The sequence below is a fragment of the Pinus tabuliformis genome, chromosome 4_1 (assembly GCF_031772625.1).
Source record: "Pinus tabuliformis cultivar Carrire ecotype Pingquan chromosome 4_1, CPIR1, whole genome shotgun sequence".
NCBI lineage: Eukaryota > Viridiplantae > Streptophyta > Pinopsida > Pinales > Pinaceae > Pinus > Pinus tabuliformis.
Genome location: NC_142303.1, coordinates 726,971,215 through 727,115,393, shown reverse-complemented (window position 1 = coordinate 727,115,393; position 144,179 = coordinate 726,971,215). Strand labels below are relative to the sequence as shown.

At 37.6% G+C, this 144,179-nt stretch overlaps 1 protein-coding gene across 2 annotated transcripts; it reads left to right on the top strand.

Annotated features, from left to right (window-relative positions):
• Window positions 1–27,367: 27,367 nt before the first annotated feature.
• LOC149178199 (uncharacterized) lies at window positions 27,368–99,528 on the top strand. 2 transcript variants are annotated; one of them, XM_089423556.1, is made up of 3 exons: window positions 27,368–27,632; window positions 27,831–28,031; window positions 98,669–99,528. In XM_089423556.1, the coding sequence occupies exons 2-3, from the start codon at window positions 27,842–27,844 to the stop codon at window positions 99,265–99,267; spliced, it is 789 nt and encodes a 262-aa protein (XP_089279682.1). In that variant the 5' UTR covers window positions 27,368–27,632; window positions 27,831–27,841; the 3' UTR covers window positions 99,268–99,528. The 2 variants fall into 2 exon arrangements, with proteins under 2 accessions (XP_089279682.1, XP_089279683.1); XM_089423557.1 differs by lacking the exon at window positions 27,368–27,632 and having other exon boundaries at window positions 27,900–28,031; window positions 98,664–99,528.
• The last annotated feature ends 44,651 nt before the right edge of the window (window positions 99,529–144,179 follow it).

The following is a 144,179-nucleotide window of genomic DNA, read 5'->3' as shown; positions in this document are numbered from 1 at the left end:
CGAATGTCTAGAATAAATTGAAATAATGATATAGGACTAACCTCAGCCAAAGCATAGTGAAATATAGAGTACATTCTTGCACCCATTTCCCTTTAGAACACAATTATTTCTACTGCAACCAAAGGTTTCACATTTCAAAGTTGTTGACTCTAAAGAATATAAGTACTCCATACAAAGGCCCAACAATGATAAAGAGATCATTGCTCATGTCCCTGATATGTAGTAATATAGTCGTTAGTATCTAATAAGAGTCTATATCATAAAAAAATGAGAACATCACAAATTTTGATGCTTTGTCTATCCAAACGAAATATTTTTGGCAGTAATTTCTCATATAAGAGATTTTCAACTACATACTACTTTGTGTTGAATTTCCAAAAGATAATTTCAAAGAGAAAAGCACAGGTAGGTGTGAAGAAGTATCTAACAAAATTATACTCAAGACTTTATCAGTAAGTCCACCACGACTTCCACAGACAGGTTGTGAATTGTCCAAAGAATAATTATGAGTATTGGGTAGTGAAGTATATATCTTGAGTTGAGCTCTTTAACTAAAGTTCTATTCTCCCTTGATGTCCCAGAAAAAGAATTATATCTTACAATGTTACTTTGAAGTGGATACCTTAGTATCTTGTAGAGTTGTTATAATTCTAGCAGAAGTATTCTAGTAGCAAAACATTAAGAACTTTAATGTGTACTTGTGGAGAGAATAGTTTTGGTAATTCTCTACAAATTATATCCCTAAACGATGTTCGGAAACAAAAGAATTAACTTCGAACATCCATCTAACTAGGTTGTATTTTTCTTTGACCTTTTCTACTCTATGAATAACCTACAATTTCCATGGTGAAAGTAAGAAAATTAACTCACATTTAGACATTAAATTGATAGTACTATGTTAAAACCATTATTTTATAGCTACATGACTCTACAAAGTGGTTAGCTCAAAATATTCAACAATATTGTGAGAATAATGGCCCAGTGGCCTGAAGTGAATGAATTTCCCTCATCTTTTCATCAACAATAATTGAACCCATTATAGTAAGTAAAAAATCACCACTCTAAAATAAACAATATAAGTTATCATATACTCTATACATTGATTTATCTCATAAAAACCTTCAAATATGTTAATGTTGGGTTTATGAATGGTTCATATAACCATCCTTAAAACATGTATTTCATTACAAACAATTTACATAACAATTGCAGCTACTATGGCATCCAAAATAGAAGTGGGCTCATCCATGAAAATTATAGAAGGATTTTCAACAAGCTCAAAAACTATTGTTAGCCTTTTCCTTTGTTATGTTGGCAATCAAGTCACACTAGGCTGGCCTACTAGTGCATCCCTTAAATTTTCTAATTCTACAAGTTCCATGACTTCAGATTCAATGAAGCCATGCAAATTGGTATCTTTTTCAAGTCAACAATCTGACGATTTGAGACAATGTGATAAGAGAAATTGATCAGTATTGTAGACTTAAAACTTCGGTTTCTTTGTCAACATCCTTTAAAAGATATATAAATGCTAAATATAACAACGATTCCCAGATAGTGACATGTGGAGAATGTATGTCATTCTACTCACAGTTATCAATAATCTAAGCAAAGGTTTCCCACCTTTCTGGAAATCCATATATCTGGATATCACCCTCAATATATCCTCCACTCTTCCTTCCAAGTAAGACATGCATGAGAGTTATCTTCGCTATGGCACTAACCCCCATAAATGTTGTAAGAACACCAAGTATGAATGCACCTGTAACAGAGAAATTGAAGTCTATCTTTAGTCACTTAGGGAATAACAAGCATATATAAGGTGTATGGTTGGCTTGATGAAGGTTCTTCCTGAGATGCATTTCACTATGAGGATCCATTCGGGCATGTTTTACATGTAATTGGAGGAATGGTTACATGCATTACATTCTCTTTTGTCATGTAAATGATGGATATCCTTGTTCTTAGGTTAAAACTAGCGCTTAAGATCATGTGGATGAAGGGTGTGAGGAAAAAGGAAGCTTTGCAAGATGAACACACAAATCAAGATCATGCCATGTAGCACTAACTTACACATGAGTTTGGTCAAAGGCCCACTTGAGTCTTAAGGTTGGACACCGTCTTCAATGAGGTGTATGGGGGATGTTGCAGGTAAGAAGGGGTGAGTAATAACCCTAATGGAAGAGCTTCAATGTATTTTAAGGTGTGTTTCCCCCTCAAGTAATTTTTTTTGGGGGTAATGACACATTTTTACATATGTGGAGGCATATTTCACCTTTTGAGGTATTTGGGGTTAAGTACATTACAAAAATTCAACCCAAGGTGACTATTATCCATATGATCCTAGTTAAATAGATAAATTTATAAATTTAATATAATGTAGAAATTACTTTTAGATCATAGCATCAATAACACAATAACTAAAAATTTAAGCAGTGGAAGAATAGAAGATTTTTATAGATACATAAGTAATTTCTTCTCAAAATCAACTTTTCATACCTCCAGGAAACCTCTACAAGCTACTAAAATAAAAATTGCATGGTCATCATAATCATCTCAAAATGAGGTATATGATCTATGCAAAAAATAAAGGTAGAAATTATACAACTGTTGTATTGCTCCATATGGCCATATAGATCCATCTGACTATATTGATTCTTTGTACAATTTCCTTTCAACCTATTGAAAACCTATAAGTTCATCCTTGTTGTGCATTACTTTCTCTCAATCGTTGAATGTGAGCATTACCTCTCTATCTTGTCATATTTATGATTTTCTGAAACATGTATAATTTCTTTCTTGCACTACATTTCTCAATGTACATATTGTTCAAGACCTTTTCTTCATATCTCAAAGAAATTTTGCATGAGGAGATACCATGTGGTTGTTGACATAATCAAACCCTCAGATGAATATTAAATTCATGCTTTAAAAGGGTTTCATGAAATATAAAGTGGAAAGTTGAAATATGGACCCATTTTATTCATTCAAAAGACAAAAGGAAGTGCTCCACTTGAGGAGGATTAGGGTCTTGAAAATAACCATGAATAAAATGGCACAAGGCCAACAATAGAGTCGTCATAGAATAACTCAGAGAAGATTTGATAGGAACCAAAACAATCGTGAAGCCTCAACAATGGCCATCCCAATGCAAGCCAACAACCCACACTAGTGGATAAGAAGAGAAAAAGGACCAAAGGGCCCATGGCATCTGGTGAGCTCTAGTATTGTAGAAATGATGCTACAACTCCTGGGACTCCCTACTTTACTTTTATCAACCTGGTAGTTCGTAACAATCTTGGAAGCGACGGTGGTGTATGCACAAGTACTAGCTCTTACTGCAAGCTGTCACTTGATCAGCTGGCACAAGTTTGCTAGGAGCTTAAGCCAAATTCTATGAGTTCTCAGAAGAAGCTTTTAGATATGATGGAAGAAAGCTAACTCAAATGGGGCTATTCTACTTACAGAAAGAAGATGAAAACTAAAAGGAAATGCAAACCCTAGCAAACCCTAGTTTTACCCACTAACCCTACCTTTGCAAGAAAAAAAAAAAGGAAACTACTGAAATGGATGCCATTAACTACTGAAAAGGTAAATTTATGTACTTAAAATACCTCTGAAGGAAAATGTGGAAAAATCATATTTTTGTACTTTTGAGCAATTTTATGCAGATTTATTATCCTTGCATTTTAACTATTTGACTGTGCAGAGGTTTGGTGGCGAATGGAGATGGAGTTGGCTGTTGCAGATGATGAGGAAGGTGTGGAGAGGACCTAAAGAGTCCCTAGCATCCTTCCAGATATTTCCATTGTGATTATAATTCAAAAAATCATTCGCATGAACTTCTACAGGAAGTCTGCAAGGGATCTATAGTAAATTCTACAGCAAGTTCTATAAGAGCAGGCTGAAAGTGATTTTTGGAGGGTTGGAGGAGGAAAAATGGTGAGAAAAAGTAATTGAAGGTTAGATGAGGGTGTTAGAGGGTCTAGTACTCTATCAATGAGGATCAAAGTTGACGGAGATGGTTGGAGCTGTTCAAAAGATAAGAAAGGTGTTTTGCACAAAAATGTAGAAATTAGGGTTGTTTGGGAAAGTGTGGCGAATGAGTGGAAAAAAAACTTGAGAGATGGATTGGAGCAGGTTGGGTGATGAAAGGATGATAAGTTGGAATGGTATTCGAGTGAGCTGCACACCTGCTTCTAAAAACTGATTCAAGGAGAATTAAAAAACAGAGTTTTACCTAATTTAACCTAATTCTGCCCTAAAAACCAGAAAAGTGCTGAACAAAACTTTATGGACAGGAAATGATGCAAGAAAACCATATAAATTGAACAAGAACAGATCTAATCATGTAACTACAACTAACATTTATTTCTCCAACTCGAAATCTCTCACTAGCAATTGCATTGGTAAGCAAAAACAATGTTTTGGTGGCAGCAAGAGTGCCTTGGTCTCAATTCATGGTCCCACAAAGGGAGAAAGGAGATCAAGGCCTGCTTGGTGGCCTTTTTGTGAGTCTTCTTTTATTACTGCAGCAAACTATCTAATCAATCCTGAAATTAGAACAACTACTCTAATCATCAAAAACAACCTAAGTAACAAAGCAAGATTTAATCTAAACAACAGAAATTATTTCATGAATGCAAGAAAAACACATATAAATACAAGAAGGAGGTACTGGGCACTTGGTTTGGGCCCAACCCCAAGAGCTACAGCCCCCTTAGAAAGATCAGTGCTGGTTCAAAGCTGGATTCATCTTCATTGCTCAAAAAATAATAGTCATATCACAAATTGTCTACAGAAAGAGCTCGAAAATGAGCTGAATGCAGAGCTGCACTAAAGTGAAAAAATAAATTGTTCAATAGCTAACCTACTGAGGCCTGAAGCCTTATTATTTATACAAGTTGAGGACCCCAACAATCCTCCTAAACTTTAGGAACTCGGTTGCCAAAACTTGCAGTTAATAGCAACTTCACTAGCCCTGCTCAGCTGCCCTTGTGATCATCGATGTGGTGGCCCTTGAACTCCAGGATGCTGGTGGAGAACTCCAGGAAGAGGTCATAAATGCAGGAAACACCCTTCCTATAAGTCCTCAGCTTGGTTTCTTCAAGTTTTGGCTGTCAATCTACTCATAAATGTTTGGTCTTGGTCCAAAAATGTCCAAAATTCTGCAACAAACACTCATTAGACTTTGTGGTAAAGTGACTATCCCCATTCACTCAATTAACATAAATATATTAAATAAATATGCACAAAACTATGGAGAATGGTGGATTAAATGGAAACAATAGGTAAAATGAGCCCATATAGTTACCCATTTTTGGGGCTCATCAGCATCACAACATCCTTCACACTGATGAACCTCATCCCTGATCATCTCCATCACATTGTGCCCTAGAATGAGCTAACCAACATGAAAAGACATTGAGGAAAAAATGTCATCGACAATGGCATCGAAAGGCACAAATTCATTTTCCAATGCCCCCTTGTTGTGTATATCTCCCATGAAAGAAGAGGATTCTAACATACTCTTCCTCAATGAAGAACAACTGTCATTGTCCTCGTAGCCGCGAGAATGTACCTCACAACCTTTGGCATCTTCACTACACCAAAATATATAACTGAATCCACCTCCTCTGACTGCATTGCATTGGATAATGCCTCCTCATGCCACCATTTTGATAAACTATCAAAGTCTAGAAGCCCTTGACCCTCGAAAAAAACCTTCGAAAAGTCCTCTCCATTCACATCTGATTTGAAACACTATAAAAATTTATTGGTAGCATATAATCTTCTCCCTCGTGTGGCTATTTGAACTCGTAACATCCTTTCAAGTGGTGAGATAAACAACCATTAGTTTGTTCATGAGTTAGATTACAATTTTATTTTATTACTAAATATTCAATACTACTCCATACGTATTTGAGTAGATATCCCCTACTTTGACCAAATACTCATTTTAATACCTCCAAAACCTATAACCCTCTACCCAAAATCCCCACCCCCAATAACTATAATATATTAGCTCTATTTGTCACACTTTAAAACCCCTTGTTGCGAATGGACATGATAATTAATAAAGTGAAGCCCCTATGGCAAGTCATCCCTTGAAGTGGTGATCCCAATTTGGAATTTGGTAATGGTCAATCCCATATCCTCTAATGATCCATCAAATTATCCCCATCCCTCTATGGACTGAATGAATGACTTTAGATGCCAAGCTCTCCTCCCTCAAACTCAACCTGTAGCTGAGTCCACCTCTCTTTCCAATAATTCATCCTATGTTGTTGGGTTTCCATTCCAGCCTTTAGATATGGTCTCATCCCATGGTACATTTTCCCCTTACAAGAAATTGGACACTATTTTGTCCTCATCAGAGAATATGGCTCCCCTTTCTATTAAAAGGTCCCTTTTCCATAATCCTTTGGATTCTAGAGGTCAATCATATAAAAATGTCACACATAGGAAGAAGAAACGCCCTAAATATAAAAGGTTTTAGCCTATAACAAGATCAAACTAGGTTACATCGATGAGGTTGGATATCTAGATAACTAGTTTGATATTGATTATGATTTTACTATTGGGAATATCTCTATTTATGATTTAAATGGAGTTTTGGTCCTTAGATGGGATGTAACCATGTATGTGCTGCCTCCATGATTAATATTTCGATTAACATACGTTATTTGGGAAACATCCCAAAATTAAGCTCCCTCAGAGGTATTGTTCAGGTTCATAAATGTTCTCTAATCCATTTCTAATAAAAAATGGTTTGCAAAGATAAGGAATGGGAGGAAATGTTTTCTGTGTTCCCTACATGGCATGTATTTACAACTGATGCTATTGGATTATCTCGTGGTCTGGGGGTTATTTGTGATCAAAAAATTATTGAGATGCATGCATTTCTATCATGTGTAGGTATTATCATGACTGGACACATGATGGGAAAATCTCAAAGTGTCTCAATTGTCAATTCATATGATCCATATGTGAGTCATAGACTATTTTGGGACCAAGCTTCATAATTTGGAATCCTTCAATTAAGTTCCATGATCATCATAGGGGATCTTAACTTTTCGATGGAGAGGGAAGAGATTTGGGGGAAAATTCTAGAATTGATAATATGGCTGCTTATTTTATAGGTTTGATGGATGATTTTTCCCTATTGGATGTGACACCATATGCTCCTGGCCCCACTTGGAGGAATGGGAGAACTAGTAAGGAGGGTATCTCAAAAAGAATGGACTAGTTTCTGTTTAATCAGACTATGGTTAATCATCCGACAGATATAAGATCTTATATTATTCCAACATTTATTTCTAATCACTTCCATTATGCTCACCTGGGACAAAGGGGAACATAAGAGATCATAACCCTTCATATTTAACCCAAAATGGCTTAAAATGGATGAATTTGGTGATCTTTTATGAAATACTTGGTCTCGGTCATTGCTTCCTCCTCCACAGAATCACATGAAATCCATATGTTGAAAGCTTAGAGAGTTGAAAAGGGCCTCTCAAGAATGGATTAAGGGGATCAGGGAGGGTGAAAATAAAGCTCTTAGGGAGATTGATATTTTCGTATGTTATTTCAATGATCCTTGGGACCTATTATTCTTATTAGATGACTACTAACACATGATCATTGAATTGGAGTGCAAGAGCAGGGACATTCTCTGTTCATGGAAGAAGACATCGACATGAAGAGTAGGGTGACATGGATAAAAGATGGAGATAAAAATACTAGATATTTCCACGCACATTTCAATGTTAGGAAACACATCAATTCCTTAAGGAGGATAAGAGATGAAGTCAGAAACATATTCAGTTCATAGAGATCTATTGAACATGCGACTGTCACACATTTCAAAGGCCAATTCTCACCACAAGAGACATCTTTCTGGTTGCAAATCAATTTTATTGAAGAAGTTATAGACATGTTCACATCAGAGGATAATGATAGATTGCAAAAACCAATCATATGGGAGGAATTGATGAAGATATTGAATTAATATGCACAGGAGAAAAGTCTAGGCCCGAATGGGCAGGGGATTGAACTTTTTATTCATTGCATTGACTTGATAATCCTGGATTTGTTGGTAGTAGCTAAAGAATATAGGATTCACTGGTTCATATCGAGGGCCATACATGTGACTTTCATAACATTAATCCCCAAAAGGTTGGAACCAAGAACCTTTGCATATTATTGTCCCATATCTCTCTGCAACTCGGTGTACAAAAAGATATCAAAATTGATTGCAGGTAGGTTGAATCTGGTATTGTCAAAGCATATTACAAAGGAACAATTTGGTTTCTTAGAACGTAGACAAATACAATATGTAATTGGGATTTCCTAGGAGATGATGCACTCTATTAATAGAAACAAAGGGCTTTCCTTCTAAAGGTAGACTTGAGCAAGGAATATGATTGCATTGAGTGGGAATTCTTCTTCTTGGTATCGTTAAAATCTAGTATGTCTTTATTTAACATTAAATGGATTTTAGCATGTTGCAAAAATACAAATTTTTTTGTCATTATTAATGGCTTGCCTTTAGAGTTTTCTAATGCATATAGTGGAATTAGACAGGTATGTGCCATGTCTCCATTGCTCTATCTCTTAGTTATTGATTGTTTCAGTAGAAAAATGAGGGTGAAAAAGGATAATGGAATCATTAAAGGGATTAGAGTAACCATAAATATTTCCATTTCTCATTTAATGTTCATGGGGGAGTGGAGAACCATTAGAGACCTCATTAAATCATTTGAAGTTACGTCTGTTTTCAGTATGAATGAAGGCAAATTGATCTTGTTACATGATGATAGTGAGGAGAATGTAACAAAGGACACATGTGATCTATTTGGGGTAGCATCGTCAATCCTGGATTATGGTTTCACCTACATTGGGTTTAATATAAAAATGAAAGGATATTATAACCAGTATTGGGCATGGTTAATTAAAAGATTTCAAAGAAAATTGGACAGTTGGAAGTACATATGGTTGATGATGGGAGGAAGGATGGTAATGATGAAATTGGTGCTACAAAACATTTCAGTATATTGGATGCACCTTTATTTAATGCCAAGGGAGATCATCCATAAGATAGAATCTATCATGAGCCACTTCTTATGGACTAGAACATAGTTACAAGACAAAATTCATATGGTACAATGGTCAACACTTGTAAGGCCAGTGGATGAAGGAGGTTGGCGTTTCATAGATACATCCACTTTTAACAAGGCTTTGATTATAAAAAACATGTGGAGGGTCGTGTCTAGAAATGGTGTGTGGTATCATATCATTAAGGAAAAATATATGTTTGGTCAAACTTTCTCCTCATGGATTAATAGTGGTGCCAAGAAGAAATATGTTATATCACACATATGGAGAAGTATGATGCACATTGTATTGAGAAATCCAGGGCATATCAATAAACTGATTTCTATTGTAATGATAAATTCTTGTGAATGATTTCTACTCCTTTATATTATGATCTTGTCTTTAGTTAGATTATTATAGTGTTCTTCATCAAAATGATACCAAAGAATAAAAAATAAAGAGACACGAGACACAAAATATATGCGCTAAGGCAGGGCCAAAACCTCTCCCAATTAAGAGGAAAACTCAAATGAATTCTTCTTCTTATAGAGACTTCAATTGATGAATACCAAGACCAAGACTATTGACCTATTTGACCTCTCCAAGACCAAGACACCAAGATTCTTATTTTGACCGTTATTTCTTAATAGAGTCAACGATAGTCAACTACCTATTTCTTCTTTTTTCCTTTGTTACCTTTCAAATCTTGACTTCCTTTTCTCTGCTTCAGACTTGTAACTTCTGAACCCTAATTCAGAAACCCTAGTAAATGTAGATGACCTTTTCTTGTACCTTGATTTCCTTCGCTTTAGATGGAGGCTACTTCCTTGACAACTCGGCTTGAGATACTCTTTAGATTTCTCCTTGACTTGATCTTCAAAAGGGATTGTAGTACTTTGGCTTCTTCTGCAATAGATAGTGTCTATACTTCACACTTGTGGAGTGATTCAGCCTAAAAAAACCCAAAAACAAAGCTAAGGACATCACTCTTCCTTTCCTTCTCTACATTGGTTATGAGGCTACTTTCCTAGTGATTCTCACACTCCTTATTGTAGAATTCTCCTTGACCGATATTATGTCCCTTAATTTAAGTCAAGACACCCTATTTATAGCGGTTTTCCCATGTAAATTAGCCAGCTTGAGTTGTGTCTAAGCCAACATGTCCTTTCATGAAGCTTCATAATTTCATTTAAGGCCGACTTGAAGGAGATGTTTGAGCTTGATCTTGGAGGGTCTCTCTAACTCTTTCAATGACTCACATATACTTGTAACATGCCCAAGAAAAGTCATCCATACATAACATTGACTCAATAGACTATTATGACTTGATGACAAACCTAAAGGCTCACAATGGGAACCTTAACTAAAAAAAAATTCCTTGATCATCAAGCCCATGATTCAAGCATTACAAAATCAATTTCATTTTCTTATTTAGACCACTTACATAAAATCATATTTACACATGTCGTTATGAAGACCGAACCTAGTTACACTTTTCAACACACTCTACACTGGATGTTGGGGTTTGTCCATTGGGAGTTTGGGGATGGATCCAAGATCAAAATTGGATTAGACGCCATCATGGGGAAGGCTAGAAATCATTCATTATCCTTTTAGTTATTGCAAATCCTTTGGAGAAAGGACATTATCCAATTGTGATAGATATATCTATTGGGGACTCAAAACATTGATCAATAGATTTGGAGAAGGCCTGAAGACCTTGGCATACCATAGATATATCATGAGGAATGGGGTTCATACGTAGCGTAACTTTGATTTGCTGACATCACTCTTGGAGATAAGCAGGACTATATGATATTGGGGGTGCAATGAAAAAGAACAATTTGATGGTCCAAGACATCTACTTGAAGTTGCTAAGGCTCGAGAGGATTAATGGCTATAATAAGCATCTATGGGATATATGGATAGGGATTCTCCTGAACAAATTAAATTTTTTTTTCCTACTGGAAGCACATGATCATATATTAACATGGAACAACCTACAAAAGAATGGGTTCATTGGTCCTGGAATATGCCCTTTATGCATGAGGGGTGGTGCGGGGGAGATACAGATCATTTGTTGATTAAATGCTCATATCCAAGGCTGATTTGGGATTGGGTTATGGAGGAAATGAAGCTTCCTTTCGTTGGCACTAATAAACCCTTGTTAAAATTCTTTTGTAATGGTTCACTTCACACAGGATTTACAGGTCCCCCCCATTATATATCATATGTATTATATGACGAAGTAGGAATGCTAGCATTTTTATTAGAAAATTTCGATTGTTAGAGAAGCCATTATCAAGACAGTTTCTTTTTTCAACGAGATCAGATTGGTGATCAAGTCTAACAGAAACAGGAAATGCAAATTCATTTATATTTTGGAAAGAATATATGTTTGGGTTTTTGACAGAGCCAACAATAGAAGTAAATATGGATGTGTTGCAATCATATTTACTGAGCCTAGTAATTTTGTCCACTTCTGGTGGGAGGGAAAAATGGGATCAAACAAAAAATTAGAGATTACAACATTATGGGGAGTCCTTATCACAGAAAAATGGCTAAGGCTAGACAAAATATAGGTATATGGAGATGCAAAAGGAATCATTGACTAGGTAAACAAGCATACTAATTTCAATGCCCCCATACTTGCAAATTGGATGATGAGGATTCAAAACATGGTAAGGAATTTTAATCATATACATTTCCAACATATATACAGAGAACATAATTGGACAACGAACCTCCTATCTAAAAGAGGTATTTCGAAGGAAACAGGTAAAAAAAATTCTCAGTCTTCAAGTAGGGTATCATGGTAAATGCAAGCAACATCAACTACTCTTAGGAGACATTTTAACACAAACCCGATTTTGATGGAAGTTTTGTATCTTTAGATAATGAAAGTGTTCATTTATGAAAATGTAATGGTTTTAAGCTAAAGTTTGATGTTAAGAAGGGACTTTTTGTAAAATGGGAAAATAAAAATGTATGGGCATAGAAATGATAGGATAAGCATGAAAGGATAATATAATGAATGTAATCTGGATTTTGTATTATCCTTATATTTTAATACAAAGATAATGTTTTTTTTTCTTTTCGAAAATAAATAAATAAAAGTATATATATATATATATATATATATATATATATATATATATATATATATATATATATAATAAATAGCATCAATAGCATCAAAATAAATGAAATAGTAAAAAGACACATATTAAAACACAACCGATGGACACGCTGAAAAGTACTGTAACTATGTTACTGTCTATCCACGTTGAGCAAAAGTGCCTCCATTGCTCCTCTCATGAAGAACACATTTAGTTTTGGCCTCCATCACCCTAAATCCCATCAGTTTGTGTCGGCCTCCATTGCTCTGCTTCCTGAAGAACCCATCAACAAAGTAAAGACGAAGTTAATCCTTTACCTTTACCTTTTCTACTAGTGCCTCATATTGAAAATTTTAAGACAAATTAGATTTTAGGACAAAAGATTTCTTTTGTCTTAAAAAATTGTCTTAAAATCCCCCTCCATGTAGTATTGTCAAATGCAACAAAAGAGAAGTGGTCTCTAATCGTATCAACAAAGATCAAAGGGACATAAGATGAATTAATGTCTAGGAAATGTTGCCAAGAAAAGTTGTTGCATTCTTTAGAATCGATTACCCCCACAAAACGAAGAGCCCAACAAATCCTTGTCTTTATATTAGATAACATGAATGGTAAGTGAAGTAGCAACCTCGGTATAGGTGTGGGACAATAGTAGCATGCAAGTTCGCAGACTTAGGGTGCATTGTCAGAGTCAATTTTGTAGTTGTTAGATAATATTATCTTAAATTGATATGTTTTTGTCTTAATTGTTAATTGTCTTAAATGATTTTTGTCTTAAGTGGCCATTGTCTTAAATATAAAGTTTTGTCTTAAAATATTTTTGTCTTAAACTATTTTTGTCTTAAATATAAAGTTGTCTTAAAATAATTTTGTCCTAAACTATTTTTGTCTTAAATAAAAAAATTGTCTTAAAATATTTGTGTCCTAAATTGTTTTTGTTTTAAACATACAGTTTTGCCTTAAAATATTTTTGTCTTAAACTGTTTTTGTCTTAAGTATAAAGTTTTGTCTTAAAATATATTTGTCTCAAATTGTGTTTGTCTTAAATTTTATATTTAAGACAATCAACTGATATTAAATTTTATTGTAAAATAACTAAAATAAAAAGTGAATTTTTAAGACAAATGATTTCTTTTGTCTTAAAAGAATGTCTTAAAAATTCCTTTGGTGTAGTAGTGAGAGAAATCATAATATTTCAGTTTCATATTCCTTGTATTGAAATCAATAGCTTTGTGACCAAATATGTTGTAAGAAAAACAATCTCCCTTAAAGAAACCTGAGTACCTGATTGTTGATGATCTTCCTGCTAATATTCTTCTCCAACTCACTGAAAAGTGTCCAAATTTATGACAGATAAGACATTCAACATCATTGTTCAGAGGAGAAAATCGATTGATACTTCTATAGTTAGGAGCAAATGATTTCCTTTAAAAAAAATATTTCTTTGGTTGTTGGTTTGGTTGAATTCTTATCTCTTTATCAAGTATTTCATATTTTGCATTATTAATCTTTGAGCTCCTTCCACAAGCTTGTGAGCTACATTCTCCTTTTTATAGTTTTGTGAAAACCAATATATCTTTCAATAGAGGGAAACCTTTGACTACTAAGAAGGTTATCCAAAATCTTAGTATTATCATGAAATATCAAGTGTTGGTCCTTTTCTTCTAATTTTCCTTTTAGAATGTTTACCTCAACCACTAGTATTTGACACTATTCCTCCTTTTCTTGATATTGCTTCCTAATTACTTCTTCAACATTTCTTCCCTCTTCTAATTTCTCCTTTAACTTGATAATCTCTTCCTTCAACCCATTCTCTTTTTCTTAAAATACTTGTAGTAGCTCTCCATTACATTTGTTTGAATTTTCAAGATCTGATCTTAGAGAGATGATATCAACTTCAAGTCCTTCACAATATGATTTTGTTGCATAATTTACCGATTTAACATGATCCTTATTCTCATATGTCTGCAACTTATTCTTAATATTGTTAATCCTTTTCAAAGCAAAAATAAGTTTTCTTTTGATATCAAGTGCTCTATCTTCTTCTTAATTAGTAACTTCATATGTCATAATAGAGGTTGTTTCATTATCATTATCATTTTTCCCTTTAGAAAAAGGATTACCTGTTGGTTTGCTTGATGAGAAGAATTTATTTATATGATTTCCTTCTCCTTTTTGAATGACATGTAGATTATCCCATACTTCATTTGCGGTTTCATAATGCGTGACTTGCTCTAATACTGAATCAGGTAAGACACAAAATATTGCTCTTATTTCTTATCTATTCTTCTACAATTCTTCACTTGATGGTGAAGATTTAGTGCAACCATTACAAACCAAATTCTAGACATTAGATCCAAGTTTCATTAACTTCATCTTTTCATTCCATTTCTAAAAGCTAGTATCACTAAATATAACCATACCTTTACTATCCATTTATGTTTTCTCTTTAGAATTATTTCTTTCACTTATATCCATTAGAGAAATTTCAGTTGATTCACTGCCATATTTATTATCATCATAATTATATAGATAGGTAAATGGACCACAATTAGAATAAGAACCTATACCTGATAATTATTTGTTATTGTCCCCTTCATTCTTGATCAGTAAAACATGAAGTGCTCCTGAATTTGAATATTTGTTGACATTTATCACTGTTACTACATTTTCTTTATCATTTTATTATCCACGTGGATCTGTAAAAAGTACTAGTGGCATGGTAAGAAGGCTGAAAAATAAAAGTGGAAGAAACTCTATAAACATAACATCGAATCGAAGTGCTCATCATCCTAATTGCAATGGTGCGAAGGACACTCAAATCTAAGTTCCTATGAAGAAGTTAGGGCAAGTCAAAGATCAAGTTTGACTTGGATAGGTGGTAGGAGGAAGTGACGTGGGAAAAATATCAGCGAATGGGGAAGCACCAAGTGGCAGGTTTCCATTGGTCCTGCATATCGCAAATCGTAGAAGGAAGAGCTCGCAGTTTGAGAAAATTGGTCCCAACACTACCGAGTTGGGATGCGATAAATCACAATCGCAGATGGAGATATAAAGAATTGGCCCCATGAGAAAGCTAGGTTGTGATGCGATAGATAGCAATCGCAGAGTCAGGTTCCGATTTGTGATATCACAATCACTGTTCGCAAAGGGAAGAAGTCGTATAGAGTAGAAACCTTCAGTTCCCGCCGATTGCAATTTGTGATGATGCTTCCAGAACCAATATATTATGTATTGTTTTTAATATCCTGTCGAGTCTGTTGTTATCGTAGGGAACTTGTTGTAAAGGCTTGGGTTTGTCTGCTGATTACGATCTGTGATACCTATGCCGATGGGTCATCAGTGCCGATAAAGCCATCGAGATTCACGGGATATGGCGATTCATGTGAAAACGGTGTTAAAATGATTTTTCTATGTTTAAATAGGTTTTTTTACCTGCATACTATTCACAGCCTGAGAATCTCTGTTGGAAATTCCTGCCTACTAAAATTTTTCATATGTTTTAAACTGCCCCAAATTGAGGAGTCAGCCAATCAAGTTATATATAATGGATAGTCTACACAAGGAAAGAGGAGGAGGATAGAAAAATAATTTAGAAGATCAGTGCATACAACAGTAAGCTGACATGGCAAAAGGTTAGGAACTCGCCTTGAGTAGCATGGAGGTGTCAAGAGGATGCAGAAAGCCTGATTATCCATATTGGTTGTTCGGATAGGCATTTTTTCATGATTTTTTGCCAGGATTGCAGTGGTACTGTCTATTTCCGAAGTTGTGCTCTCCATTCTTCATCCATCTTCCAGCTTGGAGGTATAAGGATTGTAAATGAATGTTTCTTGTACTTTTATCTCTTTTATGCCACTTAATGAAAGAATGCCTTCCCACTAATGAGAAAGGCCCGGAGACCTAGTCCAAATTGGATGAAATATGTAATAAAATATTTGTATCATGGTTTCTTTCTTATCATGTTATTTCCACATTGTTTTATGTGATTTTAAGTTCCATGGTTAATAAGGTTTGTTTCATGTTCTTCTGATGAATTCATAAGTAAAAGACCCTGGATCAAGTTTGGTATTAGAGCAGGCCTTTCTCATTGTGAATTTCATGAGTATATGTTAACCGGAGACAAGCTGTAAAAATGAGAAGGAAATCTTGAGTCCTTTGATCTTGAAGCAAGACATTCACAACGTAGAAGAAACATGGAAAATGAAGAAGCTCGTTAGGAAGAGGAACAAAATTTCTGCAAGTTATTCTACAATATGGTAGAGAAAGTAGACAAGGTGTTTTCAAAGTATGAGAGGGAACTTGGGCATGAGAAGGACTATGTCAATGACAATAGATCAAAAAATCATGAAGGTGGTGGAGAAGAGCCTCCTCCTTCTCCTTCTACAAGTGATAGTTCTCATCACTCTAATCATGATTCCAAACATACATCTAAGAAACCATTCTTCAAGCTAGATGTAAAGTTTGACTTGCCCATGTACAATGGAGAGTGTAGTGTAGAAAAAATTAATAATTGGATAAGACAGATAGAGGTCTACTACTAGATTCAGCAGATCGAAGAAGATGAGGCAAAGGTCTAGTTAGCATCTCTTCAGCTGAGTGGCACTACTCTTGTTTGGTGGGAGAGAAATTTGCAGAAGGGTAGCAAAAAGTCGGGTAACCTTCTTTCCTCTTCGTCTATTTTTATTTCTACATTGAATGGCCAATTTTACCCTTTGGGTTATAAACAAAAGGAACTAATGGAATGGCAATATCTAAGGCAAGGTAAAATCTAAAATGTGCAGAGCTTCACTGAAGAATTTTGAAAAAAAGCATCGAATTTGGGCATCTCATTAGATTCACTCGAGACTGTAACTGAGTATGTTAGTGTGTTACATAGTTACATAGTACACTCAATATTATTGTTCAGGCCTACTATTATTGATGCATCCAGCGTAAAGGCCATTCATCTTGAAAGCCAAGGCAAGAATGAATGTGATCATCAAGCCAAGAAAACATTGTTCAATCCTCAGCATGGGAGATTCCAGAAGAAAGGCAAGGGGAAGGATAAGAATACTGTCACAGCTAAGAAAGGGGACGGAGTAATGCCATCTTGCACTCATTGCAAGAGAGAAGGTCATGATGAGGACCACAGTTGGTAGCTACATCTGGAGTTGAGACTAAAGAGATTCAGTGGAAAGGGCAGGCACAAGATAGTGGAAACAATGTAGCACGACCTTGGATCGATTCTGGAAACACAATATTGATCACAGCCATGGGTGCAAGGGGTACTCTTTATGTTAGTAATAATTCTGATTCGATTGCAAGTACTAGTTCTTTGATTGAGCCTGTAAGTAATGAATGGAAGACAATTGAATTATTCCACATTACGGTCATTTTAAAACACACAAAGGTGGAAACTTTGTTCGATTCAGGCTCCCAAGAAAATGTAATATTAGAGTCCTTAGTTAAAAATTTAGGCCTTAAAACCAAGCCTCATCAGAGTCCATGCCTGCTTGGTTGGTTAAGCTATAAAGAAAAATTACAAGTAACCAAGCAATTTAGGGCTAGATTTTTTATTTCTTCCAAATTAGTTGATTAGGTAGAGTTAGATGTTGTGCCTTTGGATATATACGAAATTAGCTTGGGAGTCTGTATCTATAATACAGAAAGGTTTTTTTATTTTGGCATGAAAATAAATACCACCTCACAAAGGACGGGGTAGAATATATAGTTAGAGCTCATCATACGAAAGTTAGTGCTAGCCTTGTCAATGTAGGACAGATTAAATGATTGGTTAATTCCAGTAAAGGGTGCCTACTCATGGTGTTGAGATCAAAGGAGTCCAAGAAAATTAACACTTGCAAAAGTTGTGATCCTGATCTTAAGAAATAATCATTAGAAATTATTTCTGACTATGATGGATTGTTTTAGGAACCATGAGGATTGCCCCCAAAATAGGAAATCCAACATGAGACTCTTTACAATAGGATGCCCCTTTGCCAAATATTGGCATGTATAGGATGGCTTCTATTGAGATGGAGGAGATAAAGAAACAGGTGTAGGAATTGCTAAGTCAAGGGGTCATCAGACCGAGTTCTTCTCTATGCAACTCATTGATCATGTTGGTGCCAAAGAAATATGACACATGGAGAATGTGCGTAGACTACAAGGCACTAAACAAAATTAAAATGAAGAATCGGTACCCTCTTCCTCGCATTGATCAATTATTATATCGGTTGAAAAATGTTGTCTATTTTACAAAACTGTATTTGTGTAGTGGATATCACCATGTTAGAGTTGCATAACAAGACATTTGGAAGACTACGTTCAAAACCAAGTAGGGGTTGTTCGAATGGATGGTTATGCCATTTGGATTGTGCAATGCTCCTACCATGTTTATGAGGGTAATGAATGATGTTTTTAGGCCTTTTATTAATAATATTGTGCTTGTATATATTGATGATATTCTTGTCTATAGTAGGATAGGGGATGAACATGTATGTCATGTGAAGATAGTGCTTGATGTTCTGAAAAAAGAAAAACTGTATCTAAAGTTATGAAAGTGTGAGTTTGGGAAGACCTCTCTATTTATTTAGGTCACACAGTGTCAGTAATGAGAAATTGAAAATAGATCCCTCTAAAGTAGATGTGATTATGAAGTGGCCTGAGCCCAAAAATGTTATAGAGGTCCGAAGCTTTTTGGGTGTGGTACAATATTAGAGAAGGCTTATTGAGAACTTCTATGTTATCGCAGCTCCCTTACATGCATCGACAAGTGTGAAGTAGAACTTTCACTGGGGAGGAAAGCAATAGAAACCCTTCGACACGCCGAAAGAGAAGAGCAAAACAATACAAGTGCTAGCCTTACCATAACTTCAACAGACTTTTGGGATTGAGATAGATGCTAGTGGATATGCGATGGGTGTTGTATTGATGCAGAAAAGGAAGCTTGTATGTTACCATTCAGAGACTTTTTCCCAGGCTGTTGTGAATTATCCCACATATGACAAGGAGTTGTACGCCTTGGTTCAGAGTGTAAAAAAGTGGAAACACTACCTGATCAGCAATGAGAACATCATCCATACAGATCATCAGCCCTTACAGTATCTTTAGTCACATACGAAGCTTCAACAATACCGTCACTTCAGATGGATGGTATTCCTCCAACAATTTCATCTGGTAATAAAATACAAGGGTGCCAACAACAAAGTAGCATAAATTATTTCTTGCTCTCCTATTTATGCATCTGTAGTTTTCCAGAGTTCTTCTTTATCGTTAGAAATTTATGTTGCATGATATCCTAATGATAATGATTTTAAAGAGATTTATACAAAACTGACTCATGGATCACAGGTGGACAATTATTATTTACAGGGAAGACTATTGTATCACCTTGGAAAATTGTGCATCCCCATTGATGAAACGGTAAATGTAATTCAAGAGGATCATACCTCTCTTGTGTATGGTCCTTTTGGGTTTGAAAAAACTTTATGCCATTTACAGAGGCTTCATTTTTGGCATCATATAAAAAACATTGTGACTCACTTTGTAAAGGGTTGTGTTTTCTGTTATGTTTCAAAGCCCTCTAATAGAAAACTTAGGCTCTACACAACACTCCCTATTCTAAGTCGACCATGGGAAATTTTTTCCATGGATTTTGTAGGTGGTTTGCCTATGTATAGGAAAGGTCATGACTATTTGTATGTGATCGTGGATCATTTTAGTAAAATGTGTATTTTAATGCCTTGTAAAAAGTAGGTCACTACTAAGCAGACCGCATATCTTTTCTTTCATCATGTTTAGGTTCATTTTGGGTTGCCCACATCTATTGTGTTAGGTAGAAGTCTCGCTTTCTTGAAGATTTTTGGACTAGCTTGTGGAGAATGATGGACACTAAGCTACAAATACATACGGCATTTCATCCACAGACTGATGGGTAGATATAGGTCATCAATTGCACCATAGTACACTTGTTACAAGGCTATTATGGAAAAAATCCCAAGCTATCGGATGAACAAATTCCTTATGTTCATCATGCATACAATCGAGTAACACATTCATCCACACAAAGCTCACCATTCAAGACATGTTTTGGTTATCTACCAAGGGATCCCTTAGACATGGTCTTTGCGAAAGATGAGGATGGAAATGGATGAGATGATATGGAAAAATCATGAAAGTTTATTTAGCAGATACAGGTGATTCATAAGGAAGTACAGGAGCAGTTGGAGAAGAGTTGGGCTCGGTATAAAGCTCGACATGATAAGAACTGAGTTGAACATCAATTTCAAGTTGGGGACAAGGTATGGATCTACATCAACAAGGATAGAATGAAGGGAGTAGGGAAGAAATTGAGAGCCATTCAATATGGTCCCTTAACCATATTAGCAAAGATTGGAGACAATTTTTTTCGTCTTGACTTGCCCGCTTATATGAAAATGTACTCAGTACTGAATGTTGAAAACCTGAAGCATTATGAGCCTCCATTGATTATGGATACTGAAGAGGTTGCATAGATTCCTACAGTGGATGTTTTTGCACCAGAGTATCTAGACAAGTTGCCCGAAGATATCATTCTCGACAAGAAAAGAATAACTTCACAATGGGGAGATGTGGAGTACATTTGAATTAGTTTCAAAGGAATTAATCTGAGTAAAGCTCGATGGATGGAGAAAGAGAAAGTGAGGGAGTAATTTCCTCACTTTTTAATTGACTAAAAAGGCTTTTTGGGGTCCAAAATCTCTTAATGGGGAGGATTTATCCAGGTGTATGTCTAAAAAGTACCAGTGGCATGGTAAGAAGGCTCAAAATTCAAAGTGGCATAAAAATTAGAAACATAGCATCGGATTGAAGTGATATTCATCCTGATTCCAATGGTGCAAACAATAATGAAATATGAGTTCCTATTAATAAATTAGAGCAAATCAAAGCTCAAGTTTAACTTGGATAGGTGGCATGAAGAAGTGACGTGGAAGAACTCTTAGCGAATGGGGAACCACCAAGTGGTAGGACACCATTTGTCCCACATATCACAGATCACAGAAGGAAGAGGTCACAATTTAAGAAAATAGGCCCCATCACTATTGAGTTGTGATGCCATAAGTCACAATCACAGATCGCAAGGAATGGAAGATTTAAAGAATCGGCCCCAAGAGCAAACTAGGTTGCAATGCGATATGTTGTATTCATAGAGTCAGGTTGTGATTTGCGATATCACAATCGCAGTTCACAAAAGGAAGTAGCCGCATAGAGTACCAACTTTCGGCTCCCACGGATTGTGATTTGCGATGAGGCTTTCAGAACTGATATCTTATGTATTGCGTTTAATATCCCATCGGGTCCATTATTATCGCAATGCATTTGTGGTAAAGGCTTGGGTATGTTTTCCTATTGAAATGCTAATTGTGATTTCCAATCTCTACCTTGATGGGCTATCAACATCAATAAAGTCGTTGGGATTCAGGGGGTATGTTGATTCATGTGAAAATGGTGTTAAAATGATTTTTATATGTTTATACAGGTTTTGTTACCTGCGTACTATTCACAGCCCAAGAATCTCTATTAGAAATGCCTGCCTACTAAAATTTGTCATTTTTTTTGAACTGCCCAAAATTGAAGAGTCGGTTGATCAAGTTATATATAATGGACAGTCTGCATAAGGAAAGAGGAGGAGGACAGCACAATAATTCATAAGATCAGCGTGTGCAGTAGTAACCTGGCCTGGCAGCAAGCCGATACCTCACCTTCAGCAGTAGGGAGGTGTCGAGAGGGTTTATCCAAAGTCGGTGTTTGGATAGGCGGTTTTGCATGATTTTTCGCCAAGATTGTGGTGGTACCGTTTGTTTTTGAAGATGGGCTCTCCATTCTTCATCCATATTCCAGCTTGTAGGTATAAGGATTGTAAATGAATATTTATTGTACTTTTAACTCTTTTATGTCACTTAATGAAGGAAGGCCTCCGCACTATTGAGCATAGCCCGGAAGCATAGTCAAAATTGGACGAACTCCGTAATGAAATCTTTGTGTCATGGTTTCTTGTTTATCATGTTATTTCTGCATTGTTTTATGTGCTTTTAAGTTCCATGGTTAATAAGTTATGTTTCATGTAATTCTGATGCATCCATAAGTAAAAGATCTTGGATCACTTTCACTTCCATAATTTTCCTTAGTTGACTTCTTCCTTTGAGTTGACCTCTTCCTTTTCCTCTTTCCCATTGTCCGCGATCCATTGTTAAGTGGTTAAGCTTCTTTTGGAACGACCTTCTATGATAGAAATTGTTAGGAAAATTACTCAGGGGGGGTGAATCAATATTTTTAACTCACTTTAACTTTTCATTTTCTTATTCTGAATTATGTACTCTATTGTTCTTTATGAAACGAGTGTATGTCCGCAAATTCAGTGATTGAAAACAATGTATATCTAGTTGACCAATTCTTCATAAGTTCTATCAGATCTTTATCTTTAACCAGTGCATTACTAATTTCATTAGACATATAGTATGCAGTAAATATCGTAATAAACCATTACACATAAGGAAAAAACAACACATGAGAACACCATTCTTCTCAGGTGGAAACCCAATATTGGAGTAAACCACCGTTGTCATCATTTCTGTCTTCTTTCTTATTATATAAATAAAACTATTCTTACAATATTATACTAGTGCGGACTCTCACTAGCATATAGGCACCCACCTCTAGGATGCTACAAACTCCACTCATTCTCCAACACCCACTAGAAAGGAGCTCCAACCCCCTGATCTCTTTTACCGTCTCCTCCTGGAAGGGAGAACCTACCTCATGAAAAAATTTACCAGCTACCACTAGAAGGAAGTTGCGACTCCCTTACTCTAGGCTCCAACCCTTAACACCTCTCATGAAACACACTCCATAATATTTCATACTAGATCCACCTGACTCAAAACATCAAAACTTGTGGGCCACCTTTCATCATATTTTCAAAGTGAATCCACTTCTAACATTAAGCCCAAACCAAGTAACAACTCTAAAACCAAATACTAAATTAAATCATCCAATCACTGAACCAACAAAACCACTATAACATCAAAAACCTAATCACTAAATCTCAACCAACTATTGCAAATAAATAAAACTAATCTATAACATATATAAACCATCTAGATTAGTCATCATAACAAGTACACAAGACCCATGAAATGTCATCAACTAGCAGCATTGAAAACCTTGACTAAATTAATCTTCAAATTGTATACACTAATCTTAAGAATAAACCAAACCACCGTATATGCGTGCTTCCTCTATAGAAGACATATGTATAACTCTAAAATCACTAGCTATTGAAATATCTGTCAAACCGAATCAATGGGTCAGTCACTGAATACTGAATCACGACAGATACATCAATATTGACTTACTAAAAACCCAATCATAATGCAACATTGTCATCGATCAATATACCAAGCCTCGTTCAACAAAATAAACACTGTCAGGCACAGATCAGTAATATAGAGACATCATTGAGACACAACAAAAAATAAAGTATAACTCATCAAATGTCATCATTAAGCCATACTGCAAAACCCTAGAACATATACGTGACATCTGTGAAACATATCAATGTATGTACAAGACTATTATGCATACTACCTATGTACAGATCTCAATATACATAATAAATTCACAGAAGTTATATGCAACAATGCAGAACCAAATTTGCAAACACAAATTCACTCTCTACAACCTTCACTGTTAAAACTACAAACTTCTGAATAATTTATTTCTATCACAGCATCACAATAGTCACAGATTTATCATTATTAGTTATTTTTACATCTGCGACAGGCAAGCCAATCAAGCATATATGTCAAAATACTTTCATATATGAGTCTTATCCTTACTCCCTAGTGCAAACTTGTTTTAAGTCAGATCACACATGAATAACCCATTAATTTCACACATAACACCTTCATCTCCACCTCCTTAAATAGCTTTAGCCTTGGCCAATACCTTAGGAAAATCCCTTGGTAATGTCATTAGTATTCTTTAATGAGATCAAATAATTGTTGTCACTCGAATTACTATGGGCCAATAGTATGGTAATGACCCCTTATATCTAGAATTTTGTGGTTCATATTCTGTACATGGCTTTTACTCAGATGACCTAGGTATGTATGTGACCCTTGTTCATAGGAACTACATATACTTTCTTGAAGTTTTACTTTTTTCATCTAACCATAACTAAACTGTGATTACTCTATCTCTGTCCTCTCTAGTATATGTACCAAAGTGCATGAGATCATATTATCACAATGTTGACATCAAATACATATTTATTAATCAAGTTTCCATCAAGGGCAACACATTAGCTATAATGCCAACATAATTTTGTAACTTATAAACTGTATTAATGCTTAAATTCTCATTTTACCTCTTTTTTCACATGTGAACATACATAGTTGGTTCATGATATATCATAAACCTTAGATTGAGTTCCTATGTATTGGCCTATGAGGACTTAATTTTTCTAATTCTTCATTGACTTATTTTCCTTAAGTTCCACATGCTAATTTGTCACTAGGAGTTGTCACTCCAACTCTATAGGGTACACGTGAAACTAGGTGCTCCCCCTTTGGCACGTTTGTTAAGGTAATACACACAACTTCAACTAGTTTACTCTCAACTTCGACAAGATTATTTCACACACGCTAGATGATTCATGATAGATTTGAGGAGTTAGTTGAACCTTGATTTGATTAGAGAGGCTAATTACTCATGAAACTTAGGTATTTTGACCTTCCACCTCATCCACCTTATCCATTTATGTTGACATCCATACATGGTGCACTTAATTATGATGATATATTCCTTCCTTGAACAATATTGTTGACACTTCGCACACATGTCAAGTGACTAGTGATGGTTTGATATGGTGAAAAGGTGTCGATTTGGACACACTCTTAAGAGATCACATTCATTTGATGAACACCAACTTGCACAATTATATAAGGAATATTTTTTTACCATGAAATATTTGGAGTTTGCTTGATCAAAGTGGACACAAATTTGGAATTTTCAAGGTTGCATTCCTTCTCTTTGTTCAAGAACAAATGCACAGAGAACTACTTTACTGTGTCTATGGTTGTTAAGTGGGCACAAGGGACTCTTCCCTAATGTGCACTGGCTCAAAAACGTATCTTATTGTTATATCCTAGTCAAATAGAGATCAAAGAAGAAGGGGGCACTAGTTTATGGAGGCATTTTATATTATTTCTTGGTCTAAAATATTCTAAAAGAAGCACTCAAGGATTACACTTAGAATTGGCTATTTTTCTAGAAGGGTTCTCTCATAAATGCAGTTATACTATTGAAATATTAATCATCTAATTGGAAATTCACTACATTAATTTGACCAAGGATTATTATTATTATTTGAGATTGTTATTTTTAGAAAGCACTATCACCATGGAGCTTGTACACATAGCATGCATGCACACATCTAGGAGAGTATTCTACATCATTGAATAGAGAATTTCCCATTATTTTATTAGGGTAATTATCTATGGAGAGCCCCTTACAAATGAAGAAGAAAAATGGCAATAATTTTTTTTTTGCATGAACATCAATATGGAGTAAGGTGGCACGAGGATTTATACTCATCTAGAACATTGTATCCAAGTGTTTTATACGGTATTCTACCCCATCCTAGGTAGTTATTGTAAATATTTTAAGTTCTTAAGAAAAGTAATATCTTTTTTTAAGGAGAATTGAAGTTAGACAAATATAAAGCCTTTCACTCTTAATTTTGTACTTGGGAAATGTGGGAATGGAAAGACTTACGATCGAGTCACTCCATGCTTTCAGCATAAGGTAAAATTATTTGTTTGATATTTTATTTTACATGCTTTCAGCATAAGGTAAAATTATTTGTTTGATATTTTATTTTAATTCTTACACAATATGTTACGCGTGCCAATGTTCTGTCTCTCTCTAATATACTTATGATTGTAGGTTTAGAGTGAGAAGGGTAAATATAGTAGTACTTTATTTTGAAGAAGAGGGGTTAAATCCATATTTATCCATTGTAAGAAAAATTTTGTCCCTTGTCATTGAGAAACGATGTTTTAATCCCTACACCTCATATGGTGAGTGAATTCTTAGACCCTAAACCTCCTATGTCTAGTTTGATTGAGGATGTTTTATCGCGAGTCCCTTTCCTTCTCATCTTATGGTTTCTTATTTAGTATAGTGGGCATGGCACAAGAATACGTTATGTATAGTTATAACCTCTAAACTTATATTTTAGAGTTCCCTCTTCATCATATCTATAACTCCATAGTTGAAGCAATTGGGCATTGGATTCCAGTCATCTATCAACCCAACACTTCAAAAATCACTTTTCATCAATGTAATTCTCAACTATAATCATTATTCCACAAACCATTTTAATAAAAAAAAACAACAAATACACAAAACACTCCATATAAATATAAAATAGAAAAACCTTAGTACCTCTAAAAACTTAAGCTTACAATAGAAAAAGAATTTGTTTACTTTTATATAAATTGACCATAAAAATCATTACATTTACAGTATGATAATCCCCTACCTTATTTTCTTAAAAGAAAAAAGAAAAAAATAATAATTAAATAATCCTTACACCTTCAAAACATTAACTACACTTGCAAACATTAAAAATATTCTCAATGATAAGTGCAAAATGTATGATACATATATCCTACATGATTACATAGTTATATACGCTAATCCATTCATTTGCAAACCAACTTATAAGTTCATGCATGTATAAGATACATCTAATAACATTATAATAATCCACGATCTCATAGACCAAATATGATACTTCCCAATGAAAGGAAATAATAATAATACAAAGTGGCAGGACAGTGGGTTAATAAGAATATTGAAATAAATGTTCGGGTCAGTTAAACCAAGGCTCGGTCCCAACCTTCGTTACCTTCTCGACATCCGTGAAAACGCTAACTGTTTAGGAGATTCATTGAATTCGACCTCTAGTTTTGGAGACAGAAGCGTCAAATAATCTTTCCGTCTGTTAACTTGTGAGGCGATAGTTACTGTAATAGCTACAAACAGATTTAAAATATAAAAAAAAACAAAGAAGGTATAATTATTAGAAAAGCCAAGGGTGAGGTGACGTGAACTTTTGGCTAAAACCAACGGCTGTCAAACGGTTTTTCGATAACGAAGCCGAATCTACCCGAGGAGACCGGGTGAAATGATGCAGCATAATGCTTGTTTTTTAATTGCAGAGCGCGCTTCGGATTGACTGTGGCGCGGCCCACTGCGCTAGCCCATCAGTTACGCCCCTCGAAACGAAAACAGCTAAATTCTCATTCCATTTTCCTCTTCTGAAATCAGGGCAGGGCATCAGTAGTTTGCAGTTCATTCACAAAACCAGCGGATCTACAGACTCAGGTAGGTGGTGTTTTCCCATAGATTTTGCAAGCCTGTATTGTTATTTCTTTTTGTTTATCGGTGAATTCCGAATAATATATTTCCTACTGTTTTGTGCGTTTTCTTGTTTTGTCAAAACAGCTTTTATAATCAACCTCAGAGTGACCGAATAATATATTTCCTATTGTTTTGTACGTTTGCTTGTTTTCGTCAAAACAGCTTTTATAATCATGAGGTTGAGCTGCAATGGCTGCCGAGTCCTCCGAAAGGGCTGCAGCGAATCCTGCGTTCTGAGGCCCTGCCTCCAATGGATAAAGAGCGCAGAATCTCAGGCGAATGCTACCGCTTTCTTAGCCAAGTTTTATGGGCGCACTGGACTGATCAATCTGATATGCAACGGCCCCGAGCATATGAGACCTGGTAATAACCTAAACTCAGGATGGGATGGGCATAATATGCACAATAAAAGTCCCAATGCTAAAGTGGCATATTTCGGATTTTGATATATATTTAAAGATATAATATTTGCAGTTAGAAAACATAGGTGCTTTTAGTGCCTAGGTTTTGAGAGATTTCTATTTAGGGACCCTTGTACATGGGCTAAACCATATTCATTTCACGCACATACATAAACTCTTCTGAAATGGAGAGAGATTCAAGATTTTGTTAAATAGGCTCAAGCGACATACACAACCTCTTCTTTCTCCTTTTTCAGCACGAAAAAAACGCCTGTTGTATTATATATAAAACAGTACATATAGATAGTTCATAATAGCTTCATATGCCAGAAAGATCAGCCATATTCTTACTGAATGGGAAAATAACTATATGCCATTATTAAGAGTATCTCCCAGTACATATACTCACAAATATGTGCCTCTGAATAAACCAGAGAACGCTCATTTCCTAGCATTGTCTTTTGAAATTATCTCCATGTACTTAACTCATCAATGTGTCTTTGTTTACATATATACCATATACAAAAATTAAATCAAAAAGTAGATCAAAAAGCATGATAGAAAATACCTATCAGTACTGTTCGGTTGTTCAAGAGAGAAGATGTGAAGTGCACTATCCAGGCATGAGTAAACTTTCTATCATCCTTGTCATGATTTTTATCTGAATATGCATTCCATCTAGTGTATCCAGCAGCCCCTTTTTCGACATCCTCCTGCATTTTTGTTATACTGTTTGCTGATCTGTTGTATGGTAGAATGTAGGAGTGTGGTCCATAAACTTTCTATTAGTCTTAAACAGCCTGGTAGGGAGTTTTGTTGTATATTAATCTTTCCCAAAATATAATTTATGATACATCTGGAATCTCCATAGATGTGAATTTGTGGAATATCCATGAATTTGGTGAACCATATTAACCCCCACAAAGCTATAGCTTATGCTTTTACACTCGATCCCTCTCCTGCTTTCATATATAATTTTTTTAATATTTATCGATAATTCCAATAGTATTTGCCGTGAAATGGTGAAATGGTAAATAGTGATAGATTTCTAAATCAGCTGAAAGTAGTCTTAGTTCGTTAGCTGTCAGCTGAATCATCCTTCTCCAATACCAACAGAGATTTGATTTTTAAAGCCCTAGTCTCAATCAAAATAGTGCCCACAAAGATTTGAATTTGAAAACCCGATCCAGAATTTGTTGAAGTGTCGAAAGTACTGCATAATTGCTCATTAGTAGGGCAAGAGCTGTAGTTCAATCACACCACAAAGAATCATCTTCACATTACAATTTTTGGGCTGTACGTGGAGAGCTGGTTTTCAGGCTATTAGAATAAAACTTTGACATCGCAGTAAGTAGGATGATGTTATGCTAATCCTGATGGTTATATTCCATGATTTTGTCTGTGCGGTGATAACAACTCCACCGCATTCTGCATCTTTTATTGATGAAAGGCCTGACTATTAATGTCAGTACCAAAATCAAGAATGTAAACATCATTACAAGCGAACTTCTGCTTCTCAGAATCTTTGGACTTCATATTATTAGAATCTGTAGCCCAATCTATGTTGGTGTAACCAGCTAAAGAAGCCTATTCCCTACAAGTGTAAACCTTTTGCATGACTGTGAAAATGGACCGGAATCGAGCATAAGAATATATCTAGAACTGGACTTCCTATTACCATAATCTCCAGCCCAATCCATGTCTCTGTAATCAGGGAAGGAAACCTTACCCCGCAACAGCAAACTTCAAGCTGTTGGTTAGACTTCATACACCTCAAGGCCGTATGTTGCCTTTAACGCGATAGACGAGGCTTTCTCATATATTTTGAGACAAGGCTAACGACAAAACAAATATGAAGGCTACTAAGTGTAAAGTAAATGACACTATCCAGGAAATATACCATTTACATACCAAGTACATTTTCTAGTTGGGACTCGGTTAAACGAATGCTATTGTCATTTAAGATCTTCCATATAAATTTGGTGCTGTTGTCACTTATGATATTCCAGATGTATTTTATCTAAGAACTAGAGCCACATTACACGGGGGTTTGGAGTAGATTCACTACTTTCAGATCACGAAACTTAACAAGGCTAAAGCCTAAAACTTCTATCATCTAAAAAATCCTTGGAAAAACTTCTGACATTCTTGGACCACGGAAGGATTATGGACATATACGATTAGAAGGACAATACCTTTAACAACGTGCTTAGGGCACACATTATTACATCACGCAATATAGACAATTTAATTCAATATTTGGCCATACCATGTTCAACTGATTGTTTAAACCGATAAAGTGATCTTGTCAGCCTGCGAATTAGAGGCAATTCTCATCGATCTCAGCAAAAGAAGTTGTTGGATGCATTTTTTCCATGCAGGTCTCTATATCAAATGCTATCCATAAGCCTATATTAGAAAGGCATATTTCCAAATAGTATCCATCTTTATTGCGGTAACCATCCTGATCGTATATCCTTGATAACCTTGAAGTCAATTTTATCAGAACGCGCTACCATGTATAATCTCTACAGCCATAAAAACAGAAAGGTCAACAAGTTGCCATTACATGCCATCTGAGCCTATACGCGAAATCCTGTCAAAATATAAAATTATTAAAAAAAATAGTACTAAAGCAAAACAAAATGTCATTTTATGTTAATTAGGTTTACTTTTGTTGGTGTGGAATTATAATTTTTTTTAAATGTAGGTTTAATTTACATATAAAGAAGGCTGGGTGTGTTGATTTATTATGATATGTTTAATGGGTGAGAAGGATAGAGACTTACTAATAAAGTTTTATGGGGAAAGATAAATGATATTATACTAAATAAGTAGTTAGACCTAAGCAATAATTGAGATAAAAGGATGAGAATTACATAAATACATTTTCAAGTCATTTTATTCATAAAGGATTGAAAAGGCTTGCACTAAGTTTAAGTTTAAGGTAGTCATTGGTGATGTAGGGGTACTAAATTTGTAGATGGAACATGTGTTTAATTATAAGGTTTTGATACTTTTATTATGGAATTTATGGTTGTACTTTCGATGGGTACTATCTCACATCAAGAAATACTAGCTCTATTATTATTTTCGTACAAACACATGTTAATTGAAGAAACTTAAAAATCGATCAACAACAGTCATAGCTTTTTGGGAATTCGAGAAAAAAGATTGGAATTAGTAAATTGCTAGAAATACGTGGAAATTGTGTTTCTTCATTATGTGAGATTTGTAATATCATTGCATGTTTATTAAGATGGCCACCTTGTAACATTGAAACAAATATCCTCATTGTCATGTGTAGTAGGGAATTTTCCTAGCTATATGAAGATGATGGACCTTGTTGTCCAATATAAGAAATTTTGCTTCAAAATCTGGAACAAAAAATCAACTTTGGGTAAAGACTAAGCTATAAAGTGTGATTGATTCTTTTCAACAAAAACATGGAAGTATGTAGTAAATTATATATTGAAATTAAGTACTAAATGGAATTTGCTAAGTCTTGGAGGTAGATCTTAAAATTTGTTGGCACCAACTAAGATCATGATATTTCTATGTTTGCTCTAATGCATTCCTTTATAAAATTAATCCATAGAATCTTATGCTTAAAATATAATATTTTTTTTCGCTTTGAGAAAAATATTGCTTATATCAATATATAAATCCACATAATAAAACGATATATTATAAAGAAGAAACGACTTATTTTTACCTTAAGGAGAGCAATAATGCTCATAGGTTAGTTAGATCCTTTTGACCAAATTTCCTTATGATAGCAGGCCCCTTTGATGGCTTGTTCTACTTTTCCCAAGATCATTCCTTTGAGATTTTCTTCTTGCAGCGGTGACCCATTCTTTATGATTTTGACTCTTTATCAACAATTTGATCCAAGCTCCTCCTCATACACAAGTCATGGCCCTTCTTCCCTATTTTTCTCGCGATGTTTTGAACACAGTAAAAAAAACAAAATACCTCCATAGCTCTCGATTCTCCAAGCCTTCTTGGTTCTGCGATTTTACATAAGAGAGAACCCTTTCGGCCCTCTATGGCTTCCTCTCTAAATTTAACCAGACCTTTGAAATACAATCCAGGTGTAGTTTCTGAAGTCCACGTGACTTCCAAGACACGTTGGGAGTCAAGGCTTTCCTTGCAGATCGAGATCGATTTTGTGCTAGTTCCTAATATGGCGTTACTCACGATTATAGGTCGGGATTTTCTTCCACCCTTACTCGCCAAAGTATACAACGAGCACCTGACTACCAATTTCTAGTAGACCCCACACCCAAGGTCGAAGTTTGGTCTTATAACCCACAGATCTTGTGGAATAAAAGGGGTTGAAACCTTATCCCCCTAAATGATTTCCCTATGCATGTCGACTCCACGAATCCCCAACTATGTTGACAAGAGTCTAATTATGCGAGGTGGAGGTCGGCCATGTTGTAGATTTGTTATATAAAGGAGTTCGGACAGAGGTTGACCTTTGACTAGCAGATGCACCCTCCTAATGTCAATGAGAAATGAGAGAGCCACAAATGAATTGAATTAATTTTCTTCTCCTCAATCCCCAAATCTTCAATTAATGATTCAACTTCCCCACCAACAAAATTTCAAAACACCTTCCCATCATCACTTAGAAATGTTATTGTAAAAGGGATCTTCAGTGTCCAACAACTAGTAGGGATGAGGAAAATTTCATTATTTCATTCCACTATAAAGTCATGTTGATAGTGTTTGACCCACCAACATTCAAGGGATCTCCCTGGTATGAAGTCCCAACTAGACCTCACATTGTTTGGTGTGGAAGTCCCATCCGGTATGATGGGCCGGTTTCCATCATCTTAAATGTTTTCCTTAGGTCTTTCTTGTCGGCATGAGAAAGTGGTCTGTTTTGTCTTCAAATAATGAGGTTCATGTGCCTGGTGAGTGCTAGTGTTACTTGTGTCAAGGTTCTTTCGCAGCAGAGAGAGAGGGTGGGAGTGAGTCTCACGTCGTATGGGAGGAAGCCCTAACTCTATTAGAAATGCACAACACAACAGGACATGCACAGCTTCTAAAAGAGAAATCCACACGGATGTGACAGTCACAACAAACAAAGGGAGATAGCACATACAAAACCTAGCAGGTCAATCCGTGTGAGTGCAACAGTCGTTATAACAAGTTTATTTGAAATTTTCTGTTTGATGTCCGAGGAGGTAACCAACACGGGAAAGACAACGTTATCAACTTATACAACACATTTTCGTTAATATATGTATTATAATAGCTGAATGAGTTCAATTGTTTAACACATGTTAAAGAAACATGTATTACAAGTGCTCAAGATTAATTCTTACAAACAGTTACAATACATGTGTGAAAATGTGCTGGCCTCTGAACATGCTTTTGAAATAAGCAAAAGTTCTAAGACACATTGATACACCATACATCACTAACCCCGTAGATGGGGCGTTGCAGCCACTACTCACTCCTCAAAGAAAATATTACAGACTCTCAAGGCTATGTGTGAGGAGCCAAGGTGAAAAGTCCTTTCCCTGTACAATGAGGGGGTATTTATAGCCAAGGGTGAAACTGGTCCTTTCAACTATTCAACTTCCCTCATGGCTGTTTGACTCTCATGACTGTTCAGATTTCATGACTCTTCAAATTACAAGTGGGTCTCTTGGACTTCCACGTTATGTTACGTGGATTGACAATAGTATGGACCATAGTAGTGATGTGGATAACATGACTCCTGACACGACTCGATATGACATTGTTGGTATGTTCATGTTGTTGTTGGTGTGCATGTCGATATGCAATGCTGCTGATTGATGGATGTCCTCTTGGTGTATCACAACTTCACCTCCGCATGGCAAGGTATGCGGAGTCCTTGATGGTCATTGAGTTTGCTTGATTTTGCATGTGCACGTTTCTACTTTGCTTGTACTTTGGCATGCTTCACATGTTCATCCCTTTGCGAAAATATCTCCTCGCATGTTTCGTTCTTTTGTCCATTCACGAACACATCCTTTTGCATGTGCTCTCCTTGTTCATCCCATTTGTCGTCGCGTCATGTTTGTATATGTACATGTATCTGCAATCACGCATGATAAGACGACATTAAATCCATAAACCCCTTAGTCCACCATGATGCATGCTCATTCGCTTTTGTATGCAGGTGACCGAGAGAGAGGACAAGCCTACGAAATTGTGCGGGAAAATTTCCATGTTGGGATGCGAGCTCCGGGCAGTACTCGTGAAAATTTCATAGAGGTCACTGGAAGACTAAGATGGACAATCCAGATAAGTAGTGATTATTCGTGGGATTCGCTTGGTTGGAGGGCCGATCTGCGCAATTTCTAGAGCGAAGTAGTTTGTGCAGTAGAGGGCCTTGGCAGTAAAAACTGCACAATTCCTGGAGGGAGCTGGCTATGGGCTTCAGGAGGTTTGGCAGCAAAAACTTCACAATTCTTGGAGGGAGATTGCAGTGAGCTGCAGGATGGCTCGGTAGAAAAAACTGTGCAATTTCTGTAGGGAGCTGGGAGTGGGCTGCGAGCTTGCTGGAGACAAAAACTGTGCAATTTTCTTGGAGGTTGGCCTGCTGAACACCTCTATGATGTTTCTGAGATGAGCGGGACACTGGGCTGCTGATGGGCCTGCTCAAAAATCTGCGTAGTTTTCTGGATGAGCAGTTATTTGGCCAACTTGGTGACCAGCTGGAAAAACTGCTTAGTTCTGTAGGGGAGATAGGGACGAACATTTGGTGTCTATCTGACCTCTCTGCATATTTTTCTCAGTTAGTGGAGGGGGCAAGATCTGAAGCTTGTACGCAATTTTTTAGGGGAGTGAGTCTCAGGGTCACTTCCTGGTCAAACTCCTTGGTTGACCAACAGGAGGGTTGGTTGATCAGCTTGTGGGCAGCACAGATTGAAATGGCTTATTGGACACTTCTGTGTTATTTTGGATGATAGTCGATTGAGTCTATCACAGGGTGGGGGTTCGACTGTTTGAGGGTGATCCGGTCATCAGAACGTCAATAAAATTGATTAAACGTGTGAGCGAGTGAATTTGTGCATATGCGACCTTGCAAACACACACTCAACATTACTTGATGACAAGACGCCTCAAACTATGAAGATAACATATGCTCATCATGATTGACCGATGGTGTAAGCGACAAGCGGGATGCTTGTGATGGATCATTGAATGACCGCGACGACACTTGCGCGACAATGCATACAACTTCGTGTGTAAGTCTGACGGATGTTTACAAAATGAAAACAACATGTAGACATGAAGCGAAGACCTTGTGCAGGACAAAAACATGGTTGCAAGCATGACATTGTGACCATCATGCAACAAGTTTTCCGTTGAACAGTCAAGAAAAGAGGGTGAAAAGACTCAACACGAGTCCATGGGTGAGCTCGAGTGATTGCAAACATCAAGTAAAAACTTGACAGAGGCTCCAAAATTGGATACGGACCAATATTTTAGAGGGCATTGTAGCTGCTACAACACTTGGTGACACACTACTGAATTCTAACTTCTTTTCTTTGGCTCATTGACAACACAGGGCCTTGGTCTTTCAAGGAGTATTGAATCACTGTGCCGGTTACTTTGGCTTTCCAACTTACCCCATGGACAGACATGGTTCACCATTTTCCAACTCAGTCAAACACAACAAAAGTTTCAGCTTGATCAAAGTGTTTTGAAATTGGGAAGGGTATTTTGGCTCACGAGTTAATATTTTTCAGAGTATAAGTTTTAATCTCTAGTGTTTCTCTGTTGCCAGCAAGCCTAGACAGTACCCTAGTTGAGTCATGCAAGAACACACATATTGCTCCACTACGAGCGATCTTGGTCAATACCCCAATGGAGTTGCATGATTCACCTCTCTACGCATGAAGCCTTTCTCTTCTTTTGGCTTTTGTATTATTTTAAAGAGGACTGTGCATAGGCACTTATTTATTTTTGAGTTGGAAGAGGGACCCGGACTTATTGAGAGCAGAATAGGTTGTTCCTTCAGAGAAGCATGTAATACCTCTGACATAGGTTTGCTTGTTTAGATTTTCCCCTTGTCTGTTTCTACTAGTTGGATGACCTTGATCACACAAAGAAAAAGACTAAGTATAGGCATGGGGTTTCCTAGTGTGGACATAGGTTCATTTTTGGACCCAAGATTCCTTTGTAGTTGGCTCATATTTTTCGTCGAGACTTCATCAGCCGAGGGTTATAACCAAGCACAAAGATGATAGACATAAGACTAGCCAAGTGTTGTAGTGTCACAAGTCTCTTTGGATCTCAGCCACATACTTATTCAAAAGTTAGAACTCAGTAGAGGGTAGCACTTATTTCCAAAAGACAAAAATAGTATGGTACCAAGTAAACAAAACAAAATGAAAAAAAATACTAAGCAAAGCAAACAAAGCAAAAATAAAAATAAGCAGTAAGTAAACTATGCACATGGCATGGGGCTCGACCCGATCTACTGAAAATAGTGTTTGAGATCTTGCTCATTGACAAGAAGGTTTTCAATCCTCCCATCAAGTGATTTCAAATGGTATGTGTGTGGGCCAAGCTTCTCATGGACTGTGTACGGACCAATCCACAGGGACTAGAACTTCACAACCTTGCCTTTGTCTTCATAGGGTTTATTCCATTTCAAGACTAAGTTGCCAACATTGAAGTTAGCTTTACTTGTAGACTTCTTATTGAACCATCTCTTGATATGGCTCTGGTGGAGTGTAAACTTTTCTTTTGATTTCATCCTTTCTTCCTACAGTTTGCAAATTGTATCCATACTACATTGAACTAGCATGCAAGGCTTGCCTTGGGATTCTTGAGACAACTGAAGAACAGGTAAGTATATGTTAGGTGGTAGGATGGCTTCTTTACCATAGACCAGGAAGTACGGTGAGGTATTCATAGAGGGTTTGGATGTTACGTGTTCAACCCATAAAGCATTCATTCAGGCAGACTGTTAGTTACGATGCTCAGAGTAAATAGTCTTTTTGATTATAGGGATAAGGTTTTCATTCATGGATTCTGCGAGACCATTTCCCTATGGGTAGTAGTTAGATAAGTGTTTAAGCACAATACCATTTTGTCATGCAAAATCATAAAGCTTCAAAGATGAAAAGTATGTTGCATTATCAAACACAAGTGATACTGGAACACTGAAGCGTGAGATGATATTCTATTGGAGGAATTTGATGACCTCCTAATCGTTCACTTGCTTGAGCGAAACTACTTCTGTCCACCGCGTGAAGTAATCAGTTGCTGTCAGAATGTAGTGGTGTTGTTTTGACGAATGTGGGAAAATTTCCCCGATGATGTCCAGGCCCCATTGTTGCAACGGTTCAGTCACTGCAACAGGGTGCAGTGGGACTGCTGACCTTTCCATTCTGTCGGCATATTGCTTATAGACCCGGCACTTGTGGGCATAAGCGTGTTCATCCTTGAATAATCTGGGCCTGTAGAAACTGGCTCGCATAACTTTGTGCATAGTGGTATTTCCCAGAAAGTTACCCCCAGCTGGTCCGACATGCAGATCTTGCAAAACCTTCTCTGATTCATGTGCCTCCAAGCACCTGAGCAAGATTTCTGTTGTTATGTTTTCTATAAAGCATTGGTCCGACATGCAGATCTTGCAAACCTTCTCTGATGCATGTGCCTCCAAGCACCTGAGCAAGATTTCCGTTGTTGTGTTTTCTATAAAGCACTTTGTGCACCAACTGATAAGTTGAAGCTTTGAGACACAATTCCATCTTTTATTTGATGGAAACGTTAGAGGTTATGGTGCCCTGCTCAAGCTACTGGCACACATCTACGTACCAAGAGTTTCCTTTTACAGTGGGTGGTGCTTGCACTACATCATACATTTCAATTTCCTGCTCCCAAATGGCGAGTTCTTCTTCTTCCTCCTGTGCATTTCCTGCCTCGGCTATGAGTCTACAGAGACCATGACCTTTGACAGTGTAGACTGGCTTGATTTGAAGATCATAATCTTGCAAGCCTGTCATCCAATTCGCATGTCGTTCACCCAGCTCTTGTTGTACAAGTAATGAGTGGACTGTTAGGTGAGGCACAGAGACTATGCAATGGTATTTTAGCAAGTAGGGTCTGAAATGTTTCACCGGCTTGTATATTGTGTATGGTTGTTTATCAACGATGAGGTAGTTGAGTTCGAGTCCCTGAGTGCTTGCGCTCAAGAAGGAGATCAGATGTTCATTGTTCATTTCATTCTTTTGAGTGAGTACTGCAACAAGAAAGTAGTCAGAGGTGAAGGTGTATAACAGGAAGTCTTTGTTGAAGTCTAGGTTGTAGATTGCAAGCGCTTTTGCAATAGCCTACTTGATACAGGTGAATGAGTACTTTTCCCTCTTGCCCTAGCTGTAAACCTCATCGTTCTTGATCATGGCTTGCATTGGTTTGACTATCTAGACATAATTTGAGATGAACTTCTGTAGCAAGTTCATCTCTCCTTAGAAGGACTACATTTCTTTCTTATTGGCTAGGTGAGGGATCTGTGTGAAAGTTCAGACCTAGTCCGGATCAATCTTGATCCTGCTCTTGGCAAAGATGTGTCCAAGGAGGTTCCCCTCAGACACCACAAATATGATCTTTTTGGGATTCATGGAAATCCCGTATTTCCAGCATCGCTCAAAACTTTTCTTCAGATGGCATATGTGGTCTTCCCGTTTTCTTGAAAACACAGTCACATCATCTAAGTACTCCACTACGCTTTGCCCGATGAGTCCACGGAAGTCATTGTCCATGGCGTGATGAAAGGTTGCGCTTGCATTCACAAGCCTGAATGGCATTCGTCTATATGCGAACGTACCCCACATGGTATGGAATGTAGTTTTGAGTCTATTAGGTTCAGCTACCAAAAATTGATTATATCTTGAAAACCCATCAAGTAGAGAAAACATTTGTGCCCTAGATATTGTTTGTAGAATGTGCTCCATAGATGACACGGGGTAGTTGTCTATGTCTGAGGCACGTTCAAGTTCTGGAAATCAACAAACAAACGAATCTCCTTGGACTTCTTTCGTACGGGAACAAGATTTTAAACCCAAGTAGAATGAATAACTCTATATATGATCCGTGCATCCACCAACTTTGCGAGCTCTTTCTGTATGAGGGGTTCAAGTGATGGATGTACTTTCCTCAACTTATATTGATATGGGTTAACCCCTCCTTTGATCGAAATGATGTGTTGGATTATTCACATGTCGTAAGTTTTCAGATCATCATACGTCCATGCGAACATATCCTGATACTATTTGAACAAGCAGATAAATGCTTACATCTCCTCCTATGTGCAACACGTACCAAGATTGACAAACTTCGGATCTTGTTCTATTCACAAGTTGATGAGTTTGTGCATCATGGTAGAGCCATTGGTTTTGTTGTTCCTCAGTCCCTGAAAGAGTTCTTGAAAGTCATAGATTTTTTCCAAAGATGCCACACCCATGGGGATGAGGTGGTCTTTCTTGATATTTGTCCCAGCTTGCAAAGATCACTCGTTCTCATCTTCTTCTATCGCTGCATCCTTGAATGTAACAACGTGGGCCATGAAATGTAGTATCTATTGATCATCATCAAATACGTGTAAATTAGTTATGTTATTTGGGATAGATGGTTTATACAAAATTTCAATAATAAATCTATCCCTAAACGGTGACATTCTAGAAACTGCGTTTGCTGAAGCATTGGCAGCTGCATTATGCGTTCTTGGTGCAACAGTGATATTGAATGCTTGGAAGTTAGAGACTAGTCGCCATACCTCTTTCTGGTGACTTTTGAGATGCGGTGATAAAAAGTGAATGGTGTCATGTACCTATCATACCACTATTTCCAAATCACCTAACACTCTAAGCATGACCACGTTGAGGCTAATGGCTTTCTGCAAGCCCAACATGAGTGCTTCATATTCAGCAACATTGTTCATGCACTTGAACTCCAAGAAACTCGAGATTAGATTCTTCTTGTTGTTTGGGTCAGTAAAGGCACATACGGCTCCCGAGCCATCCTATGTCTTTGATCCCTCAAAGTACATGGTCCACAACTTGTCTGTACATTAACCGTTTGATGTGCTTTGGCTACTACTACTGTTTTTTCTACTACTACTGCTACTAATGTTACAATGTATTGTACATGTTTCATTTCCATCAGTTGGGAAAGGAAGGAGACCCAAATGCGTGTTTGGTGGGTTTGGCTATAGCCGTGTGGGATAAAACCCCAATGTTGTTTCCAAGAGGTAGTTGCCCAACATGAGCTCTGCAAAGGCCAATGGTTCGTTTTCTCCATTGATAAGAGTGACATTGTGCTTCACATATCTCTCAAATAACACCCTGATTTGATTATTTTTACCCTTATATGGAAGCCACATGTGTGACCATTCTGTAGCAAAGTATCCGTTTAGCTTGCTCGACAAGTCTTTGCTAAGAAGTAAGCCATACGCTTCCAGTATGTCCACAACAATAATATTTATGCATTAGTGAACTTAGCCATCATGAGATAGTCTGATGATCACGTCACGAAGTTCACCAATGGTTGGTACAGATGTTCGATCGAGTTGGATTATTTGGGCGGATTTCTTGCTCCACTGCACATTGATCTTTCTATTAATGGAGAGCAACATGACGTTGGCTATCGTGCCAGAATCAACCAAACATTTGTGAACATTACAGTTGAATACTTCGCATTAAAGCAGGAATGGAGGGAAAACTAAGTTTTCTTCTTCGATCCGGAGTGTTTTTAGCATAGTAAAGTGATCCAAGAGGTGTGCTTACTCCCTTGCTGGTAGGGGTTGCGTTGTCTGTTGATGTTTGTCTTAGTGCACGCATCAAAATGTTCGGCTGACTCTGGATCTTATCCAACTCGAACAAACTAATGTTTGTGCCAGTTTTCTTCATGTCTTCCACAATGTTGTAATCCAGAGGGTGTGGACTCACCGAGGTGTCTGGAGCAAGACTGGTATTCGTGTTGTCCGACAGAGCATTCTGCAGTTTGCTGCTCATCAATGTACTCTTGTCTGTCGCTATCTTCCTGGGCTTGCTTTGCATTTTCTGCTTTTGGATGATTGGAGAGTCAAAATTCCTCAATAGTTCAAGTTTCTACTTCATTTCCCCAATTGTAAGGGGAGCCCCTTTACTTATGAGATTGTAACGCTCATTCTTCTTAGGGGGTTGCTTCTTGGTGTTTGTCTTCTATGTTTCTTGCATGCACTGATACATGTTAATCACTCGCCCAGTGCTTGACGTATCATCAAGTGCATCATCTTCATCATCATCCGTGTCTTCCATCTATGACTGCAAACTTCTCAACATGTTTGTCATTTCATTGCATATAGAGCCTGCAACTTGTTTCTAGTCCGAACAACATCCTTCCTGGTTCTTGTCTTCATGAAATGAACAAAATTCATTGTTCACACAATCATCAACCTGGAACACTGAGTTGGATCTCTACACAGTTTTAATCGAGTAGCATTTGTTACCTGATGACATGCTTCCTTGTCTTTGTCTAGGTGATCAGCTACTCGTCGATGTATAAGTTGATCGTTGTTTCATTTTAGACACTTCTGATGTCAAGTTCTTGAAAAGGCGAGTAAGGGTTTCAATATCACTTGTTCCTTTGTCTCTACCCTTACTTGCTGCAGCCTGGGGCTTCCTGCTCGCATCTCTTGAGTCCTTCACTGGTTCATCATCATTGATGACTCAATCATATGCATGTCCTTTTTTACAGTGATTTCCTCTTCGCAATTTTCTACCAATGTTTGTTTCCCAGCTCACTTGACAAACTGTGCAATGCTGGTTGGTATTGTGTACATGTAGTAGTCGATAGTGATGGAGTCATGAGGCTTCGTGCCTACTGCAAACTTGTTCAATATGTGCAGAAACCTTTGACTGAAATATTTTACCTTTCCTTTCCCCTCCACCTTCAGGCTTACCAATTATTTGAGTAACATGGCTGGGGTCTTGTCATCAACAAACTTTTCCAAAAACATACGTTTGAACATACCCCAGTTTTGTATGGAGTTGAAAGGAAGGTTGTGATACCATGCTATTGTGTGACCATCTAAGGTACATGGGAATAGTCTACATGCAACATCATTGTAGCGTACCTAAAGTGTCTACAGCTATAAGTAGAAGTTATCTAAGTGATCTTCTACCTTCACTTTGTTGTCAGGGTCGAACTTTATTATCATCCTCTCTGACCACTTCGACATATTGTTCAAAGCACCCAGGAGGGCCAGTGGTCCATGAGTCATCCATTCTAGATTTTGGTCAACCATATCTTCTTGCTCTTTGTCCTCCTCCTCTTCTTCAGAATTTGATGGTTTCCGCTCTGAGTCTGTTGGTTCGTATCCACCTCCACCTCCTCTGTTGCCTTACCCTCTGCCTCATCTACCAAATTCTAAGCCCAATATCATGAGGGTGTCACATTCTCCCTATCAGAATACCAAAGTTTCCTCTTCATTCTCAACAGCCTCTCGTAGACCTTCAATTGTGGCAAGCACTTATTCTTCCATTGATGATACAACAACCCCTGTGGGAGTGGTTTATGGCATTCTTGATGCATACAGAAGATGTTGGATTCTTGGGATCAGTTCGACTTCTTTTGTGAATTGACAGGTGATGGGACAGACAAAGTGAAGGTGCTGATATGAAATTTCTTGTTCAGTCGTGGGAGGTGAGGAGTAACTAACTACAGAGTTATGCATAGGTGAGATGGAGTGAAAGTTACTGCTTTGACCAGATGACTGATGAGTGGGTGTGAGAGGACATTCAACCATAAAACCTGGAAACCCTCCTTCTAGCACCAGAAATGTTGATAGTGCTGGACCCACCAACATTCAGGGGATCTCCCCAGTATGAAGTCCCAACTTGACCTCACACTATTTGGTGTTGGAGTCCCATCTGGTATTGATCTGAAAATGGGGCACTTAGGCTTCTTTTCTAGCTGACAAGAACCTCTCCCATTTCCAAAGCTTTAAATATTCCCAAGTCTTATTGATTAACCAATGCGGAATTAATAAGTGCTTGATATTAAGGTGTATGTTGAAATTTGTTTTAAACTGTTCAGGTGTTGTAAATTAATGTGCTGAAACTGATCTATAAATACATACAATAGTAAATAATGCAGCAGTAAGACAAGCACATAAGACAACAATTTAGTCTAGAGTTCACCCAAAACTCTTGGGTTACGTCTCCTTGAGCTCTAGTCAACTTGACTAGGCTTTTTGGGATTATGGTAGGTCCTTTTACAACCTCTTGGCTCAACTCCTACTATTTTACACATAAATAGTGGGTTCAGACACCATGTCATTCCTTGGCTCTTGAATCCCTGGCTCTTGGCTCTGGCTCTTGGCTCTTGGTTCTAGCTCTTGGTTCTGACTCTGACTCTTTGGCTCTAGCTCCGGCTTTGGCTCTTCGGGTCTAGCTTCTTTGGCCCTCTATTAGTTTACAACTCTCTTGGCTTTTCACTTGACTTCCAAGTGACTCCCTTGGCTGCTCTTTTTTCTTCTGCGCTACCTCTTTGCCTTAGCTTCCTACATTGGCTTCACTTTCGGCAACAAAACCCCAACAACAACCTCAACAACCAACGATCTTTTTTGTTTCTGACATTCATGGCTTTTAAGCCAAATTGGCACTGCCTATTCATTTTCCCTTTCAGGCTCTCTGTCTTCCAGCCTTTGTCCGCTCAAATCCCCTCTCTGAGCATTAGCAATCATTGCTAAACACCCTCAGGGATAGTGGCCACCTGTGTTGTAACGGAATGGAACCATAGGCACTTGAAATCCTTAAAAACAACCATTTTATGTTTACATAGAGAAACTCTGCAAAACACGGGAAAAATTTGCCAAATAATGTTCATTGGATTTCGAATATCCATAAATATGCCTTATACTTCTCTCGGGTCTGCCTTTATATCGGGATCACATCTCCACCGTTGATTTGGAAGATCCAGATCCAATGGTCGTGATTCATTTCAAGCAGCTCTTCCATACTAGGGTTAACTGCCTGATGAGGGTGGTTTTCTCTCTCCTTAGCTAGGACAAGCAGCAACCAATGTATGGGATTGGGCAGAGCCCGGCCCAAACCACTTATCGCCTTTGGCCCTCTCGAAATCCATTTGTTTCCTTTGCATTTAAAAATGCATTAAAACATTGAAAAATCCCACCAAATGGCCTTTGATGGACTTGAAGTAATATACATTTGTAGTTAGAAACCCCTTTTGGGTCCGGATTTCATCGCATCGGCACTTCCTTCATATTTCGTTTAATAAACGAAATACGCAAAATACATAGGAATCTGTTGTTTGACGGATCTCAAATTTTATGGAATATCATTTATTTCTTTATCGGGTTAAGCTATCGCATCGCGCATATATATATGTATATAGCCGCTTTGATTGCAATCCATCGATCTAATCATCAGTGATCACATGATCAGTGATCGACAGATCTAGGTCCCGATATCGCATCTTTGTCTGCTTCTAATCCGATAGATCAAATCAGTGGATCAGAGTTTCCTCCACCTTTGCATAAAATCTTACCTTTTCCTTTTTCCGATTCGATTTCCCTTTTTAAGGGTTTTTTTGCATTTTTTTTTTTTTTGGGGTGGGGGGGGGGGGGGGGGGGTTTGCCTCTTTTTTCAAAGAAACTAGGCATCTTCTGCATGCGATAACTTCTGCATCCTAATTCCATTTTAGCCCATTCAAGTTGCAGTAGATTCAGAAGGAAAACATCTCTGTAATGGAGTTATTTCCAAGAACTTCCTTGGACTTTCATTTTTCCTCCGTGAGGACTACTTAGACTTAGGAGTCTATCCAAAATCCATTTTGGATCACGCCTTCCCACTAAAATAACTTTTGGTCTCCAAAAGACTAATATACTGATCTAAGTAGTAAATGAGAGTGACTCACCCTCTTCTTTCAGACTCCCTACACTTTCCCTTGCATAGTGCCTCTGAACCAAAGTTTCTAACCACTTCCCTTCTTGGATGGGCTGGTCTTCTTAGGAAGAACTGTCTTCCTCCTTGCCTTCTTGCAGAACTTCTGCTGAAATGGTCATAGAAGGTGGTTTGAACTTTTCTACCTTGATCATTGATCCAAGGTGGCTCAAACAAATGTGAAGTACATCTGCTCCACTAAAACTTTCATTTGTACCTATTTGAAAAGATGTCAACAACAATTTTTAACAACAACAGAAACACAGACAACAAATGGATGGACCAAACTCCTGCTTCAACAAAAGAAACAGATTTCACATCTTTTGAGCACCTCCATGTCTTCATCTGCATACAAATGATGGACTAGATAACAAGCCCATAAAACATGCCTTTAACAAATGACCCTTCAAGTAAAGCACGTAGAAAAAGACCGTTAAGACTCTTTTCAAAAGATGAAACACTTCATCATTATCTCCATATGGAGACCAAGTTAACTTCTCCCAAGTCAACATGGCATCACATGCATGTCAAAGTAATCAACCCTACAAGTTAATTACACATACATGTTCAAAAACAAAGAAATCATCAACCTCCCTGCATTCATGCATCTCATGCTCATGCATGCATTTCATCCTTCAACTTTCACTTAAGCACACTGTACTTTCAAAGCTGGAATGAAATATAATGTAGACGCATCAATAGACCTGCAATCTTAATCGGATAAGAACTCTAACTGTTCCTTACCAATCCCTTTCAAAGGTACTACCTTTGTCTACACATCAGCCTCAACATGTGAATCATCCTGAGACACATCAGTCATGGAATCTTCCTTTCCATTTCTGCCATCTTCTCTTTCCACTTTTTTCAGCTTTTGTGGAAGCATTGCTGGATTCAAAGTCCAACATTTTGTAGCAAGATGTCCTTGCTTATGGCAGTAAGTGCACTACATGTGCATCCTCTTGACAACATGATTTGGATTGTCCAATAGACCTTTGGCTTTTTTATTCTTTTCCTTCAAAAGTCTCCTGTATGTGGCCATTCTCTTCCAACATCTAGAAACAAGATGGTTATCCAAACCACAAAAGGAACATGCAATTATTTTCCCATACATATGTGGAATTTTATCATGCTTTGCACAATAAAAAGGAAAATGTTTAGAACCAGATTTATAACTTTCTCTTTCACATTTATTGCCTTCATGAGGAGCTGAATCAAATGATGAAGTGGCTCTGTTTGGAACCCTATCAATCTCTTTAAGGCTGTTAGAGTCTCCCCAACTCTCTGGTTCAAATGTGTGATTTTGAACACCTACATCCTACAAATGGTGTTTCAAGTTATTGCATTCCTCCCGAATACAATCTTCACATTCTGAAATGCAACCCCTTCTTGGAGTTGTTTTAATGGCCTTCATGGCAGCTTTGGAACTTTCTCCATGAGCTTGTCCATAGCCAAGACCCAAATACTTAGGCCTTTCCTCAATAATTATTGGCTCAACAATACCTTGTGCATGTCTACCCAAGCCTTTTCCTTCATAGCCCATCTTGGACATTAGCTTGGAACCTATGCCTCTAGTATGTTTTTTAAAAGAACCAATATAAGCATCCTTAGAGTAGCTTGAAGACAAACTGGAATAGTTTACCTCTTCTTCAAGATGATACTTGACTAAGGCTTCTTGGACAACAGAGATTTGCATTTCCAACCCATGCATCCTCTTCAGGTTCATATTTGCAATATGAAGTTGCCTCTCCATTTCCTGCAGTCTATCAGCAAGCAACTGCTTCTCTTCCTGCATGGAATTCAGTTGCTTTTGAAGCATGCTACTATTCCTTCCATCCTCATACATTTCTCTCACCATATCCATCATGGTGGACAATTCTTGCTTCATGTCTTCATCAAAGAATCTTATGAAGAAAGCAGAATTTGAGGACTCACTTGTAGAAGTTGTCATTATACTAATGAACAAAAGAACTTCAAACAAGATTAATAAAGAGCTTATTTTAGCAACCTTTTGCAACAAACCTTTTGTGCTTTAAGCACCGCCTTGAGGTCGTTGGGATAGAAGAATGCCTTTGGCCCTTCTTCCTATTTTTCCTTCCTGGACTGAGCTATCAATAGCTTTCCTTTCGCCCCTGCAAACTCAAACAATAGTCAGTCTGCAAGGCAAGCATACAGTCAGCGTCTTGCTATTCAAACACCTTTCAGACAAGCATTCTAATATAACCTTCTTTGAAGGTGGAGTTAACCAAACTTAAGCTCTGATATCACCTGATCTGAAAATGGGGCACTTAGGCTTCTTTTCTAACTTACAAGAACCTCTCCCACTTCCAAAGCTTTAAATATTCCCAAGTCTTATTGATTAACCAATGCAGAATTAATAAGTGCTTGATATTAAGGTGTATGCTGATATTTGTTTTAAACTATTCAGGTGTTGTAAATTAATGTGCTGAAACTGATCTATAAATACATACAACAGTAAATAATGTAGCAGTAAAACAAGCACATAAGACAACAATTTAATCTGGAGTTCACCCAAAACTCTTGGGCTACATCTCCTTGAGCTCTAGTCAACTTGACTAGGCTCTTTGGGATTATGGCAAGTCCTTTTACAAGCTCTTGGCTCAACTCCTACTGTTTTACATAGAAACAGTGGGTTCAGACACCATGTCATTCCCTGGCTCTTGAAGCTTTGGCTCTTGGCTCTGGCTCTTGGCTCTAGCTCTTGGTTCTTCGTTCTAGGTATCGGCTCTGACTCTCGCTCTTCATCTCTGGCTCTGGATCTGGCTCTTCGACTCTAGCTTCTTTGGCCCTCTATCAGTTTACATCTCTCTTAGCTTTTCACTTGACTTCCTAGTGACTCCCTTGGCTGCTCCTTTTGCTTTTGCACTGTCTCTTTGCCTTAGCTTCCTACTTTGGCTTCACTTTCGGGAACAAAACCCTAACAACAACCTCAGTAACCAACGACCTTCGTTGTTTCTGACATTCATGGCTTTTAAGCCAAATTGGCACTGTTTTTTCATTTTCCCTTTCGAGCACTCTATCTTCTAGCCTTTGTCCACTCAAATGTCCTCTCTGAGCATTAGCAATCATTTCTAAACGCCCTCGAGGATAATGGTTACTTGTGCTGTAACAGAATGGAACCATTGGCGCTTAAAATCCTTAAAAGCATTCATTTTCTGTTTACAAAGAGAAATGCTGCAAAACACGGGAAAAATCCACCAAACACTATTCACCAGATTTCAAATATCCATAAATCCGCCCTATACTTCTATCGGGTCTGCCTTTATATCAGGATCACATCTCCATCGTTGATCTAGAAGATCCAGATCCAATGGCCGTGATTCATTTCAGGCGGCTCTTCCGTACGAGGGTTAACCACCCGATGAGGGTAGTTTTCTCTCTCCTTAGCCAGGAAATGCGACAGCCAATGTATGGGATCGAGCGGAGCCTGGCCCAAACCACTTACCCCCTTTGGTCCTCTCGAAATCTGCTTGTTTCCTTTGTATTTAAAAATACATTAAAACATTGAAAAATCTCATGAAATGGGCTTTGACAAACTTGAAGTAATATACATTTGTATTTAGAAACCCCTTTCGAGTCCATATTTCATCGCATCGGCGCTTCCCTTCGTATTTTGTTTAATAAATGGAATATCGTTTGTTGCTTTATGGGGTCCGGCTATCGCATCATGAATATATATATATATATATATATATATATATATATATATATATATATATATATATATATATATATATATATATATATATATTATATATATATTATATATATATATATATATATATATAGCCGCTCCTCTGTGTAGCTTCGATTGCAATCCACCAATCTGGTCATTGGCGATCGACGATCGGTAGATCCAGGTCCCGATATCGCATCTCTCTCTGCCTCCGATCTGATCGATCGGATTGGAATATCGGAGTTTCCTCCACCTTTGCGTAAAATCCAGCCTTTGCCTTTTTCTGATGCGATTTCCCTTTTTAAGGATTTTTTAGCCCTTTTTTTGGTGGGTTTTGCTTCTTTTTCAAAGAAACTGGGCATCTTCTGCATGCGATAACTTCTGCATCCTAAGAAAATTTTAGCCCATTCAAGTTGCAGTAGATTTAGAAGGAAAAGATCTCTGCAATGGGGCTATTTCCAGGAACTTCCTTAGACTTTCATTTTTCCTCTGTGGGGACTACTTAGACTTAGGAGTCTATCCAAAATCCATTTTGGATCAGGCATGATGGGTCGGTTGTAATTATCTTAAATGCTTGCCTTATCTCTTTCTTTGTAGCATGAGAGAGTTGTATGCTTTGTCTTCAAACAACGAGGTTTGTGTGATTGGTGAGTACAATTGTTACTTGTGTCAAGGTTCTTTCGCAGCAGAGAGAGAGGGTGGGAGTGAGTCTCAAGTCTGATGGGAGGAAGCCCCAACTCTGTTAAAAACACACAACAAAATAGGACATGCACAACTTCCAGAAGAGAAATCCACACAGATGCAGTAGTCACAACAAATAAAGGGAGATAGCATGTACAACACCCAGCAAGTCATTCCGTGCGAGTGTAATGCTCGTTATAACAAGTTTATGTGAAAGGTTATGTCTAAAGTCCAAGGAGGTAACCAACACGGGAATGACAACTTTAACAACTTATACAACACATTTTCATTAACATATCTATTATAATAGTTGAATGAGTTCAATCGTTTAACACAATCTAAAGCACAATGTATTACAAGTGTTCAAGATTAATTCTTACAAATAGTTACAACACATATGTGAAAACATGTTGACCTATGAAAAAGCTTCTAAATTAAGAAAAAGTTCCAAGACACATCGATACACCATACATCCCTAACCTCGTAGATGGGGCATTGGAGCCACTACTCACTCTTGTAAGAAAAGATTACAGACTCTCAAGGCTATGTGGGAGGAGCCAAGGTGAAAAGTCCTTTGCATGTACAAATGAGGGTGTATTTATAGACAACGGTAAAATTGGCCCTTACGACTATTCGACTTCCCACATGGCTGTTTGACTCTCATGAATTTTTAGATTAAATGACTCTTCAGATTACAAGTGGGTCCCTTAGACTTCCACATTACATTACATTAATTGACAATAGTATGGGCCACAGTAGTGATATGGCAGACATGACTCGTGACATGACCCGACATGACAGCGCTGGTATATTCATGTTGTTGTTGGTGTGCATGTCGAGCTGTAGTGTTGTTGAGTGATGGATTTCCTCTTGGTGTATCATAACTTCACCTCCACATGGAAAGGTGTGTAGAGTCCTTGATGGTCAATAGGTTCACTTGATGTTGCATGTGCATGTTGCTCCTTTTCTTCTAGTTTGGCACACTTAACATGTTGATCTGTTCATTAAAATATATCCTCACATGTTTCATTTGTTCGTCCATTCGTGAACACATCCTTTTGCATGTGCTCTCCTTGTTCATCCCATTCCTCGTTGTTTCATGTTTGTATATGTACCTGTATCTGTAATCACTCATGATGAGATGACATCAAATCCATAAACTCCCTAGTCTACCATGATGCATGATTGTTCGCTTTTGGATGCAAGTGACTGGGAGAGAGGGCAAGGCTGTGAAACTGCGTGGGAATGTTTCATGCTATGATGCGAGCTTCGGGAACTCTTTGTGAGAATTGTGCAGAGGGCACTCGAAGACTAAGATGGACAATTGGGATTGGTAGCGACTGTCTGTGGGTTTTAGCTCGATTGGAGGGAAGATCTGGCAATTTCTAGAGCGAAGCAGTTTGGACAGCAGAGGGCCTTCATTGAAAAAACTACACAATTCCTGGAGGTAGTTGGTTGCAGGATTAAGGAGGCTTGGTAGCAAAAATTTCGCAATTCCTAGAGAGAGCTGGTAGTGGGCTGCGATATGGCTTAGCAACAAAAACTATGAGATTCTTGGAGGGAGCTCGTAGTGGGCTGCGGGGTTGTTGGAGACAAAAACTTTACAATTGTTGGGAAACTGACCTGCTAAATATCTCTACGTAGTTTCTGAGTTGAGTGGGATGTTAGGCTATTGATGGGCTTGCTCATAAATCTGCACAGTTTTTTGGGTGAGCAGTTAGTCGATCGACTAGGTGACTGGCTGGAAAAATTGCGCACTTCTCAAGGGGAGACAAGGATGGACACATGGTGTCTGTCCGACATGTCTGTGTAGTTTTGTTAGTCAGCAGAGTGGGAAAGGTCTATAGCTTCTGAAAATTTTTTGAGGGGAGTGAGTCCCGGGGTCACTGCTCAGTCAAACTCTCCAGTTGACCAGAAAGAGTGTTGGTTTATCAGCTTGCAGGTAGTGCAGATTGAAATGGCTTGTTGGAAACTTCTGTGCTATTCTCAATGATAATCAGTCAATTCGATTGCAAGGTGGAGGTCCAGCTATTAGAGGGTGATCCGGTTGTCATAACTTCAAAAAAAATGACTAAGTGTGTGAGCGAGTGAATTTGTGCATATGCGACCTTGGGAACACACACTGAACATAACTTGATGACAAGACGCCTCAAACTATCAAGACAACATATGCTCAACATGACTAACCGACGGTGTGCCTGACAAGTGCGATGCTTGTGATGGATCATTGAAGACCGCAATGATGCTTGCGCGACAGTGCATACAACTTCATGTGTGAGTGCGGTGAATGTTTACATAGCGAACACAACATGTACACATGAAGCGAAGACCTTGTGCACGACTAGAACATGGTTGAAAGTGTAACATTTTGACCATCATTGATCCAGATTTAAACAGGAATGCAACAAATTACATATATACCCATACATATGGAGCTGCAACATGAATAATACTTCATTTCATTATTGTAAAATACTAAAATATGCTTACAAATAGAAATGGAAATAAACTAGCTGGGGCGATGGTAGCTTATCTTTGAGAAGAGATGTGGCAGCTACCTACCTTTGAACTGTGTTACAATTAGGCTCGAAGAACTATTTATTGTTGAGAAACAATGGAAAACAATAAACATCCAAAAACCTAACCCTAGGAGATGAAGTGCCAAACTATGGACCCCATTTTGGGTAAATTGGTACATAAACTTCCCAGGGTCATAACTTTGGCATACAATCTCCATTTGACGTGCACCATAGCTTGTTAAAAAGATATATCAGAGGACTACAGCTTGGGGAAGAGAAACATCGGTCCATGGACCCATGTTTCTCCTAGTTCTCCCAAAAACCATCATTTAGGGCCTCAAAACGGCTCCGGAAGTTCAAGACCTGAAAAATTGCTAAAAATAATAAATTGTGTTACAATTAAGGAAACTGAAAAACTAAAAGAGATAGTTGTGGGGGTCCAGGTGGGATAGATGGGTGGCCACAAACATCCACCTGGATCATTCCTCCCCCCTTAGGAAGAAATCGTCCCCATTGCATTGAGTTCCTCCCTGAGATGAGGAAATTTCTACTGAGATAGGTACTTGGTGAGCTGTTATGCAACCTCTGATGTGTCCAGTAATGGTGGGAAGCTTGGTTGAGGGTGGTCCATATTGAACACTCAGTGCAAGTGAAGGAATGGGGTAATGTTGTGCTCCAAAGGATTTCCCACTGCCTTGCTATTGGTGTAAGGACCATGTCGGAGTGGTCTGAGCTTCTGATGGGTTCTGGTAAGGCGTTCTTTCTGCATATGCAAACAGACGTTGTCGTCTAATTGAAACTTGTGTGGTACCTGATGCTGATCATGTCAATGCTTGTATTTGGTGTTTTCTAGAATGGAGTGGCAATATGTCGACCTACTGAGTAGAGGTGCTCTAGGAGTGAGATCGAATGAATGCTTGACCTGACAGTGAAACAGTACCCATGTGGGTGAGGAGAAGATGTTCCTATATTCTTTCATGATCGTATCCCTCTGCTATTGCTGCTGCGTGGAGGAACCCTTTGTGGGGGTCATGGATGTGCCGACGGTCTTCCCCTGACTTTGGGAGTGAACCAGATAGAAAATGAATTTCCTAGTCTGGGAGATGAGCTTGCTGTATTTCTTGGCATTGATCAAAGAAGTGGCGGTAGGTGGGGCTACCTCCAATATTCTATATAATGAATTACCTAAATAAATAATAACAGTTTGAGGCCTTGACTCATACACAGCATGTTGCCTCCACAAGTATGGCTAGCCTAATAACACATCACACAATACCTTGTTTGTGAAGGGCTTGATGCTGTAGGGAAGGCGACACTACTATCGAACTCAGAGATCTCGTCCTTGGTGAAGCCACTCGATACTGTATGGTTGCAGGTGTGATGTAGTTGGTAGGTCCAACCACTTCATGACCTATGCTGAAATGAGGTTCTTTTGGCTGCCATTGTTGACAATGAATTGCAGCAGCGAACCCTTCACCCACATCTGTGAGTGGAAAAGATGCTCCCCCTCCTCTGGATCTTCAGGCTCATTCTTTTGGATCTTGGTGGTGGCAACAATGGCGTTGGGCTCCGTGTCAATGATCTGCTCCCTTTGCCATTCCCCTTGCCATGTTCTGACTCAGGGTCGGAACATACATCTGATTCTGAGGCCTTCAACTCGGCCACCAGCGACTGCTTGGTTCGACATTCACTTGTGTTGTGAGTGGGGCTCTTATGGAAGTCACACCACTTTCCTGTGTCCTTCTTCAACTTCGCGGTGTTGTTCTTTTCTTGTGGCTTCGAGGGGTTGTCTTGGGTCACCCTACCTTGGCTTTTTCCTTTGGTCTTTGGATTCGCAGATCCAAAGTCTCACTTCTTTTGTTTAAACTTCTGCTCGATTTTGACAGCGTATCAGTACACCATGCCTAGCGAGTTGATGTTCAAGAACTTCATCTTGTCTTGGATGTAACTGTGTAGGCAACCGCGGTATTTGAGTACCAAATGCAGCTCAGAATCCTTGATACCTAATTGTGTGCGAAGGGTATGAAAAATGTTTGTGAACTCCAACACATCTTGGTCCCGTCCTTGTCGTAGTGTGGTCCACTTTATGTATTTGTCCTCATAGCTTTTGACAGGGTAGTACTGCTCCTTGATGGCATCCTGGAAGGAATTCCAAGTGGGTGCAGCTGAAAATAGTGAGCCTGTACTTTCATCCTTTTTGCTTACATTAGGTTTCCCACCAGTTCCTAACGTTGGGCGTTGCTTTGAGAAGAGCGAAAATAATCTTTTTCCTACTGGAAAAATCATGAACATAAAAATACCCTTCTAGCAGATTTAACCATTTATCTATGGCATATGTGTCTATTTGACCCTTGAATATGGGGATTTCAAAGATAACTTGTACCTTAAAGGGTGTGGTGTTTCCAGAGTAGCTGTTGGAAGCCAATGCATCACCCCTAGGTGACCACTAAAGGATCTGGGCAAAGTTTTCCATCATGGTGTTCCATTGTCGATTGAGAGCTTCTTCAAGCAAGATTTTGATAGGATCTCTTATCCCCTCATCTTTCTTGTCTTCCACAATGGAAGGCCATCGAGATTTGTGAGGCCGGTCTTGTAAAGGTTCGACCAGTTCAAGCCCTAACTCCTTATATCCCGACCTCGTTGGGGACATGCAAAGAAAAACAGAGAAAAAGCAGACCGCTTTGATACCATTAATCCAGATTTAAATAGGAATGCAACAAATTACCGATATAACCATACATACAGACTTGCAGTAGAAATAATACTTCATTTCATTACTGTAAAATACTGAAATATGCTTACAAACAAAAATGGGAATAAACTAGCTAGGGCGATGGTAGCTTCTCTGAGAAGCGATGTGGTTGCCACCTGCCTCTAAACTGTGTTACAGTGAGTCTCAAAGGCCTATTTATTGTTTAGAAACAATAGAAAACCCTAAACGTCCAAAAACCTAACCCTAGGAGATGAAGCACCAAACTATGGGCCCCGTTTTGGGTAAATTGGTACATCAACTTCCCGGGGTCATAACTTTGGCATACGAACTTCGTTTGATGCGCACCATAGCTCATCAGAAATATCTATCCAAGGACAACAACTTTGGGAGGAGAAAAATCAGTCCATGGACCCATGTTTCTCTCAGTTTTCCCAAAACATTTCATTTAGGGACTAAAAACGGCTTCGGAAGTTCAGGACCCAAAAAACTACTAAAAATAGTAAATTGTGCTACAATTAAGGAAGTTGAAAAACTATGAGAGACAGTTGTGGGGGTCCAAGTGGGATAGGTGGGTGGCCACCAACATCCACCTCAATCATGTAGCAAGGTATTTGTTGAACAGTCAAGCAAAGAGGGTGCAAAGACTCAACGCCCACAGGGTGAGTCCGAGTGATTGCAAACATCAAGTAAAAACTCGAGGGAGGCTCTGAAATTGGATGCAAGCAAAAATTTTGGTGGGCATTTCAGTCGCTACAACAAGTCACTAAATGCAAATATTTATTACTCAAAAAGGATAAACACATTTATTACTGACTCTTTACTCGAGCGCCACTAGCTCGAATTCCCCACTTGGCCTTCTATACAATATTATGCAACCTCATTTTTTGATGGACTTTACCAAGTATTCAATATATTTCAAGTGCAAGAATTCATAGAATATATCAAATTACGAAAGGTGTGATCATAAAGAACTATCCCTAAGTTCCATTAAGATGAAATACGCACATTTACAGGAATAGTGAAATGACTCCACCTAGCCTTAGCATTCTCCATGCACATCCTTCAAGACACCCTCCTTATACATAGAGCATATACACACCCTTGATAGAAGCCTCAACAGATGAGTTCAGACTGATGGAATATACTATAGGAAGATGTAATTCTCACAGGGACCAAACACACTAGAAAACATTTTTAGTCTATTAAAATCAAAAGTTATTTATATAGGAGAATGTTTAATGGGTTCTCTTCATGGCTACTCTCTCACTCCATTTCTCAAGTGCACTTCAATATCTATATCTAGCAAAATATCTCAACGGAACTTTAGACAAATAGGACACTTGTCCCCACTCTAAAGCTATTTAACACCTCAAAAAATATTATTTACAAATGCTAAGGCACAATTGTCCTCAAATAAAAACTCATCAAAATACTAACAACTCTCTAGTCCCCATATTCTTCTAGAATTTGGACACTTGGCTCTAAATTAAATCTTTCTAATTCCTAATTTACAGAAATTTACAGTTAGACAAAATCTCCTTTCCCTTCAGAAAATTTAGGGCCCCTTCGGTTTGGAATAAATTACAATGACTAAGGATGATGCTCTTGCATCAAACTCCCCAATGGAAAAAGAATTGTCCTCATGGATCCCAAATTTTATGTTGTTCTTGAGCATCCACACTTTGAATTGGTTCATTGGTTCTCCTGTTACAAGTTATGATTGTTCAATCTTCCACACTTTACTTTGCAATCTCCCATAAAATTCATTGAGGTACATTGGTGTAGTTAGTTGGATCATGTTTTTCATTGTCTTCTTCTCCCTATAGTACTTCCTTTTAGGTATATTTTCCATCAACCTCCTAATTCCTTTAATTTCAATGTCCAACACATCCATTTGTTAGAACATGATGCTCAGTTGTATTAGTAAAACTTCCATTGTTGCTATCCTCATTACATAATTTCCATAATCATTCACACTTTCATGCTTTCTCCCTGGATGTATCCCAAGAGATTGTCCCTTATTTTCTACACATTCCACACAACAAATACCATGCTCATCAAATATTGATTGATCACCTCATTCACTTATTAAAACCTCTTGTTTGTTCTTCAAAACAACTCCATAGTTAGCATCCCTCTGCTGACAATTAAACATAACTTCATTTTTTAGGGACAAACTTGTCCCCTCACTCCTTATCCCATCTTCTTCGTCCTACAACAACAAAAAATATCTCTTTTATTGTGGCTTCATATCCCCCTTCTCTTGTTTGTGAAATTGTATATTCAGTTTGAAAAAAAAAGTTCTCCTTCATTTCCATGGATTCAATGAGCACCCCTTCAATGCTAGGAATTGTTGAGAATTCCTCCTCTCAGGTTGTGTTCTTAAGTCCTTTTAATAACCTCTACAAAAATTTTAACTCTTCTTCAAAGCTTAGGAGCATTTCTCCCAAATTCTTCTCTGTGCCTTCATCTTCCTAACCTAATCCTACTATGTTCTCTTCACTATTAGGTCCTTGCACTCATGCTCCTGAAACAATATTTACCCATTGTGTATCTTGATGTTGCTTATGAGACAATGTTGTCTCATTTTCCACCATAATAAAAAATTGTCTTTGTCCTTTACTTATGCTTTTAAAAATAATACCTCCATCATCATTATTTTGTGGAAGACCACCTACATAAACCAACTCCATTGTAGATACAGTTTGTACATATTTATGGTAAGACTCACTTTTATGAGTTTTGGAAGGTATATCTTTTTATCCATACTCATGATTCACAAAATCCATTTCACTATTTTTCTCATCCTTTTAGACAATCCACCTTAGCTCTTTATTTGCTAATGCACTCTTGTAGTCACTCGAAATTTTTTAAGCTTCAGAAGGTAAAGACATTAACTCAAATATACAGTTCCTTTCTTCACACATTCCCTAGTTGTATTCTCTAGGTTGTCTTCTTCATTCATGGGGCTATCCAACTAGTCTCCAAAAAAATTTAAATGCTACCATTTCTCTTCATTAAAGGTGCTTTCACAATTTGGATGCATGTCTTCACTTTTCCTTATGGTTGTCTTCTTATTCTTTTTCTCCCTTTGACATTGATGAGACCATGATATTTTGTGCCTTCCCTCTATGGGAATTTTCTAGCTTTTCCCTTCATCAATAGTTGTTATGACAACTTCAAGGGGTTTTCCATCCTCTGCAAAACTTAATGCTTGCTCACATGCTCTTCCTTCAACCTGTTGGTCACAACTCTCTATCACTTCTCTGCTGTTTCCTTTTAGAAAATAAATTTACGATCCCTTCACGCTTTGTGACAACTTGTGATGATTGTTCTGCTTCATTATTTGCACACAAATAAAGTTAATTAGTTTTAAAAGAGTGTGGTTCTTGGTCTATTGATGCCAACACTAATTGCAAATTTGGGCTTATCCTACAAACCATGGGACCTTCAGCTAGTCCCATTTTTCCTCCTTCATCATTCTCACCGAAAAAATTTCCATCCATGCATAAAATATTATTTTAAAAAATGCAAGGCTTTCTAGCAACCTCTTTTATCAACAACTACCCCAGCTGGATTGGACTCTTCACATAGTCCTCATTGAAATCCTTTTCTTCCTCGAGGATTTATCCTTGTTCTAGCCTACAAAGACAAACATCTTCTATCATCTCTTTCTCCGTTAGACCTTCCACCAATCTCATCCCCTTTTCTTCAAGGAGTGACCCTTCCTCTGGTTCATAATAGCAAACTGCACCTTCCTTAGGCTCAATTACTTTGATCTCTACTTTCTCCATCCAATCTTTTATTAAATTCCTTACCCTTCTTTTCCCCATCTCTCTAGATTTTGGGGATTTCTTCTTAAAATCCTTCTTTCTAATAGATAATTTGAACCTTCTCCTCATTCATCTCACCTTCTCTTGAAGCAAATGCATTAGTACATTAAGCGATCCCTTCAAAACATTCGTCACCTTTTCAAACTATTCATCATTCAACCTCCTCACATTGTTTCTCTTCACATCCTTCTCTCGTTTATTGTGGATTTTACTCGAACCATTACCATGACCAACATTGGTGACCTACTTCCTTCTTTGCATGGGCTCCCTCATGCTCATCATGAGTTCTAACCTAGCCCTATAACAAGCCTCATGTCACTTGTTACCTAAACAGGTCACCTCCACTTACCAATTGGTATTTATCTAGTTCCCTCCAGTGGAACCTCTTGAGAAATCCTTGCTCCTCTCTAGTTATTACACCCTTCTCACCTCTTTCAGAACTTCTCATATTCTCTCTTTTCCAGCCTTAGCTGAAATCATCCTTTCCTTATGTGACTTCTCTGTTTGAAGGTTCTCTACCATAGTTCTCTTCCCCAATCTAGGAAATCTCCTCATTCACAACACCTCAGTATGTATAGGCCGCTACCGACAATTTATCAATTCTTTTTACTAATTAAATCAAAACTTAAATACTAGATTTTCCTAACTGGTTTTATGATTCTAGTCTCCTCAATATTTCTTCTGGATGGTGCTCTTTGTTTGTGTCTAGTCTTTTACTCTTGTTCAATTCCACAAGCATTTTTATTTAGTCTCCCTTTGTCTCTTCCTTGATTTCAACTCTATTTTTTCCTCACATTCTCCACTCAGTTTATGTTTTCCTTCATTCAATGATGCTAGCTACATTTTTTTTTCATGGTGTACTATCTTGTGATACCACAATGATAATAGGCCCCTATATTTTCCTACTCTACTTTTCCCATGGTCCATTATTTGAGATTTTCTTCCTGTGGTTGTTAAAAAACTAAAGAATCAACTTTATTGATAAATTGGATAGTTCACAGGTGAGGAGCTCCACTAGAGACTACCTCTGACAGAATGCTCTACATCAGTCATATTATAATAAAAAATATATATAGTTTTCACACATCTAGGGAAGTTAGAACAATTTCCAAAGTGTAGGAACTAATTCCTAATCTAAGGCTCTAGTGAATAGAATCTCTCCAGATTTACATATTCTCCATTATCTTCAACACTCTCCCTTAACAGAGAAAGGGGTTCACAAGTATTCCTAACATTTCCCTAAACAATTCAAACTTGATTCTATCGAGAGGCTTATTGAAAATATCAGCAACATTTTCACATGTATTACAATATTCAATATGGATTTCCTTTGACTAAACTTTCTCCCTGACAAAATGAAACTGTGTATCAATGTGCTTTGTGTTTTTATGAAATACTGGATTATTTGCAAGTTTGTTAGTGCTCTGGTTGTCACATTTGATAATTGTTGCAACCTTATGTTCTTCTCCAGCATCATGGAGAAGTCTCCTCAACCAAACTACTTTGAAAGTTGTTGCACACATTGCTTGATACTCAGCTTCTACTAAAGACAAGGATACTATGTTCTACTTTTTTCTGCTCCATGCAATGACCTTAGACCCAATGCTAGATGCATAGCCTGTTATGGATCATCTGTCATCTACATTTTCAGCCCAATCAGAGTCTGAAAAACCTATCAATCTAACATCAAACGAATTGGTATAAATAATACCAAAGCCTAAGGTTCCTTGAAGATACCTTAAGATGCCTTTCACTTCAACCCAATGACTCTCAAGAGGCTTTGACATGAATTGGTTCAATACAATGACCACATAAGCCAAATTGGCCTAGCTGTAGTCAATTAGATTAGACTCCCAACCAACTGTCTATACAATGTTGCATCTGCCCCCTTAGAACCATCATCATTTTGAATTTTGGTATTCTACTATAAAGGCACTACTGCAAATTTGCACTAATCCATTCTGAACTTTTCCAGTAAGCTCCTGACATACTTACCCTATGACAGAAAAGTCTAGCCAGAATCCCTCTAGACTTTCAGACTCAAACAATATTGTAACTCTCCAAGGTCTTTCATCTTGAAAACCTGTGACATCTTCTATTTCATTTCTTTAATGAGTTCATCTGCATTTCCTGTAATGATAAGATCATGCACATATAAAGAAATCAAAACAATTCGCTCCTCTTTGTCAAACACGGTGTATAGATTAGGGTCATTCTTGCTTCTTTTATAACTATGTTATGGGAAAAATGAATCAATTTTGTCATACCATGACCTGGGTGCATGTTTTAGTCCATACAATGATTTCTCCAATCTACAGACTAAATGTTCTTCTCCATATTTAACAAACCCCTTAGGTTGCACTAAATACACTCCTTTTAATTCGCCATTTAAGAATGCATATTTCACATCTAGCTAGTGTATCGCCCAATGATGTTTGGTAGCTAAAGAAATTAACATTCTGATTTTGTTTAATTTAGCTACACGGGGGAAGGTTCCCTCGTAGTCAATACCTTCTTTCTGTGAATACCCCTTGGCAACCAACCTAGCTTTTTATTTTTCTATACTCTTGTGTTGAAGTAAAATTATAAGTGCGAACATGAACGAATTCCTCTAGCCCGACAATGGGTCTAGCCACAACAAATACATTCTATGGATGATTTCCTTAGGTTAGAATCAATCAAGAGGGCCTACCTCTTGATCACTTATCCTATTTGATGAAGTCCTCGCTTGCTCGGTCTAGCAATATCTCGCTTCCTTCTTCAAATTCCTGAAACAAGTAAACAACAACAACACACAAACATAATAATAGACAAATTGCAATTCAAGCTACTCAACAAGTCAAGAAGAATTAAGACACGAATATGTAATATTACAAAACATGTAGGAAATAAATTGATAGTTGCATATATTAATATTAAAGAGAGATTACAACCATTCATCTTGGCGTCGCAGTCTTCCTCTGATAAGGCTGGCTTCCCTCACACCTCTGCTAGCATTCCATGATGGCTTCAAACAAAAATAGTTTAAAGGATCTTCCCTTTAGACTTCACTCCAAACCAAACACACTTCTCCCTCACACAACTAGATGGCTACAACTAGTAATAGCTTGCTTGTCTAATCAAAATAGTATACTCACACTTAGCCAGAACTCTAACTAGGACTAGTTTGTGCTTGGGAAGAAGGGAGGTTTATATAGGAAATATGGATGGGAGATGGATCCTCTTCACATGGGAGAAGGAATTATCTCTTGAGGTAGTTCCATCATTATAGGGGACAGGAACCGAAACTGTCATCCTTGACTCCATCCGTCCAAACCATTTACCAGACTTCCGTTATGGAGCTTCTAAAGCTGGAAGCTTCGGCTCTAATTTAAAAAATTTCCATAACAGGACCAGCGCGACTGGAACACAATCAATTACATCGGTAAGAGCAGGGAATAGTGCTAATATCTGCACATCGGCGTAGGGGAGACAAAGTTTATTAGCATCGGTCTTGTAAACTGGGAAAAACAAGAAGTTTCAAGGGAAATGGTGAAAAAAGGAGTTTATCTACTCACGAAGAGGGACATAATGGGAGTTTCTTCATGAGGGAAAAGCATGTGGGGTTCATTGTAAAGGTCCTCCAGGATCAAGGAATGGGGAGTACAGGGACAGTGACAAAATGTTGTGTAATAGATGCCCCCTAAAGCATGAAGGCCGAGCTGGAGTGAGGGATGAAATGCTTTATAAATCAGTGCGGGGAACCGGTCTGTCGTCAGAAAACCTGCAAGCAAGTATAGATAGATATACATAAACTGAGATCTCTGTCAAATGATACATGAATTGTGGCATGGATTCAACCATCCAGAGAATGATCATGTAAATGGATCCAAGTATGGGTGCATCCATCCATCAAATAGGATCATAATGAAACCAAGGTATGGTCGCAGCCATCCAATAATGAGAAGGATCACATATGATAACTCATGGTCTGGTCACAGCCAACCATCTGAAAGAGACATGCATATCATCATAACCATGTCACATCGCTTCAAAACCTGGACTTTTGTGATCTGAGTCCAGGGTCTTACGCTCCAACACGACTCGATCAAAATATAGATCCTAGCATGTGAATAGATGTATTGACGTCGAAAATGCTAGAAAGTTGCTTGATTACTAGTCAATTATATAAATTGTTAACAAGCGCGAGAGAAACCACCAATAATGACAATGGCCCTCAAGGTACTATCAACACAATTCACAGAATGTGAATACAGGAACTGGAGTTCAACACCTGTCAAATCACTCGATCGAAAGCCAATGATGTGAACTTGTCATCGAGTGTGAAGAACTTGCCATTGAGGCATGCAAGCTCTAAGGTACTGGAAGGGAGTCTCTCGATCAACTCCCTAGATAATGAGTTGAAGTTGACAGAAAGTGGCCGTGTCGAAGGAGGGCCAGAATGAATCCCACATCATCGACGCGAGACAAGAGGATGCAAAATGATTTTGGATGATACAGAGAATCAAAGGTAAGTGTAATTGCAGAAGGACAACTCTTGAACATATCGACGACACAACTGGAAGTTTGGCAGCTTTTGAATCCATGGGATTGGTGGTCATGATGACGTGGCAGAGATAAAATGGAATGCAAAAACGAATGGCCAAAAACTAGGAAGGTCAATGATATAGAGGAGGATGTCCCAACCCAACACGAAGCAAAGAGTGTCATGTTCAAGACTGAGCTACCGACATGACTGATAGATTTCCAAATTTCCCCCCCACCATATTTGGTGAGTACCCCAATTTTTTTTTAATCAGAAGCTTGAAGGGGATTGCATATGCGTGCACTGTAAGTTCATCCTTAGGACGAATCCGACCTAGTAATTTTAACGAGCCCTAGGAAGGAGAAGTTCATATTCGTCATGGTGACGAATCCAATATCGTTTAATAGTTTAATGAGTCCGACAAAGGTGTAGCTCGATATCTTTTTCATGTTTAGAGAGTTTGAAAAAGACACGTAAAAGAAAACTCCACATGGTCCCTTTTTGTATGTTTGTGTCTCTCAAGCCCGAAAAGGTAGAAAACAATACTTGAGAGAGTCGCTTGACCATTTCATTCAAGGAGTACCTTTTTCGTAAATAGTGCCTCCCAACCCGAAAAAGGGGTAAACTTATATTGGGCACATGACATTTCACATCCATTAACGAGTTCGAAATGACAAGTGCTCGTCCATCTTTTCACTTTTAAAGGGTTAGAAAAGAGCTGAAATTAGACCCCCCCATTTTATTCTCTTTAACGAGTCAAAAAGAAAAAAATTACTCCGCAATATTTTCATATGAGTTTAACGAGTCGGGAAAAGAGCTGAAATGTGACTCATCGCCATCATCGAACATCCATCACTTGTTGCTACACAAGTAAGGAAAAGTGTATTATCGAGTCCTTGAGGTAAAATAGCTCAAAATATTTACAAAATCTGACAATTTCATGAAAAAAATGAGTAAAAAGGGGAAAAGTAAATATATTTTTACCATTTTCCATTTTACCTTTACAGCGAAGACTTTTTACCCACTTTTGCCCTAGTTTTTCCAGATCAAATTGCGAGACATCCAGGAGGTCAATCGACAAGCCGTCAGTTCCAGGTAACTGCTAAAGCCCTGAGCTCCATTTTCATGCTATTCATTTCTATTTTCAACAATTTTTTAAGGATTTTTAGGGAGGTTTTTGAGAAAAAAATTTGCCCTCGGTCGGCACGATTTTCTGGCACAGGATCACACCGGCCGAGTGTTATTTGCATAACCATTCACACCGATTGGTGTGACTATTTCTAAAAGAGGTGCACCAGTGTCGTGGATAGGGAAAAACCATTTTTCTCAAGAACTGACCGTTAAAACTTGAATTTTATGTGTCAAAATTGATCATTGACTCAAATAAATGGCTTCTGCAAGAGAGAAATTGCCAAAAATGGTGGATTGGAAGGAAAAAGAACACAAAGAGGTTGATAACCAGGCATTGAATGATCCAAATTTCTTGGAGGCTTTAAGGGCTTGCGGGCTCCTCAAATTTTTCCTTACACTAGGGATGTGGGCCCAGCCCGAGCTGCTTCGATACTTGATAAGCCTTTGGGACATCAATCACAAGATTTTTGTCATTGGGGACCAGGAGCTGGAGTTGACAACTTCAGATATCTACTTCATCACTAGACTGTCTCGTAGAGGGGAGCCAGTGAACATGTATGGATCATGTCCGATCGGGGCAAGCATATCTTCCCTGCTTTCCAAACACGATCTTGAGGCCCTAAAATCCAAGAGTGGGAAGATAGAGATTTCCAGTGTGCGGGATTTGACACTGAGGGTGCTTCTGTTGACCATCAACAGAGTGGCAGTGTCCCAGGTGGAACATGAGACTAACAAGTCGAAGTTCCTTTATGCTATTGACTTCACAACTCCTACGATCTTCAACTCGGCAGATACCATGAAGATGAGAATGAAGCGCCAGTTGTCGAAGGCCAAGGCGGGGAATTTGTAGCAATTTGTCTTCGGATCAATACTTCTGACCTTCTTCCTGGAACAAGTGTCATTGTTCCAGTATGAGTTGACTGAGGTCAATCCTCCTGCGCCACGCGATCCGCGGATGGCCCGCTAGAGTCGTTTGAAGCCCAGGATCAGTGGGGGTCAACATATGTCATACCAACTGACATTCTTCTTATGGCTATGACAATAGAAGATCTCCGTGGAGGACTAGCCATACAACGAAGATAGTTCCTGTGGAGACCTAGATATGCCTTTACCAAATGGAGAGGACTTTGATGATGAAGGTAAAAAATCAAATTTTTGATTTTGATGTTTTTTTAATTGTTTTTGGTATATGCATGCTTATAACATTTCTCTTGTCTATGCAGATGTTGGACTAGAGCGGCCAGCCGGGATGTTCCCGATAGCTAGGCACATCCCCTGTCCGATTGATTCTATCACCCCTTATCAGGAAGGGAGCGATAATGAGGAGGAGATCATGAGGAACCTCGAGGGGTTGACTCATGGTATCCCAGAGTATGCTCGGAGAGGAGACATGCCTCGGCGGTACTAGAGGCACACAGTGGGAGTCTTAGATCGAATCTACCAACTGGTGAGTCGTGTCGCATGAGCTATCTCATGCTATCATGACCACAATTCTGAGTAGTTCCTAGGTCGATCACTTACATATTTTTTGAGTCCTGCGTGCCATGGATGTACGAGGCCTGTGAGTCAGAGATGTTATTATAGACAAACACAATATTTTTTTGGGTTGTGATGTATCAAACATTCTCACACACACACACACACACACACACACACATATATATATATATATATGTTGTATTTTCCTATCTATTATGGTACAAATGGTTTGTCTTATCTTTTACATGTTTCATAAATGTCTATCAAACACGTAATTAGCTAATGCATATGTCAATGTATTCATGTGTCTAGGAATATGATGATATGTAATATAATCAAAATGTCTTTCCAATAGATGGATATGGAGATACATTTATAATATTTGAGGGTTCCTAATGGAATATTTCCCGTTGAGTTGAAGGATGACAAGCTTTGAATCCAGGTTGACAACCAATTCCCTGATACCTAGGGTGATGGCTTCTGACAATAGTTCGACAACCGCACTGTATTCAATAATGTTTTTGGTTGTACGACCTAGGCAGATACCTTGAAGGTCAATCAACTCACCGTTAGGGTTATAGATAGCCCATGCTGCGGATGATAGGTTCCGAGTACTTTGGCAAGCACCATCAGCAAAACAAACGTGAGGAGCTGCAGACATCTGCAAAGCAAGAAAAGCATTGTAAATAGGAAAGTTGTTTTAAAACTATCACACAAAACCACGCTGTACAAAAATGAATCACACACTAATTTACATAAGTAACCATGCAATATGACCTAAGCATAGTACTTTTTGAGGTAAAGCCCATTTCAAGACTTATCAAGAGGATTTACTTCATAATCAATAAGCTCATAGGCTCCTTTATGCAAAACACGTTTTACAATATAGGGCCCATGCGACATAGGTTCGAACTTGCTTGCGCCCAGCTTATCGTTAGCTTGGTCATATAGCAGGACCAAATCGCCCTCAAAGAAAGCGTGAGGGGAGACTGACTGGTCAAAATGGGATTTGACCCGTTTCTTTTGTGCTTCGATGAGCAAGGCAACGAGACAACAAGTCTCGTCTAGTTGTTCTAAATATAAGAGGCATTCCTCTTGAGGTGATGTTTCCAAGAGGATTTCAACAACTAACTTGAGTGAAGGAATCTCACATTCGATCAGAAATGTTGCTTCCACACCATAGACTAGCTGGAAAACCACAGAGTTGAAAAAAGCATGAGATTCCAATTTGACTTGTGAATCCCAATAGTACGCTGAAGCATGGTGACCAAAACCTTGTTCATGGCTTCAAATTGGTCATTGGCCTCAGGGTAATATGGGGTCGAGCCATCGTGGCGCAAGCCCAATGTAGATGTCGGTTCTTCCATCATGTAATCTTTGAAATGGGAGCCATGGTCTATGACAATGGCTTAGGGTATGTCAAACCTCAAAATAACATGGTTAAAAAGGAGTTGAGCCACCGTCTTACCATCTGAAGAATATGTAGGCATCGCTTCGAAACATTTGGTAAAATAATCAACAACGAGGATAATATACCAATGCCCCCCGGCCGAACGAGGGTTACATGTCATATAATCGATGCGCCATTTGGCAAAGGGACCAACGGTAATGACGAGGTGTAGATGAGTGGGTGGGGCACACATCTTGCGTTGGTAAATTTGGCATTTGTGACACTTGCGAACAACAAGAATGCAGTCTTTGAAGATAGACGACCAGAAATAACCAGCACGAAGCATTTTCCGAGCTGTAACGTAACAATACATATGACCACCACATGCCCCGGAGTGGCAATCATTGAGATCTCTTTCAGCTTCCTCGATTGTGAGGCATCGACGAAGAATAGAATCGACGTCAACACGGTATAAAGCATGGGAAATAATACGGTAGGGTTGGGAATGATGTTGAATCCTTCGATGATTAACCTTGGTCAACGCGGACCAGAACATGGAGGTTTGGAGATACATGATGATATCACTGTACCATGGATCAAGGGTGCTAATCAGGAAAAGGGTCTCATCTGGAAGCTGTTCATCTGCACCAGCAAGCAGGGAAAATTTTAAGAACCCCCCCTAAATTTACATGTATAATAAATGGGCGAATCTCCATGGTATATAGGAAAAATGGAAGGCGATTTTATCAATAATATGATATGTATATATAATTTTTTGGCAAATCTCTCACCAGGAATGGCGAATATTTTACTAAATTATAAAATCTTGTGTTTATTGAATACATAAATGAAAACATTGCATTTCTTTAAAATATCTTTTGAAATCAAAATTACCGAAATTACATATCGATAACCTAGTGGGTGTAGGATAAAATTCACCCGTGCCATTCATAGAAAGCATGAGAAAAAACCTAATGCTATATATAAAACCAAGAAAAATTCAAATTCATCACTTCTAGGGACCTCGTAACCACCCTGCCAGTACACAAGTATGTTCTTGTTTGCAATTAGAAAAATTACCCAAATTACAATCTGTTTACTCTAGCATATGTTGGAAAGTTATAGAAGGATGACTAGTGCAATCAATCCATTCCTTTTAGCCCTGGATTTGTTTCAGTTTAAAACAGAAGTATACAAAAATTTCTATGCTTTAACCATTCACCTTAAGATGTTTTTACAATATAATTTCCTAAGTCTATTTAATATCTTCATTATCATAAAAACCAACCTATATCCATCTTAACTCCACATCTACCACTCTTAGGGGGATGAAATCTATTTATCCTCTGAGCACTTGGTAGACCCAGAATTAAGATGGATCTAAGATGATAGAATTTCCCCTTTAAATAGTTTATTCTCACATGAATACCATGGTATTACCATGGGTCAATACCATGGGTTATCATAAACCTGGAGCTTAAAAATTACTATTAGTAATTTATAAAAATTAATAAAATTAATAGTTGATTTTTATTTTATTTTTTATTTTAACCAAGCTAAAATGTTTAACATACATTAAATTACAACATCCATTTTTACTCTTGATCGGATCAAATATTTTTTCACTCTATGCTAGTTTTCATATCACGATATTTGATACCTCTCGACGGTTAGTAGATCCAAAGTAAAGATGGATCTATGCTGGTTTAATTCCCCAATTTAAATAGGCTACATTCCAGGTGAATACCATGGGTCAATACCATTTGCCATTTTGGTGAATACCATGGGTCAATACCACGTGTCATTTTATTTTTATTAATACTAATATTAGGGTTAATAATGTTTTTTTGCATGGTATTAATAACAATCTAGTCCATGGTATTTGTCCCATAGTATTTTTCCCATAGGTTTCACCTAAATATAACGCATTTTTTGGGTGTTCGTAAATATAAGGTGACTTATGGAGTAAATATAAAAAAATGTTTTATTTTTTTACCATACCTCTAGTTTATTTATATTTTTATTAATTTACCATACCTCTTTTACAAATATGGTATTTGGCCCATAGAATTCACTTAAATAAAACCTCTTTCTTGAGCCTTCAAGAATAGAATGAGGGTTATGGACTAAATATAAAAAGAGGTTTTATTTATTTACCATGCGTCTAGTTTATTTATATTTTTATTTATTTACCATACCTTTTGAGTAAGTATAAAAAGATGTTTTATTTATTTACCATACCTCCACTTTACTTATATTTTATTTGTTTACACCCTTGCATGTATATAAGGTGACTTATCGAGTAAATATAAAAATGTTTTATTTATTTACCATACCTCTCATTTATTTATATTTTTATTAATTTACCATACCTCTTTTATAAATATGGTATTTGGGCCTTTGGCCCATAGGATTCACTTAAATAAAACCTATTCTTCAAAATGGGCGAATGGATTCACTTAAATAAAACCTATTCTTGAAAATGGGTCAATGGAAGATTGTAACTCCTAATTTCAAGGGCTAAATTTACCTTTTTTACCCTCTCCCTTGAAATAAGGTGGGCTATTTGAGGTGATTTGTAAAAATGTACTATGATACAAAATATTCGCCCACTAAAAATTTAAAACCCCTTAATTTCGCCAAAGGGCGAACATTTTCCCCTAAAATGTTCTATGCCAGCAAGGAAAGCTTTAGGGGAAAGGGAACAAATCAATTCAATGAAAACAAGTGACTTCTTAGATTTGGTCATAGTGAAGACCAAATCGAATTCTTGCAGGATAATAATCCATTTAGAATACTTTCCCCCTAGCAACTGATGAGTCAGGATATAGGTCATAAGGTTGCATTTAGAAATCACTACTGTCATATGTAAAAGAATATAGTACCAAAAAAATTGAATAGCTTGAACGACAACCAAAGCCAACTTCTCGACATGTGCATAACGCGTTTTGGTGTCGAGGAGATTCCAACTAAGGTAGTATATCACATGTTTTCCGACTTCGTCGTTGTCTTGAACCAACACCATAGCAATAGTGCTAGGGGCTGTGGCTAGGTAAAGGAAGTAATCTTGATAATAGTTCGGTGGATGCAATAGAGGAGCAGTTATGAGGACGGCCTTAAGATCTCGAAATATTTTTGGGCCACCTCATCCCATGCAAACGGAGTTCCTTGTTTGAGCAACTGGATAAATCTTGTAGCTAGATCGACATATTTGGGTATAAGACGATGGAGAAAGTTGGCCTTTCCTTGCAGGCTCTGGAGTTGGTGCAGTGAAGATGGAGGGGGTAGATTTATAATGGCCTCAACTTTTAGTGGATCCAGGCGAATCCCGTCCTTACAAATGATGAAGCTGAGGAGTCGTCCTGAATCCACAAAGAAAACACATTTGAGTGGATTTAACCAAATGTTATAGTGTTTGCAGCATAGAAAAATCTATCGAAGATGGTATGGGTGATCTTGGTGCTTATGAGAATGGGCAGGAAGGTCATCCAAGTAAGGTTGGACAATTTTGTGAATATCATGAAACGCATAGGACATTGCCCATTGAAATGTGGATCCAACATTTTTTAGGCCGAAATGGAGCTTCTTGTACCTGAACGTACCCCATGGGTAGATAAAGGTTGTCTTTTCTTGGTCAGTCGGTGAGATATTAATTTGGTTATAACCAGAAAAATCGTCCATAGAGGAAAATATCTCGCTCCTGGCACATTCATCAATGACTTGATTAATGAAGGGAGTAGGATGGTTGTCTTTAGGACATGCATGATTAAGATCTCCATAATCCATGGAGACGCAGATCGTACCTTGTTTTTTAGTCACCGGGACAATATTGGACACCCAGTCTATAAAGGGGATGGGGTAAATAAACCCATCTTTGAGAAGATTTTCGACTTCACTCTTAATGATAGTGACCTTCCTAGGGTGAATCAAGCGAAGCCGTTGGCAAATGGGCTTCACATGCGGATACTTTGGTATTTCATGCACCACAATGCTAGGGTCGATGCCAGGAATTTATTCGTAATACCATGGAGGGAAGGGAACAAATCAATTCCACGAAAACAAGTGACTTCTTAGATTTGGTTGTAGTGAAGACCAAATTGAATTCTTGTAGCATGAAAATCCATTTAGAATACTTGCCCCCTAGCAACTAACGAGTCAGGATATAGGTCATAAGGTTGCAGTCAAAATCACTACAGTCGTACGTAAAAGAATATAGTGCCGAAAAAATTGAACAGCTTGAATGCTAACCAAAGCCAACTTCTCGACATGTGCATAACGCATTTTAGTGTCGAGGAGATTCCGACTAAGTTAGTAGATCACATGTTCGCCACCTTCGTCGTCGTCTTGAACCAACACCATAGCAATAGTGCTAGGGGTTGCGACTAGGTAAAGGAAGTAATCTCGATAATAGTCCGGTGGATGCAATAGAGGAGCATTTATGAGGACGACCTTAAGATCATCAAAATATTTTTGGGCCACCTCGTCCCACACAAAGGGTGTTCCTTGTTTGAGCAACTGGGTAAATCCTATAGCTAGCTCAACATATTTGGGTATAAAATGACGGAGAAAGTTGGCCTTTCCTTGCAGGCTCTAGAGTTGGTGCAGTGAAGATGGAGGGGGTAGATTTACAATGGCCTCGACTTTTAGTGGATCCAGACGAATCCCATCCCTAGAAATGATGAAGCTGAGGAGTCATCCTAATTCCACACAAAAAAAACATTTGTGTGGATTTAACTGAATGTTATAGTGTCTGCAGCGTAGAAAAATCTGCCGAAGATGGTATGGGTGATCTTGGCATTTATGAGAATGGGCAAGGAGGTCATCCAAGTAAGGCTGGACAATGTTGTGAACATCATGAAATGCATAGGACATTTCCCGTTGAAATGTGGATCTAGCATTTTTTAGGATGAAATGGAGCTTCTTGTACCCGAACATACCCCAGGGGCAAATAAAGGTTGTCTTTTCTTAGTCAGTTGGTGCGATATTAATCTAGTTATAACTAGAAAAATCATCCATAAAGAAAAATATCTCCCTCCCGGCACATTCATCAATGATTTGATCAATGAAGGGAGTAGGATAGTTGTCTTTAGGACAAGGACGATTAAGATCTCGATAATCCATGGAAACGTAGATCGTGCCTTGTTTTTTAGTCACCGGGACAATATTGGACACCCAGTCTGTAAAGGGGATGGGGTAAATAAACCCAGCTTTGAGAAGCTTTTCGACTTCACCCTTAATAACAATGACCTTCCTAGGGTGCATTGGGCAAAGCTGTTGGCAAACGGACTTCACATGCGGATACTTTGGTATTTCATGCACCACAATGATAGGATTGATGTCAGGCATTTATTCGTAATACCATAGAAACAAATCAAGAAATTCTTGAAATAGACGAGTATATGTCTTGTTCTCATCCTGAGAACAAGATACCCCAATATGAACGTGTTTGATGAAATTGGGTTTGATAGAAATTTCAATCGACATTGTTTGGGTAATACTTCATGAGTAACAATCGATGGCAGAAATGGAGAAGATCACTCTTCGAAAGCGGTAGACATGACCGTCGGGCGAGGCAGGAACAAGAAGCGATGATGAGTATTGATCGATGGTGGTTCCTCGAGAGACATGATTTCCATGATACCTTCATCGGCGAGGAAGGTCTTGGCTAAGGGATCAGACGATTCGAAAGTTCCAAACCAGGGGGAATTGAGAATACATATCAAGAGAGGTCTTCGACATATGGGAATTAGAGGATGCGAAGTTCGAAGCCGAAACAATTTCCACGTAATTGACTTCAACGGGACTAAGCGGCATGACCTCACCCCAAGCATCAACAAGATCTAGTGCAAGTATGACCCAAGGATCAAATTTGACCGAGACCATGTTGACAGTGGCAACATGAGGAGGTGGGAGTGGAATAATTCCCATTAAGGTAGAATCTTTGAAGAGACCTACCCCCACACTCTCATAGGGAGCACTAGAGTGCTTGACGTATGGAACATTTCCATCTGAGGAGGAAGAGGCAAAGAAAGACAGCTGATCAATGGTGACAATTTTCCCTTGATGGGGAAAATGAATCATGCGAAACAAAGAGGAGGCCACAACATGCATGTCATGAATCCAAATTCGTCCGAGTAGAAGATTATAATTAAGATTGGCGTCAACAATCTCTACTTCGACTTACATTGTCTTGCCTTGCAGGGTGATGGCAAGGTTGGGTAAGACACTAAAGGGTCGCAAATCACACTCATCGAAAGCTTCCAAAGTGTTCGGAGACTGGTTCAGTGCAAGGGAACCAATAGCCTTCCAACAGGGAATTGACATGACGCAGGTGGAAGCACCTTCAATGATGACAATGTGGTGGATGGCCTTCTCATTAATGATTACCTCAATAAGAAAGGAAATCTAATGAGGGAGTTGTGGAACATGGTTCTCCAGATCGAAACATATGAAATTAGAATCGGTGGGATCAATGCCCCCGATAGCCGACAAAAAATATTTCCATTGCGATGGGCAGCTTTGGAGTACCTCGAGAGCCGACATAGCTGACGATGCCTGGGCCAAATATTCAAAAATATTGTAGTGTTGAGCGGCTCAAGCGATGGGATTATAGGAGGATTTTCGTAGCACACCTCGAGAGGGTGGCCATGTGGTGGAATCATAGTTAGGGTGCTTGATTTATAGAGGGCCAGAACTCGGGGTAGAAGAGGAAGGTGCAACTTCTATTTCTTTCCTAGTTACCAGAGCTGGAGTTTGATAATATTTCGATCGGGTAGCCACATTAATGGGCGTGCTCATCATGAACACTTGAGATCCAGAGGAAGCAGATCGGGGTTGGTCTACCATTTGAGTTTGCTGAGATGGAAATGGCTCTTTAAGAACAACAGGAGTCCCTTTGAGTTGGTGACTAACTTCGGATCGTCGTGGACAATCCTTAATATAGTGATCCTCCTCGCAAATGAGCCAGGGATACTTAGGTTTCTATTGCGAAGATTCGCCAACAGACAATTTGGGGGGACCCTGTTTCGAGGCATCGACTTTAGCTCTTCCTTTGCCTTTCTTTTTTCCTTTTGAGGATTTGTCCGGTGCGGTAGACTAGACAGTGTGGACCTTCGAGGTTTTACCAGGGCCTGGCTGATTTTGAGATGGACTATTAGGAGCAACATTCGAAACCGACTTCTGTTTGGAAGAAGTTTTAGTTGGGATCTAGGGTACTCAACCAATAACTCCATCAACGAGAGGAACAGCTGGTGACTTCGATGCTGCGGGATCGATGATGGCCACAGAGCATTGGGTAACAACTCGTATAAGGTGCCAGACTAAGAGTAGACCAGATCCAAGTACTGGGCACGAGCAATGGCTTGCTCTTAAGTGATGCATCCACCCATAGCTATATGGTAAGCAATTGGGTCTACGAATGATTTGGTAAACCATTCAGTGAGAAACTGATCAGCTATCTCCAACTTGATCATGCAACATCTATGTCTACATTCATAGCTATGATTAGAGATGTGCATCACAGTTTCTTGCTTAAGCGATGTGAGAAAATAGGTGCTAGTTTGATAATGAACTGGCAGTTGAAAAGGCATAATGAATTAAAGTCATGGAAAGTACTTCGAGGTAGCTCGATATAACATTTCACTACACCACCCATGAGGTTTCGTTGGAAAAGACGAAGACGAATGGAATCATCCACGTACGAGTTTGACGAGCACGAGAGGTGATATGTCATCAGATGGGCCTGAGGACCTTCTTTATCTTTTCCATCAAACTTTGGGCAATCACTTGGTATCTTGGATGGCACCAGATGCCAGTATGGTGAATGAAGGATCAAATCATTCGTAAGACGTGACACATCTGGCAACTCAAGTGTAGCCAAGAATGGTAATTGAGTGTTGAAAGGCATGGGAGGTTGATAAGCAGGCCCATAAGGAGGAGCCCATCCCTACTAGTAAGGATTTTGGCCCCTCAGTGGGGGATTTTGGCCATATGGCATCTGAGGCTACCCCCATTGTGGATTACCTTGACCAAAGGGAGGATTCAGACCTTGAATACCCTGAAACTATCTAAGCACAGGTTGCTGATAGGCAACATGTGGGTTAAAAGGTTTTTTAGCCTGTTGACCATGGAGATATGGATATGGGACTTGTTGTCCTGTAACATAGGGTTTTTGGGCCTGTTGTCCCTAAACAAGAGGGTTTTGGACCTATAGTCCTTGGGCATAAGGTTGATACATTTTTTTCCCTTAAACATAGGGGTTTTGTACTTGGTGCCCTTGGTCAGTAGTATTATGAACCTGTTGACACTGGGCAAGAGGATTCTACATCTGTTGTTGCAGGTTTTGACCTTGACCCTGTCCCTACAAGGGTTGACCTTGTTGATATGTATACAAGGGTTGTTGTTGCCTGGGTTTGTTTTGTTGTTGCAAGGATTGACCTTGCAGTTGCAAAATTTGTCCCTGGGGCTACAGAGGTTGGTACTATGAGGGTATGGGTTAAGAGGTATGCAGAGCATATTGCATCTACTATTGTGTGGCATGCTGCAACTGTTGAAAGGATTGACCTTGCGGTTGTTGCAGGTGACCTTGCTGCAGGATAATCTGCCTTTATTGTTGCATAGAAAACCCTTGCTAGAACAAAGGTTGCCCTTCCGGTAATAAAGGATTCCCTCGTTGGTGCAAAAGTTGTCCTTGTTGTTGCAAGGGAACTTGAGCAATGCCTAAGAAATTTTTGAACTGAATCTAGTTGTAGCCAGGCTGGATGTACTGCCTAGTTTGGAGGGTGTAAGGTTGATTAACCAATCCTTGAGAACTACATGTAACGTAAGGATTTTGGTATTGGACTTGAGCCCCATAGGGCTACTGATACTGAACATTGCTCAATCTAGACGGACCACCAAGATTTTGAACCTATTGGTACTGGAAATTTCTTGATCCAGTGGGGTTAGTAGGGTTATAAATAATACTAGAAGAGGGTTGGTTTATACCAAGCATGTGAGCTTGTGAGTTGCTCACATTAGTGGCAGCTGACACCATACAAACATTCAGGTTCTTCCCCCCAAGATGTAGCACAACCTGGCCATTGACTAATGGGACAAAAGAACTAACAGAAACAATCTTTGAAACCATCGGTTGTGACTGACGTGTAACCAGGATTGATGATACAATACTATTCGGGATGGTGGGTTGCATCAAGATCGAAGTAACAACTGGTTGGGAGGTCATGTTTGTGAAGAACGGACTTGACGTAGGCCTGACACTTGAGCCCCAAACAAGATTATGGTAGAGTGATGAGGCACTAGGTGTGCTTGAAACTAAGTGTCCTAAAGACACATAGCTGGGTGGAAAGTTGGCAGGAATACTGTCTGAATAAGGGAAACCCTTGGGAGGAAACTGCAATTGCGATTCTTCTCCCTCAATAATGTGCGGAGTAGAAACTTCAGACTCATTCGGAGAAGTGATTGGAGCATCACCTTCAGGTTCCATGTTTGTAAACAAACAATGATGAATGGCTGAACGTGTGCTAGGGGATACTTCCAAAGGAACACCTAGTTGGTCGTACGAACTGTAAGGACACTATGGTGATATCTCAACAACGTCAAACAGAGGTTTCGAAGGATAGATAACCAGTCCAAGCTAACTGTCAGTGGTCGGTGAGTCCTTTGGAGTTTGAATGGGATTATCTGGAGATTCCAGTCCAAGATTAGCTGATGAACCTAAATCGAAAGTAGGCGGAGGATGAGATGACAATGGTTGAACACTAAAAACAATTATGAGTTCAACATTTTGGTCCTCAAGTGACTCTGATAACTCAGGGAACATCTCCTCAGACAATATTTCAGACGGAGGAGAGGGAGAGGAATTGGGTGAACCAGATGGTTTAGCCACGATGACCTTGTGTTAGTCGACAAATAAATAACTTCAAGGCTTTAAAAATGTCCTTTTAAGGGAACTCACGATTTGGTAAAAAAGACTAACAGGATGTTTTGGATTGTGGGAAATAATTTATTAAGATACATAAAAGATTGATGTTCTTTCATTTTTTAAGAGTTGAGAAAGAAACAAAGACGAATCTATCACTTTCGATTGGAAGCGAGCTCGAAAGGACAAGTGCTCGAATGATCTTTTAAGTTTAATGAGTCAAAAAGATCAAATGACTACTATAGATCAGTGTTGCAGGAAACGTCCCGCCCCCTCGGGATCAAAACCATGATCCGTAATCTGTATGGATGCGTGGGGGAAGTGCCGTCCGAAGCACGTTTCGAAAAAACTGAAACATGTTTTGGGCTAATAAACATGCTTCCTGGAAATTTCGGAAGCATGTGACCAAAGCACACTTCAAACGATGCTTCGGTTGTACAAAGCATCAAGCCTCGGAGTATGAAGCATACGGATCGCAAGCTTCCTCCATGTTTTTTTTTGTATGAATTTTTTGAGTGATTCCAGGATGATGATGATCGTCTTGAGATGCCACCCCCATCTAGCCCCTTATGTCATGCCCCTACATTGGAGGTACTCTTCCAACTGCACTATAGCGAGGTGCGGCACTACCAACCATTTTCTTTTCACCAATACTTACAATTGTAGACTAGGCCTAACATTCCATACTTAGTTTATTTTTCATTACCAGTTATTATATTTGTCCTTTATATAGTGAAAGCCCATAACATTCACATAAACAACATTATACAATAGAAATGCACAACAGTATAAAGGGAGGGGCAACTCCCTGCAATATGAGTCTGCCCGAATCAATATATATATAATCTTCCTTTATAAGTACAAGTTAAATCTTGGGAAACCCTAAATTTACAGTTAGCCAAATTTCCAACTTCAGCAAACTTTGTTTCCTAGCTCGTCGGCACCTCCGCATGATCGCCGCAAGACTCACCAACCCTTCATTCACCTCGTCGCACGATCGTGTTGTTTGCCCAACTTGGGCGTGCCTTGTCATAACCAAGTCGCCACACACAGGCGCCTTCGCACGAGTCACACCTTCGTTCACAACCTCAACACTTCACCATTTCCACCGTTTTTTCATGCACTGCGCACCCTACCCAAGTCACCCATCCGCATGATTCTTCATTTCGGCGTGCACGGCGCGCCCTCTCCCAGCCGCTCATTCGCACGTCCGCTCGTCCGCCCATTCACCCAAACACGTTCACCTGAAAAACTTCACCCGAGTCGCCACACGACTTCACCCGGGTCGCCACACGACTTCACCTGGTTCACCCGAACGACCTCACCGGGTCACGACATGACTTCACTCGGGTCGCCGAATGACTTCACCCAGGTCGCCCGATGACCTCATTCGGCTCACCCGAATGACCTCACCCGGTTCGCTCGAATGACCTTGCCCGAGTTTCCTACCCGACGACCTCGCCCGAGTCCTGCCTAAATGACCTTGCCCGAGTCCTGCCTAAATGACCTCGCCTGAGTTATGCCTGTGACCTCACCCGAGTTTTCTGTACGAGTTTCTTGCACGAGTTTTTCACCCAAGTTTTCTGCACAATTTTTTCACCCGAGTTTCTCACCCGAGTTTTTCACCTGACTTTTTTGCATGAGTTTCTCACTCAAGTTCTACCTGTCATGCGGGTTCATTTGCAACTACAGAATTCCTTGTTTGAACTCGTGTTGATCGAATGATGGTCTTTTTCCTCTAAACGTCGTCCAATATATACAGGCAGGTGGTGGGTTATGTCACCCGACCGACTAGCGCCCAAGCTGACTTGTTCAACATGTTGCCTTCACCCGAGGGGAGGGTCGGCCTGCCCAAATCATGGGACCACCCTCACAACTTGCCCAACATCGTATAAACTCATCCAAGGTTCATTTCATTTCACATTTCGCACGTCCTTCGCACGGTGCAGTTGCCCTAACCGTTGCATGGACCGCGGGTCCATACATCCTCCCTTAGTTGAAGTCATTGCCATCCTTGACAATACCTCATCCCGACAACCACCTGTCACAAAGATCGCCATACCAGGGTATACACCCCATTGGTATGTCATATATCGGAAATCATCTCAATCCATGACCATCAACCACCCTGTCACAACCTCCACATGTTGTTCCCCATCGTGGAAGGTTGGCCCCTCCATCTCAAGCTACATGCTTCCTCCAACATCTCGTGTCAACCTCATCATGTGTCGTCCTCATGTGAATTGCTGCCATGATATTCCAACATAATGCTAACACATTTCTGTGCACTACCAGTCCCCATGTTTGAACTAGTCGGGTGATCAGTCCAACTATCGTGCTCAACCCATGAGAGTGAACATCCTCATGACACCATCAGTCGTTTCTCTGAACATCCTGTCCCATCCTCAACTTGATCAAGAATCCATCTCCATATAAGTAAGCCATGCTCAGGTCCATGAAGTAATCTCCATCTCGTCTGCAACATGATGTCCATGATGTTTTCTATCCAACATCATCATCCATCTGCAAAACATCCATCTCCTCAAAGGAAGAGATCATCTCCCGACTCTCGATGTGCCACATCCAGGTCCATGAAGCAACATACTTCATATCTGTAATGTGCCATCCCTCAAGTCTGCCATAGAAACAAGTATACACTAGTCTCATCTATCCATGTGCTACCCATGATCATAGATCAATTAGCTCCCATGTATCAAAAGTGGTTAAGTCTCGGCTCAACCCATGCCCAAAGTGTCTCATATCAATCCTCCACATCAAGTCACTCTTCCAAGCCACACCCATACATGTACTCAGAAGTATGCATCCCATTCTGCATCAAAGTCTCTGACCTCAGCTCCTCAATGCGTCAAATCCTCCAATTCCACCATGTATGAAGTTCCTAAAAGTCACAACCTCATGTCATCATGAGCTCCATGAGTCATCTCCAACCAACACTCTAGCAAGCATACAAGTCTCAGCCCAAAGGTCTCTGCAAGATGCCTTAGCTCTCCATGTTGTAGGAATGCTCCATAGTCTGCTCACAACTCCATCCGTGTCCATGGCCTTGTTGTACAAGAGTGCACAGCCTCTCCATCAACTCATAAATAAACCATCTCCATGTCACACTAGCAAATCTACCTGCACAACATCCTTTCCTTGGCACTCCTCATTGGATACCCATATGACATCTCTATAAGTGCTCCTGCATAATGTCCCTGCATAAGACTGCCATGCTCCATGTCTTCAACCTGATGTCCATGACTAAGTTGTCCATGTAGTCCAACCAAGTAGACCCATCACAACAATCAGTCATCCTCATCTAAGTCTGCAATCTTCGGTCTAGTGAACTCGGTTACCCAACCATATCATCATCATGAGTCCCTTCCAACATAGGTCCCCCACTAAAGGTTCCACCAATACTATCTCTTGGTCTCGGACATGAGAAGTCCACCCAAGCAACTCAAGTGTGTGCCCTTCAATCTGTCCATGAGTCATGCCAAGCACTTAGCCAATTCTCCATGTGGCTAAAGCATGACCCAATCTTCGGCAATGATCATCATGTTCCTCCCTTGTCACGGTCCTTTGTACCCTCTACCATAAGGTCACAAACAACCCCAACAAGTCCTGCAACAGTCAACAATCCTTGCTTCTCCATACAAGGTCTCATTGTAGACATCCATGGTAAGATCCTCCCTAGCATCGACAAACTGATTTTTCCCTTCCCTGCATACGGTCCATCTACCAAATGCTGAAGTGAAACACAAGTATCAATAGTACTTACATCATCATCATGAGGCTCCTCCATGTGAGTATCCCCATCCATCCATGTCTGCAAACTGCATGATCCTAGTCCAACTTGATCAATCTCAAGTTCATCCTCCATTGTTATCACATCTGCAACATCTTCAACTATCACGGGTTCCTCTTCCTTGTCAGCACAATCTGCAACTTCATCCTGCTCCATTGTCCAACCAAGTTGAAGAAGTTTTTCTTCAACATTCTTTTCCAAGACTTCAAGTTCCTTTCGAATCTGACGGTTCCCTTATTTCATCCGCTTCAACCTGTATAAGGTAAGTAAGAGCTTCCCTTCGCATTCTTCCAAACCTGCCATGCCTTGTCGTTCAGCTTGGCGCAAGCACTAAGCTTCTCCTCTCCTAAACCTGTTTCACCGTTCACCTGAATCACCCTGATATTCCACCTATCACCTGCAAAACTTGAACTCCCTCTCAAGTCTTCGGTCTTCGTAGAATCAGTTCCTTGATTCAGTTCACTAGTTCTAATACCACCTGTCACGAAGTGCAGGTGTGTATCAGCTTCAATGCTTCAACACTAGCACCAGCTCTGCGCCACTAGCTCTGATACCACCTATCACGATAGTGTAGTGGGTTCAACACTTCATCATCAACTCGATCAGCTTCCTTATCATCAACTCTGATACCACCTGTCACGCCCCTACATTGGCGGTACTCTTCCAACCGCACTATAGCGAGGTGCGACACTACCAACCGTTTTCTTTTCACTAATACTTACGATTGTAGACTACGCCTAACATTCCATACTTAGTTTATTTTTCATTACCAAGTATTATATTTGTCCTTTATACAGTGAAATCCCATAACATTCACATAAATAGCATTATACAATAGAAATGCACAACAGTATAAAGGGAGGGGCAACTCCCTGCAATATGAGTCTACCCGAATCAATATATATAATATTCTTTTATAAGTAAAAGTTAAATCTTGGGAAACCCCAAATTTACACTTAGCCAAATTTCCAACTTCGGTAAACTTGGTTGCCCAGCTCATCGGCGCCTCCGCACAGTCACTGCAAGACTCACCAACCCTTCGTTCACCTCGTCACACGATCGTGTTGTTTGCCCAACTTAGGCCCACCTCATCGTAACCAAGTCGCCACACACGGGCGCCTTCGCACGAGTCACACCTTCATTCACAACCTCAACACTTCACCATTTCCACCGTTTTGTCGTGCACGGCGTGCCCTACCAAAGTCGCCCATCCGCACGATTCTTCGTTTCGGCATGCCCTCACCTGACCGGCCGTCTGCACGTCCACCCATTCACCCAAACTCATTCACTTGAACAACTTCACCCGAGTCGCCACACGACTTCAGCTGAGTCGCCACACAACTTCACCCAGTTCGCCCGAATGACCTCACCCGGGTCGCCACACGACTTCACCCGGCTCGCCCGAATGACTTCACCTGGGTCACCCAACGACCTCACTCGGCTCGCCCGAACGACCTCACCCGGTTCGCCTGAATGACCTCGCCCGAGTTTCCTACCCGATGACCTCACCCGAGTCCTGCCTGAACGACCTCGCCCGAGTCCTATCTGAATGACCTCGCCCAAGTTTTCTGCACGAGTTTCCTGCACGAGTTTTTCGCCCAAGCTTTCTGCATGAGTTTTTCACCCAAGTTTTTCACCCGACTTTTCTGCACGAGTTTCTCACCCAAGTTCTACCCATCATGAAGGTTCATCTACAACCGCAAAACTCCTTGATTGAACTCGTCTTGATCGAATGATGGTCATTTGCCTCCAAACGCCCTCCAATATATACGGGTGGGTGGCAGGTTATGTCACTCGGCCGACCCACGCCCAACGCCCAAGTCGACTCATTCAACATGTTGCATTCGCCTGAGTGGAGGGTTGGCCTGCCCAACTCATGCAACCACCCTCACAACTCGTCCAACATCGTATAAACTCGTCCAAGGTTCATTTTGTTTCACATTTTGCACGTCCTTCGCACAGTGGAGTCACCTTGCCCGTCGCATGGACCGCATGTCCATACACCTTGGTTCCTAGGTTCCATGGTTCAACACCAACAACATGGGATTCATCTTCATCAGTTTCAGTGCCACTACTTCCACAGGCACCATCTTCTTTATTGCCATCACGTGGAGGCCCGTCGCCATGTTCTCTTCGTGGTGGAAGGAGGAGAGATTAGTAGATATATTCACAATTTACTACTTTTGTCGTAGATTAATCATTAGACTTGTAGGCTTGTGAATTTGAACCTTTTGGCTTGGCGGCGACCAAGTGACCTATTTTGTAAACATTATTATTTGAATTTTGGACATGAGAAATGTTGAAAGTTGCTCACTTGCTAGATAAATCATAATATGCTCTATGTTTTTTGTTTTATAATATGATTAAATGTTTTATGTTTTATAATATGCTTAAAAATTTGATGTATGTTTGTAATTTCTAGAATATAGATGGTTGATGCTCGAATAATTAATCATTCATGTACATACTAGTAACTACAATGTAATCATGGATGCCATATTTATCTTGATTTATGCAAAAATATGCATGTTTTCATGTCTTCTACAACTAATTTGGTATTTGGGATGTTTGTTTTGAATATAAATGCAGAAAATATAAAATATATATATATATATATATCTATAGCAGACACTTCTGCGGACGCTTTGCTTCCTAGATTTTTGGAAAATGACACTTCCGCATCCCCGCTTCATGCAACATTGCTCTGGATGATCTAGGTAAATAGGATTACCAGGCAACCGTGAATTGCAGAATACCTCCTGGCAAACCACGAAGTACGAGCAAGCAATCTCCCTGAATGATGTGTTCAGTGTATCATGTTCGCAAGGCAGTCGACTTGGCTTCCTAAGGATAAAAGGATTGCAGCCTAGTGGGGTCTCTCTTTATATACTTGACAATATGGGGAGCACAAATCCGTGCTAGTGCTATCTAATGCCAAAGATAACGACAGCTGCTAAGTTTACAAACGCCGGAACACATCTCTATCCTAGACCTTCTAGATATGATCGTTAATGTCAAATGTGCCTTAGGTTAATTGAATTCATTTTAGAATTGATCTTGAGTTAAGTTTAAGTTTTCAGGTCTTAGCGATGCTACTCAAAAAACCTAAAATGCAACTAAATGGGACAAGACCCTTTCAATTCGATGAAATGCCTACACTAGAGAGGATAGAAACTACTCAATCAAATGCAAACAATCAAGCAACTGAAAACAAAATGATCTTTCACTACTTCACTTTTTCAAAAATTAAACTAATGAAAAATGCATTCTAATTCCTAATTTCTTGACAACCACTTATCTATCAGTGCTTTCAAAATGAAAAAATTTCTCTTCCTTTTTCAAATGCTGGTGCAATTCTAGTATTTTAGAGATGAAAATCATAATGATGCAACAAGATAGAATTTCATACTTTCTCATGAAACAGCAAAACAAACTTTTCGCATACAATCTTTCAATGAAAAAGTTTTCAAGACTATGAGCTCTTCAAGAAGATGAAAATATGAAAGAGAAGTTCATTCAGATCAATGAAACACAGACTTTACCAAACACAAGGCCGGCAATGTAATCTATGCCGGAAAAAGACTTTCAAAGTCGTAAAAGGACCAAAAAACAAATGCAAGAAGAAAACACACCCACACCCAGACTTGGTGAGTCTACAAGCTGTTGAATGGGTGACTAGCTAGATGCCCTAGTGTCGCTGGCCACTCAATGACTCAATCAATCAACAATAAGATGACAAGCGAAAAAGCAAGCAGAACCAATGAATAGCTTCCTGATCAGGGAGAAAATAGTCAAAAAGGCTTACGGGGTCAAAAACACAAGAGCAAAACACACTGGCCAAGATTGGGGTCTAGCCATAATCTTCACTTACAGGGATTGACGCAACTGCCTAACTGACAACGAGTGCCAGAGCCTGGTGGACGTGACTATTCCTCAGCAATTAGCACTAGTCGGCGTGATTGTTGGATGATTAAATGTGTTGTCCAAGGGAACTAAGGAAAAATAAAAATAAAAAATTCAAAACAGGGACCAGATCATCTACTATGAATTTTAGACTTATGCTAGTAAGCAAGAGAAAATACAGAAAACCAAAGGGAAAACGTGAAACTAGCAAAGTTCTCAAGAAATCATGAAATCCAAAACAAACAAAAGATGGGATCTCCCAAGCGAAGTCACCAATTTGTGGTGAAGTAAAATTATAAGTGTAGACACGAAAAAATTCCTCTAGCTTGATAATGGGTCTAGCCACAACAGATACATTCTATGGAAGATTTCCTTAGTTTAGAATCAATCAAGAGGGTTTACCTCTTGATCGCTTATCCTATTTGATGAAGTCCTCGCTTGCTTGCTCCAGCAGTGTCTTGCTTCCTTCCTCAAGTTCCTGAAACAAGTAAACAACAACAACACAAAAATATAATAATAGACAAATTGAAATTCAACCTACTCAACAAGTTAAGAAGCATTAAGACACAAATATGTAATATTACAAAACATGTAGGAAACCAATTGATAGTTGCATATATTAATATCAAAAAGAGATTACAACCATTCATCTTGACATCGCAGTCTTCCTCTAACAAGACCAGGTTCCCTCACACTTTTGCTAGCATTCCATGATGGCTTCAAACAATAATAGTTTAAAGGCTCTTCCCTTTAGACTTCACTCAAATCAAACACACTTCTCCCTCACACAACTAGATGGCTACAGCTAGTAATAGCTTGCTTGTCTAATCAAAATAGTATACTTACACTTAACCAAAACTCTAACTAGGACTAGTTTGTTCTTGGGAAGAAGGGAGGTTTATATAGGAAATATATATGGGAGATGGATCCTCTTCTCATGGGAGAAGGACTTATCTCTTGAGACAGTTCCATCGTTATAGGGGAAAGGAACTCAAACTGTCATCCTAGACTCCATCCAGCCAAACCATTTACTAGACTTTCGTTACAGAGCTTCTAGAGCTGGAAGCTTTGGCTCTAATTTAAAAAAATTTCCATAACAGGACCGACGCGACTAGAACACAACTCAGTCGCACCAGTCGGTGTGGGGAATAGTGCTAATCTCTGCACATTAGTGAGGGGGAGACAAAGGGCATTATCACCGGTCTTGTAAACTGAACAAAACAAAAATTTTAGGGGAAATGATGCAAAAGGGAATTTATCTGCTCATCAAGGGGGACATAATGGGAGTTTCTTCATGAAGGAAAAGCATGCGGGGTTCATTGTAGAGGTCCTCTAGGATCAAGGAACGGGGAGTACAGGGACAGTGGCAAAATGTTGTGTAACAACTCCCATCTTCCTTAAATTTAGGATTGTATAACCATTTACAGCATATGGGTTGTTTTCCTTCAGGTAATTCAACTAGATCCCACATTTTGTTTTTAAGTATTGATTCATATTCCTCTTCCATGGTTTCCCTCCATTCACTATATTGACTAGCTTCTTTATAACTAGAGGGTTCAACAACACTTAACATACTATTTGTAAAATAATTCTCCCTATATCTTGTTGGAAATTGAGTATGCCTACCTAATCTCCTGAGTGGTGGAGTGGCTTCAAACCTATTTTGATCTCCCCTCTACAAACTGGTTTCAAACCTGATTTGATCAACCACTTCTTCTTTCTCCTGTTGTTGTTGTTGTTGCTGCTGCTCACTAGCCCTTGTTTCATCACCTTCTTCTAACAGTAAAGTTAAATTCCATTTTTTATCACTCTGCACAGGGTTTGCATCATCTACATGTTCATGGAATACCACATTTCTATTTGTAAACACCTTATGAGTAGAAGGATTAAACAACTTATAAGCCTTAAACTCACTGCAGTATCCAACAAAAGTACACTTGATGGCTTCTGAATCTAACTGCTTCCTATCTTCTTTCGGGACATGAGAAAAAGCCAAGTTCCATCCAAAAACTCTAAGATGACTTGCTGTAGGCTTGAAGCCAAACAATGCTTCAAAAGGACTTTTATAATCCAAAGACTTAGTAGGACTGCTATTCTTAAGATACACTGTAGTGTTTACAACTTCTACCCAAAAACTATTGGTTAGATTCTTACCTTTCAACATATTGCGGGCACACTCCATGAGGGTTCTGTTTTTCCTTTCTACAACCTCGTTTTGTTGAGGAGTGTAAGGTGTTGTGAACTGTTGTTGTATTTCATGTTCTTTAGAGTATTTGATGAAGTCACCCTTCTTGAATTCTCCACCCTGGTATGAGCGAAGAATTTTAGTGAACTTTCTTGTTTACTTCTCAATCATACTTCTGAATTGCTTGAAGTATTTGAAAGCATGACTTTTATTCCTATTAAAAAACTGAAGAATCAACTTTATTGATAAATTGGATAGCTCACAGGTGAGGATCTCCACTTGGATACTTCCTCTGGCAGAATGCTCTTTCCTCAATTCAAAAAACTACTCAAGCCTGCTGCTTCGACGGGCTCCTTCGCATGATTTTATTTTCATAGGCAGGCGTGATCTATTGTCTCAAATCCATGATTTGTAGGGGCGACAATCAGAATCTCTATAAGTAACTGACCAACCATCATGTTTGTCAATCAGAAATCCGTGATGATCATCCCTCATTTTCTTTCAGGCATACCAATGATAAATGTGAGTAAAATTAAAAAAAAAATATTATTTCTCTACCTCCTTACCATACCGCTTTCTTCACACCATCTCCCCACTCAGGGATTCATAGTCTGTTTCAAACCTGCAGCTCTGATACCATGTTTAAAACTGAAGAATCAACTTTATTGATAAACTGGACAACTCACAGGTGAGGAGCTCCAACTGGAGACTGCATCTGGCAGAACAATCTACATCAATCATCTTACAATCTAAAATATATATAGTTTTCACACATCTAGGGAAGTTAGAGCAACTTCCTAATAAGTAGGAACTAATTCCTAATCTAAGGCTCTATTGAACCAACTCTCTCTAGATTTACATGTTCTCCATTATCTTCAACAGTGGTGGTGGCTCGTTCTTTATGGTTCTGACTATTTATCAACAATTTTCTCCAACCACGTCCTCATACATAGGATGTGCCCCTTCTTCCCTCTTTTTCTCTCAAAGCCCTGAACATACAAAACAAAAAAAAATACTTCCATTTCTCCTGATTCTCCAAGCATTCTTGGTTCTGTGATTTTACACAAGATAGAACTCTTTCGACCCTTTATGGTTTCCTCTTGAAATTAAACCAGACCTTAAAAACATAATCCACGTGTAATTTCCAAAGTCCACACTACTTCCAATATAGGTTGGGAGTTGAGGTTCTCCTTATAGCCTGAGATCGGGCTTGTGCTAGTCCTCAATATGGTATTACTTGCAACTATTTTCTTACACCCTTACTCCCCAACATGTATGCCAATCGCCCGAATACCAAATGTCAGCGGACTCCACACTCGAGGTCAGAGTCATGTCTTATAACTCACAACTCCTGTGGAATAAAATGGGTTAAAACATTATCCCCCTCAAGGATTTCTCTACAAATGTCAACTCCAAGAATCCCCGACTGTGCCGACTTGACCCCAATTACAGAAGGTCAGGGTTGACCGCGTTGCAAATTTTGTGATATAAAAGATTTTAGACAGATGCCAACCTCCAAGTAATCAAACTCACCCTCCTAATGTCAATGAGAAACTAGAGAGCCACAAATGAATTGAATTACTTTACTTCTCCTCAATCCCCAAATACTCAATTAATGATTCAAGTTCCCCACCAACAAAATTTCAACTCACCTTCCCATCATAACTCAAAAAACACTATTTTAAAATGGATCTCCATTGTCCAACAACTAGTATGGATGAGGGAACTAGCATTATTTCATTTCGCTACAAAGTCACTACAGGCATAGATTTATGACTCAAAACAGATAGACATGTTTTTTACCGACTCTCTACTCAAGCGCCACCAACTCGAATCTCCCACTCAATCTTATATACAAGATTATGAAACCTTTTTTTATGGGCTCTACAATGTATTCATTACATTCTAAGTGAAGGAATGCATAAAATATATCAACCTTGGAAAGGTGCGATCATAAAGAACTATCACCGGATTCCATTAAGATGAAATAAACACATTTATAGGAATAGTAAGATGACTCCTTCACCTTGCCTTTATGTGATCCATGCACATCCTTCAGAACACCCTCCTTATATGCAAACCATACACAAAATCTTGACAGAAGCCTCAACACATAAGTTTAGACCGAGGGATAATACTGCAGGAAAACGTAATTATGATAGGAATCAAACACACCAAAAAACTTCTCTAGTCTATTAAAATCAAAATTTATTTATAGAGGAGAATGTTTAATGCACTCTCTGCCTAGCTATTTTGTCTCTCCCTTTCTTGAGAGCGCTTCAATATTTATATCCAACAAAATATCTGAACACAACTTTGGACAAATGGGACACCTCTCCCTACTCTAAAGTTATTTAACATCTCAACATATATTATTTACAAATGCAACGGCCCAATTGGCCTCAAATAATAGCTCATCAAATGACCAACAACCTTCCAACCCCATATTCTTCCAGAATTTGGACACTTAACTCTAAAGTAAGTCATGTTAATTCCTAATTTACACAAATTTACAATTAGAGGAGATCTACTCTCCCATAAGAAAATTCAGGTCCCCTTGGTTCTTGAATTATGTTTACTACAGAAGATGCTCCTCCACCACCTTACATCTCTCTCAGTGAACTTGTCATTAAGTTCCAAATAAGAATATGTTATCAAACAAAGCATTTCCCTAAGGATTACTATAAAGACAACTTCAATGTATGGATAGGTGTATAGTTAGATAGATAATCTTTATCAAAATATCTATGAAATCAAAGATATATAATTATGACATGAGTTAGCTCATCATTTTAGGGTTACAAATCCATATCCATATGCATAAACTCCTTCTAAGTGAATTCATTATATGGATGAATATCCATATAGAGAAACCCCTTCTCAATTAATGCATGAATATGTATTAGAATAAAAGAGAGTTGAAAGTAGTATAACACCAAGCCTTTGAACCCAAAGTGACCAAAGTGGAGTATCCCTATGTGTGGTTCTTGGCATAGTTGGTTTTTTTATTCTCTGGTTAGATATATGTCTTGTCTAAATACTAAAAGTGGTCTCTTTCCACAATAATATGGGTAAAATACTAATATTCTTGTTTGGTTTGAATACTAAGGATAAATAGTTAAAAATAATATAAACAAAATGGATAAATATTTAAAAAAAATATAAACAAAATGGATAAATAAGGATTTTAGTTAGAATGATGTATTTGAGAGGATTGGACTTTTTTTTACTAAATATTAAAACTGTGATTTAAAATCTCATTTTCAAAATTATATTTCATTGTGTTTAAAATTATTTTTAATCTTCTTACCTTATATTTATTGAAGATAGTTTTCCAAACAAAATTTTTTCAGTATTTTAAACAATCCTTAATATATATGCTTTTACTTTTGATAATTACAAAGTTCAAACATGTAATTGTCTAACCTATGAAAACTTCAGAAATTTAAATATCTAACCTGTTCACAGGTTCGATAATCTCTCCATAGAAAATTTTGTTCGATAAATGAATTGACCTTTTACTTTTCCTTATGCCTAAATGAACTAAGTTTTTGGAAATAGCACCTAAAATCCCTTTAGTAATTTTTAAACTTACATGTGATTGTTCTTTAATACAAAATTTCACATGCTTCACCCAAATATGGATCATCGTCACAAAAGCATACACTTGGTTGAATGGAACGGTAACCAAAGAAGAAATGATACTATTGAAAATATTAATCCCAACCACTGCCTTAAACACACTGACAAACGCCATGCTTGCCCAGTCAACTACAACACAATTGCCATTTTGTTTGTAGGTGAAAGGATAGAAGTCAGATGACAAGTACAATGCTGACCATTCCGCAATACAACGGAGAAGTTAAGGCACTTAATGAAGTTGGTAAATAAATATGGGAAAGCATTCACTTTGCAACTGTTGCCCACACTCCACAACACCTGCAATTTCAGAAAACCAATTACTATTTCCCACACTCCACAACACCTACAATTTCAGAAAACCAATTACTATGTAAAATTGCCCATTTTGGGTATTAATTATTTTCTCTGTCATGTATCAATGTCAAATTTGTATGTTGAGATAAATATGGATGTAAAAGTCATTTTGTATGTAGGGTAGGTTAGGGAGCGAGAGTTTGTGAGGTATTGAGGAGAAAATCATGGAGTAGATATTGATGGGCATGTGAAATCTAGGTTTACGAAATTTTACATACATTTACTCCCCAACCCTAGTGATGGGTAAATCATAGTAAGTCTTTTGTATTTTCACTTGGAGCTACAACCTCCATTTATCACACGAATGTATTTTCCTATGTTTAATATTATAATCAAGAGTATGTTATGTTGCGATGTGGTCTTAAACATTCATGAGTAAGTATTTTCCTATGTTTTTTATTGGAATCAAGAGTATGTTATGTTGCGATGTGGTCTTAAACATTTATGAGTAAATTTACCACAACCCTTTTGCTTTTACTCTATTTCGTTGTGAGTTATTTCCAATGTTTTATTAAGCCTATGTGTAGCTGTGATTTCCATGCCGCAACATAAGACTTACCTCGACACAACTAAATTCTCATAAGAGTTACCTTGTCACAACTGAATTCTGAGCCAGTCTCCTCTCCTCTGCCCCGTAAAATTTTTCTAACATGGTATCAGAGTGGGTTAAACTCTGTTAGTGTAAAAAAAAGTGTTTTTACTAGCAGTTAAATTTGTTTTGAGGGCAGATTGTTTTTTATCATATTTACTAGCAGGTAGAAAGTTTTTTTTTCTCACTCAGAAATGGAAACATCAAGCACAAGCTTGACTAATCCTTAGATACCTTAGTTTAATGGCAAAAACTATGACTATTGTGCTATTACAATGAAGGCCTTGTTTTCTTCTCAAGACATTTGGGATTTGGTGGAAAATGGTTTTCTAGAACCAACAGATGCAGCAGCATACAATGTCCTATTTCAAGCAGAAAGGGATCTGTTTAGGGACAACAAGAAGAAGGATGCAAAATCCCTCTTCTACATTTTTCAAGAAGTTCATGAAATTTTTTTCCCAAGGGTTACAGAAGCAACGAAGTCCAGACAGCCTACCAAGGCATGGCAAAATTCAAGACAACAAAACTACAAATGCTGAGAAGAGATTTTGAAACACTTTATATGAAAGACTCTGAGAATGTGGACTCATTTTATACACGTGTAATTGGGTTGTTTACTCAAATTAGGTCTCATGGTGAGACACTTAAAGAAAGGAGAATAGTTGAAAAAGTTTTGAGAAATTTGCCAACAAGGTTTGATGCCATTGTTCTGGCCATAGAAGAGACAAAGGATCTCTCATAGTTCTCAGTGGATGAGCTTCATGCATCACTGCTTTATCATGAACATACACTGAATAGAGCAACAATCTCTTCATTGGAGCATGCCTTCAAGACACAAGTTTCCTTTGGTCAAGGTCGAGGTAGAGCAAGATCATATACTAGAGGAAGAGGAAGAAGCCCACACATAGGTGGAAGAAGCAGCCCTTCAAGCTCAAGTGGAAGGGGCAACAATCAAAATCCAAGTCAAGGCCAAATACAAAATCAAGGAGAAGGTTAGAGGTATGATAAATCTCAATTTCAATGTCATTACTGTAAGAAGTATGGTCATTATGCAAATGAATGTAGAAAGAAGCAATATGACATTAGTAACAAACCAAGTGTAAATTTCACAAAAGAAAATCAGAACCATGATAGCATGCTTTTAGCTTGTAATGTAGCACAAGAAAAACAAAGTGATATATGGTATCTAGATTCAAGGTGTAGCAACCACATGTGATGGAACATAGAAATGTTTTCCAATATAGATGAAAGTGTGAAATTTGAAGTGACATTAGTGACCGATAGCAAAGTCTCTGCCATGGGAAAAGGAAGAGTTAATATCCTAACAAAGAAGGGGGAGAATAAGTACATTTCATATGTTTACTTTGTCCCAGGTCTGAAGCATAACCTCATAATCATTGGACAGCTCATGCAAAAGGGCTACAATGTCTTCTTCAAAAATGATGTGTGCACAATTTGGGATAGGCCTCCAAGCAGACAGCTGATTGCAAAGGTTCAGATGACAAACAATAGAATGTTTCCCCTAGAGATAAGATCATATTTCAAAGAAGAATGTTCACAAGCACAACTATCAATGAACTCACAAGAGGATGGAAGAAAAGAGGCAACTATCACACAAGTGAACTATCAAGCAGAGGTCGAAGATGAAAATTGGTTATGGCATTTGAGATTTGGACATATCAACATTGGAGGTTTGAATTTGCTGCATAGGAAAGGCATGGTGAAGGGATTGCCACTCATAGAATAACCAGACAACCTATGTGAAAGATGTATCTTGGGCAAGCAACATAGAGAGACATTTCCAGCAAGAAAGTCAGTAAGGGAAAAGGCACTTTTGCAGATCGTCCACTCAGATTTATGTGGCCCAATGCAGACACCATCAATTGGTGGCAGTGACTATCTATTGACCTTCATAGATGACTACACAAGGAAGACATCGGTCTATCTCCTAAAACAGAAAAGTGAAGTGTTTGAGCACTTTTGCCAATACAAGGCTCTTGTTGCATAACAAAGCAAACACTACATCAAAGTCCTCAGGACTGACAGAGGTGGCGAATACATCTCAAATGACTTCCTTCAATTTTGCAGGGAGCATGGAATTCACAAACAATTTACAACAAGATATACACCTCAGGAAAATGGTGTGGCGGAAAGGAAGAATAGGATAATTTTGGAAATGGCAAGGAGTATGTTGAAGGCAAAGCATTTTCCAAATGATTATTGGGCTAAAGTTGTCACTTGTGTAGCAATTATCTTAAATATATGTCCAACCAAAAGTTTCTAGAACGTAGTTTATGAAGAGGCAAGGAGTGGAAGAAAGAATAGTGTCACTCGCATGAGAGTTTTTGGTTGTGTGGCATATGCACACGTCCCAGATGAGTTGAAGAAGAAGGTGGACAATAAGCGGGAGAAATGCATATTTGTTTGATACAGTGATGAATCCAAGGCATACAAACTCTACAATCCATTAACCAAGAAGGTCATAATAAGCAGAGATGTGCAGTTCATAGAAGAGGAAGCATGGGATGTAATTTTAGAGAAGACAGTCATTGTCAAAGCATGTATACCACATGAGGACAAAGAGGAATTGACAGCAGCAAGAAATTCCTCAATAGTGACTCCCTCTACTAATATTCAAGCGCAACAAATAGACAACAAGTAACACCATCAACAAATAATAGGACAGTGTTGCGCAGTGAAGCAAGTGCTTCTCCAAGCACGCCACAAAGCATAACACCAAGTGACATTTCAAGCTCATCTTCAGCAAGCACAAGAAGACCAAAATTCTGAAATTTAAATGAAATTTATGAGCAAGATGAAGTTGATTGCAGCGCTGGTCTGAATTCATTATTTGCTTTGTTTTGTCATGTAGATGACCCAATGCATTTCGAAGATGCAGTCAAAGATGAAAAATGGGTTGCGGCAATGGAGGAAGAAATCAAAGCAACAGAAAAGAATGACACATGGGAGTTAGCGGACTTGTTGCAAGGAAAGCAAGTCATTGGAGAGAAGTGGGTCTATAAGTCCAAGAGCAATGTCGATGGATAGATTGAAAGGCACAAAGCAAGGCTAGTTGCAAAAGTATACAAGCAGCAACAGGGAAGAGATTATGTGGAGACATTTGTGCCAGTCTCGAGGATGGAGGCAGTGAGTACAGTTGTGGCGATTGCCGCACAACATAAATGGAAAGTGTATCAAATGGATGTAAAATCAGTGTTCTTGAATGGAGTGCTGAAAGAGGAAGTGTATGTTGTGCAACCGCCTGGTTATGAGGTAGAAGGCCAAGAAGACAAAGTTTATCAGTTGAGGAAATCTCTTTATGGGTTGAAGCAAGCACCGCATGCATGGTACAACAGGATAAATGCCTACTTGTTGGACAATGGTTTTGACAAATGTGACAGAGAGCCTACCCTCTACGTCAAAGATAGCGATGGTATGATTTTTATTGTCCTCTTATATGTAGATGATTTGATTTTTATGGGCAAGGATGATTTCCTCGTCATTTATTTCAAACAATTCATGAAGAATGAATTTGAAATGACTGACTTGGGGTTGTTAAGGTACTTTTTGGGCATAGAAGTGAAGCAAACATAAAATGGAATTTTTCTCTCTCAAGCAAAGTATGTAGCAAACATTTTGGAGAGGTCTAATATGCAGAACAGTAGGACCGCACCAACTACAACTGTCATGGGGTTGAAGTTGAGCAAAGAAGATTGCAACAGCAATGTCAATCCGACATTATACAAAAGCATGATAGGAAGCTTGATGTATTTGACCGCCACTAGGCCAGATATAATCTATGCAAGGAGTCTGTTGTCGAGGTCTATGGAGACACCAAAGGAAACACATTGGCAAGCAACGAACAGACTTCTAAGGTATGTTAATGGGACAAAACAATATGGCATTTTGTACACTACAACAAGTGATTTCAGGCTGGTTGCTTACACTGACAGGTATTGGGCAGGAAGTGTCAATGATAGAAAGAGCACGCCAGGATATGTTTTTCATTTGAGTTTCAGGGCCATTTCATGGGCCTCCAAGAAGCAGCCAATAGTATCACTGTCAATAGCAGAAGCTAAATATGTTGTCGCAACAACAACGACGTCTCAAGCTGTTTGAATGAGAAGGATGTTGAGGGATCTTCATCACAACCAAGAGGGAACAATAACTATTTTCTCTGACAACACATTAGCAAGTCCATTATCAAAGAATTCTGTTTTTCACAAGAGGACCAAGCATATTGATGTTAAATATCTTTTTATCAGCGAGTTAATTAACAATGATGAAATTGTGTTGCAGCACTGGAGGTCACAAGAACAATTTGCTGATATTTTCACAAAGCCATTGGCACATGAAAGTTTTGTTTATCTCAAAGATTGTTTGGAAATATTAATCCCAACCACTGCCTTAAATACAGTGACAAACACCATGCTTGCGAGTACTGCGATCACCATTCCGCAATACATCAGAGAAGTTAAGACACTTAATGAACTTGGTAAAAAAATATGGGCAAGCATTCACTCTGCAAGTGTTGCCCACACTCCACAACACCTGCAAGTTTAAAAAACCAATTACCATGTAAAATCGCCCATTTTGGGTATTAATTATTTTCTGTATTAATATCAAATTTGTATGTTGAGATAAATATTGATGTAAAAGTCATTTTGTATGTTGGGCAAGTTAGAGAGCGAGAGTCTTTGAGGTAGTGAGGAGAAAATTGAGCACCAAATATTGGTGGGCACGTGAAAACCAGGTTTACGGAGTTTTACTTACTCGGCAACTCCAGTGATGCCTAACTAGCAGTAAGTCTTTTGTATTTTCACTTGGAGCTAATATTGATGGGCAGGTGAAAACCAGGTTTAGGGAGTTTTACTTATTGGCAACCCTAGTGATCCCAAATTGGAGTAAGTCTTTTGTATTTTCACTTGGAGCTAATATTGGTGGCAACTCCAGTGATGCCTAACTAGCAGTAAGTCTTTTGTATTTTCACTTGGAGCTAATATTGATGGGCAGGTGAAAACCAGGTTTAGGGAGTTTTACTTATTGGCAACCCTAGTGATCCCAAATTGGAGTAAGTCTTTTGTATTTTCACTTGGAGCTAATATTGGTGGGCGCGTGAAAACCAGATTTACGGAGTTTTACAAGAAATTTACTCCGCAACCCCAGTGATGCCTAAATCCCAAATCCCAATAAGTCTTTCGTATTTTCACTTAGAGCGGCAGCCTCCATTTATCAGGTGAATGTATTTTCCTATGTTTTATATTATAATCAAGAATATGTTATGTTGGGATCTGCCGCAACCGAATTTTGAATCAGTCTCCTCTCCTCTCCTCTCCTCTCCTCTCCTCTCCTCTCCTCTCCTCTCCTCTCCCCTCCCCTAGGAAAATAAAAATTTCCTAACAAATACAAAACCATAGACAAAGAAGCAATTGTAAACTTACATTTGATTGTATTTTTTTTGCTCTTAACTTTCGCATGATTTATCACAGGGAGGATCATCATCGTAAATTACAGGAAGCATACATTTGGTGGACAGAAACGATAACACAAGAGGACATGATGCCTCATATTAGAAAAAGAATCACGTTACTAGATTATAAATATTTATAATTTCTAAACTTGTGTGTCACAAACGGGCCGACGAGGGAAAATAAAACCATGTAGAAAAAATGTGCTTTGAGGTGCCAAGTAATGAAAAATGTTTTTCCCACACAAACAGGAAGGCAAATGGACCTCAGCATATAACGAAAAAGACGCACAAACAAATGAAGAAGAGGGAAAGATGAAAGGATAATTCTATGACCTCTACATAAGAGCCCCGAGTTTCGCAGCTATGATATGCGCCATGTCTATTAACAGTTTAACACATCTCACTCACTTGCACGATAACACGTTCCATGCACTATACACCAAGCCACCATAGGAAATGTATGTGACAATCACTCCCTGTATAGATTGGCAATTCCTTTCATCTACGTAAAGAGGAGATGGACGTCTATTGTATTAGTAACAGAAGGTTGAGGAGCCAATTGCTCGTAAAACGTCGTTTTAGCTCTTATTTATTAATATGTATATGGAGAAACACCCTTACACTTTTAGTTATTTGTTACTGTAGTTATTTACTAACATAGATCTATCTTAAGTACGGATTTAATATAAGTCACGAGATCAAATTTTTTCACATGTAAATATTTTTAGAATGCAAAATACAATATGTTATTTTTCATAGTTTAAATTGTATTTTTGAATGCTAAATAAAATATATATAGGGCCAAATAAAATTTTTAACCATAAAAACTTAATTTATTTTTAATATATAGATAATATATGAAGTTGATATGCACCTAAATTAAAATATTTTTGAAAAATATAAAATTTAGACATGTGATTTAGACATTTTCTTTACTTCTAATTACTTTAGAGCATATATTTTTTTTTAATTATAGCAGACATTGTTTTTATATTTAGAACATAATTTTTTTTAACAGCATGGATAAAAAGACAAACAATAGTTACAAAGAATAAAAAAAGCCGCAAAAAGTTGCAGAATTAGTAATCATAAATGTCCAAAAAAATTGCTTCGCCACAGAGTGAAAGAAAAAATTTAAGAGCACTACTGAATCTGTACAATAAAGTTGAACACTCTATCTAAACACAATCAAGGTCAAGAATGCAAAGCCAAATTTGAAACTTTGAACTTAGCAAAGAGGAAATACTGAAATAATTGATTAGTTTATAACTCAGGCAATAGACACAGCAAATGAAGTTAGAACTCATAGAAAGGATGTCACCAAACAAAATATAAGTTGGGAAATTTCTCTCGACGCCTTCATTTAACATTACATCAATTTACTTTTTAATTTATTTGTTTTTCCATTTTTCCTTTCAGAATTCTATTTTCTCCTCTATTCTAGTGTAAATGTATTTTTCCTTTTAATTCCTCCTTGACAGGGTCATTTCCTTGATAATATATTCTGCTTTATTACTCGAAAACTTTCTTATTTAGCCCTTTTATTTCCCCTTTGAAGGAACATACAGATTACAACGTTAATTAAGGTTATTGTTAATTGGATTGAATATTTTAAAATATGAGAATTTAATTTTCTAAATATTTTGGAATTGATTGTAATCTGAAATTGAAAAGGTTACCAAAAATGAATACTTCCCTGAATAATTATTTCCTATCTAAGGAAAAAGAATCCATCAAACGTTTCTTATAAAACTAAGAATCCATCAAACGTTTCTTATTTCAGCACAGCACTAAACTTATTCTCTGCGTTGATTAGTGCAGTTATGTTCAGGTCTCTTTTATACGATGCATGTGGCAGGATGTTGGATCCAATATTTGGTTCAGTAGGACTTGTTTGGTCGGGAAACTGGGCAGTCTGTCAAGCGGGAGTGGAAAGCATACTGCAGGGAGATTCGGCGTCTCATGTTGTCCCTATGGAAGCTATGGCCGGCGAGCTGCACAGAGTAAAAGCCAACGACAGATTCAAGGGCGTCTCGCGTGCCAAACCCAGACGAAAACAACGCAAGAGTGCACTGATTAACAATCATATTGTTTCGAGTAGCGAATCTGACGGCTGGTGTAAAGTAACAAATAGCTTGCAGAGAGCAGAAGACAACGGTAAAGCAACCACAGAACAGGAACGTAATGAATTCCTTTCCCCTGATCAAGTAGAGATGGAGCACTGCCATGATCTGATATGGAACCTCGAAACTAGTCATCCTGAAGCTCAAGCTCCACGTAATGCTCTAAAGCTAGATCTTACCCTTGGTTCTCTAGGCTCCACTTCTTCCCCTTCTTCCCCTACTCACATATTGTTAGCTGACAACCTCCTTTGCAGTGAAGCCCAATTGAATCAGCGCATGGAGAAGTGTCTGCCATGAGTAAGTCAGTTTTCTCACCGTTCTCTATGGGCTTGGAAGTTTTTCCGTAATGGAATGACAGTAGCAGTATTTGGTGGACAGCCATCGAAGCCAGCCCCTGTTGTCAGTGTGGAGTATAGCGTTTATAAAAACGAGTGTTATACAATATCTAGAAAAGTTCTATGTGCATGCAGGAAATATCATCCTTCACTAGCCCTGAATATGCATATTGTAAATTATTATATTTTAATTTTGAGACTACATACATGGGTTTCAGATTTATATTCTTAGCCTACAATTAACAATAAGGTTGGTGTTCCAAAGGCATTTAGAAATTGGTTGGCATATCACTTGATCTCTGGCAAGTGCATTCTACACTACATTTTTTTATTTTCCTTTTCTTTTTCGACTAGTAACCCGCCTAGTCAACATATGCTGATATGATATATTGTCTGCATAAGTTAGATCGGACGTGTTCTACAGATTACACGGCAATTCGCAGAAGTTTATGTGCTTCCACTTTCTAGGTTACAAAGTTTAAGTCTACGAGATTCCTAGTTTAGATTATACTAAAGCTTTGTTGATAAATCTTTGGAACATTTTCATTAACAGTTGGAGGATATGATCTTAGATTGAGTATTCAAGAATGTGTGTTGCGATAATGAGTTTTAACGAGATTGTTTTTTAAGGTATGAATTTAATTAGCTTTAACTTGTGTAGAATTGCTAGTCATTATATGATTGTTGAGAGTATTAATTTCTCTGTCTTATTATTGTTTGCTATTTGTCATAGCCGGTCAGTTTGAGTCTAGTTTAGTTAATTGAGTTTAGGTAAGACTCCTTGAGAACGACATTTGAAATTCGCTTATGCTCACATAGAAAGGAGTAGAGAACCAGAGCTCGATGAGGAGAGAGCTCGAGAAAGAAGACACTCATACTCGAAGAAGACCCAGCACGGACCCCTGCAAAGATTCCCAGAAAAATTGGTGAGGCGCTACAATATTTCACTATCGCACCGAGCAAATTTAGCAGGCGTGACATATTGCAGTCACTTCTACGCATTGTCGCCACCTCTCTTCATCGAAAGATGCGACGACCTCAACTTCAAAAAAAGGGGTGCCAAAAGTAAATCCGCAGCCTCCAATTAAAAACTAGTTCGTAGAGTCAAAAGGAAAAAGCGACGAGTAAGAAAGTTGATTTTATTATTTAAAATTAGTTTGGAAGTCCGCAGTCTTCAATTCGATAAAGCACGAAAAGCCACCGGTTAAAAGGTTTTTGTTTTCATTATTCAAGAGAAGACAAAGGACCTTGTTCATGGGTTGCTCAATTGACTGCGCGATCTCTAATGAAAGGTATAAAATTGATGGCTCCTGATCCGTAACTGGATCTCTTCCTGCTTATTTCTAATAATGGATGGACACTACCTATACTTCTTCGCTGGATGTCTTCCTGCTTATTTCTAATAATGGATGGACACTACCTATACTTCTTCGCTGGAGCTAAGGATAGTTCGAGGGTCATCTTCCGCATCATCACAAAATCTATATCTCTTATCTAAGGCACTAACCTATTGTCACTTGAATCTAAGAATAATAGATACCTTAGTTTCTGTGACAAATAGCAAAATGATTTGTATGAAGTCCATTATATGAAAACAAAACTTTTTTTTAATAGGAATTATAAAAGTTTTTTTTTAATAATGATTTTAGAAACAAAAAAACACAAGGGGATATTAAAATTATTTTGTGTTTTCTAAGAAAAGGGGGCATTAATCATTTTTTATATTGGGCATTGTTGCATTGTGAGTTCCAAAGAAAAGGGGCACAACCACATTTTAAACAATGGCTTCCTCAAGTGCTTTGCCATAAACATTGATTTTGTTTGAAAAAATTATGAATTCCGGTCTTTATGGATGAAGACTTTTCTGCAAGCCCATGATTATTGTGATACATGACAAAAAGACTATGTAGAGTTGATCCAAGAAGCATTAGCATCCATGACTAGTAATTAGAGGAACACAACTGAGAAAAAAAGAGCACCAAGCCAAATGTTGGACATGGAATTCAGTTCATGACTCAATCTTCAACAAAATAAGCTTGGGATATTTTCAAATCTGCATATCATGGTACTGATAGAATTAAGACTATTAAATTGCAGACATTAAGGACTCGATTCAAAACCCTGAAGATGACTCACACTGAGAGCATTGACCAGTTCATGACTAGAGTCATGGGCATCATCAATCAAATCAAGCTTATTAGTGAAACAATTTCTTATTAGAAGATCATTGACAAAATTCTCTGCGAAATGGTTGTAACAATTATTTTAGAGTCGAAATATCTTACAACTTTATCAGTAAATCAGTTAACTCGATCGTTTTTGTCACATGAAACATGACTTAACCGCGGAGAGGATTCCATGGAACAAGCTTTCAAGGCACACATCTCTCTTGATATAAGTAGAAGAAGAGGATATAGAGGAAGAAGCAAGTGAGGAAAAGGAAGAGGTTGATCTTCAAAACATCATCATGCATCACAACAACGAGAGAAGTCATCACCCTCACAAAACTACACAAAGAGAAGCAAAAAATGGAGCAAGAAATCTAATGTCCAATGATATTATTACATGAAATTTGGATAATATGAACATGAATGCCGAAAGAAAGAGTCAGATCAACACAAAGGTGGTGTCCATATCTCCAACAATGAAGGAGAATCCTTTGAAGCCATGTTTCTTTCCTACCATTTTTCTTAAGACAACTACAATGAGGACCTTTGGTTTCCAGATAGTGGATGTAGCAACTATATGACAGGTAACAAAAATCTAATTTGTTGCATTGATGCTTCCATCAAATCTTAAACTACTCCTGGTGACCATTCTCATATAAAAGTTGAAGGGAAAGGTATTGTACCAGTTTTTACTAAACAAAATTGGTAGAAAAATATACATGATGTTTATTATGTTCCACACTTGAAGCACAATCTCATTAGTGTAGGTCAATTGATGGAATATGGCTATGCTATAATATTTTAGTGGACAGCTTTTTATATTTATGAAAAACCTCCCAATAGAAGACTTATAGTCAATGCAGAAATAACCAAGAATATAATGTTTCCCTTGACTCTGAGAAGTACAAATTTGTCGCAATCATTTACACAGAATGTTACAAAGATAGATGAGTCAAAATTATGGCATTCTAGGTATATGGTCATATTCCCTTTCAAGAGCCTTTTTCTTCTTCAAAAACATTCTATGGTCACTGGTCTCCCTGTTGTGAATGAACAAGATTGTTAATATGAAATTTTTATTACTGGAAAGCATAAAAGAGGCAACTTTCTCACATCTTCGAGTAGAGAAAAAGAACCCGTAAAACAAGTCCACATAGATATTTGTGGCCCGATTCAAACACAATAGATTGGTTGTAGTCTTGATTTCTGACCTTAATTGTAGACTATAGTAAAAAATATGGATTTATTTTCTTAAAACTAAGTTTGATACTTTCTCAAGGTTCAAAGAGTTCGATGCAAAAGTAGAAAATAAAAATGACAATATTTTTAAAGCACTCAGGTCAGAGAAAGGAGGAGAATACAGTTCCAATGGTTTCACAACATTTTCTCAACAACAAGGCATCATTATGTAGAACACAACAAGATATACTCCACAATTAAATGGAGTAACATAATGAGAAAATCAATCAATCATGAATATGGAAAGATGCATGCTTCACGAAAAAAAGTTATCTAATGAGTATTCAGGGCAAGTTGTTGCTACTGCAATGTATATTCTCAATATATCTCTGACAACCAGTGCTAAAAATAGAATACCTCAAGAGACTTGAGATGGTAAGAAGGCGAATGTATCTCACTTTTGAATGTTTGGTTGTGTAGCATTTCCACATGTTCCAGAAAATTTAAGAAATAAACTTGACAAAATAAGTGAAATGTTCATCTTTGTAGGCTACAATGAATAGTTAAAAGCCTGAAGACTCTACAATCCACTCACCAAGAAATTTATGCTAAGCATATATGTTAAGTTCTGTGAAAACAAATCTCAGTGTGAGCTAGTTGATGAACCTTCATATGAACATGTTCATCCACCAAGGTTGTCATTAGTGTAGCTACAAGAAGAGCCACAAGACTCTGAAATGGTACTTCTTCCAATGTTGAATCACCATCTTCACACGATAACCAAAAAACAAAAAGGATGATGGATATATATGAGCAAGAGAATTATTTTTAGCATAAAAATATTTTTTCCTTTCTTTCCTTTCAACCAAACCACATTAAAGAGGTAGTAAAAGAGGAAAATTGGGTTCATGTAATGAATAAGGAAATCACAGCCATAGAGAAGAATTACACTTGGGAATTGGTTGATATCCCAAAAGACAAAACTAACATTTGTGTCAAGTGGATTTACAAGACCAAATTGAATGAAAAAAGGAAAAATCAAGAAACATAAGGTAATGTTGGTTGTTAAAGGGAGGTCTCAACAACTTGGCGTAGACTATGGAAAAACCTTTGTTCTGGTAGCAAGGTTTGTGGAAAGGTTTGATAAAGTGATAACTATTTTGGCCACTGTAGCTCAAAATAAATGAAAACATTTTCAACTTAGTGTCAAATTTGCTTTTTAGATGGCATTTTGGAAGAAGAGGTTTACGTGAAGTAGCGAGGTAGTTTTGAAGTTCTAGGATAAGAACATAAATTTTATATATGTATTGAAAAAATCTCCTTGAACTTGTTACAGTCCAATTGACTCTTACCTCATCAAAAAAGGATTTCATAGAAGAAACCATGAGGCAACTCTTTATAAAAAAAAATCATGAAGGTAAAATTCTCATTGTTTGTGTTTATGTTGATGATTTTCTCTATATAAGTAATTTAATGTTATAATAATTCAAAGTTGCGATGCAAACATAATTTGACATGACTAATATTAGCCTCATGAAGTATTTCCTAGGAATTGAAATTCAACAATCTGCAAATGGTATTTTAGTATGTCAATGAAAATATGCCACTAACATCCTGCACAAGTTTGGAAAGATCATTTTCAAACTAGTTGACACTTCAAATTATCTAGCTACCAAGCTAAGAAAATAAGATGAAGGACTTTCAATTGATTCTACTTTATACAAAACTCTAGTTGGTAGTCTCTTGTATCTCACTACATGATCTAAATAGAAATCGCCATCCACCCATGGTATTCATCGACCCATGGCATTTATCCACTCATGGAATATACCCATGGTATTGTAAATGGAATCCACCCATGGTATTCATCCACCCAAGGTATTTATCCACCCATGGAATTTACCCATGGTATTGTAAGTGGCATCCACCCATGATATTCATTCACCCATGGTATTGCAAGTGAGATATACCAATGGTATTCAATCACCCATGGTATGTGCCCACCCATGGAATTTACCTGTGGTATTATAACTTAAAAAAGACTAAAATTAACAAGTCACATTTTGTAAAAGGATATATTGTCCACCTTAATGTAGCCTTTCCAATTAATATGTGTTTTAATAAAAAAAAATTCTTTATGGTTTTCTTTTAATGCGTGTTCTTATATTTTCTTATGGAATTTCAATTTTTTAGATCTTGGGGGCCTCCCCCCTAAGATCCATTTCAATCTTTTAGATCTTGGGGGATTCCCCCCAAGATCTAGATCAGTGGTACCAGATGATACGACTCCATGGGAATGAGGGTTTGAAGCACATGTCAGTTTCAAATTTTTGCAGCAATCTTCAACAAATTTCATGCACGTGCTATGACATCCACAAAGCACTTTCTTGGGTAAAGCGGGACAATTTTTTTTCATTTTCTTCCAAGAATTTTTTGGGTGGTGAGTTTGTAGATTAGATCTGAAACTTTTAATACAAAATTTACAAAAGAAAATAGCATATATATTTTCCTTGCAAAAAATACCCAAATTCAAAACAAAAAAATCAGTTGAATCTGAGTCTGAATGAGGGAGATATCGTTGATTTAAAACAAGTTGTGTTGCATAAATTGTTTTGACGACAATTCATGGATGACAACTCTCCTATCATTTTTTGTATTTTTTGTGCATAATTTCATAAAAATTATTGCATATTTGGGATCTTATTGAAAATCACCCAATTTCAAAAAAACAAATTGGTCGAATCAGTGTTTGGCTGAGGGAGATATCGTTGATTTCAAATCAGTTATTTTTCATAAACTTTGTGATGACGAGATAGTTACGGTGCGAAAATGATCTTCCAGAGTGTCTAGATAGGGATTTCAATTACACAAGAAGATGCAGAACGGTCATTCCATTTCTAAAAATAGTTTACAATATAGATTATGAGTTATATTTACCAAGTTATGCACATTTTAAATTAGTTTTTATATTTGGAGTAGCATTGAGAGTGGGTTCGCTTTGGAGATCTGCCCTCCCACCATGCTTTAGTAGGGGCCTGTTTCACATTCATCAATTTCAACATAGAAACATCTGGCTTGGGTTCTTTGGAGAAGTGCCATCCGACCCCATGCTATGTAGGCACCTTCTACTTAATCAACAGTCAACATCAAGGTTATGGGTCAACTGCACAAAATCATTGTCATCGAAGTCCATTTTCTAGGCCACACATTGTTAGTATCATAATTGGTGACAAGCATTACAAGGTATCTCTATCCTTGGATCTTCATTTTTCATGGTTATCGGTCATCCACAAAATCACACTTCATTGAAGTCCATTTGCTAGGCCGCACACTGTCAGTATCATAGTTGGTCACAAGCATTACAGGGTATCCTTATCCTCACATCTTCCTTCATTACTATTATGGGTTAACCATACAAAACCCTTCTTTTTAGTGGCTCTTCATATTCAACAAAGGCTTCTCAAGAGGGAACTTCACGCAATGGGGACCATTTCTTCTTAGGGAGGGAGTAATGATCCAAATGGAAATTAGCATCCACCCATGGTAATCATCGACCCATGGTATTTATCCACTCATGGAATATACCCATGATATTGTAAGTGACATCCACCCATGGTATTAATCCACCCAAGGTATTTATCCACCCATGGAATTTACCCATGGTATTGTAAGTGGAATCCACCCATGGTATTGTAAGTGAGATCCACCCAAGGTATTCAATCACCTGTGGTATTATTACTAAAAAACGACTATAAGTAACAAGTCGCATTTTGTAAAAGGATATATTGTCCACCACAATGTACCCTTTACACTTATTATTTTTTTTAATAAAAAAAGTTTCTTGGTGATTTTGTTTAATGTGTGTTTTCCTATTTTCTTCTGGCATTTCAAATTTTTAGATCTTGGGGGCCTCCCCCCAAGATTTAAATCACTACAACTAGACCAGACATCATTTTTGTGGCTAGTTTTATTTCTAGATTTATGGAATCACCCATGGATTCACACTAGAATGTTGCAAAATGAATTTTAAGATATGTTGTCTCGACACTATATGGATTATTTTACAAAAAATTTGAATATTTCTCACTCTTGAGCTACATATAAAGCGACTATGCATGTAGCTTAGATGATCTGAAAAGTACATCAGGATATGCTTTTCACTTGGGAACAAATTTGGTCCCATGGGCATCCAAGAAAACTCACATTGTTTCAATATCTTTTGTAGAGGAAGAGTATGTACGATATGAACGGGATAATTAGTTTTCTATACTAAAATTCCTTTTCAGAATATGTTAAAAGTACCTAAGGATTCATGAGGTTAATTGCAAGTTTAAAACATGAGTTTTTGAGTGTTTTATGTAATTTTTTTGTACAAATTAACATAAAGAAATGACTGAACAACAACATATAACAAACATGAACATCACCAAAACAATATCATAGCAGCACATGATAAAGAGTTAACCCTGCCTGGGTTACGTCTCCTTGATCCAACTTCTAATGGCTTGACCCTCTCTATTATGCTAAAAAATGTGAATACATTAGTTTACAATGCTCATATAGCTTTGAAACTTGTTCCAATGGCTCCAGAATGCCCAAAAACATCTATGTAGCCTCTTTCAGCTCCTGATTTGGTCAAAAATCGAAGAATTTATGGCTTCCCGAAGTCTTTATGCTAATCGCATTGCAAATTCCCCAAAATCTGGCACCATCCTACAATTTCGCCCATATTTCCACTAATCAGGTGCCATTTTCGCCGATTCTAGGGTAAAATTGTCGAATGTTTTAATTAGCCTCTAATGCCTTATATCTGAATTTTATGGCCATATGGGGCCAAGTGCCCCAGACTAAGGCCAACGGCCCACCCCCACCGGCTAGGCCCCCGCACTGCCCCACTGGTGGTCTCATGTGTGGCGCATGCCCAAGGGCTTGCCCCTTGCGACTGGCCCTTTCCCGAAATGTGCCATACTTCAACATTAAATACAAGATGAACACATAGTTTATTAAGAGCTAATTCATGTGGTGCGTTGGTATGAAGCTTGGGCTTGTGCTTGGAGTTCATGGGTTTGATCCCCACTACTGCTGCCCAGACCCTTGACCAAAATTTTGGTGGCCCCCAGGTTGGCATGTGGCGGCCTCTGGCTGGGCCACGTGTCAGCATATGGTTGGCCACCAACCATCCAATAAAAATTCGCCAAATAAACTTAATCAAATCATGCCACTTGGCACCACATGATTCACCGAATGCCCGTTGACCCGTCAACCCTGCCACCTCAACCTGCATAGTCAGTGCCACGTCAGTAGTACGAACTGCTGACTGGGCTATCAAATTTTTCAAAAATTCCCCTGTTTGATAAAGTGAACAGAACATAATTTTGTGAGCATACGGTGTCTGTTTCATGCGAAACAACCTGCGCATGATCTAGGATGACGAGAACTGCGCGATCATTTAGGTTCCACACCAATCTGATAACTTTGAATTTTGAGCTATTTTTTTTAGCACTTGATCATTCCTCCCCATGGAAGAATTGTGGATCCCAAAAGATCACTTTCAGTTGTCTAGCAGGTGAGGGTGCAGTTCCCTCACCTTTCCAATCTCTATCCATTTGGATTTTAAAATATCTTTTCCTTTGAGCCCCACTTAAAGGTAGTCCACACTCCCTCATTTTGAAGACCTTATTCTTATCTCAAGAATGGTGTCTTGTTGTAGTTCATTAAGGTATTCAAGAGAGAAATCCTCAATGGAAGGAATTTGGACATTTTCTCCTTGATCTTCTATCAAAGGAGTCTCATACAACCTTAAGTTCTCAACATTAACAACAACATAAATTTGCATATATGAAGGAAAATCCAACCTGGAGGCATTGTCACTAATCTTTTCCAGAATTCTTAATGGACGATATCTAATTGGTTTCAACTTTTTACCTTCTCCTTGGAACCTCTCTTTCCTAATGTGAAGCCAAGCTTCATCACTGACTTGGAACTTGTGATCTACATGATGCTTGTTGTGCCTTGCTTTGTACTTTCCTTGGCTCTTTTCCAGCTGTTCTCAAACTCTTTGGTGTACCAATCAGATTTGTTCAATGAACCTTATTTTTTTGTCTATGTCACTACGACCATCAATAACAACATCCTTTGCAAAAATTAAATCCAAAGGAGACTTACGCAAGGATCCCAAACATGCTTCAAATGGCGATGTTTGAGTTGAAGAGATCTTGGCCTGGTTGTAAGCATGTTGAATGTAGTGCAAATGTTCATCCTGCAACTTAGGATGCTTGCTGCAATACCCATGAAGAAGATGTATCATTGTCATGCTCACCACCTCTGTTTTACCATCTATTTGTGGATGAAATGTTGTACTCTTTTTCAATTTGGTTTCCATGAATCCCCACATGCTTGACCAAAAATTCCCAACAAAGAGAGAATCTTGATCACTAATAATGGATGTGGGCAATCCAAAATGCACCCATACATTATGAAAGAGTAACTGAGCAGTTTTTTCAGCTGTAATTCTATTTTTACATGGCATCAAAATACACATTTTGCTAAATCTATCCACAACTACATACAAATAATCATGACCTCTTTTTGACAATGGAAGACCTACTACAAAATCCATAGAAATACTCTCCCATAGTCGTGAAGGAACCGGAAGTGGTGTGTACAATCCTAACTTGCTATTGTTAGGCTTACTGACTGCACATAATGAACATCCTTTAATAAAACATGACACACTTTCAAGCATACGAGGCCAATAACAATACCTCTATAGATGTGCCACCATCTTACTTACACCAAAATGACCAACAATAAGAGAAGTATGTGCCTCTCTTATGATGTTGACTCTTTCCCCCTGTTGAATACAGAGCTTACGAAGATGGTACAACAATTTATCATGCAAATGGTAATTCAATTCCTCTAATTGGTTACCTTGACTCAAGCTTGCATAAACATAATGAAACTCATTATATAATGCATATTCCTCAATATAACTTTCATGCAAAATAGAATTATGCTTGAGTAAAGTAGTTGCACTAACAGTAGGCCTAGAAAGCATATCAACAACTTTATTGTAGATACCTTTCTTATACCTTATTACCAAGTGGAATTATTGAAGAAAACCCATCCACCGGAAGTGTCTTCATTGCTACAACTTAGATTGAGATTGAAAGGATTGTAATGGTCGATGATCAATGTAAATGATTGGTTCCTTACCCATCAAGTAGTGTTTCCACTTTTTCACACTTTGAACTAATGCATACAATTCCTTGTCATATGTAGGATAATTAATCACTGCACCATTGAAAGTTTCTGAATGAAAATAGATAGGCTTACCATGTTGCATGACGACTGCACCCATGGCATAGTCACTAACATCAGTCTGGATCTCAAATGATTGTCTCAAGTCTGGAAGTACAAGTACTGGAGCTGAACTGATATTTTCCTTCAATGCATCAAAGGCCTTTTGCTATTTTCCTCCCCACTAAGAAACATTTTTCACACTAGTCAATGCATGAAAAGGAGTTTCTATAGAACAAAAGTTAGCAATCAATTTCCTCCAATTTTGGGCTACTCCCAAAAAAATTCTTACCTCAGTAACTGTTTTGGGACTTGGCCAATTCAAAATGACATCAACCTTTGAGGGATCTATTTTAAACTCACCTCCTCCAACAATATGACCCAAGTAAACTAAAAACGTTTTTCCAAACTCACACTTTGACATCCTTAAATACAACTATTATTTCTTTAAGACATCAAGTACTTTTCTCACATGCATGACATGTTCATCATGAGATTTACTGAAAATTAAGATGTCATCTAAGTAGACTATAACAAACTCATTAAGAAATGGCCTCAACACATCATTCATCACACACATGAAGGTAGAAAGAGCATTACATAAACTAAAAGGCATAACTAGCCATTCAAAAAAACCTTGTTTTGCTTTGAATGTTGTCATCCAAATGTCTCCTTCGACAATTCTAATTTGATGGTATCCACTCCTTAATTCCAATTTAGTAAAATACTTTGCATCTTTCAATTGATCAAGTAAATCATCTATTCTAGGCAATGGGTAATGGTTCTGTACCGTAATCTTGTTCAATGCATGGAAGTCCACACACATGCGCCATGTTCCATCCTTCTTTGGCACCAAAACAATAGGTGACCCACATGCGAAGAACTTGGCCTGATGATCCCCTTATCCAGCAACTCTTTAATTTTCTCTTTAATTTCGACACTTTCCTTCACTGACATCCTGTACATGCCAATGTTAGGAAGAGGACTATCTTGCTACAACTGTATCTCATGTTGGATTCCTCTCTTGGGAGGCAATACTTTTGGTTCCTGGAACATCCCATCATATTAGTTAACAACATCAACCAATTCGTATTTAAATCTTGAGTCACAACCTTCAAAAGCTTCATTATCAATATCATTCTTGGGTTTGATCATTAGAAGCACAAAATTATTGCTAGAATTCACCAGTCTTTTCATTTGCGCCATAATAACAAGTGGAAGGTTTAGTTTCTTCCTATGCACTCTTATAATGTAGTCTACTCCATCTTTGAACAAATGGTATTTGTTTTCATGTCTATCGAAGATAGCTTTTCTGTCATAGAGATACGGGATTCCCAAAACTATACCACATATGTCTAATGACACAACATCAAGTTCCACTTCATCTATGAAATTTGCAGTAATGGTGAATTTCAGTTTACACTTTCTAGTTACTCGCAATTGTTCATTGCCACCCACCCATGCTAATGGATATGGATTATGATGTGGAATGGTTTCCATGTTTAAACTTTTGACAATGTTTTCAAAGATGAGATTGGCTAGAGAGCCACTATAAAAAAGAGTATCAATTTTGTTATGTTTTGAATTACCCTTAGTGAAAAAGTTCTATCCTCTTCTTTTCATTTGGAGTTTCATTATGTAAATTTGAAGTACTAGTGCTAGAAATTGGTTCTTTTCCTTTCATACCCATGACTATAATTTTAGTTTCATCACCTGAATCAAATCCAAAATCTTGTTGAGTGGTTGCAACTATCTTTTGTTTTCCCTTGTTTTTGAATTTTATTTGGTTTCATCTGAGGATGAAGCTTCCAACAATGAGCTTCATTGTGACCCTCTTTGGAACAATGCTTGCATGTTAATTTCTCTCCTTCCTTCTTAATGGATGCATTTTTCTTTCCTTTCCCTTTGAAACCCTTTTCTTTTCCTTTACCCTTAAATGGATTTTTACTACCCTCTTCTGGAGTATTTTTTCCTCTTGCCTCAAGATGAGTGGCTTGCACACACACCTCATCTAGATTATTGGGATTAAAAATAAGGATAATATTCCTAAGGTGACTATGTAAACCCCGTATATACTTTAACAACTTGTCTTGTGATTGCAAATCTACACATAATGTTAGAGACATTTTTCTAAATTCTTGGGTGTAATCTTGCACATTTTGACCTTTAAGTTGTCTAAAGCTCTGCCAATTCATGATGGTTTTCTGCATATATGTTAGAGGGTAAAACTATCTTTTAATCACGGTAATGAAACAAGACTAGGAAATTAATACCTTACCGTGTTTTTTTTTATCTCTTCTCATGTATTTGATTCCCAACATACTAGTGTTGCACCCTCCAACCTCAAGGAATCTAGCTGAATACTTATGTCATCATCGTGAAGGTTTGTAATTCTGCAATAGACCTCCATCTGACAAAACCAATTGTCAAGATTCTTTGCATTCACTTCACCATTATACATGGGCAGTTCAAATTTAACATAAAGTTTTAACAGAGTTGTTTTACCAGTTCCTTTTGAGGTATGTTGATGAGTATGAGTAGGGGTTTCATTAGTGGAAGAGGGTGAAGATGCTTGTGAAGACGAAGATGAAGAATATGGTGGAGAGGGTGGAGGTTTACCTCCATTTCCATTACCTCCTCCTCCTAAAGAACCTTCTCCTTTTGGAGGATTGAAGCTTTCACCGTGTAGTATGGTATTCATCTCTTCATAGAGGACCTTCACCATCTCTGTCATGTCAAAGAAATGATTCATAAAGAACTTCTCATCCTCTGTTATATTTGTAGGATCTCCTTTATTTGACATGCTCACTGAAGCTTCAGCTGTGATGCCAGCTGACTGACATCCCTTCATTAATCCCCTGTGGACCTATGAGCTAAGGCCACATTTGCATCGGAAGTGCTCATTATTTCTTTAGCCTTAATAAACCGGCACACAACACTTCATATCGGAATACAAAGGAATACTTGGGAAAACCTGCTCTGAACACATAAGCCAGACTTCAAATATTATACACCCGCCACTATAACTCCGTCGGGTCCCCTCTTCAATCACTCAGATCCTTTCGACCTTTCCGATCTCTAATCTCCAATTATCGGCTATCGCTATTTCGGCATTCCATTACATCGTCCATCGGCCCTTCAACTCTGCGATATGCAATCAATTCTCCATCATTCGATCAACTTCAATCCAACGGTCCATCTCTTTGTCCGATCCAAAATTTTCTTGATGGTCCTCCGTTGTTGATCTGCACTTAATGGATCCAACTATCCACGATGATTTCGGGTGGACAAGTAGCACGGGAATTAACGGCCCGATAAAGCGGTTTTTCCTCTCTCCTCCACTGTTACGTGTCGATTGATGAATGTTATCAGGTGACCAGCCCTAAATACCACTTACCACTTTATTTCCGCCCAATATCTCGCTTATTGTTTATGGAAACCACCTTCCACCAATACGATATTAAACTCCACTCTTGTGATCTAATCCTGACGTTGATTGTAAAGATCCAACAGTTGATGAGAATTAGCGCTTTACTTCTCTTTGCTTGGTTTTTATGCCACTCTTCAATGATTTCTCTGTGGTTTGGTTTATTTTGGTTTCCCTCATCCTTCCACCATTATGTGATGCGACTCCCTCCTGAGCTTAACTCAGCAGGTTCTTCAATTAATGTCCCTCCAAAACATTACTTGGTTCTTCAAATGGATTCAACAATCCATCTCATTCCACTCTATTCTTATCCTCTGTGTTTCGCCTAGACTCTGCCTACACACGTATATTATACAGAATACTCCTGTCCCTACATAACCATAACATTCAATACAAGAATTTCACACTTATACAGTTTAGAACCAATCACATTATATATATAAACACCTAACTATACAATTTCTCTATCTTTGGCCTGATCTTCTCATATAAATGGCCTCTGATTACAATCTTCCTGTAGGCTTAGAATCACACCCCTGCTCTTCTAGCTTCTCTCTCTCTAACTCTTGAATTATACAAAAAGATCACAGTTTATACAAAAGTGGATTCATGGACCAATTCTAGTTCAGAACCAAAAATCTCTCACTCTCTCCTAAAAAGTCTCTTCAACTCCACCATCAGGCTTTCAAATCCCTCATATCCTAATCAAACCAAATAAATCTAACTATTTGGCCTGATCTCCACACAGGGAGGATCACTTAGCCACTATACCCCTTTTCTCATATTTTACAATAAATAAACACTCTCATACATTTAAATAAATAAAATTAACTAAACTATTGTCTTCCAACCCTTTGTTAGTCACAACATGTGATCATGCCATCACATTGCTGACTAGGCCTGAATGCTCCTCCATCAGACTCCCAAAGTTGAAAGTTTTCATGACTTCCTGGTTATGTGTTTCTTCTTCTGATCATCTGGTATCCCAAACTATACTTTGTAACTGGTCACCACTTTCATCATGCTGCTGATTCAATTCTTCTACCATTGTCACTTCTGTTCCTCCAGGTTTCCAAATCTTATTTTGTTGCTATCCTCTTTCCTTGCTGATACAAATTCCTTTTGTTAATTTCTCTTCCTTGTTGTCCCTATTCTCATCTCATTTCATCTTCCACAATTCGTCAACTTCCTCTTTACAATTTGTTCTTAACTGGACTCCTCTGACATCTATCTGCTGTACATTCTCCTTTACCATATAAATTATAAAATTTCTGTCCAAATCTTCTTCACCTTTGTCATTTACAAACTGTTGTTTGTACTCTACAACTTCCCTTTCATTATCATTAAAGATAATCCTTTCCTCTACATTATCAGGTTCATCTAATATCTTTTCCAACAAAATACAGATTCCTTCATATCCAATAAGCATGTCACTTGCATATGACTTCTCCTTCCTGTATAAAACAGAATTTCCATCACAATTTCACGTTCAAAATAACTATGGTTTTCAATCTTCATAGGTAATTCTACCATCAAGTCTTTATATTGTCCTTATGCAAAAGTTATGAAACTATCATCAATTCTCATTCCAATACTTTCCTCTACGTTACATAGTGTTCCTTGTTCTAACACAAGACTATCATTCAACAATTCAATAACTAGGATTTCTTGGAGCATATCATTATGAAGTACCCTTTCCTCTTCTATACTTATAATATTGCAACAAAATGATGTTGTTTTATATTCACCTACATCATAAACAAATTTTGGTTTTCTAATACTTCTTCATGGTTTGCAGATTCATAAAAATAATCCACTTTGAAATCACAGAATTCTTGAACTTATGCATCTATCAACATCATCACATATTCCTTCATAATTTCCATAATAATGACATTTTGATTCTCTATTGAAGATATTTCATTCTGGTTATCATCACAAACTTTCATTTTCTTATCTTCAGCTTCTTTAATCATGACAATTTCCTTATCAATACCATCATTCTCAAAATTATTAAATACATGCTCAAAATATCTTTCTGTTTCAGCCATCTCTTCCAGTAATCTCACTTCTTCATCAACATGCATAAGCACATTGTCCAATTGTTGTTCATCACCTGTCAAACCTGAAAACATACACAACATGTTAGTTTCAAAAATACAAGGCTCTTCATTTGAAGCCTCAGTGATCAGCTCCTCATGCTTCTCTGAACTATTCTGATAGTTCACTAAGTTATTGAGAAATTCTTCCTTAGCATCTCTAACTTCTTCCTCATCAAAGAAAACTTCTGGGACTGTAGCTTCTTGACTATTCTTGGCAACTTCATCATAGGTTTGTAGAATATCTTTCTGTTCTACACCATTTTTTCCAACACTCGAGTTATCCAAATAAAACAACAATGTCTCCTACTCTTCTCTGATAAGATTTTGATCTTTCAAATATTTCCTTGACTTAACTTCTTCAGCTAAGTTCTCTGTGTCAGCTTTTCTTCTCTTCACTTTGCAAATCTGCAATGCATCTGTTTCCTTTCTTTTTTCCATTTCCCATTGGTCTTTTATCCATGCTAAAATTCCTTCAAATATGATCCAATAAGTTTTCACTAAGAGAAGACACAACCATTCAGCCATACCTTTTAATTTACTCCACCAATTGAAGTCTTGAAAGTCTTTATGCATCTCCTTTTGTGGTTTTCTTGCCTCTGCCTCTTTCACCTTTTCATACACAGGGTCAAATTCATTAGGCTGCATACCTGCAATTTTACATTCACATAAATAGTTAATCCCAAAAATATGAGATCCTCTTGTTTGTGAGGATGCTACCAGCACATTCCTCTCATTCTGATCTGCATAGATTAGTTCTTCATCACTGTCATCATTGTCTTCACTATCTCCTTCCCCAAGGAGAGATCCTTTCTCTCGTTCACAGATCTATTCTACTCCTTCATTCTCAACTATTCAGAGTATTAATTTCTCAGCAAACAATTCTCTCACAGACCATTTTACTCTTTTTCCCACATAAAATCCTTGTTTCCATTTTTCTCTAATTCCTTTCAATACCAGCTTCTTCAAACGGCTGAGTTCTATCTTTATCTCAGCCAACTCTATGTTCCTTTCTTCTTTACTCATTCCTTTGAGTCCAACTACTTCAGCACTCTTTTTCCTCTGTCTGTGACTTTCCTCTATACCGCTCTCATGACTAACAATAATCAGTTTCATTTATTCCTTTGTTGAACTTTCCTTGTTCACTAGTGAGCTGCAACTAGCCTTTTTCATCTGTAACAAGTCTCCTTCATACCTCACCAAACATTCCTGAGTTTAGATTTTTGGCACCTATTGGTTCTTTCCTCGAACCTTTCACTGACTAACAATTCTACCCAACAGTCCTCTTGCTAGAATTGTTATCTTTAAGACAACTCTACCCACAATCACAATTATGGAGCCGCCTCAACAACTTCTACCAACCACAATTGGAAGTTGTTCTCATCTCCTCTTGAACACTCCTTACTCTAGGCTCAGCATCTTCAATTGCTCACTTCCTTCTTTCATTTAATAATTTCATTTACTATTGGGTACTGTCACCTTTACTCATCTAAGATTTCTTCTTGCTCTATCTTCTTTAACATATCTCATATGCTATGATGTTGGTACAATTCATTCTATCTTTCAACAATTCCACTGCTTCCACTGACCTGCACAATCTTATCTCAAGATACATCAAAGTACCTTTCAAACCTGCAATATTTCTTCAAAGATGTCTTAAAAGTGATTCCCATTCCATTAGTTAAATCTTTACTAAAAGATTCATCTGTTCACTCTTCCATTTAAACTTTCCATTCAAAAGACTCCATACAGCCAACAACTATTTCCCATTTTACTTTTCATAATGGACTCTTCAGCTTTCAAGATCAATTAAGATTAGATCTGAATTTCAATTATGTTTAGCAATTCATGACATACACTATCAAATCCTTATGATAACCTGTTTGTAAGCAAATCCTGTCTTGCTTCTACAAATTCCAAAATTCATTCCTTGTAGTGCTTCTTCTTTTAATCCTATTAAACCCAATCTCTGTTCTTTCAATCATTAATATCATTGCCTTCAACAATACTTTAAGCAATCCTCAATCATTCTCAGTTTTCACAAAATTCTTCAAATCATTTAAATGACTTCAATGCCATAGCAAACCACTCTTCTATTTAGCTTTAACTTCTAAACCTTTCATTTCAATTTACCTTTTAAATCAAACCAATCATTCAATCAACTTACATGGAAATTCCATTTTCGTGAAAGGAAAACATCTTTTCCTTTGAAATTTCAATCCCTTGTTGTTCTTTAGACATTCAAAACAAATCTCTGCAAAATTATCAAAATAAACATTCTTGCCAGGCCTTCATCAGAAGTTCACTATTTCCCCATTCTGATCTCAGTGTCCTTTGTAGTCTAATCCCATCTATATCAAATTCACTTCAATGCAATTATACATATGATGGAATTAAAATTTAGTCTCTCCACCAATCTGTACAGAGCATTGATCTAACTCTGATACAAAAATGATGCCAGCTGGCTGATATCCCTTCATTAATCCCCTGTGGACCTATGAGCTAAGGCCACATTTTCATCAGAAGCGCTCATTATTTTTTAATCCTTAATAAACTAGGACACAACACTTCATATCGGAATACAAAGGAATACACAGGAAAACCCTCTCCAAACACATAAGCCGAACTTCAAATATTATACACCTGCCACTATAAATCCATCGGGTCCACTCTTTAATTTCTCCAATCCTTTCGAACTTTCAGATCTCCGACCTCTGATTATCGGTTATCACTATATCAAGATTCCATTACACCGTCCATCGGCCCTTCAACTCTGCGATATGCAATCAATTCTCCACCGTTTAATCAACTTCAATCCAACGGTCCATCTCTTTGTCCAATCCAAAAGTCGCTTGACGGTCCTCCGTCGTTGATCTGCGCTTAATGGATCCAACGATCCACGATGATTTTGGGTGGACAAGTAGCACGAGAATTAACCACTCAATAAGGCAGTTTTTACTCTCTCCTCTGCTGCTACATGTCGATTGATGAATGGTATCAGGTGACCAGCCCTAAATACCACTTACGACTTTAGTGTTGCCCGATATCCTGCTTACTATTTATGGAAACCGCCTTTTGCCAATATGATATTAAACTCTTCTCTTGCGATCTAATCCTGACCATTGATCGTAAAGATCCAACGGTTGATGAGCATTAGCGCTTCACTTCTCTTCACTTGGTTTTTACACCATTCTTCAACAATTTCTCTGTGGTTTGGTTTATTTTGGTTTCCCTCATCCTTCCACCATTATGCGATGTGACTCCCTCCTGAGCTTAACTCGGTAGGTTCTTCAATTAATGTCCCTCCAAAACATTACTTGGTTCTTCAAATGGATTCAACGATCCATCTCATTCCTCTCTATTCTTCTCCTCTATCTTTCGCTTGGACTCTTCCTATACACATATATTATACACAATACTCCGGTCCATACATAACCATAACATTCAAGACACGAATTTCACACTTATACAATTTAGAACCAATCACAATATATATATAAACACCTAATTATACAATTTCTCTATCTTTGGCCTGATCTTCTCATGTAAATGGCCTTTGATTACAATCTGCCTGTAGGCTTAGAATCACACCCCTGCTCTTCTAGCTTCTCTCTCGCTAACTCTTGAATTATACAAAAAGATCATAGTTTATACAAAAGTGGATTCATGAACCAATTCTGGTTCAGATCCAGAAATATCTCACTCTCTCCTAAAAATTCTCTTCAACTTCACTCTTTTCAAAACAAATGCTGAATCAAGCTTTCAAATCCCTCATATCCTATTCAAACCAAATAAATCTAACTATTTGGCCTGATCTCCACACAGGGAGGATCACTCAACCACTATACCCTTTCTCTCATATTTTACAATAAATAAACACTCTCATACATTTAAATAAATAAAATTAACTAAACTATTGTCTTCCAACTCTTTGTTAGTCACAACATGTGATCATGCCATCACATTGCTGACTAGGCCTGAATGCTCCTACATCAGACTCCCAAAGTTGAAAGTTTTCATGACTTCCTGGTTATGTGTTTCTTCTGCTGATCATCTAGTATCCAAAACTATACCTTGTAACTGGTCACCACTTTCATCATGTTGTTGATTCAATTCTTCTGCCACTATCACTTCTGTTCCTCTAGGTTTCCAAATCTTATTTTGTTGCTATCCTCTTTCCTTGCTGATACAAATTCCTTTTGTTAATCTCTCTTCCTTGCTGTCGCTCTTCTCATCTCATTTCATCTTCCACAATTCCTCAACTTCCTCTTTACAATTTGTTCTTAACTGAACTCCTCTGAAATCTATCTGCTGTACATTCTCCTTTACCATATAAATTATAAAATTTATGTCCAAATCTCCTTCACCTCTATCATTTACAAACTGTTATTTGTACTCTACAACTTCCCTTTTATTATCATTAAAGATAATCCTTTCCTCTATGTTATCAGGTTCATCTAATATATTTTCCAACAAAATACAGATTCCTTCATATTCAATAAGCATGTCACTTGCATATGACTTCTCCTTCCTGTATAAAACAGAATTTCCATCATAATTATCAGATTCAAAATAACTGTTGTTTTCAATCTTCATAGGTAATTTTTCCATCAAATCTTTATACTGTCCTTCTACAAAAGTTATGAAACTATCATCAATTCTCATTCCCATACTTTCCTCTACATTACACAGTGTTCCTTGTTCTAACACAAGATTATCATTCAACAATTCAATAACTAGGATTTCTTGGAGCATATCATTATGAAGTACCCTTTCCTCTTCTATACTTATATTATTGCAAAAAAATGATGTGGTTTCATATTCTCCTACATCAGAAACAAAATTTTGGTTTTCTAAGACTTCTTCATGGTTTACAGATTCATAAAAATAATCCACTTTAGAATCACAGAATTCCTAAGCTTCTGCATCTGTTAACATCATCATATATTCCTTCATAATTTCCATAATATGTTATGAAACCAGCTCACAAAAAGATAGAAGAGATATATCAACTCCTTATAATTCAGCCTCTTCAAGGGGGCAACCTCCTTTACATTACACAAATGAACAATTCTTGGATGATACAAATGACAAGACCTCCTTTCTATATATAGGAGTCTAAGGGGTCATAATATAATCGGAGCCGACATAACAATAATAATGTAAGGGCACAATAATAACAATTGTGGGCTTCTATGGGGACTACATGGGTACAACAATATAATAAGGGGGTTGTACTAATAACAATAAGGGGTTACACTAGTAGTATAGGGTCCTAACATGCCCCTCTCCTTCAGAAAGTGTTGTCCTCAACACTTGAATAGTTCTTGATGCTTCTGCATAAAATTCTTGTCCTTCCATGTGAAATCTTCAACAGGTAAGTTCTTCCACTTGATGAAATGCTTTGAAATTGATCGATTTTGTAGTTTTCGACTTCTCAGTTTTGTAAATGCTTAAGGTTCCAATATGATTTTTCCTTCCTTGTCAAGTTCTAGTAATTTTGTTGGAACTGGGGTATTCGGCAACTTTTGAATGAGTTCCCACCCTCCTTCGCCATTCTTCCATTCATACCTTCCTTTGTTTATCAAATTTGGTTGGATAATTGTACCAACCTCTACCATTTCTGCAACCATATGTTCAATTTCACTCCTTTGGGCATATGGATATCTATAAGGCTTGACATTTAGAGGAACACATCTTGGAATAAATTGAATAGCATGATCATGATCATGAATACATAGGAGACCTTTGGGAGTCTCAAATACCTTGGAATGATTGTCCAAGACTTTTTGGAGATCTGGAGAAATACATGATTTCAATGTGCGAACAATTAGCGAACATAATTGTGCAATTACGCCTCGTTTTTCTTTCTTTAGAAGCTTTGTGATTCCATTAGAGTTGATTATCTTTCCTGGTTTCCTTGTGATACCCCTTAATTCAACTTCCTTTCCTTCCAAAGAAAATTTCGTAAAAGGTTCTTGAAAATTAAAAGCTGTTGTACCCAAGGATTGTAGCCATTGGACTCCTAGTACAACATCAGCACCACCCATTGGAACGGAAAACATTGGGCTATTCAATAAATATTCTCCCATGGATAGCTTGATATTATGGCACTTTCCAGAGCAATTTATGGTTCCTCCACTTACAACCGTCACTTGACACTCTGGTGTTGGATCTAGGAAGCAATTCAAGTCCTTGGCTATCTTACAATTAATAAAATTATGGGTACTACCTGAATCAATAAACACTATTACCTTTTCCTTCTTGATATGTCCCTCTATCTTCATAGTTTGAGGAGTGGTAATTCCGACGAATGCATTACAAGATATGGTCAGATTCATTTCTTCTTTCTCTAGGGTTGGTTCCTGGTGAGTATCCTTTTATTTTGATGTTCCTTGATCCTTTTCTTCCTCCTCTTCATAATCTATGTAAAATAATTTCTTCTCGGCACACTTATGACCTTTAGTGCATTTTCTATCACAATTGTAACAAAGCCCTTTTTCTCTTTTCTCTTCCAATTATTGTGGTGTAACCCTTGTAGGTTGTGGAAGGCTAGGAGAAACAACACTTCCATTATTATAGTTGTGAGGGGTAGACTTCCTTGTTGCCATAATTTTACTTTCCACTATGTAACAAAGCTCTTTTACTCTTTCCAATTGTTGTGGTGTTGCTCTAAAGAAGGTGTTGTTCTTTGTATCCTCATAATGTGCTATAATTTCCTCTGTGAAAATTGACCACGTAACAAGTTGTTTACGAGAACAAAGCCCTTTATACCATAAAAATTGATCCGGTTCTAAATATGAAGCTACAATAAGTAGCTTTTGTAACAGTGGTACACCATGTAGATCAAAATATTGCTGCATCTGAAGTATCCAATTTACCAGATCCTTGCCATTAAACTTCCTCATATCGCCTTTTCTTGATTTTAGGAGCTCGATCTTGAAATGACCATAACTCTGTAATTTCAGTCCTTCCAGTTCTGAAATTGCGATCTGCACTAGCCCTCTTTGTCCTCTTTCCAGTGCCACCAGTCTGATCCAAATTGGATTCTCCAAGGAAGAGTTATGCCAAATCTCCTACAGTGACCTGATTATAGACTAGTTCATTAGAGCGAACTTGTACGACATGCCACGTGTCCTTGTTTTGACCTTTGGCTTTGAAAAATATATAAAAGAAACTACATTCCGTCCTCTTTCTGTACCTTCTGATGAAATTTCAATCCGATGCTCAAAGAGAAAGTTATGACGATTTTCCCCAGGTCACCTGTTTGGAATGTAATTCAGGAGTCTGCAAAAAGACCAACTTCCTCAGATCATATCTCTGCAAATATAGTGCGAAAAGCTCTAAAATTCAGATTTGAGATTCAGTATGATTTCATCTCAAATGGGTTTTTTTTTTCGCTTCTGAAACATTGCAAAAAAAAAGTTATAGTGAAAATGCCACGATGACCTATTTGGAGCAGCGAAACCCTAGAATCCAAAGCTCTGATACCAAATGTTATGAAACCAACTCAAAAAAAGATAGAAAATATAGATCAATGCCTTATAATTCAGCCTCTTCAAGGGGGCAACCTCCTTTACATTACACAAATGAACAATTCTTGGATGATACAAATGACAAGACCTCCTTTCTATATATAGGAGTCTAAGGGGTCATAATATAATCGGAGCCGACATAACAATAATAATGTAAGGGCACAATAATAACAATAGTGGGCTTCTATGGGGGCTACATGGGTACAACAATATAATAAGGGGGTTGTACTAATAACAATAAGGGGTTACACTAGTAGTATAGGGGCCTAACATAATACTTTCATTTTAATTCTCTACTGAAGATATTTCATTCTGGTTATCATCACAAACTTTCATTTTCTTATCTTCAGCTTCTTTAATCATGACAATTTCCTTGTTAATACCATCATTCTCAAAATTATTAAATACATGCTCAAAATATCTTTCTGTTTCATCCATCTCTTCCAGTAATCTCACTTCTTCATCAACATGCATAAGCACATTATCCAATTGTTGTTCATCACCTGTCAAACCTGAAAACATACACAACATGTCAGTTTCAAAAATACAAGGCTCTTCATTTGAAGCCTCAGTGATCAGCTCCTCATGCTTCTCTGAACTATTTTGATAGTTCACTAAGTTATTGAGAAATTCTTCCTCAACATCTCTGACTTCTTCCTCATCAAAGAAAACTTTTGGGACTGCAGCTTCTTGTCTATGCTTTCCAACCTCATCATAGGTTTGTAGAATATCTTTCTGTTCTACACCATTTTCTCCAACACTCAGTTTATGCAATTAAGACAACAATGTCTCCTCCTCTTCTCTGATAAGATTTTGATCTTTCAAATATTTCCTTGATTTAACTTCTTCAGCTAAGTTCTCCGTGTCAGCTTTTCTTCTCTTCACTTCACAAATCTGCAATGCATCTGTTTCCTTTCCTTTTTCCATTTCCCATTGGTCTTCTATCCATGCTAAAATTCCTTCAAATATGATCCAATAAGCTTTCACTAAGAGAAGACACAACCATTCAACCATACCTTTTAATTTACTCCACCAATTGAAGTCTTGAAAGTCTTTATGCATCTCCTTTTGTGGTTTTCTTGCCTCTGCCTCTTTCACCTTTTCATACACAAGTTGAAATTCATTAGGTTGCATGCTTGCAATTTTACATTCACAGAAATAGTTAATCCCAAAAATATGAGATCCTCTTGTCTCTAAGGATGCTACCAGAACATTCCTCTCATTCTGATCTCCATAGATTAGTTCTTCATCATTGTCATCATTGTCTTCACTGTCTCCTTCCCCAAGGAGAGATCCTTTCTCTGGTTCACAGATGTATTCTAATCCTTCATGCTCAATTGTTGAGAGTATTAATTTCTCAGCAAACAATTCTCCGAAAGACCATTTAACTCTTTTTCCCACATAAAATCCTTGTTTCCATTTTTCTCTAATTCCTTTCAATACCAGCTTCTACAAATGACTAAGTTCTTTATTTATCTCAACCAACTCTATGTTCCTTTCTTCTTTACTCATTCCTTTGAGTCCAACTGCTTCAACACTTTTTTTCCTCTTTCTGTGACTTTCCTCTGTACCCCTGTCATGACTAACAATAGTCAGTTCCATTTCTTCCTTTGGTGAACTTTACTTGTTCACTAGTGAGCTGCAACTAGCCTTTTTCATCTGTAACAAGTCTCCTTCATGCCTCACAAAACCTTCCTAAGTTTAGCCTTTTGGTACCTATTGGTTCTTTCCTCGAAACTTTCACTGATTACCAATTCTACCTAGCAGTCCTCTTGCTAGAATTGTTATCTTTAAGACAACTCTACCCACAATCACAATTGTGGAGCTGCCTCAACAACTTCTACCAACCATAGTTGGAAGTTGTTCTCATATCCTCTCGAACACTCCTTACTCTAGGCTCTACATCTTCAATTGCTCACTTCCTTCTTTCATTCAGTAATTTCATTTACTGTTGGGTATTGTCACCTCTACTCATCTAAGAGTTCTTCTTGCTCTATCTTCTTTAACATAGCTCATATGCTATGATGCTGGTACAATTCATTCTATCTTTCAACAATTCCACTGCTTCCACTGACCTGCACAATCTTATCTCAAGATACATCAAAGTACCTTTCAAACCTGCAATATTTCTTCAAAGATGTCTTAAAACTAATTCCCATTCCATCTTTTAAATCTTTGCCAAAAGATTCATCTGTTCACTCTTTCATTTAGACTTTCCATTCAAAAGGCTCCATACAGCCAACAACTATTTCCCATTTTACTTTTCATAATGGAATCTTCAGCTTTCAAGATCAATTAAGATTAGATCTGAATTTCAATTATATTTACCAATTCATGATAGACACTATCAATTCCTTCTGATAACCTGTTTGTAAGCAAATCCTGTCTTTCTTCTACAAATTCCAAAATTCATTCCTTGTAGTGGTTCTTCTTTTAGTCCTATTAAACCCAATCTTTGTTCTTTCAATCATCAATATCATTTCCTTCAACAATACTTTAAGCAATCCTCAATCATTCTCAGTTTTCACAAAATTCTTCAAATCATTTAAATGACTTCAATGCCATAGTTAACCACTGTTCTATTTAGCTTTAACTTCTAAACCTTTCATTTCAATTTACCTTTTAAATCAAACCAATCATTCAATCAACTTACATGGAAATTTCATTTTCCTGAAAGGAAAACATCTTTTCCTTTGAAATTTCAATCCCTTGTTGTTCTTCAGACATTCAAAACAAATCTCTGCAAAATGATCAAAATAAGCATTCTTACCAGGTCTTCATCAGAAGTTCATTGTTTCCCCATTCTGATCTCAGTGTTCTTTGTAGTCTAATCCCCATCTATATCAAATTCACTTCAGTGTAATTATACATATGCCGGAATTAAAATTCAGTCTCCCCACAAATCTCTTCAGAGCATTGATCTATCTTTGATACCAAAGTCATGCCAGCTAACTGACATCCCTTCATTAATCCCCTGTGGACCTATGAGCTAAGGCCACATTTGCATCGGAAGCGCTCATTATTTCTTTAGCCTTAATAAACCAGGTCACAACACTTCATATTGGAATATAAAGGAATACATGGGAAAACCTGCTCCGAACACATAAGTCGGACTTCAAATATTATACACCTGCCACTATAACTTCGTCGGGTCCACTCTTTAATCTCTCCAACGACCTTTCCGATCTCCGATTATCGGCTATCGCTATATCGGCATACCATTACACCATCCATCGGCTCTTCAACTCTGCGATATGCGATCAATTCTCCACCGTTCGATCAACTTCAATCAAATGGTCCATCTCTTTGTCTGATCCAAAATTCGCTTCATGGTCCTCCGTCATTGATTTGCGCTTAATGGATCCAACAGTCCACAATGATTTCAGGTGGACAAGTAGCACAGGAATTAACTGCCCGATAAAGCGGTTTTTCCTCTCTCCTCCATTTCTACGTGTCGATTGATGAATGGTATTGGGTGACCAGCCCTAAATACCACTTACCACTTTAGTGTCACCCGATATCCCGCTTAATGTTTATGGAAACCGCCTTCCACCAATACAATATTAAACTCCGCTCTTGCGATCTAATCCTTACCGTTGATCGTAAAGATCCGATGGTTGATGAGCATTAGCACTTCACTTCTCTTCGCTAGGTTTTTACGCCAATCTTCAACGATTTCTCTGTGGTTTGGTTTATTTTGGTTTCCCTCATCCTTCCGCCATTATGCGATGCGACTCCCTCCTAAGCTTAACTCGGCAGGTTCTTCAATTAATGTCCCTCCAAAACATTACTTGGTTCTTCAAATGGATTCAACGATCCATATCATTCCTCTCTATTATTCTCCTCTGTGTTTTGCCTAGACTCTACTTGCACACATATATTTTACAAAATACTCTGATCCCTACATAACCATAACATTCAACACATGAATTTCACACTTATATAGTTTAGAACCAATCACAGTATATATATAAACACCTAATTATACAATTTCTCTATCTTTGGCCTAATCTTCCCATGTAAATGGCCTCTAATTACAATCTTCCCGTAGGCTTAGAATCACACCTATTCTCTTCTAGCTTCTCTCTCACTAACTCTTGAATTATACAAAAAGGTCACAGTTTATACAGAAGTGGATTCATGAATCAATTCTGGTTCAGATCCAGAAATCTCTCACTCTCTCCTAAAAAGTCTCTTCAACTCCACTCCTTTCTAAACAAATGACTAAATCAAGCTTTCAAATCCCTCATATCCTATTCAAACCAAATAAATATAACTATTTGGCCTGATCTCCACACAGGGAGGATCACTCAGCCACTATACCCTTTTTCTCATATTTTACAATAAATAAACACTCTCATACATTTAAATAAATAAAATTAACTAAACTATTGTCTTCCAACCCTTTGTTAGTCACAACATGTGATCATGCCATCACATTGCTGACTAGGCCTGAATGCTCCTGCATCAAACTACAACTTGAGGAATAACTGATCGAAGAGATTGTGGGAATCTTGCACTCCTCCTTGACCCAATTTCATGACTTTCAACCAGCTCCCCTTCTCCTCTCTTGAGCTTCAACCTTGTAAGCATGACATTGATTGAAAACAGTTAAATCCTTCTTGGGCAAAGAAAACCAAGAGCTATGATACCAAACTCGATATGAATGGGATAATTAGTTTTTTGTACTAGAATTCTTTTTCAGAATATGTTAAAAGTTCTTAAAGATTCATGAGGTTAATTGCAAGTTTAAAACATGAGTTTTCAAGTGTTTTATGTAAATTTTATGTACAAAGTAACATAAACAAATGATTGAACAACATCATATAACAAACATGAATATCACCAAAAAGGTATCACAACAACACATGATGAAGGAGTTCACCCCGCTTGGTCTACGTCTCCTTGGTCCATCTTCCAATGGCTTGACCCTCTCTATTATGCTAAAAAATGTGAATACATCAGTTTACAATGCTCAAATAGCTCTGAAACATGTTCCAATGGCTCTAGAATGCCCAAAAATGCCTGTGTAGCCTCTTTTTACTCCTGATTTGGTAAAAAACTAAAGACGTTATTGCTTCCCTGAGTCTTTATGCTAATCACACCACAAATTCCTTAAAATCTCGAACCATCCTACAATTTCGCTCAGATTTCTGCTAATCAGGTGCTATTTCTGCGATTTTAGGGTGAAATTGTTGGATGCTTTAATTAGCCTCTAACACCTTATATCTAGATTTTATGGCCATATGGGGGCCAGGTGCCCCAAGCTAAGGCCAACGGCCTGCCCCTGGTGGCTGGGCCCCTGCACCGCCCTGTTGGTGGTCCCATGGTTGGTGTGTGTCGAATATCTAGCCCCTCGTGGTTGGCCCTTTCCCAGAATGTGCCATACTTCAACATTAAACACAGGCCGAACACATAGTTTACTAAGAACTAATTCATGTGGCGTGTTGGTATGAAGCTTGGGCTTGTGCTTGGAGGTCACAGGTTCGACCCCCGCTGTTGATGCTCGAACCCTTGACCAAACTTTTGGTGTTCCTTGGGCTACCACATGGAGGCCTATGGCTAGGCCACGTGTCAACCTCTAGTTGGCAACCAACCATCCAATCAAAAACTGCCAAATGCACCCAATGAGATCATGACACTTGGCACCACATGATTTGACAAAGGAACGTTGACAAGTCAACCATACCACCTAAACCTGCATAGCCAACACCATGTTAGCAGTACGGACTGCTCACTGGGCTATCAAATTTTGCAAAAAATCACTTATTTGGGAAAGAAAACAAAACAATATTATGGGAGCATACATTGTCTATTTCGCGAGAAACAAGTTGTGCCAGATTTAGGATGATGAGAAATACGTGGTCATTTAGGTTCCACAACGATTCGACAAATTTGAATTTTAAGATATTTTTTTTAGCACCTAATCAACGTAGTTGTAACTTCCACAACTTGTCATGCAATATGGCTAAGAAGACTATTGAATGATCTTTCACATATTCAAAAGGAGCCAAATCCTATTTTTCTGTGATAACAAATCTACTAGTTCCTTATCCAAAAGTGTTGTATTTCAATAAAAGAGCCAACATATTGACAGAAAAATTCACTTCATTCAAGAGCTTCTCAATAATGGATATCTATTTCTTGATTTCTACGGATCACGAGATCAACTTGCAGATATTTTTACAAAACTAATAGGAAAATTTGTATTTGAATTTTAAAGAGAGCACTTGGGCATTGTAAGTGCAAATAATTGTAACAATTTAGATTAGGAGGGGGTTTTAGGAGCATTAATCTCCATGTCTCATCTTTGTCTACTAGGTGTCATAGTTAGTTTGATTTCAGTTTAGTTAGTTGAGTTTAGTTGAGTTCTAGTGGAGTATTACTCTAGTTACTTATTGTTGATGTTCCCTTGCCCCCTATGTAATCTATTTATTTGTCACTCAATGATGAGTAGACCTAGTTCACTCCATTTTTAGTTTCAATTTTTTCTTCCTCACAACCCTTTTCAATTATCAATGAGTGAGAAAGCCTAGGTGGCATGTTGAATGGTTAGAAGTAACCACAAATCTGCCATGTTAGCTAGTAAAATAGGTTTCGGTTGAAAGGGGATGTCAACAAATATATTGAAGTTAGGATATTGATATGTAAAAAGGAGAAATACATTGGATAGAAAATGTAAAAGAGGTAGAGGTCCCAGTAGATTTGGCCCATAGACTCAAGTAATCTTGTCTAATAGCATTAACCAAGTTGGATTACACGAATGCGAAGTTGCTTCTACAACTTTAACATATCATGACTTTAAACATTCTTTGACCCATATGAATGTGTTAAGAATTATTTACTAGAAGTGATCTTGTGTGCGTTTAAGAAATTTTCCATTAAGAATGAATTTGAGGAAATTTTCGTTCGAGATTGAGTTCATACTATCTAGCATGAATTTAGAGAGAATATGGAAGCATATAATTAGGATGCCATTAATTTTTTTCTTAAAACATTTCGATCAATGTTAAAGTAGATCTCTCATTTCGATCAATGGTAAAGTAGATCTTTACAACTCTTAGAGGATATTTTTCATAAGTGTAAAAATTTATTGAAATAGAGAGAATATCGTAATTAAGATGAGTTCCATGATGAATAAACCATGCATCCAATCCATAAACTTTTTAAACTAAAAGAAAACTTTAATATGTGTTAAGTCTTAGATTCAAATGACAAACAAATATGACTTTAATTTGTGTTAAGTCTTAGATTCAAATAAAAAACTTTTCACTACAAAGAACAAGAGTGATAGTTACATGGTACCATACTCCTTGCCTATTTTGGTATTTATCAATAAGAATGACTAAGGAAATATTCAAAAATATCCTTCTGTATACGTTGGCCTGTCACATTTTGATGCAGGAGGGCAATTGAACAACAACTGAATAGCAATTGAACAACAACTGAACAACAATTGAGCAACAGCTGAACAATAATTGAACAACAACTGAACAACAATTGAACAACAACTGAACAGTAATTGAACAACAACTAAACAACAATTGAACAACATTGAACAACAATTGAACAACAACTGAACAGTAATTGACCAGCAACTGTCCCATGTTGACTTTCCCTTTTGAACAACACTTCACTCTTTACCATTGATTTCCTCTCTCCAGATCTAACGGTCGGCAGTGACATCGCAGATTGCAAATCGCAGTTTCTCTAGGCCAAGGTTCATTCACTTATGAACAATGCGATGTGATAAGATCCAACGGTCAGCAATCAATAGTCATCCAACGGTTGACTCGATATCGCACAGGGAACTTGTGCGACACTTCCTGCCTCACGGAGCTGATATGACTTATAAACCTTGATCTATAGAAAAACAAGTCTGGGTTTAGACTTAACCTCTGACCACTTTAAAACCCAATATCCCTTGGATAACAGAGTTCCTCAAATCCTTCGGCTAGCGGTTCTTCATCTAACACACAGTTTAAACACAGGCCTAACCCTGCTGTTGACTATGATGTCAACAGTTGAACTTTAAATCGATGGTTAGGATGGAGTACGGGCCTTCAATCACAGTCGAGCCTTTCTATGATCTTCTACCCATGTTATTAATATTAATGACCATGATTAACCATAAACACTGAGATTATAATGAAAATATGAAAAACAAAGAAAATACCCAGATGCACTTCAAAACGCATAATCACAGAGTAAACGAGAGTTTCCATGAAGATCAACATGCAGATGCGCACTAAAACAAATTCATTCAATATAATAATGGTTACAGAGTCTTGGCCGTCTCGTCTCAATCACAGCAAATTAACAGACCTCTATTTCAATCTCAAAACCCTCTCTCTCACTCAACTCTCACCTCTCTCTCAATCCTTAATCATCTCAGCTAATCCCTCTACATTAGTTTTTCTTCTTTTTATGATTCAAATCCTACTCTAACTATACGAACAAATCAATCTCTATTTTAAACAATCTAACAATCAAATCTCTATTTCAATCTCCATTACACACCTACGCTAACAACTTATCCTTCAATCTAAAATAAGACAATTTCCTAATTATTACAATAATGAATTACAATTCATTTTCGAGAGATCCAACCTTATCGACTAAAACTGACTTTTGACCACTCAGGTAAGTGAAATTCAACTCTTTTAGCCACAACATGTGAACAAACCTTCACATTGTTGGCTATGTCCAGATGCTCCTGCATCAGACTCCCGGGGAAGAAAAGAATCATCCCTCAGACTTTCAAGGTTTACTCCATACTTTTGCAACTTTGCTGTTGTCAACCAACTAGCATCCTCCAATGGTTGTCCTTTCCATTTGACTAGATATTGATAACAAGCCTATCCACTGGTTCTTTTGGATACTCTTTTCTCCAAAACAACTTCCACCTCTCTCCTATCTATCTTTGGCGTTTATTCTTCCCAATTCAAGGTTTGAACTTCATCTTCTGTAGTTTCCTCCTGTAGCTATGTCTTTGTCTCTTTGTACAGATACAAATCTGCAATATTGAAGATAGGTGATATTCCAATCCCTTCTAGCAATTCAATTTCATAAGCATTAGTTGAAAACTTTCTTACAATTCTACATGGTCCTATCTTTTTCATTTTAAGTTTATTGTAAGTCTTAGTAGGAAATCTTTCTTTTCTCAAATACACCATCACTAAACATCCCACTTGGAATTCTTTCTCTCTTCTTTTCATATATTCTCTCTGTTTGTATTTTCCACTGCTTTCCTGCAATCTGCCTTTGACATCTTCTTGTAGTCCCTGCATCTGCTCTGTAAATTCTTCAGATTTTGCACTTCTTATCTCCTATTTACCCAAATTTCTGAGCTCATATACACCTCTTGGATTCATCCCAAAAATAATCTGAAATGAACTCATTCTAGTAGTTTGGTTTGGAGTGTCATTATAAGCAAACTCAGCCTAAGCTAGTGCTAAATCCCACTGCTTAGGATTTTGATACACTAAACTTCTCAATATGTTCCCCAAGCTTCTGTTTACTACTTCGGTCTATCCATCTATTTGAGGATGGTATGCTGAACTGAAACTGAGGTTAGCTCCTAATTTCTTCCAAAGAGTTCTCCAAAAATTCCCTACAAACTTTGTATCTCTATCAAACACAATACTTATAGGCAATCCATGTAATCTTACAATTTCTGAAAAAAATAGATTAGCAATATGTGTTGCATCACTAGTCTTTTTACATGCAATGAAATGTGCCATTTTGGAAAATCTATCTACCACAACATAAACAGAATCATTCCCCCTTTGAGTTTTAGATAATCCCAAAAAAAATCCATGCTAACTACATCCCATGGTCGGTCTGGTATTGGCAATGGCTGGTACAATATTGTATTATGGCCTCTCCCTTTAGCATGCTAACATATCCTGCACTTCTCAACAAATATCTTAACATCAGTCTACATCTTTGGCCGATAAAAAAAATCATTTACCTGCGCAAAGGTTTTGTCTTGTCCAAAGTGACCAGATAATCCTCCACTATGTTTCTCCTTTATTATGTTTTCCCTCATAGAACATTTGGGAATGCACAACTTGTTGCCTTCAAACAATAAACCTCCTTGGATAAGATAATATAACCACTGACTTCGGTTATGAGCTATTGGATTTTGAACTGTTGTGTAAATATCCTTGAAATGTGCATCATCTTTATACATTTCAACCATTTCTTCAAATCCTACAACACCAACTTTTAATTCTTGCACAATGAAATTTACCCTGCTGAAAGCATCAACGACTTTTTTCAACTTACCACTTTGTGTGCTTTATCACAAGAGTAAAGCTCTCCAAAAACTCTACCCACTTGGCATGTTTCTGGTTCAATTTCAGTTGGTTGTTTATGAACTACAATGCATGATTGTCATAATACAATATAAACTCCTTCGGTAGTGAATAATGTCTGCACTTTTTTAAGGCTTGTACAATAGCATAAAATTATTTATCATAAGAAGAATACTTCTTCTTCTCTTCATTTAATTTCTCACTGAAGTACGCTATTGGTCTCTGTTCCTGACTCGAAACTACTCGAATTGCAACTCCACTAGCATTTGTTTCAACTTGAAATACTTTTCCAAAATCAAGTAAAGCTAAAACTAGTTTCTCTGTGATTTTCCTCTTTAGCAACTTAAAATTCCTGTCTGTTTCTTCTATCCACTTGAATGGCTGATTAGTCTCCTTGATTGTTTCAAGAATTGGTGCACAAATCTGACTAAAACCTCTGATAAATTTCCTATAAAAACTTACAATACCATGAAAACTTCTTACCTCAAATATATTCCTGGGAATAGGCCAGTTCCAAATTGCTTGGACTTTCTCTGGATCCATTTTCAAACTTTCATTAGAAACTACAAATCCCAAGTAAATTAATTCTTCTTTCATGAAACTACATTTCTTCATATTTATCAGTAGTTTCTCTACTTGCAAAGTTCTTAAAACCAATTGAAGATGCTCCAAATGTTCTTCCTTACTTCTGCTAAAATCTAGAATATCATCAAGATAAACAATAACAAACTTGCCTGCATATTCCTTCCAAACTTCATTCATCAATCTCATGAACGTGCTAGGTGCATTAGTGAGTCCAAAAGGCATCACTAACCACTCATACAACACACTGTTTTTTTTAAACACAGTCTTCCATTCATATCCTTATCTAATTCTTATTTGATGATATCCACTCTTCAGATCTATTTTAGTAAAATACTTTTACCACTCAAAGAATCCATCAAATCATCCATGTGTGGCAAAACAAATCTATACATCATAGTGATCTTTTGTATGGCTCTGGAATCTGTGCAGATACACCATTCACCTCCTTTCTTTGGACTGAGTACTGTTGGCACAGCACATGGAGTAAGACTCTCTCTGATTAGTCCCTTATCCATCAGTTCTTGCACTTGTCTTCCAACTTCTGCATTCTCTTGAGGAGTTAATTTGTACTCTGCTTTGTTTGGAAAACATTCTCCTGGTATTAGATCAATATGATGACTAATACTCCTGATTGGTGCTAATGCATTTGGCAACTCATCCACAATAATATCAGCGAAATCATTTAACAGAGTTTTGATTTCTTCAAGAAAATCATCTAAGTTTGTGGAGGTTAAAATTACCTTAGGTCTCCCTATGAAAGAAAAATGCATTTCTTCACCTTTTGCAACCTCTTGCAATAGCTCCTTTCCACTCATTAGCATAACATTGTTTCCAGGTGCTCCTTTGTCAGCGTCATCCTTCAATGGTAGTAGTGTATGTTTATTTCCATTCTTCTCCAAAGTATAAGTATTTTTCCTCCCATCATGAATAGCTTTCCGATCAAACTGCCACTGTCTTCCCAGCAATATATGGCATACATCCATTGGCATTACATCACACAATATCACATCCTTATATGTACCAATCTGTATCTCTAACTTGCATTGTTCTGTCACAATAATCTGATGTCCTTTCTATAACCACGACACTCTGTAAGGAGTAGGGTGTATTGTCTTCACCAATCCTAGCTTGTCCACCATCTTTGTAGAAACAAGGTTATCAATACTTCCACTGTCAATTATGACTTTACAACATTTACCTTTGGATTTGCACATAGTTCTGAATATACTCTTCCTCTGCACTGGTTCTTCAGTCTCTTTCTCTGCCTTAAGAAATGCGCTTCTCAACAATAGGGATTCTCCTACTTCAAGGGATTCTTCCTTTTCTATAAGTCGAGGTGTTTCTAGATTTTCCTCAGCCACATTCGCATTCCTCTGACTTGTTGGTTTATTATGAGGACAGTCCGATGATACATGTCCCCATTCTCCACACGTGTAACACCAAATATCTCTTCCTCTCCCTCTTCCTTTGGGCGCAAATCTTCCTCTATTAAAATATCCTCTATGTGGTGGTCTGCTACTTGAACTTCCTACTTCAGGCTCATGTTGCTGAAACTTTGGTCTGGTAGCTCCTCTACCTCTTACTGAACTTTTCCCTCTATTCCTCTGACTTTGTTTTCTGAACATCTTCTCTTCCACCTTCAAACCTACTTGATAGGCATCTTCAATAATCTTCAGACTCAGCAAGCTGATCTCATCTTATATGTCGTATCTTAAGCCATTGATATATCTAGCTACCTTCTCCATATCATCCTCTACACGTCCTGCTCTAATACTCAATCTATAAAACGTTTCTATGTATTCTTTAACAAACATTCATTTTTGCCTTAAATTCTATATCTCTTTGAAAAGATTTAACTGATAATATTTTGGAATAAATTTAGCTTTCATTTTACTCACCATTTTATCCCATTACTTGATCTTGGACTTTATTTTTCTCATTCTAGACGTTTGTAGCTCATCCGACCAAATAGCTGCATGACCCTTCAATATGGTAATTGCAAACTTCACCTCCTTTCTGTCATCAACCTCTTCATAGTCAAAATATTTGTCCAGTGCACTAATCCAATCCATTAGCTCTTCGACATTGAGACTCCCTTCATACACAGGAAATTCCACCTTTGGTTTTCCACCTACTTTAGCCAACATCTTGATAACTTTAGTAGTTTCATTTTCCTCCTCTTCTTCTTCCTCAGAAGATGCTTCTACAACACTTTCAACCCCTTCATTAGGTGCTCTCCACTGCACAGTCTCCATTGTGTCCATCCTTGTATGTAGACTCCAAATCTCCTCTAGCAGAACTGCATTTGCTTCAGGTCTTCCTCGACCTATGCCAGCTCCTCTCCTTGGCGGCATGTTTACTGCAGTCAAACTCAATCTCTGTGCTCTGATACCAAAAATGACGCAGGAGGCCAATTGAACAACAACTAAACAACAATTGAACAACAATTGAACAATAATTGAACAGTAATTGAACAACAATTGAACAACAACTGAACAATAATTGAACAGCAACTAAACAGCAATTGAACAACAACTGAACAGTAATTCAACAGCAACTGAACAACAATTGAACAACACTGAACAACCATTGAACATCAACTGAACAGCAATTAAACAACAATTGTCCCATGTTGACTTCCGCGTTGACTTCCCCTTTTGAACAACACTTCACTCTATGCCATTGATTTCCTCTCTACAAATCTAACATTTGGCAGTGACATCACAGATTGAAAATCGTAGTTTCTCCAGGCCAAGGTTCATTCACTTATGAACGATGCGATGCGATATGATCCAACAGTCAGCAATCAATAGTCATCCAATGGTTGACGCATTATCGCACAGGGAACTTGCACGATGCTTCCCACCTCACGAAGCTGACATGACTTATAAACCTTGATCTATAGAAATTCAGGTCTGGGTTTAGACTTAACCTCCGACCACTTTAAAACCCGATATCCCTTGGATAACAGAGTTCCTCAAATTCTTCGGCTAGCGGCTCTTCATCTAACACATGGTTTAAACACAGGCTTAACCCCACTGTTGACTATGACGCTAGCAGTTGAACTTTAAATCGATGGTTAGGATGGAGTACGAGCCTTCAATCACGATCGAGCCTTTCTATTGTCTTCTACCCCCGTTATTAATATTAATGACTGTGATTAACCATAAACACTGATATTATAATGAAAATACGAAAAAAAGAGAAAATACCCGGATGCGCTTCAGAACGCAGATTCACAGAGTAAACGAGAGTTTCCACCAGGATCAACACACAGATGCACACTAAAACAAATTCATTCAATATAATAATGGTTATAGAGTCTTGGCCCTCTCGGCTCAATCACAGCAAATTAACAGACCTTTGTTTCAATCTCAAAACCCTCTCTATCACTCAACTCTCGCCTCTCGCTCAATCCTTAATCATCTCAGCTAATCCCTCTTCATTACATTTTCTTCTTTTTATGAGTCGAATCCTACTCTAACTGTACGAACAACTCAATCTCTATTTTAAACAATCTAACAATCAAATCTCTATTTTCAAGCTCCATTACACACCTACACTAACAACTTATCCTTTAATCTAAAATAAGACAATTTCCCAACTATTACAATAATGAAAGATCATTTTCAAGAGATCCAACCCTCTCGACTAAAGCTGACTTTTGACCACTCAGGTCAGTGAAATTCAACTCTTTTAACCACAACATGTGAACAAACCTTCACGTTGATGGCTAAGTCCAGATGCTCCTACAACACATTTCCATGTGCTGCAACGGATACTCGCTACAACATTTTTTTTTTGTTTACACAACAATAATCATCTCACAATGCTTTAGATTTAATACTATTAAGAACTCAAACAATTTCTTGATTATGTATCTATTCATCCAATAAATGTTGAATTAACTTAGATTTGCTAGTAAGGTATATTTTGTTGATCGTAATGTTAAGGTTTATTTAATTTTTTAATACATGTTCATCCACGTCGCTGAAGGTTGATTGAGTTTATGTGACATTTCACACAAATTTTTTCGCACAATGTAATAATATGTGTCAAATAATGTGGAAAATGACATGTCACAATTTGTGTAGGATAGAATTATATATGAAAAGTGTCTAGTAGGAAGAATGTGTGCATCAGTGCAGATGTGGGCATGTAATGGTTTTCCCACACATATCGCCCTTCGCATATCATTTATTCTAGACACTAGAGATTTAAAATCTTTCCACCCTATGGAGTCAAGTTATGAAATTAGTTTTAGAATACAAATTTAAAATTATTTTTAAAGTTATGAGATAAGTTTTAAAATCCCACGTTTTAGCATAGTGTGAAACAATAGAACATTAAATTATGACTTATTTAAAACTGAATTAAACTATGACAGAGTAGTTTTTTGTGGCACAAAAGCCTTATTAAGTTACTGTTAAACCTTTCATTCAATATAAGTTGAAACAACTTTTTGTATGTTTCTACACTTCTGATTACTACAATCTGCTGTGATGGATACTAGCTACATAGTCCTTTGTACATTCTTGTTTTTTTTACAGCCAGTAATCATTACAAAATGCTTTAGAGTAAATTCTAGTAAGCATTGCAACAATGTCCTAATTACGGGTTGATTCATCTAATAAAGTCCAAAAGACTTAATTCACATCGTGGGAGGTTGATTGTGTTTATGTGAAATGTTGGGAAAACATTGTTGCAAAACATGAAAATATGTATTTAAAATAACTTGAAATTGACATTATGCTGTTTTAAATTGTCGTTAGTTGGAAGTAATCACTATGGCAATTACAGTATGAAAAGTGATGACATATTGTCCAATACAAGGAAATATGGAAATTGAATTGGGTGATTTATGGAAGTTGATCTAGCCAAAATAGGTGACATGTGGCAGTACAACACAATAGTCACATGAGTCTTAGTGATTTGTTTCTTAGGCGAATTCATAGTGTATCATTTCGATTTGTTGGAGAGTGTGGCCTAACAGAATCCGTAAGACAAAGATATATATGTCATCTAACAGAAGAATTAGTGTGGGTCCTTTTTCGATTAACACATGTCACTGTTAGAGGGGCTAGGTGGAAACGCTTTTGGAGGTGTGGGAGTATGTTTTGTTTTTTCTTTTTAACATGGATTTTTATACGTGGCAAAGCCTCCTATTTTAACAACCTATTGTGATGCATACTAGCTACTGTTCTCTCTATAACTTTATTTTTTCACAACCAATAATCATTAAACAATGCTTCAGAGTAAATTCCATTAAGCATTTAAAAAATCTCTTTATTAGTGTGTATCATTTTTCGATTAACATGTGTCATTGCCACAGGGGTTTCACATAAGGATGTTATCTATATCGTCTTTCCATGCTAATAGCTACAACAACTCGTCATAAAGCACTGAGGTGGCATAGATTGGAGGTCATTTCACATTTAGATGGAACTAACCATCACATCTATTCAACAAAGGGTCTGATTTCGAACATCTTTCCAAATCTTAATGGTAACTACCATTGGAATCATAAGCATGTGTACTAGAGTAATGGTGAAATGATAATGTGTTTAAGGCTTAAGAAAATGAAAACCTATTAAATTTTGCTAATGGTTATTATTTGTTCATGTTGTAGATTTCTCGCATTTCTTTGTTTGTGCTACAGTGTTCTCGCATTGTTATGTTCTTTACTCTAAATAAATTGAAAGATGGGCTAAATCAGCTCAAAGGTACAAAAATAAAATATGTTAATTCAAATTGTTTTATTGTTATTGTTGTATTGAGAGCAACCATTAGTGGTAAGAATAAATTATAATAAGTTCCTCTCGTCTAAATGTTGTCTAGGTCAAAATAAATGATAGAACATAAGCCAAGGAAATATGGACTCTCATTTAGAATCCACAAGTGAAATGGAAGACGAAGCCTAAGTATTCTTGTTTTAGCATTGAATGAAGAAGCATTAGACAATATAAATCATTGAATAAACCTGTAATATTTACAACACCAAAGGCCTAAGTTAGGTACATACAAAGGTATGAAACAACAATTTAAATTAACATCTATGAGAAACTCATAACTTATAGATGTACTCTTTGTGGAAAGAGAATTTAAGGTACTTTTCATATTATATGCTCAGCCATCATCTTGCTATGAATGAGGATGATGAAGAAACTTAGAGACCTATGTAAGGGAATAGGAAAATAGATAAGTGATTGTGATTGTAGTTTCTTCAATACTCAAAGCTAGCAATCATAAAATGTAACAAATTAGAGCATGGGGTGACAACAACTCCTGAATTTCATTCAAGGAATGCTTAAGTATGTGTAAAGTAAAAGAGTGAATCTCAAATTTCTGTTTTCCTAAGTTGTATATAATAAGTTAATGTTTAAAGCTAAATAAGGGAAAAAATGTACATAGAAGAAGAAGTTTTAGAAGGAAGGGAATCATGGTGATCGCCTTAGTAACACTATCTTAAAAGTGACTTAGAAATTCTTCTATTGGATACACCATCTATTTACACATAATCACATGGAATGTAATAAAGCATCCACTACATGATGTTCACTCTAGTATAAATGTGTAATATTGACATGACATTGTTCAATAACAAAATTTTTCCAAATTTCATCAATTATGACCTTTGCATTTTGGAAAATAGTTATTTTTTATTTCTTGTAATTTTTTTGATTGCATGTAATCTAGTTATTGAACTGAGACTTCTGTGATCCATATCCAGTTTATGAGAAAAGTTTTTCAGCGTAAATCACATGATAGAACATTTGTTGATGCGTTTTGAACCAACTAGTGTGGTTCATCGTCAGGGCAAATTGAAGAACTAGATAATGGCTGCATAATAAATAGGGAGAGCAGATCATCCAATGGCTAGGTTTGACTAAAAAACGGCTATATTAGGTTAGACTAGATAAACGGCTAAGATTGACCAAGAATGGCTAGAATTGGCTATTCAATTTTAATTATATAATATTATTATGCCAAAATAATAATATACATAGATCTATTAAATTTATATTAATTAGTTACACGAGACATTATAATAAGATTAATACTATAACATTATTATAATAATAATATAATATTAATTAATATTAGTTATTATTAAACCCTTTCGATAATGAACTATTATTTCTAGCAATTTCAATATAATATTTTGGCATAATAATATTATATAATTAAAATTGAATAGTCAAATCTAGCCATTCTTGGTCAATCTTAGCCGTTTATCTAGTCTAACCTAATATAGCCATTTTTTCAATATAGTCGTTTTTTAGTCAAACCTAGTTGTTGGATGATCTGCTCTCCCTATTTATTATGCAGCCATGATCTGGTTCTTCAACTTGTCATGGCGATGAACCACACTAGTTGGTTCGAAACGCATTGACAAATGTAATCTAGTTACTGTTTACTATTTTCAGTGTTAGGATTTATGTCAATATTGAAATTTGAAATGATTTTTAAAATATAATAAATATGAATTAGTTGTACCTTTTCCATTGCAATTATTTCGCTAACTATTGAAAGAAATTAGAGAAGTGAAACATATTGATTTATTAAGCATATTCAGTAGACTTGGATGTTTATAGGGTGAACACATGAAGATGGGTTACACGTTTGGGCCGAATATGGCGATTAAACTTCAAAATTTTACTCTTTTATCAAACTGAAGCCCTCAAAATCAATAAAAGCATTATGAGTTTTGATTCAGAGTAAAAGGACAAGTTGTATCAATTATGTTGTTGTCCTAATGATATGTTTCCAAAAAAATTTAGTGTTGTATAATTTGTCAATTTTCCATTAAATGAAATGCTTGTCCTTACAAATTTCCACACACCTTAAGAGGTATATGTTTGTTCACATAGTATAACTTAGTGTAAAATGTGTGTGTATGTGTGTGTGTGTGTGTGTGTGTGTGTATAGAGAGAGAGAGAGAGAGAGAGAGAGAGAGAGAGAGAGAGAGAGAGAGATAAGCAATATTTACACGTAGAGAACTAAGTTTTTCATATTAAAAATTTATTTTTTTTATGAAAAATTATATTTTTTTTTATTTTTCGAATTTGGTGAAGTAACATTTCAACTGCATTTTGCAAACATGTGTTCACGTAATTTTTTTGCAACTATTTATATAAATTGAAAAACCTAGATTACCCTTTTGAAGAGGACACATAGAAAAAGATAGTGTTATTTTTTGAAAAAATTTTGTTGTGTATATTTTATGTTATTCATTTTTTATTCATCCTCTTTGAAACCATTGAAAAAAAATTCAAGCATTGTGCTTTAAAAATATTAGATGAAAACTATCATATGAAGTTAAAAATGTTAAACTGATTTTCCATTCGATAGGGGATTCCGTCATTAATCCAACATGATCAACTCCACCACTTAAGGATAAATTCTACCCTATGTCCACTAGGGTACAAAATGGTGTTGCAAAGAAATCTGCAGAGGGGGTGCTAAAACTGTGGTTTTTAGGACCTCATAAGCTCGATCAAGTGCTTAAAATGCTAGATTGAGCGATTAAATTATAAATTCAAATATCTCAATAGAGGTTTTAAGAAATCCTCGATTGAGCCATTTACATGGTTAACTAGGGGCTCAATCAAGCTATCAAGCTTGATTGACCCATTAAGCATGATTGAATTATCAAGCTCAATTGACCCTTTATAAAAATAAAGTTTTTCAAATTTCAATGAGGTTTTATTTTTAAGGATAGGATCCTTATGTGAACCCCATAGATTTAGAATCAAGAAATATTTAAAATTTAATCCATTAATAATTTAACTAAGTTGATATGATATTATTTTACTTAAAATGGAAATTCAGCTAGATTTAGCTTATGAACAACAATACTTTTTTTTATGTTACTAATAAATGCCATGTGTCAGTTTGATATAAAGCACATAAAGAGTTACAAACATGCTTCATATCGGATTGTAAAAAGAGCAACAAATAGAACAAAGATATATCATGTTATGACTAAGCTCTTGTAGATAACCTCAAATGGAATAAAAATGAATAAAACTTATTTGTAGTTTACATATTGACATCTTTTGAAACTGAATGAAAATTATTTCAATCATATTTTAGTTTTTAAAAAATGAACATAACTTATTTAAATAATAAGGAATTGAATGAAATACTTGGATAGCTAAGTACATTTAGGAAACTTGATAACATTATATAAAATTATCGAAATATCATGATATATTATTTTTTGACCCAGTAAGGAAGAAGTCTAGGGAAATCCACTTGTGTATGGATTTCCGCAACTCGAATCGTACGTCAGACAAGGATAAATACCTTGCGTCTTCTATGGAGCAGATATTGCATACGGTATCAAGGTCATAGATGTTTTATTTTTTATATATATTCATGTTACAACCAGGTTCTGGTCTCAAATTCTGACAGACTCAAAACTATATTTTGCAGCAAGTGGGGCACACTCACATTTAGAAGAATGCCATTTAGGCTGGTCAGTGTCGGTGAGACATTTCAATGCACCATGGACATCACATTCTATGGAATCATTGGGAAGAGCATAGTGGTCTATCTTGAGGATGTCATAGTGTTTTCCAAGAAGAGATCTAACCACTTGCATCATTTGAAAAAAAAAATCAAGTGATGTCGCAAACACGGGATATCCCTTAATTTGAAAAAGAGAATTTTTTAAGTCTCTGAGGTTAATATCTTAACACATATTATCACAAAGAGTGGGATTAAAGTAGAACTAGAAAGGGTCAAAGCCATTACACAGATTCCCTTCCCAATGAACAAGAAGTCTATGGAGTCCTTCCTAGGAAAGATTAATTTCCTCGACAAGTTTATCTCTGATTATGCTCAGATTATTAAACCCACACATGAGATGGTGAAGAAGGATGTGATATACAAATGGGATACAGGGAAAAGGCACATTTTCCCAGATTAAACAAGCCATTGCAGAAGCACCCACTTTGTATAGCCCAAATTTCAACAAATATTTTCTTCTCTACACCTTCGCTTCTGATACTTCTCCCGGAATGCTTACTCAAAAGGATGATTAGAGTGATGAGTAGCCAAAATCTTTCATGAGTTCCAGCCATTAGGGATCCGAACTCAACTACCCCACCATTGATAAGAAAGCATATGCAGTTTATAAGGCGGTAAATTTTGGGTTGTGTTATATTCTTTCCACGTAGTTAACAGGGGGTTTGAAGGGCACCTGTAACCCCACTTTAGGTTGGGCGGACCCACCTATGGTTTTGTGCATGATTTTCG

What these genes read in the sequence shown, in the direction of transcription:
- LOC149178199 (XM_089423556.1), top strand. Translation starts at nt 27,842, where the DNA reads ATGAGGTTGAGCTGCAATGGCTGCCGAGTCCTCCGAAAGGGCTGCAGC. An exon ending in CCCCGAGCATATGAGACCTG is followed by an intron (nt 28,032 to 98,668) that starts GTAATAACCTAA and finishes TGATTAGTGCAG; the next exon opens with TTATGTTCAGGTCTCTTTTA.